General features: G+C 36.0%; 4 protein-coding genes across 5 annotated transcripts; 2 read left to right on the plus strand and 2 right to left on the minus strand.

Annotated features, from left to right (window-relative positions):
* Positions 1–11,953: 11,953 nt before the first annotated feature.
* On the minus strand, positions 11,954–52,586 carry LOC109047031 (prostacyclin receptor-like). The gene is made up of 3 exons (XM_042739144.1): positions 52,238–52,586; positions 50,260–51,186; positions 11,954–12,461 (listed from the first exon to the last, which is right to left on the minus strand). The coding sequence occupies exons 2-3, from the start codon at positions 51,082–51,084 to the stop codon at positions 12,168–12,170; spliced, it is 1,119 nt and encodes a 372-aa protein (XP_042595078.1). The 5' UTR covers positions 51,085–51,186; positions 52,238–52,586; the 3' UTR covers positions 11,954–12,167.
* A 23,703-nt stretch (positions 52,587–76,289) lies between these two features.
* LOC109047034 (protein phosphatase 1A-like) lies at positions 76,290–81,983 on the minus strand. Its single transcript, XM_019064777.2, has 6 exons — positions 81,295–81,983; positions 78,953–79,524; positions 77,257–77,374; positions 77,014–77,128; positions 76,867–76,930; positions 76,290–76,677 (listed from the first exon to the last, which is right to left on the minus strand). Exons 1-6 carry the CDS (start codon positions 81,695–81,697, stop codon positions 76,648–76,650), a joined length of 1,302 nt encoding a protein of 433 aa, XP_018920322.1. The 5' UTR covers positions 81,698–81,983; the 3' UTR covers positions 76,290–76,647.
* Positions 81,984–85,097: 3,114 nt separating this feature from the next.
* LOC109046771 (reticulon-2-like) lies at positions 85,098–99,552 on the plus strand. 2 transcript variants are annotated; one of them, XM_042739145.1, is made up of 10 exons: positions 85,098–85,505; positions 88,064–88,117; positions 88,956–89,444; positions 90,659–90,844; positions 94,460–94,667; positions 95,517–95,655; positions 97,627–97,696; positions 97,919–97,965; positions 98,739–98,797; positions 98,928–99,552. In XM_042739145.1, exons 1-10 carry the CDS (start codon positions 85,475–85,477, stop codon positions 99,001–99,003), a joined length of 1,359 nt encoding a protein of 452 aa, XP_042595079.1. In that variant the 5' UTR covers positions 85,098–85,474; the 3' UTR covers positions 99,004–99,552. The 2 variants fall into 2 exon arrangements, with proteins under 2 accessions (XP_042595079.1, XP_042595080.1); XM_042739146.1 differs by lacking the exons at positions 85,098–85,505; positions 88,064–88,117; positions 88,956–89,444; positions 90,659–90,844 and adding an exon at positions 91,535–91,668.
* A 2,497-nt stretch (positions 99,553–102,049) lies between these two features.
* Positions 102,050–108,435, plus strand: LOC109046772 (rho-related GTP-binding protein RhoU-like). Its single transcript, XM_019064575.2, has 3 exons — positions 102,050–102,478; positions 104,507–104,565; positions 106,155–108,435. Exons 1-3 carry the CDS (start codon positions 102,214–102,216, stop codon positions 106,608–106,610), a joined length of 780 nt encoding a protein of 259 aa, XP_018920120.1. The 5' UTR covers positions 102,050–102,213; the 3' UTR covers positions 106,611–108,435.
* The last annotated feature ends 35,744 nt before the right edge of the window (positions 108,436–144,179 follow it).

The raw sequence follows: 144,179 nt of genomic DNA on the forward strand, positions 1-144,179 counted from the left end.
GACATACTGCAGGCCCTAAAAGGGTCTATACTATTCTGTAAAAGAAAAGGTTGAATATAAGTATCATTGTCTTCAGAGCTCCATGCTATCAAGTTGAAGGATTCTTTTTGAAATCTCTTTGATAAGCATACATCTTAATGGCGGGTGGGGATTGCTGTTTCAATTGCATTTTCCCTTTCATTGGACACCTTTACTGTGTGTCGAGTCAGAGATTCTGCCTCAGCCAGACAGATCACTGACTACCCCATGGACTCCCTATGAGATTAGGGGTAGACATATGAGTCCACCTGGGTAGCAGGCCAGGGTTTGGTAAAATAGTGAAATCAAGATGCCTGGCCATATCCACTTAAAGGAATCAAATCTTGTATATCTGATTCCAAGCCTTTTAAGCTCTACTGTGCGAACAAGCTCCCTTCTGCTCAGTCCTTAGCAGGTAAATCTTTTGTGGCTCGGGCTTTTGGCACTTTTTTTGTCACTGACAGCCACTGATGCGTCCGAGGGGTAACTCCGACAGTGACCCCGTGGAGTTGGTGCTCAGTGCTTACCCCGGATAATATGGCATGCACTCCCCTCATCATTCCAGAGTGGGTATTTCCACATAGCGACCACTAGAGGATTCAGCATGAGTTCCCTTGAAAGGGAACATCTCAAGTTTACATATGTAACCATGGTTCACTGAGAGGGAATTAAATGTTCCTCTGGTGTCCTTTTATACTATGGTCGCACAGGTAGTGTTGTCATTGGCTGTCACTGGCAATGTTATTGTCATGTTTAGATGTGCTTCAGACACTGGTCATGCTGGAGGAATTCTCCATTGCAACTGCTAGAGGATGCAACATCTCGTGCTATCTCAGGGAACCATAGATGGCGACAGAAGATGAGTGAGTCAGCAGTAAAGACTTATATTCAATGAGACTGAAACAGGGTTGTAAACAAGTTATTTTTACTTTTAACAACACCTTGTAAGACATAGCCAACAAATGCACTGAGCAGCAATGTCATCGGAAATCACCTCAGCGGTGTCAGCAAACGGAAGGAGACAATTAGGAGACAAACAGTTACGTTTACTCACAGGATTAGCAGTAGATATGGGAGGCAGGCAAGCGACAAGTAAGCAGTTCAAATGAAGATCAGTTCACTAGACTTTGAGACTAATAGTTCCTTGTCCCTTTTCTTTGCAGGAAACACAGATGAAGATGACTGAAGACAGATGATGACTGGGGAAATGCAGGTAAGTGGCTTGTAGTAACAACAACATGTAGGGGTTACCACCAACGAGACCAGACAACAAGGGAGTCAAGTGTGACTGCTTTTATACTGTAGGTGATGAGGCGAAGGATGGCAGGTGTGCTGATTGGGGATCAGGTACAGATGTAAAGCAGGCGGGATGCTGGAAAATGGAGTCCTTAATGTGGTAAGGTGACTGAGCTGGTGACTGTCTGGTGATTGGGATTGTGACTGGGCTGGTGACCTTGTGACAAGCGGACATTCAAACTAATGTTTATTGTGAATATGAGATTGAGCTGAAGAATGAACACTATCAGATGCAGGTAATAACACTTAGGTGGTCAATATTGCAAATTAATATGAACTTGATGCATTAAAAAAATGCATTTATGTGCATTGCACAACAGCTTTGAACATGGCTCATCAAATACAGATTTGGAGTAGAAATAATTCAATTCAAGTTTATTTGTATAGCGCTTTTTACGATACAAAACATTGCAAAGCAACTTTACAGAAAATTAAGTTTCTACAATATTCAGTAGTAGCTTATCAGTGATGACTATCAGTTTATGTGCATATGGCAGAAATGTTCGGAAAAGTCAATTAAAGACGTAAACAGACAGATAATTAACACTATTAACAGCAATTATGCAATCAAACTTATAGCAAAATGTGGTAGTTCTGTATGTTGTTTCAGGGTTAGCATCATCTGAGGTCCTCTGAGGGGTTGGCATCATCTCTTCTCAAGTGTTCTGGATCCAGACTGGAGCTTGTGTAAATCCTAGTTACCACGGAATGTAAATTAAAAGAGGCTTAATAACCGCCAGCTTGAATGGTTTTGGGATGTGACCTAAAGATAACAACAAGTTAATAATATTGAGAAGCGGTTCTTCTGCTACATGTAACAACTCTTTCAGTAATTTAGTGGGAACAGGATCTAATAACACGTTGTTGGTTTAGATGCAGTGGTAAGTTTATTTAGCTCTTCCTGCCCTATAGTTGTAAAGCACTGCAGTTTATCTTTGGGTGCGATGGATGAAACTGAAGTATTAGAAGCTGTAGAATCTACATTTGTTATTGTATTTCTGATGTTATCTATTTTATCAGTGAAGAAATTCATAAAGTCCTTACTATTTAACTGTGAGGGAATATACTAATTAATGGAAAATAGTAATTAATGATAGCCATTTTAGAACGACTGCAAGATATGTTTAATATTGCAAAGGCTGTGTCATGGCAATTTTCCATTTTAATAAACGTATGAGACAAAATTCTTTTAAATATTTATATTCTTGCAAGAAAAGGTGACAGTCATACAGTCATCCAAGTTGACTGCAGAGTGAGACCAAAAAGGAAACACCCCAACTCAACATTTATACCTTCATCAAACACAAATACTTTGATCTCATCCAATCATAATGCATATTCAACATATAGTATGTCCATTTAAGGTGTTCAACAATGTTCTCCAGATGAGTTTCTTTGAATTTAATGCAAATCATTTTCTAAGTAGCCAGGACGTCTGAGAAACTAAAATAGCATTTTTGTCTCACACTTGTCTTGCCCACAAATAGCTTCCCTGTTATCTACCAACACACAAAAAAAACAACAATATTTAATAAAATCAAAAAAACAAAAATACATACTAAAGAACAAACTTCATAAAACAGAAAAAAATAATGTTAATATTTCACACAGAAATAAAAATTTCTCCACAGCTGTAAAGTATATTTTATTATTAATATTATTATTTTGAAAGGCAGGCATTCAGGTATGTGCACATAGAGAAATGACCTTGAGGTGTCAGCATGATATCAAAATGAACTTTATTTATTTATGTTCCTGGTCTTATCATCAATCATTCATTAGTGAAAAAAAAAATGCCCACATAGATTTTTATTAAAAATGTAATGACGTGCACCCGCTCTGAAACAAATATCCCTCTATACATGAATCCCTCTTAGTTGTTTTCTCTCTTCCATTCTCCTGGCTCAAATTTCACCATCCAACCAACTGCCAGTTAATAAAGTTTTCTGAATTGCATCACATTGCAGAAGAACAATGGTTTGTGAATGTCAGTTTGTTGGTTAGAGGTTGGTAATTGTGTACAGTTGTGTTCTTGTTGTAGGGGCTCACTAAGTGACAATGACGCCAAATGTGGTGATATTTAGTACAATGCTTTTCATGCTAGCTGTAACTTTAAAAAAATCTAAAGAATCACTGCATCCTAATAAAATTGCAATTAACATGCTTTAATTCCAGTTACTTCCCATAGTTTTCATGTGTAAGGACATAAATGTAACTACATTTACCGTTTTTCTTACTTGCTTTATTACATTTTCTGATCATTCTTAACATTTGCTAACCAGTAAGTGTATCTGTCATTACACTTCGTACAAACAGCAGAGCACAATGCATTACTGTATCTTGCTCAAAATCTTTAGTTCATCTTTTAAAAGTATTTATGTGAGCCAACATATTGGTGCCATCAAAAGGACCAGTCCTTCTGTCACTGTTCACAAACAAAATAATACTATAGTCATAATAGCCATGTTGTCGATATAACAATGTAATCTGTCAGGATTTCCTAATGTAAACTGTGGCCAGAGCTGGGTAGTAACTGATTACATGTAATCTGGATTACATAAATTCAAAAAATTAAGTACTTGCATTTAGGTTAAATTAAATTGTAAAAAACTCGGAATAGACTACAGTTACTTTTTTATTGATTACTTGGTTACATATTATTCACGCAATAGCAATAATATATATTTATTAATAATATATTTTTTATAATTTATAGATTCTCCCCTATTCCTTTTTTTACACAATTAATTTACATTTTAAGGCGTGTTTTCTCAGCATTTTAACATTGCTTTAGCTACTGATGAACACATTCATTTTTATTTGAATTATCATTTAGTGTGTTATTTAATCATGCATGTATTACTTTGTCTTTGGAAGACTTTTGTCTTTCAAACACATTAACATGCACAAATTCACATTATTTTTTTATTTACATGTAATGCAGGGATTGACAAACTTTTTTTGTCAGCTGAACCACTTTCACCTAATATATTTACTTGATGTACCCTTGAGATTTTAAGGCAACAAGTTAATAATTAAATAACACATTTCTGCCCTACAAAGGCAAAAGACCTTAACTCGCTGGAGTGTGAAACTGAGAAAAATGACTTTAAAATGTTTTATCTGTCCAGCCAAATGAATTATAGGTAGGACACTGAACATTTGATGTTTTAGTAATGAAAATTATCTACATTAAAAAATTGTGAGCTCAAACTTGATTTTTACCCCTATCTTGAAGTTACTGTACTCTGCCTTTGCATTGTCTGCAAAAAGTGAGAAGTCACACCAAGGCAAAAGGCAATAACTTCCACATTATCAATATTTGGTTGCTGATCACCATGTACAAAATCGTTATATTGGTAACACCTGTATAAATTATTGTGATCATGGGCTGTCTCACAGGCTAATGCATATAGTAATGTGACTGTATTAATTGTTTTTTGACCGTAACAAGCATCAAGCAGACTTAATGTTAAACATGTGAGTGGATACCATTTTGCATACAATTTATTTGCTAGGTTTAGTAACGTAAAAGAATGCTAGACATAGCGTGCTTTTATATTCACTTGAAATTAATTAGCCTAACCTAATTTGAACGACTTGTGGATTGATGTTAACGCCAGCAAGCAGGAATGATAAGAATGCTTGTGGATTAAAAATCTCAGATGACGTTTGTCACCGTGGATTGATTTTATCAGATTACAAGAAACCGTTACTACTGATTTTATTATTGATCATGCTAGCTACGGCATTTGAGTCCGCACGCATCCAACTAGAAGTAACAGCCTGGTGAATAATCTGCATTATAAAAAATCTTTAAAGGTTATTCACGATTACGTATTGCTGCCAGGGTATCTAGTCTTTACAGTGCTTGTTATATGGAACTGTTTGGTAGATCGTAATTTTAGTAGGAGTAGCAGTAGCATATTATGTAGATTCTGCTGAACAACAGTAATGTATTTCTGCCGCAATGGCTTCAAGTTAAACCAAACTTTTATTTTGACGGGTTGGTGCGTGAATACCTTTACATGAATACATTTACATTACATTATATATGATGTGAGGATAGGTTTACTCAAATGAAAGGGTCAAATGCTTGTGAAGTGACTCTCAGAGCAGTTCTGGAGATGTTGTTCATGTATTTATGTCATTTAGTGAGATGGTAGATGTCACCAGAAGCGTCACGTGCGCTTCAGTACAAGTAGTAAACAAAACCCAATAATAACTGCCCATCTGCGCCATTCATTAACACAAAGACACGCAGAATTCATATTTAAATAGTCATTTTGTGGCTTAATATTTATAAATACTATAGTGGGAGTGGGAGTGTTTTCACGATTGTTTGCGCGCACCGGGGCGGAACTCTGCTGTGTGCGACACAGAGGGCGTTACCATGTAACGTAGAGACAGAAATGACATGCCGTGTAAATAAGATAAATAACATAAGGCTATTTAGTTTGTTTAATAAAAGATCAAGGTATAGATTTGTTCTATAGGAAAGGTAACTTTAAATGACTTCTGTTGTGATCTGGCATAACTCAATTTGAGCGTTCCAAATAAAGTGAAAGAGCGGTAACTGGTGTTATATGGTGTTCTGCCTTGGATTCTCCGGGGCTTTTCGAAGTTGGGTTAAGACAACTAATTATTTTCTCAGAAAAACAATGAAATTGACTCAAGATACTTATGCACATGATTATTTATTTTAGTTTTCATTAAACTCGAACCCCCTGCAGTATCTTTTACGTTTGAGAAATGTTGACGTAATGTAATGTTTAATCCACTTTATGTTGTTAATAACAACAAATGGAATATGTTTTCCATTTCTTTGCATTTTTATATCAATATGATACAAGATTATACTATTTAAATCAATGTGATGAGCAAGTTAGGTCAAAAGTAATCTAAAAGTAATCCAAAAGTAGTCTGATAATATTGCCTAAAATGTGGAATATAATGGATTACGTTACTAACTACAATTTTCGTTATGTAATTTGGAATCAGTAACAGACTACAATTTGTAAGTAATCTACCCAGCTCTGACTATGGCTGGTTTTCATGACAATGATTGAAAATTCACAGACCTGCACTTTTTCAGTATGGCATATATCAATTTAAACAGTACAAATTTACACATTAAGTGGGGTATTGATTGCAAGAGGACAGGATTCACAGTTACAGGTGGTCTGACAACCAGTTACAGAGCAGTGTGATAGACCTATCTATCTATCACATTACAGTATGTTTCTGTATAATGTATATTTACTGTATAATGTAAAATGTAGATGGACTACAGTTACAGTACAGTGCACATTATTTGATTGCATACATGCTCTGTCCACAAATGTTTGAATGACTGAGGACACAGATGTTCTCCCAGCATTGAGCTCTACCTTTTGACTCACCCCAGGCATTGTAAGGTCATAACTGAGAATATGGTCCACAATCAGGGCCCTTATTTCTTTAGAAATGTGCCAATGTCCTTGGCCTCTTCTGCCTCTTCCTCTGTTTTGCTTCACAACCCTTCCACCTCACCTCCTTACGCTTTGTCCTCCCAACTGTTGACCCTGTTCGTTTCCTTTTTGTTCTCCTGTTGTCAGAAATTACGCTCTGTTAATATATGTTTTCCAAATTAAGCTTCATGACATGCATTTTAGAGAACTGGTTGATCATTGGTTGAACTAATGCTTTACATTTCCCCTTCATTAGTGAAATTCAATATTTACTTGTGCAGTTCATCAATTCAGGACACATTTACAAAATAAATAAATTAAAAAATTAAACAAGCTTAGTAGAAATGTATAGAATATATACTTGACAAATTTTGACTAGTTGGACCATTTTGTATTTAATGACTTAAGCAGTATGTTACCAGGTTTACCTGAAAGATCAGTTCTTGATTACATAGTGCTATGTTTCTTAGCTCAATTTCCATTAACTTTAATTCATGATTGTAAAGTATTTAATGACACCTGAGCCGCTTCTTCAAATGAATGAGTATTAAAAACAGCCGTCTGTTGAGAGTCGTACTGAAGTGCCCATTCATTACAGAGAGGGACTGTAAACGCAGGACGGCGGCCCACATCTGTCACGCTTTAAACACTAACCGAAGCATTGCAGCATTACAATAGCCTGAATCAACAGCACAGAGCAAACATACATTTGCTCTCATAAACACACAATGCCAAAATGCCTCTGAGACTCAGTCATATTATGAAACCATTATGTATGCAAGTTTATTAACAACAGGGAGATTTGAAAAAGGGTTAAAGTCGCCATGATGCAATCAAAAGTGACGCTATTTATTTTCTTGATTGTTACTGGTTTTATTGTGAGTGATTCACTGGTGCATTGGTAATCGTTAAATCAGAATAGTGTAATTTGTTCTCCCTGTGATATGATTAATGTGACATTGCTCACATAAGCAAATTTTTGGCAAAATGGTCCATTGTTGTTGATCCCTTGTCTGTTTTCAATAATGAACTTGAACCGGTTTGCAAAATCTGAGTGGGTAAATATTTTACCGTCACATTAAATATATATGTATTCTATTCAAAAGACTGGATTCCTTATGAAAATTCACAAATCAGCTGTAAATTTGACCAAAACTTCTTTGAAGTCTGTGATTCTATGCCACAGCTGAGCCAGTTCTCTTACACAACGGCCACTTTTCATACTCAAAAACCAATGGAAAAAAATAAGTTCTATAAATTAGCCATTTTACTCAGTATGTTAGTAAAGTCAACTTATTTCAGACAGTTTAAAGTTGATATGAAACTATGTTAACAATTAACTAGGTGAAAGTATACACTATGAACTAAAGTAGTTTGTTGTGAATTTTAGGATTATATTCTGATTTCTTTCTAAATCCATTTGTGCTCATCTGTTTAATTTTCATAAAATTCATATCCCTGAAATACTTGGGTATTTGTCCATTTTACAGCTAATACTATAGGATCAGTTCTGGTTTTATTTGGACATTTCAGTATTGATCATGTGATATGAAAGCCGAGAAGAGTTCTGGTTTTATTTGGATATTTCAGTATTGCTCATGTGATGTGAAAGCAGAGAAGTGCTTATATTGGTGGTTGTGTTCCATTTCTCTCTAAACCTCACTTCAAAATCCAAAATTGTGCAATTTATGTTTTGTATAAAATGGTATATTGATTATTCAAATTGCATGCCTGAAGAAACAGACAAAGACTGCATGTTTGTTTGGATAGGGTGTTGTGTTCTTTACTAAGTTTCCATTGTTTCTAGCTTGAGTCAACACTGCATGAACAAACTCAATGTACACCAAGCACTGTACAACACTGTGCAATGAAACACTAAAACACACAATATCATGACACGAAAGGGCATGCGATTTACATCATGCATGTAGACACTGCACACTTACAGTATATCAAACATGGTGAGGAAGTGAATTTAAACTGCCACTCTACAGACTTTAAGTCAAACCTGTTACGCTGTCTACACCGATGCTGCAGGACCTCAGTTAATTAGTTTGTTTAGTTAGTTAAACTTCCTGATCCTCCTGAACTAGAAATAGACTGTTAGGTCATTCTCTGGGAAAAAAAAAATAATGGTCGTTTGTGTGATAAATGTAATCCTATGACAGGATACTGAATTTATTTGTATTATTTCTTAGATTTACCTATTTAGAGCAAACATAATATATATATATATATATATATATATATATATATATATATATATATATATATATATGAATTTGAAAGATCCCATTCAACACTGTTAGTTTAAAAGAATAAAATCAAATGTTTTGCTTTTAATCAAATTAAAATATCATCTATGTAGTTTTCTAAAATGCTTTATGTATTTTCTGAGAATTATTTTCTTATTTGTTTTTTTTAAGATATTAATAATAATATTAATAATATTACAACACTAATAATATTAATATTAATATTATTAGCATTGCTAGTCAAGCTAAGGTTATTATTACGCATATTAGACTTCTACCCTGAAACATTTTCTCTGTAACAGCGTTGAAACAAAAGAATAATTGTGTGGGTTATTCCTTTTTTCTCAGTGTAATGTATGATTTATTTCAAGGCACAACAAAAGTGAGCAATACTACCAGAATATATTAAGCTGTTTATTGAAATTATAAATAAATTACAAATATACTTCGATTAGGTTAAAAAAAGTACACTTCCATAATGTATTTAAAGTGCATTATTTTTGCACACTAATTTTGTACTTAATACACTAAAAAAGAATTCTTTAGTACTTAAGATCATCTAAGTGTACTCAACTGTGCTATTTTGGAACACCATGAATAAGAACTAAAATCCACTTTTAACAAACTATCTCTGTATTTAAAAAAAAAAAAAAAAAAATTTAGTCAGCACTTGTAGTAGACTTGAGTGGCAACTAAATACATTTTGTTTTAAATACAGAGATAGTATGTTAAAAGTGCATTTTAGTTCATATTCATGGTCTCCCAAAATAGCACAGTTGAGTACACTTAGATGATCTTTAATTTATCTTAAGAAGTACTAAAGAGTCATTTTTAGTATATTACAGTAAGTACAAAATTAGTGCACAATTATAGAGCACTTTAAGTACTTTAAAGTGCACTTGTTTTTCACCTGGGAAATAAAGTATCACTTTATGATTAACCATAGGGCTAGTAAATAATAAATAACAATTTAACAAAATAATAACTAAATACCAATTTGGGTCTGGTTCCACAGTAAAATTTTCAAATGAAATGAAATGAAAATGTATTTTCTTGCAATGTTTCCTGAGAATGACCTTTGTAAAGCTTATAATGAAACTATCAGTTTTTGGTATCCATGTTTTGTAACAGACCAATGTACTACAGCAGCGGCAGTTTTAGCTGCAGATAGCTTCAAAAAGAGTATATAAATGTTTACAGTAATCATACACCGTATCGTACTGTATGTATTTTAAAGACAGATATCCATGTTTTTGAATGAAACATTTAGGGTGATATCAGTAGCTTTGAAAGCAGGTATGAAAGCAAACATGCATTGTGTTTAGATTCATTTAAACTGTATACATCAACTGAATTAGAAACATACTGTATGGTCAAATGTATTTACACTATACAGAAGTTTTTCCTCTAACACCGTATACTAACAGACATGACATGCTAAAGAATCTAGAGATACAAGCCATCTCTTCATGTAAAATTTTGTTCTAATTAAGCTGATCGCTTGGTTTCTATTTTAGTGGCTGGGGAGCCCCGCCCACAGTGCAATCTTATTGGTCCAAACTCCTGTACGACAAAGCTATTTGTTAAAATCGCCCCTGGTTATGATCTTAGTCATTTATTTTTATTATTTACATTAAATTATTACAGTTAAATTAAATTAGCTATTCATGCATACCTCTATGAAATAAGTGAAATGTAATTTTTCAATTTTCAACAAAAATGCGCTCTTCCAAAAACACATCTTAACTACACCAAAAAATCTTTTGGTATTGTATCTAGTATGAGTTAATACCAAATAGTCTTTTGACATCTGAAATTGTTACCTGGTATCAATAATTCAATTCAATTCAATTCAAGTTTATTTGGATAGAGCTTTTTACGATACAAATTGTTGCAAAGCAACTTTACAGAAAATTAAGTTTCTACAATATTTAGTAGTTATCTTAAACTTTGTTTCTCACTTTTTTATGTTGAATTCATTCTGAATTGTTTTAAATTGTACGTCATCAAATTTGCTGAAAAATTAATTAACAACAATTAATAAGCGGCTTAATAACTTCTGTGTAAATGTTTCTTCATGAGTTAATGCAATTGCCTTCACTGTTTGATGCTTTAACTGCTTCCTTCAGATTATGAAAAAACAAACCAAGCTGTATGAATATTTAATGAGACAGCTGTAACATTCCAGCACATATTTTGTCACACAATAAACCCTTGACACTGCAGTTTGGGTTTGCATAAAAGTGTGCTGGTTTTAGAAGGACGTTAACCTTTAAAGCATTAAAGTGATATATGCTAAGTGTTTTCCACCCCATATCCTGGTTGCATGTGGTTATTAACTTTTAATATATTCAGTGGCTCTGCTATAAATTAAGGCTTCCCCTTCCATTAGTCTTTTACTGAGCAAGTTGGTGGTCAACTTCATTTTCTCATAGTTCATAATGTTCTATGCTTGGTGATTATTGGTACACTTGTGGTATGTGCCAGTTCCTCAAATGGACATTGGTTGTTTTTTGTCTTCACATCTTTGCTCAAAACTCTGTGACAACTTGACAGAGCCACTGAATTTGGGGAAGTCGTGGCCTAATGGTTAGAGAGTCGGACTCCCAATCGAAGGGTTGTGAGTTCGAGTCTCGGGCCGGCAGGAATTGTGGTTGGGGGGAGTGCATGTACAGTTCTCTCTCCACCCTCAATACCATGACTTAGGTGCCCTTGAGCAAGGCATCGAACCCCCAACTGCTCCCCGGGCGCCGCAGCATAAAAATGGCTGCCCACTGCTCCGGGTGTGTGTTCACAGTGTGTGTGTGTTTCACTGCTCTGTGTGTTGTGCACTTCGGATGGGTTAAATGCAGAGCACGCTTTTTAGTGATGAGCATTGGTTCACATATTTACAAAAAATTAACTTTGCTTCACATCTTTGCTCAAAACTCTTGCACAAAAGAGCCTGTTTAGTGATGAGCATTGGTTCACATATTTACAAAATATTTCCCATCCATCACCAATGGAGAGGAAGCAGGTCCTTTGACATCCATGCTTTTATATTTGGTTCTTAGAACCACTAGATACATTGAGGCAGTCTTTTCAGGCTTCTAGGTCTCACCATCTTCTTATATCTCATTGCACGTCATCATAAGTGCATTGTTGCTCATTAAGGCCTCACTGGGGGAGGCTGCAGTAGACTAAGTTTCTTAGTCTGGATGCTGGAGCTGTGTTTGGCATCTCCAGTCTCCATGGGGAAGGACAGGGAGTTTTGAGCTGTGGTTTTCACTGAGTGTCTGGGGAAGCAGCAGCGGAAGAATGCCCGGATGTGGTGGAAGACTGCCTTACGGAAGATGATGAAGATCCAGGGGTCCAAGATGGGGTTAAATGCAGAGAAGCGGAAAGCCGTTAGGTTCTGCTGATCATTCCCAACCGGGCTAATAGCGTTCAAAAAGCCACAGATCTGAGGAGGAGAGAGAGAGCATTTAGAACAGTGGGAGACAAACAAGACCACTGCCAACTATCACATATTGCAACGTAATTGTATAAGTATCGGGAAGCAGTTTGTCCCGGATTTTAGTGCCTTACACCCAAACAGCTGCAAACACTTTAGTATTTTTTGCAAGTTGAAAAGATTTGCAATTGTCAAAGATTACAATGACAGATCAGAATGGACAATAAATTGTAAAAGTTGGACTTGTGAAATCTGATGTTCGCAAGTCTCTGAAGTCAAGCCTCAAGTCTTATTTTTTGTAACGAGTCCAAATGAAGCAGCAAATCTGTTCCCAGTCACAATTCTTTAGTATTACAATTTGCAAAGTAGACACCAAACTGATGTGTCTAACAGTGGTTGACACTTTAGTATGACATTAAAATGATTTAATTCTATTTCAGATGGCATACTGTATGTGGTAAAATGTGGAAATGGATTGTCCCTTATTGTCCTCTCCAAAAGTCTCAGACTACTATAGTCTACAAGTAATCCAAAGACAACACAATAACTATATGTATGTATGTATGTATACTAATAACAACCACATGATTTCAAGAAGTAGATGTAAAAAACATTCTTCTTGCATCATTTTCTTGTACCATGGTTTGTCAAAAGTACACAATTTCAAGAAGACAAAACAAGTTTTCACTGAAACCACGAGGAATGGCACAACATCCCTGCAGAAACTCCTTCTTTGAATGACTGTGTTATTACCAGCTCCACATTTTCTGCAATAAATATTCAGCAGATTTGTTTTGTGATTAAGGCTGTTCTGGAAAAACACATCTGGAGGCATAGGTTGCGAGTGTTTGGACTAAATCTCACAATCCAACACTATTGCTGTAGATGAGAGGAAACACAGCAGATGTGGAGTGTCTCGTTTCACTGTTCTCAAGAGAATTAATTCCCACCATTACACCAGCTCTGATTTTAATTGTTGCGTAGGATGGATAAAGATCATTTATCAAATGCTGAACAGCAGTCGTCAAACTTTTGGCACAAAACCTGTTTTGTACATTTCCAGTGCACGAAAATGAGCCATTTCCTCAAATCTGACATGTTTTTCTTCAAGAGAGGAAATTAAGGCATGTTTCAAATTCCAGACATCTCATTTCTTAATCAAATTCACATTAGATTTCACATCCAACCAAATTAAATACACCTTTGCTGCAAATGTAACATCCATGACACTGAAAATGAAAAAGAGAGTCGCGGTTAAATCAGATTACCCTAAATTTAATGGCTACCCCTCACATACTGTGTATGCACCTTCATTATGGAAATGCCATGAATAGAATTTTCATCATTATACTGAAAGCAGAACAACATCTGCTGATACCAGTACTGGCAGTTTGATGGTTTTGCCTTTTTACTGCCACCTTGTTTTAAAACGAGCCAAAAGATGTCTTCATTGAATGATTTTCCCAGTGCCTTTAGACTGACAGGACAAAACTGACTGATAGTTTTATCTGACATAATCTGGAAATGTCCATTAGAACAAATTATTACTACTATAGGCTAGCAACAATGTTTAGCCAATAAAATAGAATTTTAAACACAAGCGTCAACCATCAATGCCAGGAAAATCATGTTTAGATGCTCTAAATGGTCATTAGCCTTCTGAACATTTTGTTGCTCTTTTCTTGCCAAGAGATTGATAGCAAATGATATCTTGGCAATTAATTGTATTTCCCATATGTGGCTTTGGTGCTGATAAAATATCAAGATTAGAGACGCTAAAGTATCAGCTACTATTTAAGGTCTAGATGCTGCCTTAATCTTACTGAGACGATATCTTGCTTCAGAGCATTAATATACAGCCAGATGAGACTAAATCTACTAAAGTTAGCAGCTTTGTGAGAAAAACTGGATGCATTTTGTTGGGGCAATCTTGCACTGATCTATCTATCTATCTATCTATCTATCTATCTATCTATCTATCTATCTATCTATCTATCTATCTGTGTTACTTACTGTTAGTTTTTATAGAAAGTAATGCATTACGTTACTTTTGCGTTATTTGTCTTTTTAATAACAAAAGCCAAAAAGTTATATTTTTGGGAACTGTAAAGGCCCTTTCACACCAAAAGTGAAATTAATAAACTTCAGGATGAAGGAAGTGCTTCTGCACCTCACTCTCAATTTCTCTATTTGAACTCTATATGAACGAATTTCCATAACAGATTATGTATGTAATGGTAACATGGGGTCAGTAAATAAATGGGAAAACAAATTGTGTTACTTATTTGAAAAAGTAACTCAGATATTTCATTGTAAATTTAAACCCAGATCTGAACCTAGATATGAGACAAACAGATCTGGGAAGACCTGTATAGTTTCTCTACTGGCAAGAACTGCTACTGTTCTTTGTTTGGAAGAAATCTTCAACACGGTCTACAGCTGCTGCGCTGTGATGATGTCATCGTTTATATTCCATCATCACAGATGCGTTGAGACTCAACACTGACACCTGATATGCTGAAGTACAAAGTGTCCTGGATGCTGAGGGAGCCAAAAATCCTTGATAGATCAACACACTGGCTGCTCTTTGTGCCATTTCATCCAGCGATTATGGTATGAAACATATTAGTTAGCCATGAGTGATACTAATAACCCTGTCACTGATGTGTCAAACTTCATGGTAGGTTTTCGTGTCTCTGAACACATAAATTGCCACCCGGTACCACCAGCTCTGGTTGTCATCACTCGTCAGCATCACTCGTTGTCAAAACACCAAAGGCAAACACACCCCACAACATTCCCCTACATGTCCTTAGGACCTCATATGGTCCTCCAGCACTGTGACACTCGCTCCGGTAGGTCGCAAATCATGCTGTGACAGACGTCTCTATGCTATTGAAGTGTCTGTCCTTTTGGATTTACCATCCAAACTTTTCACACACACAGTGGCATTTGTGTTTGTGAGAATGCAAGTTGCTCTCCAAAGGTAATTTATTTGGAGAAAAGTGTGGCCGGGAGCATGCAAATTATATGTGACCAGTAGTGGTTAATTTATTTTAGAAGAACTTCACATGAACTGCATCCCAAAACAAACAACAAAACTGACTCAGGTCTCTATGGTACTAAATTATATTTATGGAATAATTATGATCAATTTATTATTGTTGATCCATTTATTACTGAAAATGAAATGTCCATTTTAAAACACAGTAAGAAAAATATCAACCCCCCCCCCCCCCCTCTCTCTCTTTTAAGACACTTGGCAGATTATTGCTGAAGAAAAATATTAACATGTAAGAGTTAAAAAAAAGGTACAGAAGTTTATTTTTTATGTAAAACCACACAAAAATACTATTTATATATTATACAATGTATTACCAAAACATGTATTACTCTAAAACTTCATAAAAAAATCAGACCAGTTGTGTTCCAAATTTGAAGTTGATATCTTTAAAAATGAACATTCGGTGAGATTTTGATTGGGTGCAGTACCAATTATTCTTGTCAACAATTTGTGCTCTAAAGAAAGTTATACAGGTCCTTCTCAAAAAATTAGCATATTGATGACAAAGTTCATTATTTTCCCATAATGTAATGATAAAAAACCCTGCTGACAAGATCACTTACATAATTGAATCCACAACAACTGAAATATTTACAGCCACTTTCAATAGGACCATGAGACCCATGTTAATAGCTGCATGATTTTACTCCTACAGCAACTCATGAAACAGTCAAAAATTCCTATCTCCGCTAATTAGCATATGGTATTCGCCGCGACAAATTTAAAAGCCCGCACAAAGTGTTTTTAATACAGATCTTTTTCAACCTCAAATAATTATGTTCACAGACGGTGAACCAGATACTTTTCCCACAAGCAGTTTGCAAAATGATCAGATCTTTTAATGCGGCGTGGCACAGGAGGCAACCCATTTAAACTGTGGCAAGACTGAGTGTGAATCCGCTCAGCCCACTGATTCAACTTCGATAGAAACCTAAAGCTCCCACAAGTGTTGGGTCTTGTTTCTCTCATATTTCTCGTCCTACAATAAACCACAGATCCTTCACCTATGGGACTTCAGAACTTATAGTCATGGCAGGCCAGATTGAGCACAGTAATGCCAATGGTCAGCAAACCATGAACCAGTGTTTTGAGCAATTGATTGAGCAGACCCAGTCGTGCAAAAAAACTAAATCTTCAATTTCCATAAAGCTTTTCAGAGATGGAAGCTATGAAGTTGCTCCAAAGATCTCCTTAAAATGCTAGCTGCATTGACCCACTCCATATATAAACACACAGTTTCTCCAACACCCACGCTCCAGACATCCATCTAAGAACCCAGACCAAACACTGACCTGTGGGTACCTTTTTCATCACTCGACTTCATATCATCATTTTGGCATTCTCTTCTGCAACGACCTTCCTGGCATTCTGCTGTCACTTCCCCTTGTATTTCCGAGTGACTTGCAAATTTGCTTTCATCCGACAAAAGTAAACTTTGACCATGAAAACCATTGCTGCCATGCTTCTCTGAGCCCATGTCAAGCGCTTCTGCCGCTGTTTCTTTCAAAAGCACACGCCTATGCACGGTTATTGTCATCTGATGTTTGAGACTCCAAGACTCCCGTAACTTCTTCCCAAGTCTGGACATCGGTCACCAGGGTCTCCACAATCTTTGGGCCTCAGCTGCCTGTCCGAGACCTTTTTTTCGTTGTTTTAAGGGCAGTCAAAGTTATTTGTCCACAAGCAATTCCTTCCCACAAACGTATATAAATGCTATATGCTATTATTGATACATCACTTAATGGGAACAGCCTATTCGTTTTTAGAAATTTTACTTTCTGTGTCTTTTTTTTTTTTTTTTTTTTTTGGGTCATTGATGGCCTTTCTGTAGACAGCAGTTGAAACAATACTAAAAACTTAATTAAATAAAACAAATCAAGCATAAATACCAAAGTAAAATAAATCAAATCAATATAATCAACATAATTAAATAAATACAGTAAATATAACATTATTAAATTTTTTTTTTTTTGATTCAGATATTAGGTTAATTTTTGTTTTTTTCACACATGAACCTTTTTAATGACATGCTAATTTTTTTATTTGTATTTAGGGGGGGCCGTCGACTTTGCATGAGCTTGTATGCCAAAATCATCAATATTAAAAAACAATTTGGTGATTATTTTTGTGAAATCAAAATATCATGGCGTGTGCAATGAATCTAAAATATATGAAAGCGATAGATTTTATCATTACACTAAGGCAAATAGCAAATGAGATGTTATTTCACAATATGCTAAATTTGCGATTTTGCTTTAGTGACCCCATGTACATATGGCATGGAGATGAGTAAATTTTGATTAACTTTTATTATATTAGCTGTATTCTGAATTTTACAGGTTTTGTTGAACTAAATAATTAAACCCTGTGATAAATACAGCCCTCTCTCAGACCCATGAGGTTAACAGCTGCAACATTTTACTCCTCCACAGCACTTTGTTACAGTATTTATTTATTTATCCGCTACTTAAGTTTCATGTATTCGCCGTGCAAATTTAGAAAGGACAAAACGCCCTTTATTTTTAGGTGTTATTTAGTGTTTTAATAATTGTTTTTTTGAAATCAAAAACTTGTGGCAGCATCAATCTTTTTCTCAACCAATTCCTATCTCAAAAACATGAAGTTTCACCAAACCTGTGAAGGAAGGATATCATTTCCCACATCAGCAGTTTTTGTATTACAAAAGTGTAACCTCAAATCATTATTAAACACTCAATAGTGGTCGATGACCCCTTTTGCAAACTGACCTGCTTGAAGCGGGCGTGGCATGGAGGCAATCCGCCTGTGTTTCACTGCTGAACCCAATGGAGGCCCAAATGCTTCGATAGCGGCCACTTAAGCTCATCCAGAGTGTTGGGTATATTTATGACCTCAACTTTCTCTTCACAATATCCCACAGATTCTCTATGGGGGTTCAGGTCAGGAGAGTTGGCAGGGTCCAATTGAGAGCACACAGTAATACCATGGTCAGTAAACCATTTACCAGTGTGGTTTTGGCACTGTGAGCAGGTGCCAGGTCGTGCTGAAAAATTTAAATCATCATCTCCATAAAGCTTTTCAGCAATGGAAGCATGAAGGGCTCCAAAATCTCCTGGTAGCTAGCTGCATTGACCCTGCCCTTGATAAAACACAGTGGACCAACCCAGAGCTGACATGGCACCACCCTGACCATCACTGACTGGGGTACTTGACACTGGACTTCAGGCAGATTGGCATTTCCTTCTCCCCCACTCCACTCTTCCTCCAGACTACTGGCACCTTGATTTCCGAATGACATGCAAAATTTGCTTTCATCCGAAAAAAGTACTTTGGACCACTGAGCAACCAGATGTCCAGTATGCTGCTTCTCTGTAAATGTCAGGTGCTTCTGCCGCCTGTTTCTGGTTCATAAGCATATACATCCTTATGCACGGTGGTTCTGGATATTTACTCCAGACTCAAGTCCACTGCTTGGGCAGGGATCACCCAGGGTCTGGAATCGGTCCTTCTCCACAATCTTCCTCAGGGTCCGGTCACCTCTTCTCGTTGTGCAGCGTTTTTTTTGCCACAACTTTTTCCTTCCCACAAGACTTCCCAAAAAGTATGCCTTGATACATACACTCTGGGAACAGCCTATTCGTTCAGAAATTTCTTATTTGTGTCTTACATTCTCGCTTTTTTTACTGCTCAATGATGGCCTTCTGGACAGCAGTCAGGTCGGCAGTCTTACCCATGATTGCGTTTTGAGTAATGAACCAGGCTGGGAGTTTTTAAGCCTCCAGGAATCTTTATAAGGTGTTTTAGAGTTTATTTATTATTCAGATGATTAGGTTAATAGCTCGTTTCAGAGAACCTTTATGAATATGCAAATTTTTAGAGATTTATTTTTTGGGTTTTCATGAGCTGTATGCCAAAATCATCAGTATTAAAAATAATAAAAAAGAACTGAAATATTAAGTTTGGTGATCAAAATATTAATCTAAATATATGAAAAGTTAAATTTTATCTATTACACTAAGGAAAATAATAGAACTTTTATCACTAATAATGCGAATTTTTTTGAGAAGGTACCTGAAATAGCATATTACAAATAGTGGCAAGATGCTATCCACTTCAGTATTGTTTTCCATTATATTATTATTCTGCTATTTATACGTATTATTGCAAATAATTCAAATTATTAAATGGATGCCACCTTATTTAGACAAAAAAAGCCCTCCCTACACCTACCCTAACCCTACCCGATACTTTATTTTCAGCTTTTCGATTATTTCCTTAATTTTTATTGAAAATAAATGCCTTTCTGACATGAAATTAGATTTAAAAAGGGAAGAAAAAAGTTTGGCAAAAGGCGCATTTGAACTCGGATCGATGGTGTCCAAACCAAGGCCTGCATGCCAAAGTTGGCCCATGATGACTTTTCTTTTGACCCGCCATGCCAAATTTTCATTTCTAATTTATCTTTTGTTTTAACATTTTATTATTTTTATTTTTTTTCATTTGAAATATAAAGAATTCTAATAATAATATAGTTGGATATAATGCAACATCTACTTTCGGCCCCCAGCCATAAATCAAGTTTGATTTTTGGCCCTTGAGCCACTCTGCCTCAATGTTCAAAGACAGCACAAAGGTGACTGCACATGTTTTGCTTCAGCATTACATCTATTCCTGAAAAGCATTGGTCATAACGAAACAGCATGCAGCAGTAAAAAAGAGACAAGTCAGACTCACTTATACCATAAGTTTCTGTGTTAACTGCCTGGAAGTGCACAAGCCACATTTCCACACACAGAACATCTTATAAGTCATTTGACTTTTCAATATGAGATACAATAACATCTAACCTACTTTATGCATCTCACAGTTCCCTAAATAGCAGCAAGTCGGTAACACATTACGCTTTTCTGTCCTTGAGAATCAGATTATGTTTCACTATAAAATGAATTAAATTATTTAAAAGACATTTACTACAGAGTCAAGTGAGAATTCAGGTAATACTGACACAAATGAAGGTGGATGAGTGGCCACGTGCAAACCTCAACATCAGCCATCGGCAAAACAGGAACGTGGCATAGTGTCATATCCTCCCAGGCCTGTTCGACCACTTAAGAAAGGGACGACCATTCATTTCACAACCCTCCCTGTCTATGACTCCTTGCGTAACATTGCCTTCTTCTCTTTTGTTCCTTCACTTTTTTGTCAGTCCATATGTACCAAGCCTTTCCTGGCACCATTACAAAAGTGAAATACATTTCTATTTCTGTGTCAGGGTGAGCCTGTTTCACTGAAAACAGGTGAAAAAATCCCCTAGACGTGCACTGAATGAGGCAGCCAGGCAGTCATTAATTCTGATAAAGAAATGTGACTTGAGCTAGTAAGCAGCAACCATATAGCAAGCCTTTAGTAATGCCCCAAATATGACTCCGAACAAGCAACCAGAGATAAACCAGAATACGTTGCAAAGAAACACTCAGCAAACACATGGCTGCAAGTTTTGCAAAGGCAAAAATATTTTCTTTAGAAAATGTGAAAATCTAAATGTTTATTTGTAGGTTTTGCAGTGACCTGAAACTGTTAATGGTCAATTGTTCGCAACATTTGTGTTGAAACAACCAATTCAGGGCTGTGGACTATGTTGTTTTAATTAAAACTCTCAACAGCTAAAGTGTGTGATTTATATCAGTATTTATGTTTTCTTACCACATATCTGAAAGCAGTCATCAGATTTGGCAAGACGTGACCTAGACAACAACCAGTGCCGGTCCAGATTGGCCCCAGATCTGGGCCAACACTATGATGCTGTCTGGGGAACTAATAGAAAAGAAAAACATCTTGAAGTCACTTTGGAAGAAAAAATCATACTTTTTCAAACTGTTTAGTAATGACTAATGAACTGGAATAAGTTTTTTTTTTTTTTTAGTAATTTGCATAAACCTAGACTATTTGATACTTCTGAGAAATAAAATGCTGCGCTGAGAACCATTAATGTTTTTCATTTAAGTGTAGTTGAACCTCCAACACACTGGGAGATTGAATTCAATGGTCAGCTCTGAACTTTTTACACATGAGACTCCATAGTGTCATTCGAGAAATGATCTCCAGACTACTTGAATTAGAGGATGGAAATGTTGAATAAACACACAAGCACTTCTGAATCATTAGTGTAAGCAGACTGAACTGTAGGGGCATTATTCATATTAGAAAAGGAGGCTGGAAAAGATGAGGAAAACCTCATAACAGATGATCTTCAGAAAAGACCACGCTCTGTGATTGACAGTTCACCTTGAGACAATAAACAAACCCTCAACCATGAACGTGGTTTTTTTGGATCAACATTACTCATTAGCATGTACTTATTACGAACACAAATTTACATGTGGTTTCTTTTTTTCTTGAGTCTTCGGGAGGACTAAAAATAAATGCAGACCTTTTTAATGTAACATAAACTGAGTAGACTGCTCCAGATCTAGTCTGGTAAAAAAAAAAAAAAAAAAAAAAAAAAATTCTTTTCTTTGGACAAGAACAACATCTACAAAGATAAGAAGACAAAAAAGGGGGAAACCCATTTCTACCTCCGAGTTAAAACAAAGAATTAGTGGCACTGTGAGATAAAAAGTTTCAGCTGTAAAAAAATAAAAAATATAAATCATAATTATGAGAAAAAGACGCAAATTCATGAAATTTACATTTAAATTTAGAAACAAGGTTGTATTGCAAGCTATTTACATTGCAGGATTTAAGTAACATTCAGAGTTATAAAGTCGTAATTTCAATAAAGTTGTACTGCAAAATATAGTCAAACTGCAAGATTTAAAGGCACACTGTGAGATAAATGTCACTCTCTGAAATATAAAGTTGCAATTATAAAAAACAAAGTGGAGATGAGAACTTAGGTTTCGATTATAGATAAACGTACCTTGACCATCATTTGTATCCCCTATTGCACTGTGGGTAGTTACGTTATTTCTGATTTAAAGAATTTTATCCGTCGACACCTCCCCCCCTACCTAACTACTTGAAGTGTCTCTTTTTTTCTTATTTGGTGTTGTGGTTTAACCTTATCCCGTTCCCTGCCACACTGACGGAACCAGGCTTCTTTAGGTTTGTGCCTTTCTGACAGTTATCCGTACCCCGGCGATGCACACACCCACCCACTCACTCACACACAGTTTCCCTCATTACGCTGATACTCAGAGGTGGAAAGTCACGAATTACATCTTACTCTTGGTACTGTAATGAGTAGCTATTTGTGTTATTTATACATTTTTTCAGGGTAAAATTTTTAATAATCTTGTGTTAAAAAAAATTTTTTACTTTTACTAAGTATATTTTTGTTTGAAGATTTGTACTTCGCTACATTTTAAGCACATGTCATTACTGAGTAAACAAAAAAAAATAAAAATTGCTCACCTGGAAACCATTGCAGTAGGCTAAATCCCCATTTCTCCCTCCATTCCATGGCAGTTCCACCGAGATGCAAACGGGTGCTAAAATCACAAGAAAGAGCAGAAGGCAAGAACGGCAGGTGGCAGAACCAGCTGGAAAACAAAAACCTACTGAATTGATTCCACGAATCCGGATATATCTCCTACAGACATCCTTCTAGACGTGATACCTCTGCCCCTCTTCTCTCTTCCCACACACGATTTTAAGCTCTCCATTATGAGTGTAAGCTTGCTTGCTTTTTGTATTCCTTTCCATTTAGGGAGCAACACCAAATAGCCCGTCGTCAACAATCTCGACCTCACCCCTTGTTGACTATTTTACTCATGTGTATTCGTATTGGTAATGGTAAATGTATCTGGCACGCGCTTGCCTGTGTCGTGTGTTTATCCTAATATAAGCTGCAAGTTTATGCTATCCCCACCCAAGGTTTACCACTGTATTAGCCCACATATCACATGACAGCCTTTGGTGACGGTGCCCCCCCGTCGTGTTTCGCCGCCATATATATTGTTGTTATTCCTGCTGTATTTAATATCGCACAATTGTTGTATAATGACTTGTTGCGTTTAACATTATTTTGTCCACGCTCTTCGGCCCCAAAAAAAAAAACAACCAACAACTACTCCTACAGAGTGCTGTGAACGCTGTCTAGTTAAGATTTAGACTTTGTGCGGGCTATGTGCCAATCTATTAATTCCCTTTAGTTGTTTTATTCTGTGCTACCGTAGTGCGATAATTCACCCCTGTCCAGCGCCACAACTGCATTAACCCTGCTCACACACTTAGTGTCATCAGAAAATTTATATTCTTTTAGATTATGTCATATAATAATAGTTTTTTTTTTGCCACCTGCATATGCGTGACATATAAAGACGCTTGGAGAGACCGGTTTTATTTTCCTCCCCGTCAAAAATCCGTTCTTTCTGTCCTTTTTTCCCCCCACTACGGGATTACCAGTATACATTAACTTGTTATATAAACTTCCCTATATTTGTTGTTTCATAACTATAAACAGGGAAGTTAATTTAAGAGACTTGCATTTTAGACACCGTATTGCCTATTTTTTGCTTTATTTCGACAACATAATTCATTCACCAAACAGATGGTCCACAACAGCACAGTTTGCATTTCACGTGCCCCTAGAGCAAACGTGATGCTTTTTCTAGGTTTCGTTTCTGAATGAAGCAAACCATGCTTTGTTACCCCATTTCTTGTAGTCTCCCTACGGTTTCAATCGCATAGACCGCTTATAGGGGCTTGGGCTTCGATGACGTCATTACTTGGCGTGGCCTGCCAAGCTTGGCTGTTGACCTCCTTTACTGCTACTCGCAGATGTCTGCGCAGGTTTAGACATACTCCCTCTCAGCCCGTGTGTCTTATTTGATTAATAAAAATCTATTTCAACCAGGGTAAACCGTTGCTGTTATTGTGGGGTGTTAACTTGCGCCAACACATAAATAATCGCCTTTGAAAAGAAAATGGACTAAACTTTCGATGCCTTTCCTGCTTGGAGCGTGCGAACCACGGAGACCAAAGTGAGGTTTATAATATAGAAAATTAATTTATATAGCTTAAAGGTAAACACTGGAAAATAAGGGAAATTCCTGGGCACTAATCCAAAATACGGGAAATTTCTACAGTCACTTTCTGTTGCTATCCCTCTGCTGACAGCCAAAAATTCGTAAACAAACGCTGCAGTAACTAAGCGAGATTGTGAAGCTATGTTCTAACGTGACTTTGCTTACATTGGTGTGTGTGAAATCGTGCTATCACAACAACCACGCTGTTATTTAAAAAGGCCCAATATCACGCTAAGGTTGCTTTCAAGTAACGTTAAGCAAAACGTGCGTTCGGAAATTCATATTGTTTTTGCGGTGAAGGGCAACTGTGCTAGCAACAGGAAAACAGCACAGAGACTGACAGGTCCGAGGAAGGGCTAACGGGATATTTACAGGAAAATACTACAACGGGAAGACAGCAGGGAAAAGAGCTTCAAATACATGGAAAACGGAAAAAAAAACGGCGGAGGGTTGACAGCTTACTAACTAACTTTGAAACACATAGTAGTTTTTAAAAGTAATTTGTGAATGGTTGTTAGCACTAACGGTTACAACACTACGACAACTAGGCGGAGTGCAGTTTACCTTTGTCCGGATTATGTATACTGTTTGCCGGCTTTATGAATCTGCAGCTCCTTACCCATCCATTTGTGAACGCACATGAGACTCCAATGACTTGTAGAGTCGGACACTGTTGAAAGTGTAGCCATGTCACAAAACAAAAAAGGTAGCCGAAGATATCTGTAATGCAAAAAGTGCGGAAGCAACTCGTCGTCGGACGTTCTTGCTCCACTCTTTGGTGGGTATTTCAGATGGATCCAAAACCGTTTAATAGTGCGCATTTTGTCCACATACCGATCCTGGCATCCCTACTTAGCGTGTCCCGTAAATCCCCACAAACCTTTTCGCGATTTAATATATTTTCTTTCTCCCAACTCTGTTTCTTCTCGTTCGCCGTGTAGGTTACTTACGAGGCCCTCAACAGACGGCCGCAACATCCAGAAGCAACGCGGCGCCCCCAAGCCCCGATTAAACAGTGGAAGTGCTGACCCTTACTGGCGGTTTTGATTTCACTTTAAAGTATTTTTTTTTTTTATTATTATTCTTGTTTTTTTTTTCAAAATGATGTATTTAAGATTTTATTCTAATATCAAAGCATTATTTCTTCATGTGTACGGTAAATGCAGGTTAAATGCATCATGACCTGCATTCAACAAGTGTGTAATCTAAATGCCCTTCAGCTGAAGATTACATGTGTTGCCTCTGCATTGCAAAGATGAATTTGGTTGATTACTGCTTTAATTACCTTCGCAACAGCCCACCAAATGTCTCTTTATTTATTCTATAACTGATTCCTTTAAAGAAAAACACAACTAGTTCTGAGATTCATAGTCCTATCCAGGGAGGGTGCCAACATCTTAGCCTTCCCTGCGCACGGGACCGACTATCACAGCCTTGCAGAGTCTAGTCCAAACCCTGCTCCGCCACATACATGTAGTTTTCAAATAAGCTAAATAATTGTTAGCTGGATTCGATGTGTTTATTTAGGGTTAAATAAATCTGTGCGGGGCTGTGGGCCCTCTTTTTTAGTTGAACTCTGGTTTGGCACATTGGCCTATCCCATTTTGCCTCCTCCACTGCTTAAAATGTAAGTAAGTAAATTTGACTCTTGAAGTGGAAAATTTAAATAGCTACTTTTACTTTTACCTCTGTGGAGCTCCTTCACGACCCCCCCCATCCCCCCCCCGCCTTAGCTTTTTTTGTTATGGATTTTTTAGGTAAATTTTACTTGTACTTCTTAAGTAAAATTAATTAATGCATTGGTCAAAAATTTGACTTGAGTAGAATATTTCATATTTTGGCTTGTGTATCCTTTTTTCCACTCTGACCCCGCACACACTACAATATAAACGACAATATACCAGTTAATTATAGTATGACGGCCGAGTATCACGATCTGACAATCAACGGTGGGACCAAGAGTAGAAGCTGACTTTGTGACAACGCTCACATAATATCACAGTCTTAAGGCAGGAAGACTAAAGCAGTTTAACCCACCTTATCGGTTTCAGTGTAATATCTGCTGAGCATAAGTGTCGGGATTCTGCTACCTTACGAGCTTGTTCTGACACTGACAAAACCTGTTCCTCCGATCTTGCAGTTCGAGATGAGCTCTGCTGTCTGCCACGCCCCTTGGCCAGAGATACTCACTGAGCCCCTGCTCACACAGCACCATTCTTCACGTTCCATGAAGATTCTTAAGTTTCATGACACCATGTACACTCCACCTCTGCTTACACTCAGATTCATATTCGGTGTGCGCCGCTCCGGCCAGTAAGACTGCGAGATACTGCACCGCACCGTGGAGATAAACACAAACTTCAAAAAACTGATTGTATCAAGACAAAAGGGAAGATCTCGACCAACTGCAAAAGTAAAAGTACAACCCCCGGAGAAACACACAACAGAATATCTGTCCCTCCTGAACGAGAACAGTTGACACTTAATGAGATGCGCCTGGAACATCCAACAGTTTGAATTTCAGACAAGAAAATTTCCAGATTTGATTTCAGACACCATATCAAAGCTCTGTGGGAAACAAGAACCCAGTTATCTAACAAGCTTGTCTTATATGAGTTCAGAATGGTCAAAGATCTCACTATGATTGAATCTCAAACATTCTTATTTTACGGAGCAGAAGACGCTTCGCTTGAGTTAAAGTTTGATGCTTAAAAGGAGACGTAGCTGACCCTCGTGGGCCGAGTTTACATAAACCCAATGATGTATTAAAACCCGGAAAAATGTTTTTTTTCCTTTGTACAGTACATTTGCAATAGTTTCGCGCGTACAGTGCCCCTGTGTCTAAAATTTCATCCCTCACCATCACAGGTGTTCATCAGCAAAACAGTTATGAATCAAGCTAAACACTGTATTTACTATGCCAATGCAGGCCACTTATGATGTTTGACGACTTTGCTGGTGGGGATGCGCATCCCCTTCCTTTACTATACATACGTTCACTCTGACTATTGACAATGACACACGGTAAATTGTGTTTGCGCCATGAGTGTCAACGCTTTTCACAAATTTGCGTTGTCATTAGTCTGTGGCACATGCTAATGCATCTTTCTTAAAAAATCGTTCCTACTTTTGAAATCATTTCAAAAGTTCTGCATTTTCAGACCCCAAAACTGAATGGTAAATGACATGGCCAAAGGGAGAACGCATACTAACAAAGTTTTCACCTGTTTTCAAGTATGCAATAACTGGAAGTTGTTTTGTAAGCCCCCCCCTGAGAAGTCTCTTGATTTTTTGAACGAGCAATAATGTAATAATTCTACTAGGATATCCTCTGCTCCTTCCAGGGCCGACACTTTACCCTCTATCTTTGACACTCTATACCATGGCCTGGTTCCATGTTTTGCGTAGGGTGGACAGTGTCATATTTAACTAGATGCTCGGGCGTGCACTCCGATCTATAATCTCTTCTAGTTCCCGTAGTGTGCGCGCTAGGTGGATAGCGTTGCGTATGCCTTATCGGCTAAGATTTGTCGCCGCCCATCTGGGTCATCGCAGTTATAGCTCACAGGGGTCCTGATTTCCACAACACCTGAGATACAGACGACGAGCACAAAAAACATTAAAACAATATCCAGAGCCAATATGCATGCTTTCTGGTATCGGTATTATGCCATACGAGCTCCGGATGAGTTGCCGTATCTTTTTGACGTTCTAAGGAACTAGCAGATGTACTCTGAAAAGCAACTGAGATCTGGGGAATGTTGCACGTGTTATTCATGCCCACATCTACGACAGGACACGACGCCAGAGACATGATGCTTCAGAGACGCACGAACAGGATATCAAATGCTATAAACATGCGCCTAGTTCTATTGTCTCTCAGGTCACAAAAACATATGTTGAAACCCCAAGAAAGCTGGAAAACACAGTACCATAAGGTGGTAGGTGAAATAGTACATTTTGGAAACATTTTCCAAGAATCTTTTGTCACTCCCAGGGGAAAACAAGGCAGGATATTTGGCATAATATACTTTGAGGATAACTTTTCTCTCTGATGTAAAGCAATACAAGATTTTCAAACTTCCACAGAAAGCATACCACAGGCCCCAAATGTCTAGGGACGTGCACTGAGCACCTGCGCACTTCAAAACATTCTGTGACGCACAGTTGCAACTGCAGTCCCAAAGTGTAGTGTTACAGTATACGAAACACATGCCAAAATAAATCAACTTGCATAGTGTGTTTTATATACCCTTAACATCCCTCCTCAAAAAAATTTTATAAAGGTTCCCTAGGAAAGTAAACATTAAACATACGCTGAGAGTGCCGTGTGACCCAGCCACTGTCCCTGACAGCACTGCAAGACACTTTGTACCAATGTGTCAAGATGATCTCAAAATCATAAACTGTGAACAAAGTCAAACAAAAATAGATTTTCGTATAAGTTTATTTGTAGTTTGCAAGTGACCTGAAACTGTTAATGGTCAATTGTTTCGCAACACTTTGTGTTGAAACAACCAATTCAGGGCTGTGGACTATGTTGTTTTAATTAAAACTCTCAACAGCTAAAGTGTGTGATTTATATCAGTATTTATGTTTTCTTACCACATATCTGAAAGCAGTCATCAGATTTGGCAAGACGTGACCCTAGACAACAACCAGTGCCGGGCGGTATCAGAATGGCCCCAGATCTGGGCCAACACTATGATGCTGTCTGGGGAACTAATAGAAAAGAAAAACATCTTGAAGTCACTTTGGAAGAAAAAATCATACTTTTTCAAACTGTTAGTAATGACTAATGAACTGGAATAAGTTTTTTTTTTTTGGTACTAATTTGCATAAAACTAGACTATTTGATACTTCTGAGAAATAAAATGCTGCGCTGAGAACCATTACTGTTTTTTCATTTAAGTGTAGTTGACCTCCAACACACTGGGAGATTGAATTCAATGGTCAGTAGCTCTGAACTTTTTACACATGAGACTCCATAGTGTCATTCGAGAAATGATCTCCAGACTACGTTAAATTAGAGGGATGGAAATGTTCGAATAAACACACAAGCACTTCTGAATCATTAGTGTAAGCAGACTGAACTGTAGGGGCATTATTCAATATTAGAAAAGGAGGCTGGAAAAGATGAGGAAAACCTCATAACAGATGATCTTCAGAAAAGACCACGCTCTGTGATTGACAGTTCACCTTGAGACAATAAACAAACCTCAACCATGAACGTGGTTTTTGGATCAACATTACTCATTAGCATGTACCCGAACACAAATTTACATGTGGTTTCTTTTTTCTTGAGTCTTCGGAGGACTAAAAATAAATGCAGACCTTTTAATGTAACATAACTGAGTAGACTGCTCCAGATCTAGTCTGCATAAAAAAAAACAAAAAAAATTCTGTGGTTTTGACAAGACAACATCTACAAAGATAAGAAGACAAAAAAGGGGGAAACCCATTTCTACCTCCGAGTTAAAACAAAGAATTAGTGGCACTGTGAGATAAAAAGTTTCAGCTGTAAAAAAATAAAAATATAAATCATAATTTATATTTAAATTTAGAAACAAGGTTGTATTGCAAGCTATTTACAATTCAATATCAAAATAAAATTAACATTAAAAATTATAAATTCCAAAAAACAATAAATTCAAAATGAAAAACAAACTCAAACATTTAAGATTCAAACTCACACATAAAGACAAATGTCACTCTCTGAAATATAAAGTTGCAATTATAAAAAACAAAGTGGCAGTTATGAGAAATTAGGTTAGAATTATGAGAAATAAAATCACATTGCAAGATATAAAGCCACGTCATACAATATGAAAGTCTTATTTTTTTTTTTTTTTTTTTTTTTTTTTTTTTTTTTTAACTCTGAAGCGGAAACAGGCTTCTTTAGTTTGTGCCTTTCTGACATTTATCAAGCGATGCACAAAATATAACAGTTTCTTATCTTGATACTCAGAGGTGGAAAGTAACGAATTACATTTACTCTTGTTACTGTAATTGAGTAGCTATTTTGTGTATTTCTACTTTTTAAAGTAAATTTTTAAAATCTGTAATTTTACTTTTACTTAAGTATATTTTGTTTGAAGATTTGTACTTCGCTACATTTTAAAGCACATTAATTACTGAGTAAAAAAAATAAAATTGCTCCCTGGAAACCACTGCAGTAGGCTAAATAATGGGCAGGAGAGCAAACTGGTGCTAAAATCACAAGAAAGATGCAGAAGGACAAGAAAGGCATGGTGCAGACCCAGCTGAAAACAAAACCCTACTGAAGTTGAACACGAAGGAAATTAAGTGAATCCCTGCCCATATTTAAGCTCTATTATGCAGTGTAAGCTGTGTTTGCCTAGGGAGAACAAACTAGCAGCTTATAAAATCTCGACATCAACCCTTTGCAATCATGTAGAGGTAAGGTAAATACTTGCATCGTTGCATTGGTGGTTAAAATAAAGCTTTGACAGTTTAGCAAAAGGTTTTGCACATATTAGCCAAAAAGACAGTGTGCGGAGTGTGCGATATATATTGTCTGCGATAATATCGTAATTGTTGTTTTAATGATGTTGCGATTTAACATTATCAGTATTTTGCCAAATAAAAAAAAACAAACAAAATACTCCTACAGATTGCTGTGAAGTCTAGTAGATTAGACTAGTGCGTGTGCACATTAAGAGTGCATTCTTTCACTGCGTGATTCAGTCTGTTAAAATGCATTTAATGTATATATACAGAAAATTTATATATTTATATTATGTCATATAATAAATCAATATCAAACGAAGAGTACCGTTTTTTTCCTCCAAAAATCTGTATGATTACATATAGATTAATTTATAACAGTTCAATAAACAGGAAGTTAATTAAGAGACTTGCATTTTAGACACCAGAATGCCTATTTTTGCTTTATTTCGACAACAAAAATCATTCCAAACATATCCACCACAGCACAGTTTTGCATCTGAGCAACGTGATGGTGTTTCGTTTCTGAATGAATCAACCATTTAAATGATTCGGTTCAATCGCAATGACTCGCTTATAGGGCTTGGGCGTCGTGACGTCATTACTTGGCGTGGCCGCCAAGCTTGGCGTGACCTCCTTTACTGCTACTCGGACTGCTGCGCAGTGTTTAGACATACTCCCTCTCAGCCGTGTGTCTTAATTTGATTAATTAAAAATCTATTTCAACCATGGTAAACCGTTGCTGTATTGTGGGGTGTAATAGCGCAACACATAATCGCCCTTTGAAAAAAAAATGGATTAACTTTCCACTTGCTTTCCTGCTTGGAGGCGCGACCACGGAGACCAAGTGAGGTATAATATCTGAAATATTAATTTATATAGCTTAAGTAAACACTGAAAATAACGGGAAATTTCCTGGGCTACTCATCCAAAAATACGGGAAAATTTCTACATTCATCTTTCTGTTGCTATCCCTCTGCTGACAGCAAAAAGTCGTACTACAAAAAACTGCTGCATTAACTAAGCGATGATTGTGAAGCTATGTCTATACGTGACTTTGCTTACATTGGTGTGAAATCGTGCTCTCACAACAACCACGCTGTTATCTTAAAAAGGCCAATATCACGCTAAGGTTGCTTTCAAGTAACGTTAAGCAAAACGATGGTTCGAAAATATCTGTTTTGCTGGAAGGGCAACTGTGTAGCAACAGGACAACAGCACAGAGACTGAAGGTCCGATGGAAGGGCTAAAACGGGATATTTTACAGGAAAATACTACAACGACGGAAGACAGCGGGAAAAGAGTCTCAAATACATGAGCGAACCCCGGAAAAAAAACGGGAGGGTTGACAGCTACTAACTAAACTTTTGAAACACATAAGTTAGTTTAAAAGTACATGTGAATGGTTGTTAGCACTAACGGTTACTAAACTAGCAACTAGGCGGAGTGCAGTTTACCTTTGTCCGATTACTGTATACTGTTTGCCGGCTTTATGATCTGCAGCTCCTTAACCCATCCCTTTGTGAACTGCACATGAGACTCCAATGCTTGTAGCTTCGGAACTGTTTTCTGAAGTGTAGGCGCTCACAAAACAACAAGGTTAGCCGAAGATATCTTGTAATGCAAAAGTGCTCAGCAGCACTCGTCGGTCGGTTGCTCCACTCTATTTTGGGGATTTTCATATTGATCCAAACCGTTAATAGTGCCGATTTTGTCCACATACCGATCCCTGGCATCCCTACTTAGCGTATCCCTGTAAATCCCACAACCTTTTCGCGATGATTTAACATATTTTTTGCTTTCTCCCAACTCTGTTTTCTTCTCGTTCGACTTGCTGTATGTTTACATTCACGAGGCCATCAACATGGCCGCCACATCCCAGAATGCAACGCGGCGCCCAAGCCCTATTAACAGTGACTTGCTGACACCTACTGGCGGTTTTAATTTCACATTTAAAGTATTTTTTTATTATTATTATTTTTTTTTTTCAAATGAGTATTTAAGATTTTATGTCTTATATATCAAAGCATTATTTCTGCATGTGTACGGTAACTGCAGGTTAAATGCATTCATGTCCTGCATTAAACAATGTGTAATCTAAATGCCACTTCAGATGAAGCTTCAGTGTTTCCTCTGCATTGCAAAGATGAATTTTGTTGATACTGCTTTAATTTACCTGGTAACAGCCCAAATGTCTTATTATTCTTAATAACTGATTCCTTTAAATAAAAACAACTAGTTTGAGATTCATAGTCCTATCCCAGGGGTGCCAATCTCAGTTACTGGAGGGCCGCAGCCTTGCAGAGTCTAGTTCCAACCCTGCTCAGACACACATACATGTAGTTTTCAAATAAGCCTAAATAATTAGATTAGCTGGATCAGATGTGTTTATTTAGGGTTATATATAAACTGTGCAGGGCTGTGGCCCTCCAGGAACTGAGTTTGACACATTTGGCCTATCCCATTTTGCCTCCCTCCCACTGTTAAAATGTAAGTAAGTAATTTGTACTCTTGAGTAAATTTTAAATGAGCTACTTTTTACTTTTACTTGAGTAGATTATTAGGCTTTTTTTTTTAGGATTTTTAGGTACTTTTACTTGTACTTAAGTAAAATTTAATTAATGCAATGGTACTTTTACTTGAGTAGAATATTTTCATACTCTTTCCACCTCTGTTGATACTAAAATAAAACATACAGTATCTATATGACTGCCAATATCACTGTGAAATCAAATGTGGGCAAGAGTAGAAGCTGACTTTGTGACACCAGCTACACATAAAGTTAAGGCAGGAAATGACTAAAGCAGTTTAACCCACATTATCCGTTTCAGTAAAGGAAAGAAGTAGAGCACAGAGGTTTAATACAAACTGAATTCAGTTGAAACTTCAGCCACAGTGCAGCAGATCAACAATCTTAACCAGCACTCACTAGAGAAGTTTATCACCACACAAGCTCAAGTGTCTGCAGGAGAAACCTGACCCTGTGTCATAACATCAAACAAAACTGCTTGTATCAAGCCAAGAAGACTCGCCAACTGCAAAATGTAAAAGACAAGAGAAAAACAACAGAATTATCATGTCCTGAACAGAAACTTTGACATAATGAGATGCGCTGGAACATCCAACAGTTTGAATTTCAGACAAGAAAAGTTTCCCAGATTTGATTTCAGACCAATCAAATCTCTTGTGAACAAGAACCCAGTTATCTCACACTTGTCTTCTAGAGTTTCAGAATGGTCAAAGATCTCAATATGAACTCAAACATTTCTTATTTTCGAGAAACGTGTTAAAGTTGATGCTTAAATGAGACGTAGCTGAGGGAATGTTTACACAACAATGATTGTATTAAAAACGAAAACGGTTTTTCCTTTGAATTTTTGCAAAGTTTCGTGTACAGGTGCCAATGTTGTCAAAATCATCCCCAATCACATGGATCAGCAAAAATGAACAATAACACTGTATTATATATGCCATGCAGGCCACTAGTTGCCGACTTTGCCTGCGCATATACATATTCCTATAGACCGAACACGTAATGTGTTTGCGCATGATGTCACTGCTTTCACAAATTTGAGTTTTCATAGTTTGCACAGTTAATGACATCTTTTTTAAAAACTTCCATTTTGAAATCATTTTCAAAAGTTTGCATTTTCAGACCCCCAAAACTGCATGAAAATGAATGGCCAAAACGCATAAAAAGTTTTCCTGTTTTAAGTTGAAAACGGAGTTGTGTAAGCACCCCCTGAGAAGTCTCTTGATTTTTGAAAGAGCAAAAATGAATAATTCACATGGAAGTATAATTAAATGGCTGTAGTTCAGGTGGCTTTAAAAAAGTTAATTAAATCTCTTTGTATGTATTTAAAGAGAATGAGACCTGGGCTTGTAAAATCTTTTTAACAATCATCCAGTTTCCATCTGTTACACAACACCTGAGATAAGACACGAGAACAAAACATTCACACAATATCCAAATATGCATGCTTTCATGGTAGGTATTATGCAAAAGACACTTCTGAGAAGTCAAAAAGTTGAGTTCACTACATACTCTAAAAGCATGGGAATTTGCATGCAGCCACAGCCAACTGAACTTTCCGGAACAATCCACATGGTATTCTATTGTCTCATCAAAAACATATTTTGAAACCCCCAAAACTGAAAACAGTCCCAAAGGTTGTAGGTGAAATAGTACATTTTGGAAAATTCCCAAGAATCTTTTGTCACTCCCAGGAAAACAAAGGCAGGACTATTTCTTAATATACTTTGAGGATAAACTTTTCTCTCCGATGTAAAGCAAATACAAGATTTTCAAACTTCCACAGAAAGCATACCACAGGCCCCAAATGTCTAGGGATGCACTGAGGCACACTGCGCACTTCAAAACAATTCTGTTGACGCAGTTCAACTTCAGTCAAAGTCGTATTGTACAGTATACTAACCACATGCCAAACTAAATCAACTTGCATAGTGTGTTTTATATACCCTTAACATCCCTCTCAAAAAATAAAAGGTTCCCATAGGAAAGTAAAATTAAAAAATGAGATCTCGCAACTGTCCCTGACAGCAATGCAAGAAACTTGTACAATTTGTGTCAAGAGATCTCAAAATCATAAACTGTGAACAAAGTCAAACAAAAATAGATTTCAGTATAAGCACTTCTCATCAAATTCTCTGAATAATAGACGATCTAAACTACACAATCCACATTCATCTATCCATGCATCTGCATCACATACAAAAACCTTTAATGTCAACCTTCAAGGCTTTTGCATCATTCAGGCAAGCCAAAATTCAAAGTTTGTTTAGATGAACGCTCCTTTTTTATTTATTGTATCAGTGTTCCTGGAGTATGAATGTCTTGAAAAACACATCAGATCAAAGCAAGTATGCAGCCACACTTACAGAAATTATGGCTGTATGTATGTGATTTTGTTTTCAGAGAATGAGAGATCAGAGAACCAGTTGCTGTTGACCTGAAACAGGCGCTCAGTTCCATGCGTTCTCTTGTTTTGAAACATGTTAGAATGCAATTTACAATCTAATGCAAGTATGCTTTGCATGCTCAGTATTGCCACAGGGGGTGCTATGGTAGATGCTGATATTTCTTCAGGAACAGTAGTTCTTGTTGGAACCAAATGAGTGACTCTGACAAGGGCCAAATAGTGATTGGTAGACGACTGTGTCAGAGCATCTCCAAAAAGACAACTCATATGGGGTGTTCCTGGTATGCATTTGTTAGTACATACCAAAAATGTTGCAAGGTAGGACAAATGGTGAACCGGCATCACTGATGTACATGGGAAGTGAAGGCTATCTCGTCTGGTCCGATCACACAGAAGAACAACTGTAGCTCAGATCGCCGAAAATGTAATGCTAGCCATGATAGAAAGGTGTCAGAACACACACGTGAGCATCAGAATTGGAACATGGAACAGTGGAAGAACACTGCCTGGTCTATAAATCACGTTTTCTGTTAGATCAGGTGGATGGTCCATTTGCGTCATTAAAACAGGTGGTTTTAATGTTGTGGCTGTTCACTGTATGTTCAAATTGTAATGTCACTTTCTCTGTTAGTCAGTTGTTATAACAGTGGTCTAAACAGATGAAAGCTCCTCCAACAAAAACTACAATGAAAAGTGAAACAATGTGTTAAGGAGTAGGAAGTTTAAAGAAATAGTTCACCCAAAAATGAAAAATGTTGTCAATCACTCACCCTCATGTCTTTCCAAACCCATAAGACCTTTGTTCATCTTCGGAACACAAATTAAGTTATTTTTGATGAAATCCGAGAGCTTTCTGACCCTACATAGACAGCAATATAATTGAAACGCTTAATTGCTCAGACATGTTGTTAGGATACTGATAAAATAGTCTATGTGGCATCAGTGGTTCAACCGTAAGTTTTTGAAGCTACAAGAATAACGTCCATCTCTTTTAGTGTATCATCTGTATATTCTGGTTCAAATAAGTAAGGCTGCAAGTTATCCCCTTTGTTGAAATCTTTAGACACATTTACGAAGACTGTTTTATTTTCAGCGTGCGTCTTCTTCTTCTTGTAAACAAAGCACAGTTCATATGAGTTCTATGTTAGAACGCCGGCTCCTGCGTAATGAATAGCGGCAGAGACTGACACGGAAGAGAAGAAATTGGTGAATGAAGTCATTATTTTTGGGGGTTTATTTGCACATAAAAAGTAGCTTCTCGTAGCTTTATAAAATTAAGGTTGAACCACTGATGTCACATGGACTATTTTAACGATGTCTTTACTATGTTTCTGGGTCATAAAACATTTCAGTTGCATTGTTGATTATGCAGGGTCAGAAAGGTCTCGGATTTCATCAAAAATATCTTAATTTGTGTTCCGAAGATTTACAAAGGTCTTACAGGTTTGAAACGACATGAGGGTGAGTACATAATGACAGCATTTTCATTTTTAAGTAGTTTAAACAAGAACTCTCTACCATCTTGTAGGCCAACAGTACTGATATATATAAAAAAAAAATATTACTAATAAATCATTACTAAAGGGAATTCCCCTAAGTTATCGCCTTTAAAAATGAAAATTTAGAAGTTCAGAAAGTCCACAACCTCCATCAATATGGTTTCTCACGGCTATTTTTGTTTCTACAAATTACTGAGACCCATTCTGAGAGAGAGAGAGAAAGAAAAAAAACAGCATCCTGATAAAGATCAGGGAGTATTGCGTGTTTAAGCTGTTGCCAGTATTTCAGTCAGAGATAAGTGGGGCAGAACGTCATAAACTTTTAAAATATAAGATTTAATTTTAGGTCTTTATATTTTAAATCATAAAAGATCATTCAAGAAAATTAAACCGAAAAATGTTCGAACTCCCAAGAGGTAAAAACAGCATAAACATACGGTTCTCTTCTAGTTTCTTACTTTCGTGATCTTACATACAGGGCATGTCATGAGGTCAAGCGTACCACACAAAGAGTTCTAAACAAAAACACATTCATTTTAAAAGCAATTAATCCTTCTCACAGAATCCAAGACAAATATCTAACATTTGAGATCACTCCATCAAAATTCAAGAAAAACATGTTTTCCTAAGACAGCAAGCACACATTATTCATTTTTTTGTTGTTGTGGTTTGTAACGGCAGCTGGTGTAGTGCTGCAAGAGACCATAAATTTGGAAGGTCTGTTGTAGGTATACAAGGTTGCTGGCTATAGAGTCTGATTTTTAATTTGATAAATCCTTTGAATTACAATGAGTGTCAGCTCATGATCTTTGTCCAAGATAAGGTCACAGACCTGCTTTTTCCTGTGTACTATGAAACTCACGCACAGATATGCACTTTGGATGCCCTTAAGGGTTTCAAACACAAGTAATATTTTGCTAATCAAATGAATCGTTCCTCTTTGTTACTATTAATTTAAACAGGGATGCATAACGGTCCTAAATAATCCAAACACTGTAAATAGTTTATGATACTAAAAAAAAAAACACAAACAGAGGTGTAAGGATATGATTAAGATGAAGTAAGGGTTTTCAAACATATTTTTGATAAATCTTTGAGAGAGTTTTTATAAATAAATAAATAGGTTGAAGACTCACAGGTCTCTGGTGTTTTGTAGAAGCTCAACAAACAAAATCTGTCTAATGAAAATAAATTTATAGAAACTCAAGTGACCTGGAGCTGGTCATTTGTTTGGTTGGCTCTGGGTTCAGCAGTAATTGAAAGCAATTTATGAAGCCTTCGAGACTCATCCTTCAAGTTTAGAGCATTCAGTCACTGAGCCACAACACCACAAGCCACAATATTTGAAAATCACAAGCAATCAGAGTACAATAATGTTCACTTAGTGATTCTTAGCCGGGTAGGACAAGAAACACATCTTTTGACAATTTGACCATTAATCATGAGCTTATGCTGATGTTTCATTCTTTTACATGGATCATTTGTTGTGCTGTAAATAGATGCTTCATCTAGTAAATGCTGAAGAAAAAATCTGAAAAATTAAATTTTGTTTTATTTGCCTACAGTTAGAAAGTTCATAAAACTTCCAACGCTCAGGAACACAGTAGGTGAGCTGGATTAATGCTTTTGTTTGAGTTAAAAAAAAGTCTACAGTACATTGAAAAATGGTTTTGTGGCTTTCACTCCCACTTCTCCTCTACCCAGCATGCAAAGGGGCATGAATAATTATGGTTGTCCTGTTTGACTATTTGACATTTTTCTCTCAGACATGTGAAGTACATTTCTCAGAGGAAACATGGGATAAAACTCGTAATTACAAATAAGTTAAATCTAAAAGGGAACAATTTACACAGAATTAGCATTTTTTTAAATCAGCATCAGCATTTTTTAAATCAGTTCGGTCAAGAAATAATAATAAATTAATTAAACTTAAAAATTGTTCAACTAATATATCGTCATACTTCTCAAATAAGACAACTGTTTTGTATTTTTAAGTTTACATAAATTTTTCTGAAATATTATGTTTATAAAAGGAAGGCAAGGCATGAAGTTAAATCTGAAGTGAAAAAAAAGTTAATTTAAAGTGTTTTAAATGTTTCTCTTTTTTCATCTGAGCACTTTTTTGTTAGCCTTTTTTGTTGCAGCTGTTAATATTTAAATTTTAATATGTTGCAGAGTTTTTATCACTATTCAGTTTTATCAAATTTAATGTCAACACAACATGTCACTTTATCAGTTGTTTTGAAATTTTATATGTGAATTGAGTAAATATTACTCATCATTTAGGCTATATGTTTTTTGGGTTTGTTAGATATCTTGTTAAATATGTTTGTTTGATAATATGTGTTAAGCATTACAAAACAATAAATTCATTTTTATAATTTTTAATTAACATACAGGGTCATTTATAATAAATCAGAGATGGCCCACTTGACTAGACCAGATGGTATAATAATAAAAAAAAAATATTTAAATAATATAATTAAACAGTTAAAAATATTAATAATAATATTTAAATCAGTTTTATAACATAATTATGGTTGCACTATGTTTGGGTAAAAAAATTGAAGTAATATATTTCACCATACTTCCCCTGTTTTTTTATTAAATTGTATTAAGTTTTACCTGAAAAGACGTTTGTCTGGAGTGCATGATTTCAAAATGTTTGTACCTTCCAAATAACACATACTATGAACTGAATTCAAATTAAATATTTCAGCTTGACTTTACAGTTAAGTAATGTAATTAAAAAAAGAAAAAACGTGTATCAAAACTACGACTTTAACAAAAAATGTCCAGCTTCACTTTATACAGTGTATGATCTATAAACATCTTGTTTCTCCTTTCCTAATTAAGGCTGTAATTATAGTGTATCACTAATGAACAGCTCATCCTGATATATCCCTCAGACCAAAGAGAGCCAGATGAGCTCATGATAACTAATACCGGTGGTATTTTAATAATTGATTATTAAGAAAATGTCTGGTTCTAAGGCCTGAAGAGACAAACAGGAAAGCCTAGATCAATTCAGCCATGCAAGAGTATTCATTTCACATCAGCTATCTGCGTATTATGGGTTGTGGTGCAATGAAAACCAGTGATACATAAATCTGTCTTGACTGCATCATTGGCCTGAGCAGAAAGGCACCCCGCTTTTCATCAAACTTAAAAACTGCAATCAAAAGCTTCCTGTGGAACATGGGCACTCCCAAATACATAAGAATTTATGAACGACTTTCCAAGAGCTTGAGAGAGAGTTACTCTTGGATAAAAAGCAGAACCAGTGCTTACGGAGTAATCCAAAAGTTGGTTTGGCTATTAAATCTAGACCTTTTCCCAAAGGAGACTTTTTCTTTGGTTCGCATTTCCTTCAAAGGTTTGGATCAATAGTCTTGACAATGGTTTGTGCAATTTATCACCAGGCACGTACTCGATGGTTCTATCTTGGGCCTGGTTGAATATCTGAGATCTATGAATAACCATAATAACGCAGGTTTCATATGACCCTATTTGGTGTGCATAGACATGCTGATATTATTTGATTTTTTATTCCTCGGTTAGTGCAGCGAGTCTCAGGTATCATTGTGTTCTTCACTGACTCCAGGTCAGCATCTCTGGAGACTCAGTAATGTAGAAGTTTACCTCACTATTGATCTCAATATTGATCAGTGCTTTCATGGTGGCCTTTATTTCCTTCAGCTCAGATAATCAAGAGACGAGGAGAATTCAAAGATGGATTAAAGATGGTAATTACTAATTAGGAAAAGCGGGACTTCCAGCAATTATAATCCATCAGTTTAAATGCTTCGACTACATACTGTACGTCCAAGAACAGCAAACAGCCCAAGAATGCAAACCACAGCAAAATCATATTATAAGAAATATTCTGGGTTCAGTACAAGTTAAGGTTGTCAGCATTATGTTGATTACCACAAAAAATGATTTTGGCTCATCCCTCATTTGGTGGATGTAAAAATGCAGAAATGTGCAGCTTAGAATTTTATAAAAGCACTTACATTAGTTTGGTTAAAAACAGATTAAAAGGGTAACAAAGCATTGTCTGTGCTGTAAAGACATTCCCGTCATTAATACAATCACCATAAACCCTTTCAAGGTAAATAGAATCCATTTTGATGTTTGTCGACATTAAAGGGGCATTCTTGGTTCAATATATGTTATTGACAGCACAAATGACAGCACTTGAGGGACAATGTTGATTAACACAAAACAGAATTACCACTGGTCTCTGTTTTTTTTTAAATAGGGTTACAGTAACAATGTTTCCATCCATATATGAACTCAACTGAGGCAGATCAGTTTTTATTTGATAAGCAATGCAAAACAAAAAACTTTGTGACTTTATTTTATTATTTTATTGCATCTCAAATGTTAGTTTTAGTCATTCTAAAATATCTGAAAAAAATAATGGTATGATTACCTCCCACAACTGCCCGTTTGTGTTCCCAAACATCAAGTATTTGCCTCTAAACACAAGATAACATGACATTATTTGTCATTACACTTCATCTGTTTGCTCTGATGTGCAAGTCATTTATTTAAAAAGTCACAAGTGGCCTCCGCAGTTGAAGCACTCTTCATTTCATTATTTATGCTTTACACCAGTTTTCCAGCAAGTGATGGTTTTGTTCTCTTAAACACATGGAATGGAAACAGTGCTTTATTCACACGTTCAAATGTTAAATTTGAAACTTTTTAACTTTTTTTCATTGGAAACTAGTTAGTCATTTACAATGAAAGGGAATGAGGCCATTGTGCATCACTGTAACAGTGAAAACTAATTTTTGTGGTAATCAACATTATGCCTCAAATGCTGTTAATTCAGCTTAACTGTTACTGAACCATGAATATATATTTTAAGGTCAACAACATGGCATTAAAATTGATTTAGCTTACTTTCTTAATATATGTTTCTAATCTTGCTGCATGATTGATGGTATTGCAAAAAATAAAAAAATAATAATAATAATAATATATAAATATATAAATAAATATATAAAAATAATAATATAATATATAAATAATAATAATAATAATAATAATAATAATAATAATAACAAGAACAAGCAAATAAATAGACAAACAGACAGATGAAATAAATAAATAAATAAATATTATTTATTTATTTATTTTATACATCATTATATTATTCAAAACCACACATCCAATTTTTGACCATTGGCCATGTCTAAAGCTGAGATGATTAGCAGGACCTTTTAACTACAATGATATTGAGAGATTCACCTTATAAAATACTGTTGTAAACTTACGACATTTATTTGTATTTTATATATATTATATATTTAATAAAAATAATATAAACTAATGATGAGTTATATATAATATATATGATAAATAATCATATATATTAATGTATGAATAACATCCACTTACATGTTTGTTTTTGTATTAATTAACACTTTGGGGTAAGTGTTCACACGACTCATGTTGTAGTTAAGGATATTTCTTGATTAGTACCTGCCTGAACTCATCTTTAGCTTATATTAAAGTAATATTTAATTGTATTAGTCCATGAATAATAATAAACTGTTATTTCAAAGTATTACTGTTTCTTTTAAGATTTCAAACATGTAAGTGTATTGACAAGCCAATTGTGTCATACCCAAAAAATGGTCAGAACGATATTCTTGCAGGCACACATTTTAAGCAGCTCCATCTGTACACAGCTCAAGAAAGACAGACTGAGCACATGGCCTTATATTAAATAAAATCTAAATGAATTATTTTCCATAAAAGGAAGGTAAATTAAATTAACAATTAAATGTACAATTACTTCAGCCAGAACCAAAGTTTCAGGCCTCTGTTGGGGTTTTAAAAACTCATTAGATGAAGGTCAAAGAGATCTCAAACAAACAGACGGACTTTGTGTCACTTTGTGACATTTCTGCACACAATAATGAGTCATGCAGTAACGCAATAAGACTAACGAGTGCTATATTTGTAAACGATAAAAGAGGAAAAAAGCATTTATGAGCCTAAACCCTAAACAGGTGGCAGATTACAGTTACAATGAATTAACAGTGAAATAGTGCGTGCAAATGAAATTCAAGGTCTACTGTATATTTACTGAGCAAACACTTAGGCCTGATAGCTGTCGCACAATAAATTAAATTCAGATGACAGGGTGATCAAAGGCAGCGTGTCATTTCCTGCTGCGTGTTCTGCGGTAGATATCACCAGCTTTGGCAAACTTCTCATATTACAGAAACACATGGATGTTTCTTCTACTAAGTGATCTTTTGCAGTTTTAGAAAATAAACTCTCTTAAAACACACTCTTCACACTCTCACTTGTTTCATTTATCCACTAACAAACTTCAAAAGTTTATACAAGAGTTTATATACACTTTTGGAAATGGCAGTGGCAGAAATTATAAAAAGTTAATTTTTTTATATAATTTATGTCTATGATAGATATATATATATAATATATATAACACAAATAAGGAGCAGTTATAACAGTAACACTTTTTTCACTCAGTAAATACTTGTTTTATGTTTTATAATTACAGATTTTATGTTCTGTGATAGAGATTTTATAATTACATTGATAACTACTTAAATGTTTTATAATTACAGTTATCAACTTAAAAAATGTAAAAATTAATTTATTAATTATTTTCATAATTCTAGATGGGAAGTTAGTGCCTAGGAGACAATAAAGCATGTAAAAAATAAATAATAATAATAATCTTTTAGTTTTGATGAAAATCAACCCCTGAAAATAAGTGTCTGCAGCTGAAAACATCCCATGTATGCAGTTTTAAAAATATAATATAATATAATAATAATCTAATATATAATAGTCCTTGAAATGTGGTCAGACATCCATATACACCCCATATACACTGCCTTTTGTCTTCTACTGGATCAGTAAAATATATAAACCAGGTATTTTCTGATATTTTGACACATTTCCTTCCTCCTTTATGCATGCAGTCTGTCTGACAGGAAATGTCCTGTTGTACCTTGTGATTGCTCTGAATAGAGACGTGCCTTGCAGCATAGTGTGGGAACATATTTTATCAAGGGGGTGCTGGGGGGCGGGGCTTGATGTCACAGGGCGGGGCCATGGTGGGGGATTTTTGACATAATCCTAATATTAAACAGCCCAAACTCTTATAGATTAACATACACATAAAGACAGAGTTATATGCAAACCAATATATATTTGTGCTTTTGTGATTTTAGTTCAATATTTTTTTCTTTAATATTTCTATTATTTAAGGGGATTTTACTAAACATTAACATCGCTGATAAGCAAAATTTTTGGTAAGTGCACTTTGGCTAATTCTCAGAAACAACAAAGTGCAGATGTACATGCGATATAAATCGTGGACATGCGGCGTTATAATTAAACCTAATTAAACTTATCTTTTTTTTAAATGTGATCAGGTTAAATACAAATTCAGTCTTATTAAAATATTTTATGTCATAATATGGTACTTGCCTAAAATGTTATGATGTGTGCAGTTAATATATTACATTAGGCTACAGTGGTTTGAGCACGTTTGACCAGAGACTAGAGTGCAATTAAAGAGCTGTGCTTATGTGATTGACGGTGGCCGTCTTGAGAAGCGAGAAAGCTTCGGAAAATGTCTCATAAAAAGGATTTAAAAGGTTGTAAAGGTTTTTACAAGTCGGAGTGTAAAATTACGGTAACATGACGCGCCCAAGAAAAATACAACTACTTTAGGCCATATTTCTGGGCAGTTTAATAAATAATTAATCACAAAACTATCACAAAAATTAAGTATCTTGTGGATGAACAAGGGGCACAAGGAAAATCTCAGACCCGGCCCTGCGGCTGGGGGTGCTGCAGCACCCTCAACACCCCTAGTCCCCACGGCCATGCCTTGCAGTTTAATGTTAGAAAGGTTATATATGACATCTGGGTGGGTGCAAAACATGTGATTCTGAGTCTGTGTGTATGGAAAGAAAATCACAATGGTTTGGTTGTGTAAACTATTTGCTTTGGATAAAGTATCTAGTGTTTATTTCCAGGCGACAAACAGAGCATCTCATGAGACAAAGGGAATACCATTAGTGTCATCTGTCACTGCAGAGACTGTATGCTGAAGTGTACATAACGACTGGGAGGTCATGATAAAGATTCAAAATACAAGAGAGAGAGCTTAAAGTGCGCTGTCAATTTAATGCATTAGGGCCAGATTTACTAAACAGGGAAAATTAGCGTGAGACTGTAATCCCATAGAAGCGCCAATGGGAATGGAAAGTTCTGCGGGTGATTTACTGACAATGCGCACAAGAAAGAAAACAGACGTAGCCAGCGCATTTCCAAAATGCAATCTACTAAGAGCAGCGCACATTAGCAACAGTTTTTTGGCCATTAAATATTGGCACAAATACCAGTTAATTGTCTACAGCAAAATCGTGGTAAATCACGTTGAATGATTTATTTAAATACTCCCTTACCATAAATGTTGCACTTAAAAGGAAAACTCTTACAAATCCAAATGCAATAAGGCCAGCCACAAAAATAACTGTGTCTATGCCTTTTTGTCACTGTTTTTGAATTGTGTCTTGTAGTTTTTTTTTTTTAATGCCAAACTGGTTTGTGATGACACAAGCTGGCCCATAAACTGATTAATTATATATATTTAAAAAATTGCAATATAAATTAACACATTTAATTCCCTGATCACCATTTGACAGCCTTAGTTATTACTTTGATTAGAAGGTTTCTTACAAAATCTTTGTAAATCCTAATGCAAATATGTGCAAGCATCACTTATTAAAATCCAAATATATAGGGTAATATATTTAAAATGATTTAGATCCACAGCTTTTATTGTAGAAACTTTTTAAGCAATTTTACTATGTGCAAAAACAGAAAGAAAGAAAAACTATTCTGAGAACTGAACTTGTCACTGTAAAAAATGATTCACTACATTTGTTTCAAAATATTACAAGCAGTATTATTAACACTAGAACTACCGGAATTCTGTAACTACTAGATTCTGACCATTCATACTAGACTGAACTGAATGCCATTTTTATCACATCATATTTACATTCAAAGTTTCTATCAAAACCCTAAAAAAAACCATATAATTCCTAATATCAAATTTTATAAGAGCTACGTAGACAAAAATAACAAATTTTCTTTTTAATAACCAATTTTAAAATATCTAATTAGAACTCTCCCAAATGTGCACATCTCACTTTGTGTCTGGCAAGTGGGAGAGCAAAAGTTTTTCACCACAGTGAAAATGTATTTGAAAGTCTAAATGCCAACAAAAATGAACTGAGGCAGAATATTTCTGTAGATAAAACATGTTGTGCATTTTGAAAATGATTACATACTTCTTCTTTTTTTTAAATACATTTTTACTTTAGTACTTTAGAGCACTGTAGTTATTGGAAATGTTTGGATCAGATGAATTGGAAACAATTCTATGCAGCCACCACTTGAATCATGATCCATGAATAAATGGATCTGTTATGATAGTATAGGTAATAATAAACATTGTCACTGTCGCAAAAAAAAAAAAAAAAAAAAAAAAAAATTTGTTTCATTTCACAATATAAGTCTTGTCTGGGCTAAAACTAGCCTATATGCATTAGCTATAGCATATAGTAATATACTAAATAATAATAGCCATATTATTATTATGGTTATATTGTCATAACATTGAAGTAGGCTATTATTGATAACAGCCAGGCTATAGTCTTCTAGCCTAACATAGCCTATCTGGAACCGTGGGAGATTGAATGACAGCAGTTTTTTTTTTTTGTTTTTTTTTACGAACAGGAATTTTAGTTTAGCAATAGAACATTGAAACAACTAGAACAGAATTTATACGCTGTCTGTAATGCGAACGGTCAATTTGACCACTTTGGCCATTCAAGGTAGAAATACCTCTTTTGTGTTTTGTAATTTTAATAAAATAACAATGTTATAATAAAATATACACATATTTTAGGAAAAGTCAAGGTATTATAGTTATATGGGTTTTATTTCAACAAAGTTATTACATTTTAAATTTTAAAAATGGTCAAAATGACTGCCTTGGTAGTTATAGTGTTAACCTGTTAATTAAATACAACACATTAGAATTAATTAGAATTAATCAAATGAAATACTAACAATTAATCATAAAAATGAGTAAAATAGCATGAAAAATTAAGTAAAATCAAACAAATAAAACAAAATCAAACAAACATATTGGTTTTATTAAAAAAAAAAAAAAAAAAAAACTATGCTAATGAATACTATGTTATGCATACCAGGCCAGTTGTTGGCGATCAAGAAACACCCTTTACATGAGTCCAATGATGATTACCAACACCATCTGATTAACTTTTGTCTAGGATTGTCTAGCTGCTATAACTCAGTTACAGCAGCCAAACAAATTTTTTTTGTTAAAAAGTCAAAGGTAAAGAGCCCAACTAAAGCAAACACTTACCACCGTAATGGTAACCTTAAAAACTTTGATTTTCTCCTTCAGTGATTCTGTTTGTTAACATCAGGTGTCTTCAGTAACTCGGCCTGAAAACACAAGCTTTTGAACACGATGCCCGAATCATCTCCATGTAAACAACAAAAATGGGAATTTGTTAAAAAGTTAACGTCATGTGCATGTGTATTATGTTTTTGTTTATTTGTTTCTTGATAGTCAACTGCTGGCCTGGGATGCATATAGTATTCTTTAGCATTGTGCGTTTTTTTTTTGTAGTTTTTTTTTTTTCAATGAAAAACCTATTTTACTTAATTTTTCATGCTATTTTACTCATTATGAATGGTTAATTGTAAGCATCTCATTTGATTAATTCTAATTAATTCTAATGTGTTAAATTTAAATAATAATATTGCTTGTAATATTTTGAAACCATTTTACAGTGAATCGTTTTTTACAGTATACTCAAAAAACCCTGCCAATCTATTTTAACTTGGTGTAGAGAAAAAACACGGTTAGTCTAATCCAGTCTTCCAGGGTTGTCAAGTTTGTAACGTGCATCTAAATTAAAAGCTAACAGCAACAACACATCAACTGGTATTTGGGAATACAAACCAAGAATAATAGCCTTTGTTATGTAATACATGTCCCAGCTCCCCCGCAGCACGTACACGCCCAGTGATTGCTACAGGCGACTCAAACACTATAACCAAACCTCACCTACAGCTCACCTTCAATGGGTTAAAGAAGGTAAATATGTACTATGTTTCACTGCAGCTGGCTAATTTGACTTCTTTAGTCAGTCACGTAAAATAAATGATTTGTATGTGTAAGCATGAGGCAAAAGGGAAAAGATTTTCTTTCTTATGGAGATCTTTAACCCTGGGAGCTTAGACTAAACAACTGTAAATAATTTGCCACCAAATTGCAAAGATAGACTACATGACCTTTCAAAGCATAATAATTTTTTTTAAAGCAATTACAGTTCAAGCATGACTATTTCCAATCTACTGCATCCATTTAAAATTATGACAAGGGCTGGGAAAGCACATTCACATGGACAGGGATTTGTAGCAATAAAGACACCGGGCATTATAATTTTAATGAGGTGCTGATTTCCAAAGACACAAGTGGCATGGACTGTTGGTGATGTGACGAAGTTGACCAACGTTAAATTTTAAGCAAATGAGTAGTGATATAATTCAATAACTACCAATGCAATTTGCATCTGGTTGACTTAGATGCAAGGACAGCAACACCAACTAAAAGCCAACAGCAAAGTGACTCACTGAAAGGTCACTAAAAATTTTTTTTGAAAACAAAAGCTTAAAAAAACCAACAGTTAACAAAAGAAAATGACATTTTCCGTGATGTGTTTTAGAATGCGGTGACATCATGAACAGAGTTTGCGCATGGTAATGGTTGTTTATAAATATTGGGTATGTGTTGGAATCTGACATACAGGAATTTGACAGAGATGGTTATTCTTATAACAATTGCTTATTCTACCTCGTCATCTGTCCTCATAAATAAATGCCTTTTGTAGTGATGGGCGCTTTCGAAACTATGCTTAAAACATTTACAAGTCTTTTGTTTTATATTTGTGGTTCAGCGTTTGTTTCAGAATTGCCAAGTCACATGGTCTTAGCAAATGAGGCCTTGGCATGTCAGTTTTATACCTTGATGGTTTCAAAACATTCGCTAGATGAAATTAATCTGGTAAACCGTTTAAAGAGTGTTAATATTTTTTAACCAAAAATTGTGTCAGTTTTTAAATTAATTAATTTTAATACTCGCAATGTATAACAGAATAATGTATAAAACATTTGCAATTATTTTGTAAAATGTATAATTATACATGTTTGGCTTCAGTTTTTGTTGCATTTACACCGTTTTAACCAGCAGGTGTTTTAAGTACCTCAAAACAATGAATCATTTGGTGAGCAAATGGTTCAGTTGATTCAAAGTTTAGAAAAGCTCAGTTTCTACCATTTTTTTCACCAACCTGATGTTGTTCGACGTCAATAAAAAGGAACTTAAACTAGCATTGCCCACACTGCTCTTCTGTGGTTTTAAAGCTTGCCACAGTATTGCCAACTGTTGGACTATGAGCACTGTAAAAACTCACAGGACAGAAAGATTTCCTAAAACACTGTTAGTGTTTTCACTCAAGAGAAAATGAGAACTCATACCACTCATGTACTCTGGTCTAGACCAATATAATAAAGGAAAGCACTTGACCAATAAAATTAGAAGGACCAGAACCTAACTGTTGTAAAATCAGTCTCTGGAAAGCTAAAACAGGCTGGAAAACAGAGATTTAGCTTTGAACTATAACATTTCACAGTAATATAATGTTCCATACTCACAGTGAGCGGCAAGGAGCAAATGACGAAGATGAAAGTCATGCATGCCAGCAGCAGTAAGTGGTCCATTTCCTCCTCTCCCTGTCCAAACCAGGTGCTCAGCCTCCTCTTTCGTCCAGCCGACACCACCGATCCCCGACGTGTCAGCTGGCTCCTGTGCATGCGGCATAGGCTGACGATTACCGAACCATTGCACAAGAAAACAATGGCGATGAGCAGCGCCATAAGCACGGAGTAGGAAAGCGAGAAGGTCAGCGTTCTCCTCTCCTCATCCTCACCCTCTCCTTCTGCCTCCATCTTGATGAAGCACCACGTGCCTGGGCAGTACTGCTTGTGCCGTCCGTATCCAAAGAACGGCAGCAAGCAGAACATGAAGGTAAAGAGATAGATGAGGAAGAGGACGATCTTGGCAAAGCTGCGCCTCACGTGTTTAGAGTAGAAGTACGGGTGACTGATGGCGAGGCACCGCTCCACCGCCATTGCACACAGTATGAGCATAGAGGCCAAGCCGAAGAACGTCATGGCGAAGGCGAAGAGTCCACACAGCCACCAATCTCCCGTAAGACCCACAAGGGTCTTACTTTGGGCATAGCAAATGAAAACCGGTGGACTGAGCAAACATGTTCCCAGCAGATCTGTCAATGCCAGGCCGGTCACAAGAATGCAGAAGACTGAAGACTTGGTGCGATGCTCTTTTTGGTGGACTCCCAGGATAGCCAAAGCCATCAGGTTGCCCACCACCCCAGCGATGAACATCACAGCGCTAATCACCGGATTCCCATTCTCATCGATATTGGTAATGTTCTCACATGATTTGTTTGAAAGCATATTCAGACAGTCCCGCCCTTGAACCCTGAGCCCAGGCACAGGGATCGGGCAACAGCAACTTTGTCTATCGTGAAAAACTTGCAATGCCTTTTCTTCAAGGATCTGTAAAAACAACAAGCATTTTTTAACAATCAATATGTTTGTCATAGACCTCACCTACTGTTGCTTAATGACCACATGAAGTGTCCGATGAATGTTGTTTTCTTTTTCTGTGTAGATGTACTTTATATTAAAACAGGAAATTGAGGTAGCATATATTGTCCTTTATTTTAAATAGACTGTATGCTTTAGTTTGCCTCAGCTATTTACTTTGCTATTGCTTGGTAGTGGCGGAGTGGGAGTGGGATCCTCATTGTAGAAAGCATTTTTTTTTTTTTTTTTTTTTTGGACAGAAAATTTTATATGGCTGAATAAACCTCAGGACATTCTGTTGCAAAAACAAAATACATTTTAATAGTCATCTTAGGTAGAAACAGCTGCTTCAAGTAACAACTGCACAATTTCTCTTTTAGACCTGTATGTGGTGATTATCTAATGCATATTTTTGTATGTGATGCACAGTGAGGAGCAAATGGGATTTTAAAGTATTTTCTTTTTCATTCAAGCCTGAAGTAAACAAATATTTGGCGTTTGTATTATTTCTAGGTCACTAATAATAAAGAAGCAAGTTTGGCAATATGAACTCCTTTGTAAAGACTGATGCATAGGATGCTTTTTGGATCATACTCAAATCAAGCTGAAGAACATGATCGTCAGGTTTTATGCAACCTTATGGAGTTAAAGTTTAAGTCATTAAAGGAAAAAAGGGACAAACCAAATACTTCTGAAAATCATGTTCATTTGTCAGTTGAACTTTTCACTGAAAAACTGCTTTGCTGATAATGCAAGTTTTAAGTAACTGTTGATGAGAAAACAAGCACTTTCAAGTGTGGTCTCAGATTTTTAAAGAATAATGTACAACCAGATGTTTTTAGAGACTCAAATCAGTGCAATATTTGTATGATTTTAATTTATTACGGATTTGTCATGTTTTATGTATTATTTATCATGTTCCATTGCTGAACAACTGAATCAAACTGCAATTATTTCACAACCACTAAGCTGTCATGACAATAAAGCATCAATATTGAATCACAAGTCAGTCAGCACGCACCTGTCCACGGAGTGTCCATCACTGCTGCGCGCGGCCATTCCTCCCGAACACAACACTCACTAACCAACATAGATGGATTATTTCATTCACTCCGAACATAATATTTAAAGCGAAGTCGATATTGCTAGGTCCTCGGGGTTCCGTTTCTTCAGTAGAATTCTCTCGTTTAATTCATACACAGTTTTTAGTTGAGTTATTAGTCTATCCAGTTCTGGCCAACCACCAGTTTTACGCGCAAAACAATTTTCGATTACAGCTCATTACGCTTCAAGCTAAACAAAACTGTAAGAAACCCGCGGACTCTCTTCATTCCTCCCGCTCGTTGGGAAGGTAGACGGCTAAATCTACTAGTGAGACTTCCCTCCTGAGGTTGATAAAGAAGCCGTGAAAGAAAAATAGGAGGAGCATCTGACAACTTCGTTCCTCCTCACTTATTCAAAGTGTGAATGATCTGCATTACAGGTTGTTCACTGACAAACGGACAAAAACGCATAGCTGGGTTAAGAATAATGTGTATTGAATAATAATAATAATAAATTAATAAATAAATAAATGATATATTTGAGTTTGACTTTAAAATTCCCATAATGGTATTGCATCATCCAGTATAGGCTTTTATTAAAAATTAAATGAAATAGTGTACAATTTAGTTGTTAAGCACAAAATTTAAAATGATCATCCTATTTTCAAAACTACCTTAATATTCAATAATATACTTTCACAGTAATTTTAAATATACATTATTAAGTTAGGTAAATGTAAAACAAAATTAGTTTATTATAAAAGTAAAAAAAAAAGATTATCTATCTATCTATCTATCTATCTATCTATCTATCTATCTATCTATCTATCTATCTATCTATCTATCTATCTATCTATCTATCTGTTGGATTGTTCATTGTTTGTTTTTGGATTTTTTTTTTTCTGCTGTGATTTCAAGCTGTAAAATGTTTTTGGGTTTCAGTTGAACAATTATTTTTAAGAGTCTATAAGAGACATGAAAATGTTTCCCTCAAAGAGGGAACTAAGATTTATGCCCAAACTGATTTAATGGACTAATGCTAACTCTGTTATGCAGAAGGAGATCTTCAGAAATAACTGTGGTCAAAAATAAAATGAACTCTAATTCACGTTTTCTATAACTGTCTATAGACAGCATTCAGACTGCATTATCATCCATTAATGCAAATGAAAACAACTCAAAGTCTGAAATGAGATAATGTTTGGGTGCATCTGTTGTTGCTTAGCTGTTGTGTGTGTGTGTGTGTGTGTGTGTGTGTGTGTGTGTGTGTGTGTGTGTGTGTGTGTGTGTTTGTGTGTGTGTATGCATATTTGAATTGCCTAGGACGTTAATTGTTGCTGTCCATCAGTATGCATTATGAATATTTGAGAAGTAGCCTGGAGCCATGAGAAATAACTACACAGCACTTTTCTAAAGGAAACAAATAGAATTCTTACTTATTGGCCTGTGTTATCAGTCCATCCCAAACACTAACATGTGTTACAAATTTCCTGAGAGTATTGGTATCATATTCTCTTGTCCATGTTGCCTTCAGTTACAAAAGTAGGAAATTACTTCCGACATAAATCTTCTATTTTTGTGTACTAAAGGGTATCAGAAACAGGACATATACATGTACAGTATGTATATAATATATATGTAGATTCATTCAACATCCCTTGTGAACAGAGTGCTTTAAATCTTAAAAATATATTTAAAAAAAAATTACTTGCAGGTAGTATAATATAATTATAGTGCACTAAAAGAGAGTTCACTTTCATAACTATGTTTCTTAACAGGCTTAGTACACTATTAAAAAGTGCACTTTGAAATAATGTTTCAACTTTTAATGTTTAAACTTTTGTTGTGTTTAAAGAAGTACACTTCTTTTAATTTGGTCACTAACATACATGTTAAGTTCTTGATTATAATTTTAATTAGTATGTTATTTGATATTACATTTAAAGTTAATATTTTTAAATGTACTAAACTGCAACTTCATTGTTACAAATATGTAATTACAAATATATTCAAATACACAACAAAAAAAATGACATTATATTATATTTTAGTTTACCATAAATGATTGCCAGTACATTTAACCATACACTTAATGCTATTTCAAAGACAACAGAAGTAATTATAAAAATTAAATATGTACCTCAGTCATACAGTACCTTTAGTTCTGTTAAATGTAACAAAATGTAACAAACATAACATTAAATGTAACAAAGGTTTATGTATGTGTTGTTATGTGACTTTTCCCTTTGCATTATAATTCAAAAACATCTGTTGAAGCACATCTGTTTAGATCATATGTGTCTATCGTCTGAGTCACTTTCAGGTGCTGATTTCACGTTGTCTTTTGCTGTAGGCCTGTCTGTTCAAACCCCACAGACTCGTGGCTGGAATTTCATCTTGTCATACTCTAAACATTGCCGTTCAGATGACTGTTGTTACCAGACTGCCCTTAGCAAAGCATGAGCACATTTTGAGTGGTTATGATTGATCCCTGAGGAACTTGTAGTGAGTATATGTTAATCAAACATTTTTATTGGAGGCATTAAATGTTTTCAGGTGGAAAACAGGCTGATGATTAATTCAGACAGGCTGCATTAGTTTTTAATGTTGCATTACCGGAGCATGCAGGCTTCATAAACTAAAAGACTGTGGGCATTTTAAATAAACAGAATGGCAGCAGTCAGCACTTTGTGTCTCATGACTCTGAAAGCTCTGACAGTATCCTGGGAAACATTAAATATTACAGTAAATATCCTATTCATCCTTAAGTGTAGCCAAAACTGTTGTGCAATCTCACGCTATATCACTGTCAATCTCTCTAGGGTGTTTGTTTAAGCAAATGTAGAGGGTTAATATTTTATACTTCATAACATAAGCATAGCAGCTAACAAACAATGGCAGATGGTTCTACTACTCTCAGCGTTTGATACATAGTCAGCATTAAGGTCAGTCAAGTCAAGTCGTCACCTTTATTTTTATAGAACTTTATTGTTTCAAAGCAACTTCACAGTATTTAAGTCGAGTCAAGTCACCTTTATTTATATAGTGCTTTTAACAATACAGATGGTGTCAAAGCACTTTACAGTATTAAATAGGAAAATAGTGTGTCAATAATGCAAAATGACAATATTAAACACTCAATTTTCAGTTAAAGGCAGTCATCATTGAATTCAGTGACGTCATCATCCAGCTCAGTTCAGTTTAAATAGTATATGTGCAATCAAGTCAACAATATCGCTGGATATTAAGTGTCCCCAACTAAGCAAGCCAGAGGCAACAGTGGCAAGGAACCAAAACTCCATCGGTGACAGAATGGAGAAAAAACCTTGGGAGAAACCAGGCTCAGTCGGGGGGCCAGTTCTCCTCTGGTCAGACGAAACCAGCAGTTCAATTCCAGGCTGCAGCAAAGTCACATTGTGCAGAGGACTCATCTTGTTCCTGTGGTCTTGTCCCGGTGGATGTCTAGGAGACAAGGTCTTTACTGTGGATCTGTCTCTGGGGCGCATCTAGTTGTTCTGGGCCTGTATTCACAAAGCATTTTATCTTACCACTAAGAATTCTCCTAAATAGCAGTTAAAGTTTTTAGCTAAGAGTTTTCTCTTAAAACCTATTTACAAAGCTGCTGAGACAAAGTTTTAATAAGGGATAGACAGAAGTCTTAGGCTAAGAGTAAGGGCGGGGTTGACCTTGTTGCTATGGACGATGTCAGCATGCTTACTAACTATGCACATAGTGATTGGCTGATAGTCTCTGTCATAGAAATATTGTAGAGCGCAATATTATGTTGCCATATTCAAATAAAGGTTGTTAAATAAAAATGTTAATTGCCACATTCAGTTAAAGTTTTTATAATGCAGGCTTAGTGTCACTAATTAAACAAGTAGGCTATATATTCTAATATTATAAGTTATATGTTTGGTTCTTCTAAACAATTAGTCAATATGCATTAGGGCTGCCCTCGACTAAAGATTTTTTAGTAGTCTAGTAGTACTAGTAGTCATTCATTTTAAACATTAGTCGACTATTAGTTGCACTTTTAATAATGAGCCTTTAATTGCCTACAAATCCTAATAAGTGCTCAAGCGCACCAGCAAATATAATAATTATGAATGTGTTAGGGAAAAACAGCAAGTACACTGCATTAACTTTTTAATAATTTAGGGGAAGTCGTGGCCTAATGGTTAGAGAATTTGACTTCTAACCCTAAGGTTGTGGGTTCGAGTCTCAGGCCGGCAATACCATGACTGAGGTGCCCTTGAGCAAGGCACCCAACCCCCAACATAAATGGCTGCCCACTGCTCTGGGTGTGTGTTCACGGTGTGTGTGTGTGATTGGTGCTGTGTGTGTGCACTTTGGATGGGTTAAATGCAGAGCACGAATTCTGAGTATGGGTCACCATAATTGGCTGTATGTCACTTCACTATAATTTATTGTTACACTAGTGCTTTGTTTTCGGTTTAAGAGACGAAGGCGGCGACACTGACTCATCATCGCCGCAGTATGCACCTGTATGCATGTTTCATACATATTACATAATCTAAGAATATTTGTTTTCTATTTGGTTCATTTCAAAATTTCACTCTCTATAGATATATTTTTCATGTCTGTAATAAGGCAAGCATACACAGAGTTTTGAAGTGACGCTCTCAAGTTCACAGAGTCCGAGTCGGCAGAAAGTGCATACTGTTTGCTTTCATTATTTTACAGCGCAATGTTTCACTGTTATTCTGAGTGCACACTAATAAACATCTTTACAGATACAAAAGATGCATTACTCTTATTTGTATGACCAAAAAAGTATTTTAAGAGCAAATTATCCCACCGGCGTCTCCATCTGTCCTGCAGTAGCCCAAGCCCTACTGTTCGGCTTCCACACTCTGCACAAACACGTGAACTGCACACTTTTTCTAGGATAACATTACATTGAGCTGCCATGTAAAGTTGCTACTACATACATATTTCAGATGATAAGCCATATTTGAGGTCGATGAATATTAGGTGAGAATATGGATGACCTGTCCGATGTACTATGTTACCACACAGACCAGCCGACGATTTGTCCATCACAGACAGTTTGATTTTGTCACCTCATGTGGAATTTTTTTTTCTGCAACTAAGCGAGTAATAAAATTTTGGTAATATGCATATAAACAGCCTTTTAATTAGCAGAGTAGAATAATCATGGCTGATAGTAAGACATGCAAACATAAAAAGAAAACCAAACTGGACACGATAACAGCTATATATTACAATAAAAATTTGGAGCTGGGATAATCTCCAAACCAAAGCCGATAACTTTTTAAAAGCTCATTTTATCATCAAATGTTTCTAAAATGTTTAATTCCAAAGTAAATTGCTGACAACAGCCATTTTAGGATAGTTCAGATTTAGTTTTAGTGACTTAGGAGTCCTCTTCACTGGTCTCCGCTGACATTCAGGGCTGTCAAGGTCATTTCTAGGTGCTGATCCACCATATGATCTGGATACAGACTGGATCTGGTGGCTACAGTGATCTCGGAATAAGAAAGAAACAGACTAATATTAGCGTAGATCCCATTCTTCTAATGATGTAGCAAGTACATTGTGTGTTATTGGAAGTGTTCCCAGTTCCGGTTGTCTTAATTAATTTCAATTCAATTCAATTCAAGTTTATTTGTATATCGCTTTTTACGATACAGATCATTGCAAAGCAACTTTACAGAAAATTAAGTTTCTACAATATTTAGTAGTAGCTTATCAGTGGTGACTGTCAGTTTATGTGTATACGGCAGAAATGTTCAGAAAAAATCAATAAAAGACGTAAACAAACAGACGATTAACACTATTAACAGCAATTATGCAATCAAACTTAGAGCAAAATGTGGTAGCTCTGTATGTTGTCTCTGGGTTAGCATCATCTGAGGTCCTCTGAGGGGTTGGCATCATCTCTTCTCAGGTGTTCTGGATCCAGACTGGAGCTTGTGTAAATCCTAGTTACCACGGGATGTAAATCCCGTGGCAAAACAGAGAAACAAATAGATTTATGCAGCCTAAAAATCTTTTAACAGATTTGAATATTAGAAATGTGTTAGTGTGTTATGTGTAAGCCAGGTTAAAGAGATGGGTATTTAATCTAGATTTAAACTGACAGAGTGTGTCTGCCTCCCGAGCAATGTTAGGTAGGTTATTCCAGAGTTTTGATGCTAAATAGGAAAAGGATCTGCCGCCCGCAGTTGATTTTGAAATTCTAGGTATTTTCAAATTGCCAGAGTTTTGAGAACGCAGTAGACATGGAGGACTATAATGTAACAAGAGCTCGTTCAAATACTGAGGGGCTAAACCACTCAGGGCTTTATAAGTAATAAGCAAGATTTTAAAATCTATACAATGTTTAATAGAGAGCCAGTGCAGTGTTGACAGAACCGGGCTAATATGGTCATACTTCTTGGTTCTAGTAAGAACTCTAGCTGCTGCACTTTGGACCAGCTGGAGTTTGTTTATTAAGCGTGCAGAACAACCACCCAATAAAGCATTACAATAATCTAACCTTGAGGTCATGAACGCATGAATTAACGTTTCTGCATTTGACATTGACAGCATAGGTCGCAATTTAGATATATTTTTTAAATGGAAAAATGCAGTTTTACAAATGCTAGAAACATGGCTTTCAAAGGAAATATTGCTATCAAATAGCACACCTAGGTTCCTAACTGATGACGAAGAATTGACAGAGCAGCCATCAAGTCTTAGACAGTGTTCTAGGTTATTAAATGCAGAGGTTTTAGGTCCTATACTTAACACCTCTGTTTTTTTTTTCAGATTTTAGCTGTAAGAAATTACTTGTCATCCAGTTTTTTATATTGACTATGCATTCCGTTTCAAATTGGTATGTTTTGCTGGGCCGCAAAGTTATATAGAGCTGAGTATCATCAGTACAACAGTGAAAGCTAACACCTTGTTTCCTGATGATATCTCCCAGGGGTAACATGTAAAGTGTAAAAAGTAACGGCCCTAGTACAGAGCCTTGAGGTACTCCATACTGCACTTGTGATTGATATGATACCTCTTCATTCACTGCTACGAATTGATGGCGGTCAGATAAGTACGATTTGAACTATGCTAATGCACTTCAACTAATGTAAACAAAGTTTTGAAGTTTATGGTAAAGAATGTTGTGGTCAATAGTGTCAAACGCAGTGCTAAGATCCAGTAGCACTAATAGAGAGATACAACCACGATTAGATGATAAGAGCAGGTCATTTGTAACTCTAATGAGAACAATCTCAGTACTATGATACGCTCTAAATCCTGACTGGAAATCCTCAAAGATACCATTTTTCTCTAAGAAGGAAAATAATTGTGAGGATACTGCCTTTTCTACCATCTTGGACAGAAAAGGGAGATTCGAGATCGGTCTGTAATCAACTAGTTCTTTGGGGTCAAGAGTTGGTTTTTAAATGAGAGGCTTAATAACAGCCAGTCTGAAGGTTTTGGGGACATATACTAATGACAATGAGGAATTAATAATAGTCAGAAGAGGATCTATGACTTCTGGAAGCACCTCTTTTAGGAGCTTAGATGGTATAGGGTCTAACATACATGATGTTGTTATAATTGTGTAAAAGTTTATACAATTCTTCCTCTCCTATAGTAGAGAATGAGTGGATTTGTTCCTCAGGGGATATATAGTGCACTGTCTGATACAATACTGTAGCTGATGGATGCATGGTTACAATTTTATCTCTAATAGGATTGATCTTGGAAATAAAGTGCTAGAGTATTCAACAGGAAAGTAACAAATCAATGAGGCAAATCCAAAATTCTTCAATAAAGCGGCTTTAGCAACACAATAGTGTCATTATTCAGGTCCATTCAGTTCAGTGTTGGTTCAGTTTAGTTAAATAACTGTGTTCATGATCATTCATTATTAAACAAGTTTAAGTCAGCTTTGAGCAGCTCTAGACAGCAGTATCATTACTCAGCTTGAATCAGCTCAGTGCTGATTCAGTTTAGACTCTGGTCTTAATGGTCACATGTTAACAATGTTTGTGATGAGTAGGCCTATTTTCTGTTCAATATAATTAGATTTATTTTAGATCTAGTTTGACTGAGGCTGCACAAGTGTTAACATTGTCAATCTCCAGCTCCCAAGTTCAATACAAAAATACAGTAATGTTATGAGTGAGTTATTGAATCATTCATTAAACCAAATCATGCAACACAGCATATTGATCATTCATTTAGATGACAGTGCTTTTTTGAGGCCTGAAAACAAAAACTTTTGACAACCTTTTCAAAGAGCAAGTGTTTAAAACAAATATCGTTATCATCTCTGTGTGAACTACAAAAATACAAATTTGTGAAAACTATGAAGTCAAGATGTCTATAGGTATTTGCGCAGGAGTAGTCTATCTTTACAAAGTGACATCACCATCTACTGGCCTGGCATGCATAATACAACGTTTTTAGTCGTTTTCACGGATCTGTGTAAATGGGGATCGTTTTGAAAATGTTGTCTGTATACAAAACTGTTTAAAACTGCCAAGGAAAAATGGGTAATACTTTATTTTAAGGTGTCTTTGTTACATGTTATGTGTACTTACTATTATAATGAAAATAAATTATGTATAATTATATGCAAGTAACCATAAGACAAACCCTAATCTTAACCCTAACCATATAGTAAGTACATGTAGTCAATTAATATTACTCAGTACTTATACGTATAATTATACTGTAACAAGGACATCTTAAAATAAAGTGTAACTGAAAATGTTCCTATTTTTAGTACATCGCTGTTGTGTGTACCCTGATTCTTTTAAAAACAAAACAGCATTACATGGTTCATTCCACTGTGACTTGGAATTATTTTCACTAGCGGAGCAAAAAGAGACAAAATCTGAATTCAGAATATTTTGTGACCGCACAGGCAGAATGGTGTCATTCCTAACCAGTGGTTGGTTGTGGCAGATCAATGCACTATACAAATTTAGCTCTGATTCTTACCGACAGTTAATGGAGATTGCCGACAAATGCCTGAAATCTGAGGCAAATCAATGCTCGTATCAGTGAATGATTGTTGCCTTTTTAAGATGAGATCTAAGAGAAGTTAAAGAGTTGCAAATGCCTGAAAGAGATGCAGTATTTAGCAAGTTAAATAGCTAGTGTCACAGTGTCTAGTTGGTGTGCCCATGTATAACCACCAGAGGGCAAGCTTCTTAGTTTTCTTTGTTTCTCTGGACTTCAGTTCCCATTACCCTTTGCTTTGACTATCAAGTCTCTTTACATTCAGCTGTGTCTCATTTACCTTGTTAACTCATCCACATATAAGCCCGGTTTTCTTTGTCTTTGGTTGCTGGTTTATTGTTTACTGTGATGTGTTTTCTGTTGCTCTGTTTTTGCTCTGTTTTTGCCCTGATGTGGATTACTCTGTTTGTTTTTGGACTCTTCAATAAATGCTGCGTTTGGATCTTCTTGTTTTGGAGCATTCCGTCCGTGACAGCTAGACCTGTCTGTGTAATGTTTTGACTTGAAATGACAGTTAGTGTGGAAAAAAAAAAGTAATCTGACGACTTTGAAACTAGCTTCACTTTCCATCAGACAGGAATGACATTTGAGGTATTTGTTAAAGGTTTTTATTGAAATGGTGAAATAAAATGTTACAGTTTCCGAAAATCCAGTCTTTCTTGCAATCATAATTTCTGTCATCCCTCCTCTGAAGAGTCTCATCACATGCCACTACAAAATTGAAAGGTAAATACTTTTGAGGTGACAGTTCCTTGGCTCTTTATACCTGTATCTCAGTTCATCCAGACAGTCTCTTTCTAAATATCTGAAGTTTAAACAGTATGGGAAAGTTTGGAGTAAACGGTGTAGGAAATTCCGGTGTCTCTTATTTTCTGGATTTCCTTTTTTCTTGTGTGTGAGTAAAGTCAAAAAATGACAAAGGGAGAGAGAGCAGGACTGCAACCATATCTGGTTTCCTTCCACGACTCTTCCTTGATCCGATCTTCTGCTTATAGACTGACAAACCAGATTCCAGTGTGCCTGGTAACCACTACAAGAACAATACAGCTATAAACAGAATATAGGGAACCTTGCAATTAACCTTGCATAAATGCACAAAGATATGACTTGATCTTAGGACTTTCATCTCGGTACTCCTAAAAATCTGGGATTAGGCTGTCAGTTTCTTCAGGATTATGGCTTCACCTTAAAGCTTTTATCGAACTGTTTCTTTGTGGGCAAAATAGTAAGCTCAAAGTAGATTTGGAAAAGCGGATATGCGAGTAAGTCTCCCTCAGTGGGGAAAATGTACGCCACTTTATTAGTAACACACTCAAGGCAAAAATCACCTATAAATGTGTCTCATAAACTCTCGGTTTTGTTCAGACAGGCATCTTTTGCTTCATAGCTTCATTTAGATCATGATGTGCAGATTAATAGAAGAATTTTTTAGGATGCATATTGATTTACAATATATATAAAATTTTCTTCAGTGCTGAGTATTAAATTTGCTAAACCATATGGGTATTTTTTTCTAAAAAAGTAGTTGAGAAATCTATCATCTGAATAAAACACAAATAATGCTATTGTAATTAAAACTTACGATTTATTACTCAGTTTTGGCTGAAATTGTCTTTTTTGAACACGTGCATTATCTCATTCACTAAAACTGTTGATTCCTTTCAAATCAATTGAAAACAGATTTAGTAAATGAATCAGAGATCAGTCTCATTGTTTGGAAACGTGTAGAGTGCCAACAAAAATCATCACTGTCAATGACACAACAATCCAGATTGTTCATTCTTTTATATGTGTCCAACTTGAAACACAGTTGATGGAAAGAATATAACAGGGATGAAAGTGTAAGTCATTGTTCTTCCTTCTTAATAGATTGTCTAATAGATGCTGTTTTGCTCCATCTCACATGAAGCTTAAAATATTCAAAGTCAACTTCAAAGTACATGTTGTTAAAATAATTTAAAAAAGATGAATCTTATTAAAATGATGTTTTAGCAAAAGTCCATTTTAATTATAAATTAACTTGTAGGCCCACCCAAAAACCAAATCAAAACCAAAACCCATCCACACCTCCTAAAATCCAGAAAAAACATTATGTCATTGGTTGTATTGTGTTGTATCTGTAGATGTTAGGATTTGATTATGGACTTTGTTATGAAAGGAAAGACGTTAAAGGCATGTTTTTAATAAACAAATCAGATTGTAGGTTTTGCACATCATTTTTTTTTTATTTTTTACATGTAGTGTTTATTAAATAGATGTTTATTTTAACAATTAAACTTCCTGATTTTTCACACAATTTGTGTAAATAGAAAAATGGCCATGACATATGCTATTTAATGCTTTATGTTAACATTATTTTGGGGGTCAACTGTAATGCAGAAGATGCAATCATGAGAGACTTGAAGAGTCTCATTTCTCATATTTTATATGAATATTGTATATAGAAATGTGTTTTTCCAAGCATTTGGCATCTCTCTTAATATCCACTCAAAACTTGCATGTATAATCAGAGAAATTCAGAGGACAAAAATGATCGACTGGGTCAGAGGAGGATAACGCTTATGGGCCAAATATGTTTTTCCTAGTAAATTCCTATTTCATTTTGGTTAATAAGTCCAAATAAGGATGTGTGTTGGTTTTAAGGACATGTATTGGGTCAGTAAAATCTGAGAATCTGTGAATGATGAATTGGACCTCTGGCCTCAGGCATGTTTGTGGAAACACGGTTTCATTTCAAAGTGATATTGATTTACAGGGTAAATCTAGATTGACGTTCGGTCTGGAACGGCAGAGTGAAGGAATAATTCAAAACGGATCTCACTGAGCACTCTAATGCACGACATGCACTAGACGTGTCAGAACTTGTGTGTGCAGTGACTGTTTGTATAGCTGAGCAACTGCTTTCACATTATGACAACCTGTTAACAGTTTTTAATACATATTGTATTTATTTTACAGTCACATTCTACAGTATTTTTCTTGTTTGAATAGAGAATGCAAAGCTTAGAGGCAAAGCTGTTTTTTTAGAGCCTGAAATTTAACCTTTTCTCAGTTTATAATATACGTAACACTGTGCTGTAATATGACTCAGAAGTTAAGCAAATCAAAAGTCATTTATTTCCATGTACTGAATTTTGTCATCTGTAATCATCTGCAGATGACATACTGGAGTTGTTTGTCACAGAGGAATTGCTTCCCGCCACAACATTTGATTTATGAACATCTGATTTGATTAATTTCACATATGTATAACCTGACAAGTGTAAAGTTACTGAGAAACCATAACAAAAGTTTTGCCCTCTGCCCTGGCTTTATTAGAAATGAAAAAAAAAAGTAAAATAAAATAAAAGCAGATTGTTCTGTTCCATTCTGAATGCTAACACCGTTCTCATCTGTATTACGACATATTGTGTAGGTCCGTTTGATCCCTGAAACGTTATTGAACCAAGATGGGTATGATTTTCTCTCAAAATATATATAAAGAGTTCAGATGCAAAAGCCTCTAAGTGTCGTCTGTCTCCTATGTCCAGTTATTTCACTTTAATGGCAATGAGAAGAACCTATTCATTGCCATTAATGTGAAATCACTGAAGCTACACGTATAGGTGATAGTATTCTCATCACAACTGGAGAAGAGGTTAAGGAACTGATCAAATGTGACCATAAAAACATTCATAATTTCAAATAAATTCCACCCACGGACATACTGTGAAAGTGTCCATAATTAAAAAAAATAAAAATAAAATGTTCCTAAAAAACACATCCTAATTGAAATTTGTATTAGTTTCTCTTTATTAGATTATTTGCGAAGAAACAATGTGCACTCCAGTCCTACTGCCAATATTTATCCACTTTAATGTGGCAGCGGCTACTTGCACGAAGAGCAAATAGCAATATATATTGTTTACACTAAGTGCAAATATCAGTGGCTTCCTTTTACTCTAGTTGAAAATAGCAGTATTTTTTAACTATATACTTTTTACAATAAGTGCAAATAGCGATAGATTCTGTTTACATTATGCAAAAATATGAGTATTTCCATTGCAATAGTAGTTACATGCTGTTTATACAAGGCTACTTAGTGCAAATTATAGTATGCAAGAAAAACGTATTGAGTGCAAATCATAATTTTTATTAAAAATATTATATGGATGCTGCTTTGGCACAATAAAGCCCTCCCTACACCTAACCTTAACGGATAAATACCCATGAGGCATGTTATTTTCCACTTTTTTGATTATTTCCTTAAATTTTATTGAAAATAATTGCCTTCCTGATCTGATATGTGATGTGAAATGGGAAAAGAATGAGTTTGGCAAAAGAGGATTCGAACTCGAGTTGATCAGGATAAAGAGTATATTTCTTCTACATGCTTTACTATCTACACCACTGGAACAGCTATTTAATAGGTTTTTGCGATGTTGTCAAACCCTACCACACGTTGGTGGACTGAGTTAGTGTAAATAGCCTCTGCCAAAAAGGCGGGCTATTTGCACTTAGTGTAAACAGACACGTTTTAATTTACTTGTAATAAATAATTACTCTTAGTTACAACTAACCAAAACGAAACATCATTAGTGTATTAATAACGAACACAAACCTTGTCTTAAGAGTTGTCAGATTCAAGCAGTTTTATTACAATGGCCTCGTGTGGCTGCATTTTTATTGACCTTAGAGACATGGGGCCAAATCGGTCAAGATCTGTGCTGGTTACAGGTAAGCTGGGAGCCCAGTCTGGATCCAGAGTGTGAGGTTCAGAACCCAAATTAAACAGGACCAGGAAGTGAACACAGGCCCATGAGCGCAGGAAAGCTATAGGAGGCGTGGCTGTAGAATTGAGGCCAGAGCATGACATGCTGGCGTTGAAGGAAAGGAAGGTGAATCTGCCGAAGTGTAGAGCCTCTTCACGAGCACACGACTGACTCAGAGAATGGAAGAGGGCTAGAGGCTGATTCATCTGATCCAGATCCTGAGAATGGAAATATCATACCACAATAAATGAACATTCAGATTCAAACAACCAGATGTTTTAAAAAAGGCCTAAACTCTAAAAAGGTTCCAAAGTGATGCCATAAAGAACTGTTTTGGGTTCCTCAAATAAAAGAAAAATGTTTCCTCAATGTGAAGAACATGAACATTTTTCCACTATAAAGAACCTTTTGTCCAATGGAACGTTTCCATGGATGTTAAAAGTTCTTAATTGAACCAGAGATTACAATAAAAATCCTTTATTTTAAAGAGTGTAACTGTAGCTTTAGAAATGGTACATTGAAGATGTTTTTTTTAATTTGTAATAAACAGTCAATAAATATAATTTATATATTTATATTGACAGCATAATTTAATCAAATAATATATCAATATCTATCTATCTTATATACAGTATACCTATATACACACACACACACACACACACACATATATATAATTCCTCTCATGGTTCCCTAAGCCATAAATCAAACTACATTCTACATGTTGTTCATTTTCTGCAGTTATCTTTCTTTGGGGATTTTGCTGTCCGTAAACTATTAGACTCAGTTCAGTGAAATGTCCACTCATGGTCCAGCTTGGCCAGTGTCTTTGTGGCATCTGCAGACTGGCCTCCATGGCCTCAGCCACCTCAACAGGAGACAATGGATAGTGTGATGAGGGAATCAGAGACTTTGTAACCAGCTCCACCAGTGAACCATTAACAGCAATACAGCTGTACACATTGAGTTCTGGAAGAGTGTTACCTGTTTGCCTCACCATCAGTATTCTACAACGAAATAATAAGACCTCATTTATGTCGCCAAGACTTAAGCAAGTTTATATAGTAATAATTATTAGTCAGTTGTCAAGTTCAGTGCATGGGCTCAAAATGAATATGGAGTTAATCTCAATATAAAATGATGTTTATAATCTATTTTACTACCATTTTTCATCAAGACTTTTATCATATATGAAATGATTTTGCTTCAATGACAGTCTGACAAACACGATACCTTTCGTCATCTTCTGAATTAAACTCTTGCATCAGCATTTTCCACTCAATTAGGGCCAGTGAATCATAAATACACAGCAAATTGTAAGCAGACACCATATCATGTCTCCAAGAAAAACCCACACACATTTTCCACAAAACAAGACATGTCAGCGTGTTTTCAGTTTTACCTTTGCAGAGAAGGCTGCGTCTGTGTCACAGATCCCTAACCCTGACACACCATGCTCCAGCCAATACCTTAAAGAATACTGGAGAGGAAAATAATACCACATGAATAATAATAAACAAAAGGTAGGCAGAAATATTGACATAAAACAAAAACCCTGATTGCATGAATCTTCCATTTATCTAGTGACAAGTTGCCACAATAACATTTTTTATTCATCACATTTAAAAATAACGTACCACCTACATTAAACCCATACTCTAAACTTAACTAAAAGTGTTAAAAAGCAAGCGTGAGATAAAAATACAGAAGCAACTTTGCTTCTTTTTTTTTTAGCTTGCTTCTAGAGGTCATTCAGCTTTTTTATTGTGACTTGTGCTACATGGAACTTGTAGCCAAGCACAATGCTTTGCACTAATGAGGAAGTTTACTACATCAGAAAAGCCATACAAATGGAGCTGGCTGCGTAATGCAAACATTTAAATATGTTAGTTTAGAAATCATGCACTGTGGTAAAAGTGTTTTGAGTTCAAAAGACTCCTTACAAAGAAGTTACCTTACAAAGAAGTCTTTATTAATTGATAATCTGCCCCTATAATTGTAATTTGTGTGAAAAGGAATAAAAAATGTTGGCTGTTTTACTGCCTCTAGTGTTTACTTCAGCTGGATACATACAGTGAATTTTATATATGTTTTAAAAATAATACACACTCTTGTTGATATGTTGCATTATAAATATCCAGTATATATGTAATATTCCTTACGTGAATGTACTCTGATGGACTGGACCAAACATCAGTGCCATTTCCCGACAAAGGTCCAGGATCACTCTCACACCTGAACCATATACAAATCTACATGATCAATTAAAGTGGTCATATGATGCAATTAAAATCTTTCCTTTCTCGCTGGAGTGTTACAAGCTCTTGGTGAATAAAGAAGATCTGTAAAGTTGCAAAGACTAAAGTTTCAAATCCAAAGAGATATTCTTTATAAAAGTTAAGAGTGAACCTGGCCATCCTAAAACGGCTCATTCTGACAAGCACCCACATGTCTACGTCCTGATTTGGGAAGATTTGCATAATGCTGCCCAAATGTTCAAGCAAAGAATGAAGGCATAACTTTTATTCTCGCTGTTGCCACTGCTGCCATGTTGTGGAGATGCTGTGTGTTTCGTTGTGAAAGCGAAACTTCTTTGTTTTGTCTTCCAAAAGAGGACAAAACTAGAAATTATATTTCTCAATTGCACAAATCCTTCATTAGAACAATTGAAAAAACACATAATCGTTTTGTATTACCTATTCTTATTAGCCATTTCACACAATTTAGAAAAACAAAAATGTGCAGGACCTATAGGCTTGTATTTATAATTATTTATAGGACTGTTTCCTGGAAGAGTAGCCTACAATGCCAGTGTCTGTTTTTATAAATTGGGGCAATTCCAACTCTGCAAGGACAGTCTGGCGCTTCTGATTCACAGCCTGTAAGTATGTTTACATATTTAAAGAATTTGCCACTGATGATTCAAACGCGAGTTTTGAGGAGTGTAGAGTAGCGCTTGTTGTTTGTTTTTTCTCCGATCACAAATGCAGACATTGGTTTTGTTTACGCGGTGCGATACGCTATGCAATGCAACGTGTAAAAAGACAGTATAAGTCATTATAATCAGTAATTATGTCACCACTGGATGCAACAAATGCCTTGTTTTTAATGGGTTTTACTGGTTTTGTCTCGTCATGCCGGGACACACAGCATCACAGTATGATAAGGGGCATAACATTTCCTTCACACGCTTTAGGTATTCAGCCAATCACAATGCAGTGGAAAGCTGGCCAATCGGCGTACACCTCACTTTTCAGAATGATGGCAAATCAGGAAGACGGGGGCAAAAGGAGAAACTATGCGTTTCAAAATAATGTGTTTCCCTTTCGATACTACAATTGGACGGGACTTTCGATACACAAAGGTGTCTGAAACATATAATTGTACTGTGTGTGCTAAAATAATGTGTGTTGCTAAGACTTTCGATACTACACCTATACTCCAAAGCCCAAAACACCCCAAAAAACACCATTACATCAGCTTTCGATACTACACTTGTACTGTGTCTGCTAAGACTTTCGATACTACACTTGTACTGTGTCCTCCAAAACTCTATGTACCCAAAGCCCAAAACAATCCACATGGCATCAGGCAACAATCATTCCACATTTCACTCCCGTAAAGACCGATCTTACTAAGAGAGTTCATGTTTCGCCCCGCCCCTCCCCTCATCCGCTACGAGCGGATTTGAGAAAATGCATTTTGATCTGCCAGAGTTTTTACACATAAAGGTCATCAAAACTCCTCTTCTAACGAGCGGTTTGATCTTTTTAGGTGGATTAAAAGAGAATGCTGTCACTAATGATTAATATCACTGACATCTTCAAATTGGATGCTCCTGGGCCAATCCCACGCTGAGGCAGTGCGCAAGGGGGCTGACTGCTCTGCTATGAGAGCATTAAGTCTAGTGAAGCATTTTTTGAAAGCATTTTCAGGGAAAGCAGATTTCCTCTACTGTGTTTAGGGTCCCCATACGGCGACCAGCCTCTCAATTTAATCCAACCCCTTGTCACACAGGCTGAGGCCTGGCATGCCATCCCTGTAGTGCCAAACTGGGTGTTGGAGACAATAAAACACGGTTATTCACCTCATGAAAAGGTCATTCAGGATAACTACGCTGAAACAGATCCTTGCAGCCCGCACTTTTATGAAGTGCATGGACGCGGCTCTCTCCCCTCTGCATTCTCAACTACTTTGACGACTGGCCCAATCGGAGGTAGAACTAGTATCACACAGGACCCTCCTCCTCAGACATCTGGAGTGCCTGGGACTCAGGGTCAATTTTGACAAGAGCACGTTGTTCCCCAGTCAGCGAATATGAATCCTGGGAACAATTTTTGACTCGGGCTCTGGCCATACGGAGGTTGGAAACCTCCTTCGAGATTGGCATCACTCGCCCTCTCAAAACGTTCCAGAGGATGCTGGACCATGTGCTATGTAGCCGCACGACTCAATCATCACTTCAGTCAAATAAACCTGAGAATCCTTTGGCAAATGCCCCTATAGCCAGATGCCCCGTCCATTCTGGCTGGCTTTGTTGCCATAGGCTCGTGCAGCTCAGCAGCTGAACCATTGGTTCATTTTTTAATAAACTGCACGAACCAATGGCCATGCAGTTTCACTGCATAATTGAAAAAAGGCTTCAGTTCAGGAGAAAAAAGGTTTTTTCCCATAGTGTGTTAGCAGACGCAGTACTCATTCCCGTATCTCAGGGAACCGAGGTTATGTTAGTAACAGAGTACGTTTTTGAACCTTAAACCGCATAAACACATTGCATTACACCAAATACACCAAATAATGTTCTTTTTAGCAACGTCATATGACCCCTTTAATATTGTTTTAATACAACCAACATAGCCTACCATTGCTTAAAGGTATAAATCACCCAAAAATTTAAATTACCCCATGATTTACTCAAGCCATCCTAGCTGTATATGACTTTCTTCTTTCATATGAATACAATCACAGTTAGATTAAAAAATGCCCTGGCACCTTCCAAGACTTATAATGGCAGTGAATGGGTGTTGATATTTTGAAGTCCAATAAATTGCGTCCATCCATCATAAAAAGTTAATAAATGCCTTCTGAAGCGGAGCGCTGCATTTGTGTCAGAAAAAATATCCATATTTAAAACATTAGAAACCGTGATCTCTAGCTTCCGCTATCCATCGTATGCATGTTCACAAGAGAGTGGCATTCCAGTGGATGACGTAGGCAAAGAGAGAGAGCAAAACAAACCACCAAATTAGAAGTACAAGATAAGAATTTATAAAGAAAAATGTGAGAGGATTTCGATACAAGCCAAAAGGAAATTCTTTTTCCTTTGCTGTAAACAAAACTTGGTTTCCACAAGACTAGCATATTCTCACCAGAGCTTATGCTACACCTATGTCATCTGCTTCATCGCCACTACGGTTCAGAAGGCATTTATTAACCCCAGCCGTGTGGAGTAATTTTTTTTATGATGGATGGATGCACTTTATTGGACTTCAATATTTTAAACCCCATTCACTACCATTATAAAGCTTGGCAGAGAAGAGCCAGGACATTTTTTTATTTAACTCTGACTGTTTTCATCTGAAAGAAAAAAGTCATATACTGTACACCTAGGGTGGCTTGAGAGTGAGTAAATCACAGGGTGATTTTTTATTTTTGGGTGAACTATCTCTTTAATATTTTTATGTGCAAAAATTCTACTTCGGTTTGTTTTCACCATTGTTTAACAAGCACAAAGGGATTTACAGTAGCCCCAAAAAGTGTTTGCATGGAAGCCAAGCACACTTTTCAAGAACATTTCACAAAAGATATAAAAGGAAAAAGAAAAAGCATGGGAACACTTTGTGCTTGTGAATGTGAAACATCCACACTTATGGTATACATAAGGAGAACTATGAGAACTTGAGGTGAACTGCCTTCATATATCCACTATAAATTACATTGAGGCCAGTTGGTTAAAAGTAGTTAGTTAATATTGGCTATGAAAAAATTCCATCATTTGTTTGCACATGCCACTTTGATATATTTTACTGATATCTTTTTTTTTATGCAGTGATTTTCAGACATGGCTTAATTACTTTGAGATCAGTGTACAGTGAGACTGAAGACCGATGCAATGTGACTAAACAGTACCATCTAGTGAATGGCAAAGGTAGCAAAATCCTGAGCCACCTACATGCAGATAAAATATTTAATGAAAACTTTTCATTTTATGAAAGAGTGAATGCCAATAAAACTACCAAAATATAATCAAGTGTAGTTTTAACAATGAATGTATACATACCTTTGCTTTGCTGCTTTCTGTTATAAGCTGTGAATTATGGAAGCATGCCCTGGAACAACCCCTCCAGGATCACTGCCCTGACCTCCAGTGACTTCAGATGCAGCAGCCGCTCAGACACCCCTGAAAGAGAGTCATACATCATCATGTTGGGCTTCACAACTGGAATTTCTTTGCTGTAGTATTAGGCCGACTGTAGAGTCAATTCTGTGCTGATCACTCAATCTCTCAATCTCAATCACTACACTTCACAGTTATATACCATGTTGATTATAATGTTCTTACATTATCAGTAGTTGAGGTATTAGTGGGTCACTCTCAGGAAACAGTGTCATTGGTGTGCTACTGTATGTGAGTCCTACTACTGATATAATTAATATAAAATACATTTTAAATAAAACTTTATTTTTTTAATATTTATTGGAATATCAGTAATTCTCTTTATTGTAATATACTATATATAAATTAAATATATGTTTAATCTTTATATAATATTTAATAGCATATATATAATTAATATATTTAATTACAATTATATTTCATATGAAAATATGAAAGTGTGCCCTGTTTTGTTTATGTTTATTTTTTAACACATGTGAATAAATGGATGTAAGGCACTGATATTCAGCAGCTGAAGCTTTAGACAGGTTTCAACCCTGTAATATTCAACGTCAAATATTTTGAATGTAGGACTGAGATGAGAACAACAAATATATACAACAAAATATATACAACAAAATATATATGAGTTATAAACAATGACAATTATAATAAAAAAATCCATAACAATTCAATAAAATAGGGCACAATGTACTTTATTAATATAAAATAATTTTCGATATTGATTTTTTACAGGTGTTTTACCTGTATTTTGAGTTTTGCACTGCACATAAGACCCACCTTTGGTTCCCCAAAGATGCAATAAAAACCAGTTCTTAAAAAAAAGGAAAATTTTAAAAGATCTTCACTGAACCAAAGATGTCAAAGAACCTTTTTTTTTTAAGAGTGTTGACATTGTATTAAATGTCCTGTGCTGTGGTTTCTGGAAACTACTCATAAACTCAACAATGCCTTAGACTTTGACATGTGGGAGTAATTTAAGGCTCCAGGATGGATGGATAAAGGGTTTGAATGTTTTGACAGCAGTAGATGCAATCATACTGTTGATGTATATTGTTGATGTTTTAATGAACTCACTGCTGATACGGCTGACCTCGTTACTGTCTGCATCCATGAAGAGTGCAGGCTGCAGGCGTTAAAACACATCCCTCTGCCACCAGTGCAGTGAAGGAGACTCTGTCCGCGGGCTCTGAATGATTATTGCAATCGCAGTGCCTTTTAAAGTGTTTTTATACGCATGTGTAGTTATCCCTTAATACCACTATCAACACAAACAACCACAGGACTATATTTTGTCTAATTATCAAATTTAAAACATTTCAGATTTTTGCAGCTGATCAAAACCCCTGAAACTTTCATATATATTTTGTTTCTCCATCAGTCATCATTTAAAAAGGTCATATAGTAAGAAGTATATTGTGAAGTCATTGAATAGATCAGGCTGGGTATATTTTTCATTCTTTGTTGAATATCTCTGGTGGAAGTTGGACTAAGATTGTAGCATGATATAACATATTAACTGGTATAATTGTGCTAATGTGTCATGGATCTGTTGCAGACTTTACTCATTTAATCTCAAAGCTTCTGTCAAAGCAAAACAGCATTCCCATTTAAAAATGTTATTAAAAAAATAGGAAATAGATATTGAAAATATTTCAATACTACCAAGTCGATAGAGATTAATAGGAGAGTGATTTTTGTATCATTTATATACTAGTTTTGGTTAATATTTTGAATTTGATATTTTATTATTTTTATATGTCTACAGTTTTTATTAAATTTTCTTTTTTAGCTGTAGTAGTGTATTTAGTTGAATTAAACAAAAATGAAAAAATGTTGCTGAAATACAAAAAGTAATTTTTTTATTTATTTTTTACTTTTTATGTAAACGTATATATCTCTTGATGTTCTTAAACTTTCTGTTACAACTCTGAGTGAGAACCGCTTCAGACGACTCTGAACTGAACGAATCATTCAAACTGATTCGCGAACCAATTCACTGGTTAGCCAACTGGATTGATCAAACCTTTGAACAGAATTGACACGAAAGAATCAATCATTCACCAATGTGCATCGCTCATTGCCTAGAAAAGTAGACAGCGCGTTTGGAATAAACTGAAGCATTTTTATCTTGTATTGCATTAAGATAAAGTAACGAGACAAGCGTCGCTCACAGTAGCCTAACGAAGTAAAAGTACAGTTTTTTTCCACTAAAAATGTACTTGAGTAAGAGTAAAAGTACCCATCTTTAAATATAGCCTACATAAATATAGTATTAGTTTCCCAAAAAATGTACTCAAGTAAATGTAATCAAGTAACTCGTTACTACCCACCTCTGGTCCTCATGTCACTAACTTCCCATAAAAATGTCAGTGTAACACATATTTTACATGATATTTAGTATTTTTTGTTCCGTATACTTACTGTAATGACACTGTAAGAAACTGTAAAAACTATTAAGTCCTCCCAACAGTGAACTCCAATCACAAAGGCAAGATATTTGAGCTTTACCTACCTATAGGGAACGGTTGACAGAGCAGACCTCACCGTCTGTGACGGTTCTTTTACTTTCAGTTTTCAGTTTATCATTATGACAAAACGCACCATTGTTGTTGAAATGAAGAACAGGTTAAAGTTTGGTGAGGACCAAATGCTCTTGTATCCTTCAACTTCCAGACAGTAACACCAAAGATGAGGTTTCAGTAATTAGTTTAGAGGTGTCATGGCCCGTGACACTTCAGTCACACATTCTACGGAGGTTCACTGCGGGCCAAGTGTCACCGGGTGAGTTTACTAAATGACTGGAGTAAAGCATTTACCAATGTTCCCTTTTTACAGTGATTCAAATTTGCAGGTTGTTCCAGTTTAATAACTGTTCTAAATTAATGCTGCTTTTATTATCGCAAACACACATACATAGATGATTGCACAAAGGCAAGCATTCACAAGGACACAAACTTGTTATCAAAGCTGCCCCAGGACCTTTATCAATAAAACAGCTTCTCTGCTGAAAAGCTACATTATATATCTTAAAATGGTTATATCAATGTTTTCAAACAAAACACCTTCCACCTACACATACATCATTAATAATAATAATAATTAATTAATCATATAATTTTTTTTTTAATTTTGTAACACTTTACAATACGGTGGCACTAATATGCATTAATTCATGTTTAACTAATGCACAGATAATCATGAATTAATTTATAACTCATGAAAAACTACATTTATTAATAATTACTGCATTAGAAACAAATGTTAGGAGCCACAGGATAAGAAATACTTTTACATCTAATCTTTTCCCAATAGTTCAGTTTAAATGATTGAATAAATTAACATATACTAAATAAATGCATATTAACGCATGTTGTGCCTTTTAAGAAAAGCATGCATTTCTCTGAACTCTTCACAGGATACAATGCACACAAAAAGTATTCGGACAATTCATCCACTCATCACTAATTAACATATACTGTAAAACACTATATACTTCTGAGCTCTTCATGAGCTCTCTCATTTAGACTCATAATAATGAACAGACATTAGACTCATAAAAATGACAGAGACATTTGAGTAACTGATATGTTAAAAGAGCTAACAAGTGAAGTACATTCAAGTATTTAAAGGTGATGTTGTGTAATTTTGTTGTGTAATTCAGTGGAACTTGCTTTATTTTAATCCCATGCAAGCGGATTCGTGAGACAATCAACCTATTACTGTATTTAAAATTAATTTTTAATTTTAGAAAAGTGCTAACAAACATTCATTTAAAACTTCAGCTTTTTTTTTTTTTTTTATGGAATATTGCAGTGTTTATTGTAATTAAAAACCTTCATCAAAAACACAAATACATCTACAAAAACAATTGTAATGAGAAACTTTCATGTGCCCTTGAAATCCTTCATCAAAAACACAATTACATTTGGTGGCACATCAGTTCCACACTTCACCTTTCAGTAAAGTAAAAACTTTCTGTCTTCCATAAAAAGCTTTACATAGTGTCAGTGTTAAATGCTTCACCTTCATGAAATCACATGATAAATCCTCCTCTTCCACCTATTTCTGTTTCTATGTTTACAATACACAACAGTGATAAAAAAAAAAAAAAAAAAAAAGTTTGGCTAAACAATTTGACCTCTGTAAAGCAGGTGGCACAGATGTCCTCCTCACATTGATTATTACATCTACAGAGATTCAAGGCTTGATTCCATCTCCAACATAATGGCCACTAGGTGGAGTCATCAGAGCTGCCAATATCCTTAAATAATGACAAAATAATGGAGAATTGTTGTTATTTGTAAAATGAACTTTTGCACTTTATATGCAATATTTATAACATTTAAAAATGTTATATATTAATATATAAAGACATTAAAATCATATTAAAATCAAATAAAATGTTAATTAATTAAGAAAGTATGGCTTTTTAACATGTTTTCATACATACCATCGGCTCAAGAGATTTAAAGGCTGCTGCATATTTCTGATATGCGCCTATTATGCAGTCTTTCCTGCAGACCAACAAAACAGATACTGAGAGAAGATATCTGAATGTAAGTCGCTTATATACATAGTGTCCCACAGTAACACTTACTTGCATGAGATTCCTCCACTTGGTGGGAGGCCGGGAATATCTTCAGACGACAGGAATTTCATCACATAGAGCAGGTCAGGCTCCTCGTCTCTAGATCTGATCACGTTAATGATCTCTGAGGAACGTAAAAGAACAAAATAATACACTTTTATATACAAAATCTGGCATTTATAGAGATATTTGATCTAATATAGTGTGTTTAAATCGCATCTTGTTTTATATCGAATGAATTGGTGAAATTACCTGCCACTTTTTGCTCAATGAAGTGCTCTAACACTGCCTCCTGCTGCAGTGCCTCTGGGGTCACCTTGGGGGCGCCGTCGAAGCAGATAATGATGATGCTGATGTTGTCTAAACTTCCCTGCAAGGTAAAAATTTTAAATCCTGCTCACAAAAATCAACTAAATAAATTAGAGTACGTCAATGTAATTAAATAATACTAGAAAAGGCTAATACATAAATATATTGAGTTCATGAATTAAGATTAAGTATGCTCATAGACAGCTAATGCCAGTTATAAACCAAAGGAGCTCTTGGTCTGGTGAGTAGCTGGTTGTAACTCTGGATATCCCTTAACCTGCAGTCTGAATCTCACCTGTAATCTCCTCTCGCTCTCTCCTGTAATTATTCTATTTATAAAACAGTATCTACATAGAACGGGTCAAGCTGATTGTATTATGTGCTCTGTAATCTTCCTCGCCTCAACATGCGGTAGGGAAATATCATTTTATAATATTACATAACCAAAATGCCTAATCATTTTAAGTAACAAGGCATTCCTAAACTTGTTTAATGTTTTAGAAGGTGACAGAGTTACTGGCATTTCAATATCGACTTTGCATCAGACTTGAGTTGTTGATCATGTCTCTCATGAGCTAATGACTAGCAATAAATAAAAGCATATTGATGCAATAATTCTCACACAGTGTTGAAAAAAACTGACAATCAGTTTTAGAAGCTATTTACCGTTGCATTACGTCAAATTTATTTTAAAGTTTATTCTTACCAAGAATCACACACTTAGACAAGAAGAAACATTTAAAGTGATTAACCACAGATTGTTCGCTTTTAAGAGACATTTAGGGGTACTAATTGAAAAAAAAAAAATAGTGGAAAATGTGTCTAGACTTTATAATAGATCTGTAGAAATAAGTACTAAATAGTTTGCATCAAACGAAACTGAAAAGACTGTTTTTGCCATTTTTATTAGTTTTTTATTCTATTTAGTTTATTTTTATTCATAATTTTATTTATCATGTTTAATTAATTTAAATATAATTCATATTTCAGTTGGTAATTTTAGTACTCCAGCTTAATGTATTTCATTAAGATTCCAAGGCAACAGTTTTTCAGTTAATATTTATATTTTATATAATTTCATTATAATTTTTTTATATATTTCTATTAAAGAAAACAAATTATAATAGTATCATAGTATTAATTATAATAGATTTGGTTTTAAGTTTTGATGACTGTATTTGTGAGATAAAACTGAACATTTGTTTTATTTTTCTACTTTTTTTATCTAATATTTATATTTAAATTTTTATTTTTATTTCAATTACTGAAAACAATTTTAATAGTTTTAGTTAATGATAGCAGCCACAGGATAAGAAATACTTCTACGTCTAATCTTTTCCCAATAGTTCAGTTTAAATGATTGAATCACTTAACATATACTAAATAAATACATATTAACTTATGTTGTGCCTTTTCAGAAACGTCATCGTTACTTTGCTTCATGCTACTGTCATGTTTTGTTTTTTTTTTCATCAAAAATATCTTAAATTGTGTTGTGAAGACGAAAGAAGGTCTTACGGGTTTTGAACAACACAAGGGTGAGTAATTAATGACAGAATTTTCATTTTTGGGTGAACTATCCCTTTAATCATATGGCCAGTGGCCAAACCAATGGGATCCTCTCACTGCTGTTACCAACCTTATAGAGGCAGAGGTCAATGACCTGTGAGCAGATCTCCCTCAGATCATCACAGACCTGCAGACGGTTGCGCACAAACGCACACAGCTCCTCATTACCGATGGCGTCCCAGACGCCATCACACGCCACCACCAGGAACTCATCTTCTGGGCTTCGCTCCAGCTCATACACCTCTGGTTCAGGAGACACCAGCTGTTCAGTCTGAGTCCTCCATTCCACCTCCTTAAAGTCGAAGTCGCCAAGAGCGCGGGACACGGCCAGCGAGCCATTGATGCGTTGCAGGGTGACAGAACCGCCAGCGTTCTGGATGCGCTCTTTCTCGCGTGGGTTGATAGGTTTGTGGTCCTCTGTGTAGAAGACCACCTGGCCGTCACGGCAAAGAAAGGTCCGTGAATCGCCGCAGTTGATGAAGTAGATGTTTCGTGGAGAGATCATGACAGCGGTTGCTGTCGACCCGCTGTGGTCCCAGGTTTGGTTGCGGGCCAGGGTGTGCATGTGGCGGTCTATGTTGAGGAAGCCATCTCTGATGCCGTCTTTGACCTGGTCTACCTCCTCATCCACCGTCACACAGCCTGATTACACAATCATATTACAGGGTCAAGCACAGTCACATGAGGCCTGCCCAGTAACCTGCCTTTCAACCTACTACTTGAGGAAAGCTTGTTATTTCCATTAATTCTGATTAATACATTACATCAGAGGTTTTTCATTTTATTTTTTTGTACTAAAAATATAAAAGCAGCTACTATTTTTTATATTGTATATAGAAAGACTCATTTATACTGTGAAAGATGCAGTATACATTTATTTATACTGTGAAAAATGTGTGTCTAAATGTGTGTCAAATATTATATGAAATCTTATTGTTCAATAGAACAAAATTATTTAAAAATGAAGGGCTTTAGGAAGCTTAATGGATCTGTGATAAATAACTTATTTATTATTATCATTATTTTACAGTTACATTTGTTTTTACACTCTTTCTTTGACCTTTTTTTTCCATGAACCCCAGTTAGTGATTCAAAATATTGGACTTGTCTTGGACAAATCCTGCATTTTGAAATGATAACCACTGTTGTAACACTTTTTAAACACTGATTAAAAAGCTTAAATTTAAATGTTTTAATACTTAAGAACAAAGATCAAGTTTTAATGGAATTACATTATTATTAAATGATTGATATGATTATCATTGGAAAAATCCATCTTAGTAGATCACAAGTCCCTTCAGAAGAATTGGTATGTTGCGCTTTTTTCCCATTTTCTTCCAAATTTCTTCCAGATTTTAAATAAAAATGTTAACATTTAGAACATAAATTTAACAAAATAGATGTTTTTAGAAGTGTTTATTTTCATTTTTAGACAACACAATACCAATGTTTTGCCTTAAAATAGTTAAGAAATCAATATTTTGTGGATTAGCCCTGCTTTTCAATCGCAACAAATGAAAACATGAAAATCACAACAAATGAAAACACAAGCAAACTCAAAAATAATATTTTTATTTGGAATTTGGAAGAAATGTTATCAGACCTTTATAGAATAAAACAAATATTAACATCTTACACAAAACCTACTAAATCTAGAGAAACTGAATGTCCAAGTGGTCTCTTAATGTTTTTTTTTTCATATGTGTATATAGTGTTTTTATTTATTCATTTGTTTTAGAATTATAATTATTTTTTATTTTATTTAGCTAGTGTAGTGGTAAAGCATCAGTGTTATGAGACATCTTTAATAAAGAAAAATATTTTGTCTTAAATTTAAAGTTAAATATATTTGTTTTTTTATTTGAAGGCGTCCTTGTTACCAAGTTAATACACAAATACGTACAGAATATCAGTTATTAATATATACTAGGGTTAGGGTTTGGCTGTACAGTAATTATGCAAAATTTACTGCTAATAAGTATAGGTACTGTAGGTATAACACCAAACTATATTCAAGTAAATGTATAATTTTAAAGATTCTTACTTGACGACAAGTCAAAACGAGACTAATACAACTGTTTTAAATAAAAAAATATACAAATTAAAAAGTCATTTTCAGCTGTTAATATATAAAACGCCATCCTGACATGAACAGTACCTCACAGCTACCAGCAGCAGTTTCATAATTACATAAGATAATGACTTACAATAACATAACCACTGCTTAGAACACCAGCAAATTATTATGCTCAGCAAATATTGTGGTCGCAGCGACATTTTCATTTTTAAATTAAAAAAAATCTAGATTACATTTTTAAGTTGCTTAAACATAAAAGCACAACATCACTAACTGTTTACAAATTCTATCATTTTACCTTCAAGACTGGCAGTCTGCGTATAATGGGTGAGTACCTGTGTAGAGAATGAAATCCAGCAGGTGTCTGGAGCAGTACTGAGCTACCGTTTTCCCCGCATGTCCATCATACACGGCAAAATAGCTCCAGTCTGGCAAGGCATCGGTCATCTCTGGCATGCAGGTGTGGGAATCCTCCATCTGGGCTCGCCAGCCCTGCATACTGGCCATGCCGTAGTTAACACCCCATTTCGACCCGCCTTCTGCCATATCTTTCTCCAAAACAGGCCTTTCTACATAGGGTCTGCCCACGTCCTCTTCGTTTTCAAAGTACTCATCATCAGCTCCCTGCTCCCGTCGACCACCTTTGAAGAAGAAGGTCACCATCTTCTCGGTTTCCTTCACCAGCTGCCGCAGGAATGAGGGCACCTCCATGTTGCTGGCCCGCCTGGCGGTTCTCATGGCCACCCGGATCCTCTGCTTCAGTCTCCTACTGTTCCTCAAACTCCCCTTTCTTGTCCTCCGAAGCCGATCCAGTGCCTCCCGTTGAGTATGAGTCAAAAAAAGCAGGGAGGGTTGCTGGACAAACAGTGTTAACAGTGTCCTAAATATGTTGTCGTTCGAGCAAGCCTCTGTTATTCCCAATGAATTCCGTTAGACTTCTACTGATATGAAGTCTTATGAATTCTGGGTGTGTTTATTACGTTTGCCAAGCCTTTGCCAAGTTCAGATTGGCTAATCTATTTATGTTCACTCATCCTCAGACAGTGTTCTGTCTTTCCCTACTTGCAGGTAATCCCTAATTCGTAATGTGTGTGGATTAGTTAACGTCCACACATGCACTTGATGAACTACACAGTGTTTCATAATGAGCGTCCAAACAAGACGGATTTAATTATCATGTACAATACTGACAATGAACCTTGCTGGGATGTGTTTTGCGTTTGTGTTTATGAAAACAGTGTATTCATGAAATATGTTGTCTCATGCAATACAGTCCAATTATTGTTTAATACAACTTGATATTAATAATTCAAAGCCCAATTTTTGTACTTGCCATGGGGTTTGGGCAACAATTAATCGCATCCAAAATAAATGTTTTTGTGGGCATAATATATGTGTGTACTGTGTATTTTTATTATGTATATAATATTCATACATGTAAATATTTTCTAAATATATACTGTATGTTTATTTTGGTTGCCCAGCACTAGTTTTTAGACATCATTTTGTTCTTCTAACTGCCTAATCGCCAATAAGAACCAAATGTTGTCACACAATCTCCTAATTCACTGTTAAGTAAACATTGCGTTTCACTACTATACATTTTTTGAAAGAGTAAAATGGTAGTCTGGATGGTTAAATAGCCAGTTAGCATGTCTCTTAAGGTAACTGTCTTTATGAATAGTAGGAATTGTCCTCCTAAAAAAGGCCCAGTTCTTGGAAGGCTTGCAGATTACCTTTATTTAAGTAGTGTAGGAGTGTGACGTTTGGATTTGAGCCATTTATACACAATGGATGATTAAAGTTAGTGAGTGCATTTCACGACCCTGACATTCAAACCAGTGTAACTACAATTACATAACAGACACACTGACTTGTTCAGAGATTCCCTTTTTTTGTGTTTGTAGGCTATGTTACCCTAGTCTCCTGTAGCTAGACCTTCAGACTTACGGCTGAAGGTCTGGAATCCATGGCAGCTTTCATTGGCCAAGGCTCGCCCACAAAGCCGTTTGACTGACATGTCAAACAACCAATCACAGTTCATTTCATGCATCGTCACATTTTGAGGTGTGGAAATGTCGCCACAAATAACAGACCGGTGTGTAAAACTCTCAGACATATTGTAAAGATTCTATTCCATGAACTTTGAATATTTCACATACTTTTGAAACTCCAGTGTTTATCTGATAAACGCTCGTCGTCACAGTTGTAAACACTAGGCTTTCTTCTTTCGTGAGGGGGTTTGGCGCCACGGCATCTTTGTTTCCGGACAGAACATTAAAGAACGCAACACACATGTCTCCCAGAAATCCTGTAGAATTCAACCAATCCGATGACGACTTCGACACTCCTGAAGTGTTTCCACTTTTGTGTCCCATATGCATCAGACGTTTAGCCAACGATCCAACGGCGTGAAGTCTGAGACTAATGTTACCCTTACACTTTTTATATAATAATGTAATGTTTACTTGACTGTTAGCTATGATTTCACAATTACATGAATACAGTATAAAAAAGGTACAAAAGCTGTCACTTGGCAGTACCTCTTCAAAAGGTAAAACTTTGTACCTGTAAAGACTCTATATTGGTACCTTATCTAAAGTGTAAATGTGAAAGATCGACGAATGGGACGAGACCTGGTTGAGCTGCACTAGAGAAGGCAACGAGTGTTATCACAATGTCGGAGACACACTAGTGTTCCCAAGGCAGACGAGCTTAGAGTGGTTACAATCATCCAGGTTTAAATCGCGCTCAAATTGATTTGATTTTGACGCAATATTTTCACTGAAGCTAGCAGGCAGCTATGGTAAGGGGCATGACATTTCCCGACCAGGTGCTGAGTGCTGCCAATCACAACACAGACTGGTGCAGCTAACCAATCACAGCACATTTCGTATTTCAGAAGGCAGGCCTTCATTTGATACAGGAACTATTCGAGCCGTTCATCCCAGACTGGGGAGAGAGGTGTTGTAATAATGTAAAATATGAGAAAAATAATGTGTTTTTCAAACAACCTAGAATGAGAGCCTGTTCTAGTACACCCCCAAAACAAAATCAAGACTTTGTAAAAGAACATAATGCACTATACAGGGTAGCTTGTCACCGTGGAAACTTCAATTACATTTTCAGCTTAATTTAAACGTTAAAACAATTCAGACACACAAAACAATTCATGAAACAACAAAAAAGTAAAATTAAAGCAACAAAAAAAAATTATTAAATCTTCATCTTCATAGTTGACTTATATATATAAGTTTTGGTGCTTGAAACAATCATACAAAGCCTCTGCTAAAGAAAACACACAGTTGTGTAATTGGACCACGTGACTAACTAACCCTAGTTTCCACAGCTATAAAAATTTATTATTGCTGTTTTAAAATAAAGAATTATTTTAAAATAAGTATTTAAATATACTGTATATATATTTTTAAATAATATCGTAATTACATTATACTAAATAACAGTGAAATTATTGAAAACAAAAATATATTTAAAAAAAACTATAGCAAAAATATCTGTAATTAATGTCTTTAATTGTGGTTTGATTTGTATTGATTTGTCTGTATGTGAACTTGTGTGGGCTGCTGTACTCGTTCTACATCGTGATGTACAGTAGCTGATAGACCACGTGAGCATTTCTCATGTGCTAGAGTACCTCACAACCCATGAGGCTTTAGCTCTGCTGAAGGCAGTGGACACAAACAAAAGCCTCATTAGACGTTTAAATGAAGCCTTATAGAGAAACAGACATTATATATATATATATATATATATATATATAAAAAAACAAACACACACACACACAAGAGATATAAAAGTCTCTGTTGCTGAATTTATACTCCACACAGAACATCACTATAATTTAGTATATTTAATCAGCATTTCCAATTTGCATAGCCATAATTTCATATTCATAACTTTAATTTCTGTAGCTTAAGTAGTTAATTCTGTGCAGTTCATTTTTATGCTATATTTTATTTTTATATATTACCTAAAATAATTTAATTTATATAAATATTATTTATTTTAAATGATTTGTATAATTAATTAAAATATTAATTATTTAAATAATTCTTTAGTGTTTTATTTGTTGTTAAACCTCTTTAAATATTTCATCTTAAAAGATGCTTATAAAAATGAACGTTTCTTGGGTCATTTTAAGGGTGCAACATGTTCATCCAGACTGACATAAAGAGGATGTTGATCTGAGATGGCAGAGAGCAGGCAGAGATGAGCTACACACACACACACACACACACACACACACACACACAGTGGCATTCTGATTCCACTGGCTGCAGCAGAGAATGAGAGAGCGAGTGAACCTGGGAGGGGCCGTCTGATGAAGAGAGGGGAGGGTGAGAGAAAGAGAAACAGCAGTGCACTAACGGAGAGAGCGAGGGAGGGGTGCATGAAGAGCACAGAGCGTGAGAGAGTGATCCAGCAGAGGCGTGCCACAGCACGGAGGACAGAGGGACTCCAGACTGGATGGGCCCAGCGGTGCCTTGATGGAGCATGGGTCAGGTTTTAGGGTTCTCCCACTGCAGTAAGTCTCTCCTTTGTCTCTGTATTTTTCTCTGTATGCCGCTGACGTGTTTTTATTCTCTTGCTTTGTGTCTGATGCATCATCTCGGTTGCTTGTTGGCTCCAGTGTTCATTCACCCGTCTGTTTTGCTGGATTCTGCTGATGTTGCAGTGCGTACTAGCTCTGTACCTACAGTATGAATGCAGCATTGATTTAAGACTTGTGCTGTTTACAAATGTATTTGAGGGAAGGGCAATGTGGAAAAAAATGAAAAAATTGTTGTCATTGGTAATAATCTGGAATGTAACAATTGATACAATTGATTTGTTTTTGTATAATTTGTCCTACAGATTGTGTGTAAACACTGAATACTGAATATAATACAAATTATATTCTAGTTTACACAGAAAAAGAATGCATTTTTATTGTTATTAATTGATTCTAGTATCTAGTCTTTGTGATGGGGATGTTTGAAGGTGAATTGAATCGGTTCTATCATTTAAATCAGGGGTCTGTGGCTGTGCTGTATTGTTTGAAGTAGTTTCTGAAAGGGAAAAAAGTATTTGCAAAACAAAAATACAATATTATGGTGAGCCAATAAGGTACACTAAAGTAGTGCTGTCAAACGATTAATCGCGATTAATCGCATACAAAATAAAAGTTTATGTTTGCATAATATATCTGTGTGTTCTGTGTATATTTATTATGTATATATAAATACACATACATACAGTATATATTTTGAAAATATTTTCATGTATTTACATGTCTGTATTTATATTTATATAATTTATATTATAAATAAATATATTTAATATATAAACATTACATATTTTTCTGAAATATATAAACATGCATGTGTGTGAATTTATATATACATGATATACACAAACAATAACTTTTATTTTGGATTTGATTAATCGCGAATAATTGTTTGGCAGCACTAGTTTTAAGTAAATTTACATTGTACTATATGACTCAAAAATTATTATTTTAATGGCTCTGCAAAACACTCTTTAAAATAAAAGTTCTTTGATGGTTCCATGGAACAATTCCATTGTACAAGGTTCTTCATAATCGAAAAAAGTTTAAAAAAATCGAAAAATCTTTTGAGTACCCTAAATGTCTGGACCCCCATGCCATATGACAGAAGAAGGGGAAAAAGGGGAAAACATGCCATTGAAGCTTAGCATATTAAAATCAAATCAAAATCATTTTTGATGAATTTGGTTATTTTTGCATTGACATGTAAAATATATTATAACTGAATTGGATTTAAAAATAAAAAAAAATACAAATTTTGTTCCATAATAAAAAAAAGTATACATTTTAATATAATAAAGTTGGATATAATGCAACATTTTCTTTTGTCTTACAGCCATCAGTCGAGTTCTAAAATTACTTCTGTTACATCTGTTTCATGTTCTATCACATTTCTATGAAACCCCCTTTTGGAACATTTATTTTTAAGACTGTATGCAAGTATGTAAATGTAATATAATAAGGCACTAAATGCATGATTTTTTAGACCAGATGCTAATTTTTGTGCAATGACAGAGGTCTGAAAAGGAAACCTCTGACTTAAAGATCTGAACAAAGCTTTGTTCCTCAGTTTGTTTCACTCATCCCATTGAGCAAAACATGAAATGGAGGCTCAGAGGCTTTTATCACAGGTCTCTTTTATGGATGCCCATAATATTCAAATAGACATGAGCTGGCTAAGCCTGCTTCACTTTGCAGTTGATTCTTGGCAGGAACTGCCCACTTAAAGGAAAGGTCTATATGACCAACAGTAACTATTTAAAAAAACATGTAGAGTTAAGGGCAGCTTTCTCAAATACCACAGTGGAGGACATGGTGTAGAGTAGACAGAAAACAGGAAATAGTTTCTGTCCTGCTATTAAAATTATGAATACGAAGATGAACATTTATTCACCCTCAGGATATTGAAGATACAGATGAGTTTGTTTTTTCATCAGAACAGATTTGGAGAAATCTAGCACTACATCACTTGCTCACCAGTGGATCCTCTGCAGTGAATGGGTGCCGTCAAAATTTCTTACAAACATGCATTTTTTCACTTCACAAGACGTTAATGGATGGATTAAAGTTATGTGGATAACTTGTGGATTATTGTAATGTTTTTATCAGCTGTTTGGACTCTCATTCTGACGGCACCCATTCACTGCAGAGGATCTATTGATGAGCAAGTAATGTAATGCTACATTTCTCCAAATCTGTTCTGATGAAGAAACAAAAACTCATCTACATCTTGGATGACCTGATGAGTCAATTTTCAGCAATTTTGTATTATTTTTGTGTGAACTATTCCTTTAACTTTTTTTTTATTCTCTATAGAATTAGTTTCATATAAACTTTGCAAGCTGAATTTTTATACACTTCTGTATTGAACAGTTCATGATGAAAATAGTCACATCGCTGGACAATTTCCACATTTTACTTAAAATTGCTATAGAATTCTTCTTGTGTTTTTTGCTGACCAGTTAATAAACACTAGGACAATCACATGTCAATTGATTCCCTTAAATTAAGCATCATTTATTGCTCTCTCATTTCAGAGGAATTTGGAACAGTGAGCTCAACACCTGACTCCACGCCTCCCTGCTCAGACGGTAATATTTTCATATACAGTATATTTACACACATTCAAATATATGAGTCATTCAGTTATCTTTGCATGTTTTCCTGATAACCACAGCTATTATAGCCCCTTAAAGGGATAGTTCACCCAAAATGAAAATGACCCCATGATTTACTCACCCTCAAGCCATCCTAGGTGTATATGACTTTTCAGATGAATATAATCATAGTTATATAAAAAAATGCCCATGTTCTTCCAAGCTTTATAATGGCAGTGAATGGGTGTTTATATTTTGAAGTCCAATAAAGTGCATCTATCAATCATAAAAAGTTCTCCACATGGTTCTGGGGGGTTAATAAAGGCCTCCTGAAGCAAATCGATGCATTTGGGCAAGGAAAATAACCATATTTCCAATTTCATAAATCGCAGTCTTTAGCTTTCTGTAACTGTCGTACAAGTGTTCATGAGAGAGTGGCATTCCAGCGGATGACGTAGACGTAGTGTATAAGCTCCAGTGAGAATATGCTAGTCACGTGAGAACCAAGTTTTGTTTACAAGCAAAGGAAAACCAGTCTCCTCTTGGCTTATATCAAAATCCTCTAACATTACAAATTGCACTTTTTATGATGGATGGATGCACTTCTTTGGATTTCAAAATCTCAACACCCATTTACTGCCATTATAAAGCTTGGAAGAGCCAGGACATTTTTTAATATTACTCAGATTGTATTCATATGAAAGAAGAAAGTCATGTACACCTAAGATGGCTTGAGGGTGAGTAAATCATTGGGTAATTTTCATTTATAGATGAATTGTCCCTTTAAAAGCCATCATCTGCATAGCCCTAATCATACATGATTCTTCCTCAGGTGGAAATGAGGAGTCCGACTTCCCAGAACTGCAGACAGCCAGGGAATGGTCTGACGACGATGAAGGGCTGGAGGATGATGACGCATGTCTCAGCAGCTCTTCCGTGTGGGGCACACCGCGTCAGAACTCCTTTGAGCTCACCTTCTCCTACATTGCCTTCTCCGAGAGCGACAGCTCATCGCGGAGAGACTCGGGGCGCCGCAGGACCAGCGTGAGGGGCAGCCGTGGTTCACTGCTCCGCACGGACACTCTGGAGACCCAGGGACCTCCGGACTCCCCTGCTTTGGAGTGGGACCCTCATGCCTTCTTGACTGTAGAAGGGGAGGGAGACCCGGAGGAGGAGAGCCTGCAGTGGACTCTAGAGCCACAGACTCACAGGGTGGAGGAGTTTCAGGATAAAGATACAAGGACATGGGAAGCAATGGAGGAGATCTCAGGCATCCAAACACACAACTTAACATGCAGTCATCAAGATGAGCAAATAACAGGTGCTTATGTATACAAAATGTAAACAAATGTGTGTGTCTGCATGTGCGCATGATGCATTTTAAAATAGCTAGGTTCACAGCAGACACTGAAGGGACCTGATCTGGCCAGATGATCATAAGAGACTTTGGAGGTGGGGTCTTTAGTCTTTGGCCAGTAAGAAACCACCCAGAAAACCCAAATGAAAAGCATAGCAATGCGCTAAAATGTCTGAACAACCACATATAAAGTCTGTAGTAACTACTAACAACACCCTGAATGATGGAAGCTAAAGCAGGCTTTCTGTTTTGGCAAGTATACATAATTTTTTTGAATATTAAACTATTAAACTATTGATTTTATATAAATATATATATATATATATATATATATATATATATATATATATAATATATATATATATATATATATATATATATATATATATATGACGCATGTATATATAATTTTACTTGTATTTTAAAATAAAATAATTTTAAATTCAATTTAAAAAAGGTTATATAAAATATATAAGTATTTTATTAGTTAATTTATTTAATTATTATATAATTTTATTTAATGTAGAATTATTTGTTTTAAAATAAAAATAAAATGTTATTGTTTATTATTTATTAATAAAATTATTACATACAGTAATTAAATTACATCATTTAAATTATGTGTTTTTGTGTGTGTATGCACACATAATATACACAATAAATTTCATTGTAACTTGTAAACTACAATTTTAATGTAAATAAATCACACACTGTAAATGTACATTTTTTGTTTTAATTAACAAATAATTCATAATAAAATGGTATTTTATTTTTAAATAAAAATTAAAAAAATGACAAAAGTATGTGTATATAAGTATTTTACTTTTAGTACTTTTAAATTTTTATTTAATCTAATTTAGAATTATTTATTTTTATAATAAAAATAAAATATTATTTATGAATTAAAATATTTTTACATTATTTAAAAAAATGACAATTTAAATTATGTTTGTGCTTTGTTGATGTTGTTGTTTATATTTATAACATTATGGATAATTTGTTAAAAATAATAATTAATATAATCACATTAAATAATGAAAATAATTATAAATAAAATAATTCATAAATTATTTACAATTGTATAAGCAAATATATATACTGAAAAAAAAGTTAATTCAGCATAGAATCAGTGTCATCCAGATAGTATCATGGTGATTAATTGTGAATTATGTTGGCAGTACCACAGCTTCATGGATCAGACCCTTCTGTTGCCACGGAAACCACCTCCACCCTGCAGATGGAGGAGCCGTCACACACAACGCCTCCTGCCATTGGACGAAACACTCAGGAAGAACAGCTCTGTAAGCAGTGCTACTCCACTCTCAACTCAACAGAGGGGCCAACGGTTTGCATCCAGATAGCAGGTTAGACATCACTTCCCATCTTTATAGTCAATTATCTTCTCCCTGTTTCGCCAAGGCTGCTATAAATGCCATATTCTTTAAAGCCTGGTCGTTTCTGACAGCACTTAATCAGTCAATATGTCAATATGTAAAACAGATACCAGGGATATGGTTTCTCTCGTTCACGAGAAGCACAGGCTTCCCACATGTGAACACAAACGCTGGGGTTTTATTGGAGAATAGAGTTTCCATCGCCATGGTAACACACTCCAGGGGCTGAACTGTAATGGGCTGATGCCACTGAGTGGATTCCTGGCCGGTGTCTGTCTTCACTATTGCACAGAGAGCAGTAAAAGCAGAGTCATGCTGCCTGTATGTGCCATACGGCTCAGAGCCATTATGGTTGGCGTGTGCGTCCAGCGTGGAGGTTAGAAGGGTGGTGGCAAAATGCATTCTCATGTGCACTGAAGAATACTGACTGTAAAGAGCCTTCTGTGTCCAAAACCTTATGTAAACACATTACAGAAATTGTCATCAATTTGTCTTCTTTTACATATAATAAAATTAAGAGTAGATATTAGATTTACAATGGCATTACAGCATTAATTTGTCTTAACTGATCACATGTAGATGTACAGTATCTACAGTGTATTTGTAAGTATAACTGCCTCTGTCTTCTTTAATGGGGCGGGCACAATTGTGCAGATTTATTTTTGGGTTGTTGGGCCGGGGGGCTGCTGACAGAGCAGACCCAGCCAAAAACAGCTTGAGGGGTTTTCAGAGAAGATCAGGGACACAGGCGAGAGAGGGATCGGCCCATGAAGACTCCAAAATGACCAGTAAAGGTGAGGGAGCAGGACATACACAAACTGGGGCTTTGAGAATATGATTATCTGAGCTGAGAGCACTAAGAGACATGGGTTAGGTGAACTTTTATTTCTGTCTGAACCACATAGCAAAGAGTTGGAAGTTTAATCCTATGCTGTCATTGGAGTTCGGTCTATCGTTTTTACTATTTCTGATAAGATATGTGTGGCATCTCATAAAATGAGGCAATGTGTTTTTGTGCAGGAGAAACTGAAAATGTTTACGTTCATGTAGAATTTTATCTTCATAATACACATCTACAGTAGAGGTTATTTTCAGTTTGTATTTACTTTATTGGTTAATTGCAGCATTTGCTAGTCAAATATTAAATTGTAGACCCTACATAACTGTGCTACTTTCATATATATCTTATATATCTTCATGTATCTCTAGTTATCTTTCTTCAAGTTTATTCATTTGGTAAAAAGTATGAAGTCAGTCATTACCGCAAAATAAAACCCTTCACGATGATTCTTATCTCTTTTTCTAGGTTGCAATTTAGTGATAATAACCAACTGACTGTATTATTCAACAAAGAATCATGCGTTTGTTGCTAACATTACTGAAAAACTACTGAAAATTCTGTAACTGTCATTCAATCTGAAAGTGCACAATTTTGTTTCTTTTAGAAACTAGTTCAGAATGTCATTAGCTTTGTGTTTGTTTATATTGCCTGAGCTGAGCAAGCTTGTTAAAGCTAACTGCGTCAAATACGTCAGCTGAACCACCTGGCATAACAATAGACAGACTTGTCTAAAGCTAGAGGCTTGCTATACATTACGTTTAGGTTATAAATAGTCCATCCACCTTCTGCTAGGTCCACCATTCAGAGTCGCACAACAGACATGAATGGCATTAGCGCTGAGGTAATTCTAAATGGATTAGCCACAGTATTAGCCTGTAAGCTATTGCTTTGCGTATACGATTCCCTTTAGACAGGGTATGTTTTCCTAGTGAATAAAACTGGCTTTATAACACTGAGAAGTGCTTGTGTTTGAGAAGAAAAGCTGTTCCCATTACTGAGAGTCTATGTTATGTGCAGAAGCCCTGAGAGTATGGATAGGCAATGGGATACAGGTTGAGTGCTGTCAGCAGGTGCTTTAAGGGACCACTTTAAATTCTTAGTTTCTCTTCCTTCTTATACACAGACTAAAAATAGCTGAGGCCAGCCCAAAAGACTCCTGGCAGTTTGTCTCCCTGTCATCGATAACTTAAACCTATCCACCAACTCATTTACTGTAGTTTTGTTTTACATTTATCTGATGCTTTCAAAGCATCACTGTATTAGTAGTCCTCATTGTAACATTCTGTTTCAGCGTTTGTTAAAAAATAGAGTTTTAAACAAAGGTTTGGGAGGAGCTAGTTAATCTAATCTTGCCAATCGTTATGCAGGAATATAGCCTATAAACAGCTGATTATCTCACTACCATGTTGTCACCTCATCTGTTGCCTTATATCTGCTCATTCCTTATTTTTTACATTATTACCAAATGCTTTTTATTTTCTGTGACCTTTATACTTTAAGGTTTAAGATTCTGTCCAAAGGTTTGCCTAAAATCTCTTATAGATAATCTCTATAACAATCTGGTTCAAAAATCTATAAAGTTCATTCATTTTCCCCATAGGGGAATTGATTTTTAACGATAACTTCTAAACCCTTAAAGACAGACCTATGGTAAGCTACAAGGTTATTAAGTGATGGTATATACAGTACATCCGTTGAAGTAATTACCTTGCATAATTTCAACTTTTCTGTCTTTAATCGTGTATAACAGTGGAGTTCCTGGTCAAAAACTACATTACCCATAAATCTGCAGACAAATCTCCACCAATCAGAGAATTGAATTAAACAAATCATGCCAAAACAACACTTCAGTGGCTGCCCACTTCCATGAAGCACTGTGAATGACAACAGAGTCTCCCTATACTCTCATATACAGTACAATATAAACTATATTTTCTATATACTGTACACATATTCAGAATCATATTTGTGTATCCATCATTTTTATTTTGATTATGTTATTTGCATTGCTTCACTGTATTGTAGTTCTTTCCACTGTTCAATTGTTTTCATTTCCATTGTTACACACCTTTTTTTCAGATTTCAAAGATCCTAAATTTATTTGGTTCATGGCTTCTAACTGTTTAACGAAAAGGGACTTTTTAAAAATTAATGGCAAAAATACAGTACTTCTGGAACCAATGCTACTGAAACAGTGGACAAAGACTAAATATAGTGCCAAATAATTTGTTAAACTAAGACATGTTTCTGGTTTGTATCAGCCACTCATTGCTCTCATTTATCCTTCAGCTTAATGGTATAAGTTGATAAGGATGTTGTTCGAGATGCAACCCCAGAGTTAAGCCTAACCTTAAGATCTGATTGGTTGATCTGAATGTTGTTTCAGGTCCAACAAGGTTGTTGGTCCAAGAACATGTCCTACTTGAGCAAATCACATTAAGCTTCCCATCCATTTTATTAGAGGTGCCCTCAAAACCCCAATCCGAAGTATTAAACTTTGACATGAATCCCACACGTTTGTGATATAGACATAAATAATATCTTGTTGAGGAGAAACATGCCACTGTGAATCTAAGTGACACTGTAGGAGTACGTTAAGAGTATTGAGAGAACACCGAAGGAGCAAAATGATGTCAGAGACTTTAAATATTTAAGCAACCACAAAGCAACACTCTGGAAACCACCCACAACCCTCCACCAATGAAGATTTGTTGAAGACTTTTTCTTTTTCTCGATCCATGCAGTGATGGACCTGATCTACTGGAAGGATATGGAGCGGACGGGGATGGTGCTCACAGGGCTGGTGGTGGGGCTGCTGTCCCTGTTCCAGCTGAGCATCATCTCCGTGGTGTCCACGCTCTCCCTGGCCATCATGTGCTTCACCATCTCAGTCAGAATCTACTACAAACTGCTGCATGTGCTCCAGCTGGGAGATGGAGTTCACCCTTTCCAGTGAGTCTCTGACCTCTTCTCCAGTCTTCTTCGGTTTTTAATGAGCTGATTCCAGATATTTCCTCAACATATCCTCACCTTAGCACAGATAGATCAAAATACTCATTGAGCAGAGCAACATTATGTGGGGGTCTTCAATACAACAATCTATTTTGCCATTTCTAAGCAAATTTCTTAATAGTTTTAAACATAACATCACACAAAGACTGTCTAAGTGAAAGTAACTATAATATGCAAATAAGCTACAACAATAAATATATTAACATAACGATTAAACTATATTTAAACTATTCTTTCAGAAAATTAACAGTTTTTTTTTTTACATTCATTTGGCATCACAAGCCTTGTGTTTAAACATCGAGATACTACAAGGTGCTTATTAGAAATAGTTTAATACTAATATTTTGGCTATACAAAATAATGGTAACTGTTAGATTCTTCTCTACTTAATAATGTATACTGATTTAAATGTACTGCAGTATTCGATTGATTACAGTATGCTTACAGTAACAAATGGCCCCAAGTTACAACTCTTTCATCACGGCCAACATTTTTGTCGTTTATCAAGTTCTTCAAAAGTCTAGTTTATTGCATGTCACAGATTTTGCAAAAAGTGTAGAAAATCTACTTTTGAGCATTATTAGAAGATGGATTAAATAAACTAGTGAGAGTGTGAAAAGTTTTATTTTTTTATTTATTTATTTTTTTTCATAGGGCCAAAAAGGCAACTGTGCAACTGTTAAAGAAACAATTATGAGCCTGCTTTGGATAAATGTGTCATCTTGAAAAAAAAATGTACATTTAATGTCAGTGTGTGAGTCTGTGTCTGTATGTATTGATGTGCTGCAGGTCATATCTAGAGCTGGACATCAGTTTAAGTGGGGAAGAGGCTCAGCACTACATGCAGAAGGCCATTGTGTTGTCCAGTTCGGCCGTAGACACACTGAGGAACCTCATCTTTGTGGGCAACCTGTTCAACTCTCTCAAGGTGAGGCCTGAGAACTGACACTGTAGGAGTATAAAATTCATTCATCTGAATCTGTCTGCTAAATCAAAGAAATATATTCCACATTGATGAAAAAGGATCAGAATTTAGTATTTTTATTTCTCTCTCGGTGAAATCTCTCTTTCTGAATGTATCCCATTGCTAGCACACATTCATTTTTCTAGTTTTGTGCTCTGTAGTGCCTGTCATAAGATATTCTTTTCATTTCTCTTTTTTTTCTGTCCGCTTCTGTTTATTAAATTCTCATCTTATCTTTTTTCATCTCCTTTCATATTCAGTACTTGAATGTGACATTTGTGGCTTTTGTTTTTGTTCATCATCCTCCTGAGACCCAGCAAAAAAAAAAAATATATATATATATATATCTTGAGAAAACCCTTAGAAACACAAGTTCTCATATTTCATAAGAATATTTTACTCTATTGATTTGTAGTGTCTCCCCAACAGAAAGAAACCAGCTCATTTATTATTGCTTGTTTGTTTACATCTAAAAAAAAAAAAAGGCTAATTATACATCAAATACTAATGATAATTGCAAAATAATATACCTAACTGTTTCTCTTTCCGTGACATTAATAAATCCAAGGAAGTGTGCATAACCACTGTTGCAATTAAAAAGGTCCTCTACAAAGGACAAAAATGATTTTCACTATTTCAGGCCTCTCAGCTGTGCACTTAAAATAATGCCGCTCGCAGCTGTCACTCTAATTACACTCAAGGCTTACCACACCAAATACTTCTGACAGTGTTTTGGGGTGTATTTTCAGGCACATGTGGTCTATATTAGACTTGACATAGATTATCTCCCACACATTATGGCACGAAATTACATAATGCATGATAACATTCTGCATTTTGAGAGAATTCCTATAATGTTTTTGTGCAAAATGTTATGACAGCATTTTAAAATGCCATAAATTTTCTACAGCAAAAATAAATAAGTAAAATCAATAAATAAATACAATACACTAAAGTAAAATAATAAACAAATAAATAAATACACTAAAGTAAAATAAATAAATAAAGATTACATAATTGTTGAGAAGAACAAGATGAGAAATGTTTCATATTTAGATCTCTGAGGTTCCTTTCTCACCTCTCCTATACAACTACTTTTATTTCTCTCCCTCTTTTTAACATTTAAATAAAAACTGGCATTCACCACTTCATCTTCAACTACAGCCCAATGGCACTGTTGATACAGAATCACCCTCCTCCTCCCTAGCTCCACTTGTCTATATCTACGTAATATGCTTTGTAAAATAGCATTTTTTATCAAAAAAAAAAAAAATGAATAAATAAAAAGATTATGTAAGCTATCTGAGAGTTGTCCAGAAATTATGCCTACGAAAAGCATCTGAGATATTAAAGAGATCTCTTTAGTGAATTATTTATTTTTATTTTTTGCTTTTTTTTTCACCATGAATAAAATCCTGATAAGTCTAGCTCTCAAGATGTTTTTATGACTTTGATTATGACATATTCATAAATGCAGTGATGATTTAGTATACTGGAGGAGCAGTTATTTAAAAGTGACCTAACTTTGTCTTTCAAACACATCTCAATTCAGCCAAGCACTGCAAAGTCTTTAGCTGAAACTCTTAATAGTCCTCAAGTTTCGGGGTGTCACACTGTGACCTGTGTGGAATGTGACATGGGACACATGTGGTCTTCTGTAGTATGAGACGGGAGGATACAAGAGGGTCTTGTCCTGAGTGTAGTTTCCAGTTTCAGACTTGGTGACTAGAAACCTTACAGTGCGGAGATATAAGAGGAAGCGTTTTCTCTGGGCCAGACACACTGTTTTAGATAATAATCCCATCAGGCTGTGGATGTTGGGTTTGACAGAATGCTGAAGTGGCTTGAGGAATCAGATTTGTGTTTTCTGTACACTGGTTTGCATACACAAACACTTAGGAATCGAGTAATGAAATGTTTGTTTGTTATTCCCAGTTCTTGTTGCTGATGTATCTGGTCACGTTCCTGGGAAACCTCTGCAATGGCCTCACATTGCTCATCATCGGTATGATGTCCAACAACTTTTTTTTTTCTTTCTTCTTTTAGTTATGCTTTGTAACTTAGATTCGGTGGTTAATCTATAACTTGCAAATTTAAAGGCCACAGAGATATTTGGACATTTTTGTTCCAATTACATTACATTTACTATGAAGGATTGACATATTATGATGCTTTATGATCAGTTAATGCCAAACGCTTTTTAACTAGTTCTTCATGTGCTCTTCAGGTGTGATTGCTGTCTTCTCTGTCCCTCTGTTTTACACAAGGCACCAGGTAACACAGTCTCTGTGGGCTTTAATGACGTTGACCTCTCATCTCATCCATATTCCCTATGTATTTCTCTGTGTATTTTAGTCAGACATATTAGTCAGCCTAAGTACTGGATATAATAAGAAACGCTGTTTACAGATGTTAATACCATGATGTATGGTGACATCAGACATGTGATTAACTATGGATTCATTTGTATCTGGTTCATTTGTAATTCTAGCACCTCATACTTTTATTATGATGTTATTTTGAATCTCTGTTGCTTGAAAAATATTGTATAATGCTTATAATAATAATAATGCAGTATCATACAAGTAGTTTGATGTATCACATCTTCTCACAGCATAACTGAACATGCTTTTTTTTTTTTCATTTAATTTAATTTGTAATTGTAGTTTTTGACTGACAGAGGAGAAAGTCTTGCTGATTAATTGTATAAATTAATTGTCCAACAGTCTACTGATTACTTTATAAATGAAGGAATGATGGTTTATGTGCAGTGGTATGGAATAATACAAACAATAAATAGATTTCTAAAGACACTATTTATAATTTTTATATCAATATAGTGGATTTACTCAGCAAATAATGAAAAATCAATTAACTTGATATTTTAATCAATAAACAGCCCTACACTGAGAAGAAAAGAAGCAAGTAACACAACGAATTAAACATGAAATTCTGAATATAAAGAAACATATTAAAATAATAATAACTTTGAAAAGTCATTTTAATACTAAGGTTAATACATCTTTTGCTTTTCTCTTCTTTTACAGGACAAAGTGGACAGCTGCTTTACAGCAGTGCAAGCCCACATTGACAACATAAAGGACTTGTGAGTATAGCGCCATCTACTGCAAGAAGTGATCTTCTTATCATTTCAGTGCTTCAGATCAAGATGACTCATGATGTTTTGATCAACATTTTTTTTTGTTTGTTTGTTTGTTTTTTTATCTGTTGAACAGCCTTCTTCGCCTGACCCAGGGTGGCGGACCACCCCCGGACCCCACTCCCGATGGAGCTAAACCCAAAGCCCATTGAGACGCCTCACAGAGGAGGAGGAGCTACACGCTGTCACTCAAAATTGTCTTAATTAGCAGTTTGTGCTCAGAGTCCCGCCTCTGTAGCAGTGGGGGAGGGGCTAATGACACACGGCCGTATATAGGATGAGATACGGATTTAAGGGAGGACCATGCAAAGAACAATCTTGGGTGAAAATCAAAGGCTTTGGAATTCTGTGAAGTTAGAGACACGTTTTCATTTCCACATTTCAGTATCAGTATGAGTGTATGAATGAAACACAGACCACTAGGATACTTGAAGCACCTGTACAATAACAGCCCCTTGAGAGTTATCTGATAAACCTGGATGACTTCAGTGAAGTAAAAGCAGTGAGGGCTTTCTGAATCCAGACTGACTGCAGTTCGCCTGCCAGAAATAGAATGCAGGACCAGTTTCCAAATGGTGTTTTACTTATGACAGTCTCCAAATATCTCATTGTTTTGGTGTGTGTGTGTGTGTGCGTGGGCAGCTTAAGCCTGTTAAAATACCTAAGAGCTATTAAAACCACAATGTTATTTTCTTTTCCAATGTTTTGTTCCCTTGGTATTATTTCAGTGTACGTTTTTAATTTCCCATCAAAGCGGATCCCTCTCGTAACCCTTCGGTACACCAAAACTTTACTGCACCATATACTCGACAGGTGACCTTTGTACAAAAAACATGTCAGAAGAAGAATCACCACGTGGCTTATCACTGAGGTCGGGTGAGCTTTTGACCTCATGTGGCAGAATGAATCAGTCAAATGTCTTTTGAATCACAACATTTCAAAAGGAGGGGGCTATAATGGCTTAAATGTACAGTAGTTCTTTTGGCACACAAAAATATTGTATGGATAATATATGGATAAGATGTGTGGACCACTTTTATGGTGCTCCAGAGAGAACAGTACAGATGGTTAAGTAAGTGATATGCTTCCATATAAGCCATATTTTAGGGACCAGAACCCTTGTGAAAAGAAGTACACTGTACTTTTAAAAAGAGCACTTATTGCAAAAATAAGATAGTTCAAGTATGGTGTAAAGTTTATTGCCTAATGTACCAACAAAGATTTAGCTATGATAAACTCTAAATATACTGTACTTGAATGTGATTTCTATTAAAACCTGTATTTAATTTTTTTCAAATAGGTTTGTAATTACACATTTGTGAAATATATTAACCTTACATGTAATATCGAATAACAGCACTGTTAAAATTATAATCAAACTTTTACATGTGTTTTAATATTGTAGTCAATATGTCAAAATACGTGTACTTCTGTAAAGCACAGCAAAATATTATTAAAACATAAGACTTAAAATGTACTTGTAAAAACTATAATTTGAGATTATTACAAACGGCACTTTTTAAAAAGGTTTCCATGGTCATTAAGCAATGGAGGGTCAGCAAAACTATAATTCCCTTCCTCCCTTTGCACTCTTCCTAATAACATCAGGAAGCATTTAAGCCTTGAAATGTTTAGTCACAGGCCGGAGTGGATGCTGATAACACTTTAACAAGACCTGTATGTTGTAGTTTCACTTTTCAGTTTTTTTTTTTTTGTTTGGTTTTGCAATATAGAGAATTTTGTTTTAGGACAAAAACTGGAACACACAAAATAAGATTTGTTGTACAGTTTTGTGCATGCTGTTACAGTGATTGAGACTTTCAAACATTTTTTTATGTATTTATTTTTAAAAAACAACAACAAAAAACACACCATTCATTGAACCGATACCAATATTGTCTTGTGCCCTGCTTGCTGCAGGAAAACATGCTTTCGTAATTACCTATAATGTCCTCATCAGACATTAAGAGACAAATATGTAATTTCAGAAACATATAATTAGTGTAGCATTTATTTACACAGACATTATCTTTCTTTCTCATTCAATTTAATGACAAACTAAGTCCTTTGAATTAATGTTGAACTGGTCCCATACAGTCAGTTTAATTCAAATTCAAAACATAGCCTATACAGACACTGTTTCTCTTTATCACTTAACCTGAACAAGTCATACTGTAATCACTTATGGAGTTTGTTCAGATGAGGTCACTGCTGACTGCTGTACTTTACCCAGAAATGTGCTGTCTTTAAGTGCAACTTTCCTATTACCCCCTGCCTTTCATCTGTCCATAAAATCATTTCCAGAGTTTATGACCTGATGATATGCTTTGAGACCAATTACAGTAGACAGTCTTAACTGGACAAATAATCAGTTCCCGGATACATTCTACACTCCAAATGGTGACTCATTAGCCATCATCTTACATATATACTAACATAAAACTGTAGAATCATACTAAAAGTGAAAAGTACTTAATCATATTGTATGTCAATTACTCGGCATCCATTTGTTTCATAATATGTATACATATTTTAGATTAATTTCTTAAAATAAATATGAAATATCTCAGTTGTAAATACTGACCACTAGGTGGCAGAAAAGCTCAATTGAATGCATAGTCCCCAGAGGAGAAGGTGAAAGGGATCAATCAGATGTAAATAACGGCACATTATTTCACGTATTCTGATACTAAAATTTAATACAAATGATCATTATAGTGTCCTGCAAATATGAATTGTACATTTTTCCTCAAGGCATTGTTATATTTTATAAAAGCAATGTTTTAGTGATTTTTATAGTCAACCTTTTTATGTTTTGTTGGTCACATTTAACAGCCATAAACATAAATGTGCTTAATGAGCCCCTAAACTGCACACTTCCTCTTAGATTAATGCTTAATGCTTAACCTTCCACCACACTTTAGCTACAAAGCTGTCTTTCCGTTATGATTGTTTATGCTTGCAATAAATAAGACATAGGCTTAAAATGTAGGACATTATAGCAAAATGCAGGATATGCCATATAAAACAGTGCTAAAATTGGAGAAGTTCTCTGAAGATGGAGAACAAGCTTTTTACATCTAATTAACAGACACACTTGTTGTTTCTAGTGGGTTCAAGCGTTATGAATATGCTAAAGAAACCACGTGAAGAGGGAGGAGTTAGTCAAATGCAGGCTGACTATAAAAGCTGCCCCTCTCGCTCCTCACTCAGCTGTTGCTAGAGTCTGAAAGTCTGTAGTTTTCTGTGGAGCTCCTGAGTATTTGGAACTTATGAAATTGACGCTTTACGCGCACTGCACCGGATCAAGCGCATTTACGCAGTGCTCATAGTGCCCAGTCGTTTTTAGAGGGCTCTTATTGATGGTTTTTTCCTGGGTCACTCCATTAGGAGTGCGATCCACCTGCGGTCCGGTCGAGCAGCGCGTCATGGATTACAGTAACCTGATGGCGCCTCCAGTGCCGCCCCACAAACCCAGATCCCCCCCGCCTGCGCACTGCCAGGGGCGCCTGCTGAAGTGCGTGTTTCTCGGGGACGGGGCTGTGGGGAAAACCAGCCTGATTGTCAGCTACACGACCAATGGTTATCCAACAAAATACGTCCCGACAGCGTTTGACGATTTCTCAGGTGAGCCTTTGGACTCGTATTTATGCGTTGTAGCGCATCACTTGCAAACAAATGCACGAGCTTTTCATAGAAATAGCTTCACTATTCTAGCAATTTTGTCAGTCACCATTAGTTCTTTGACTAAAACTGTTGACTTTTTTCGCTTTTTGCTTATTTTAAGTTCTTTTCAGTAGATTTATTAAGTTATGTTATTGTTGTTATTATGTAACTATATATATATACAACAACCAAAATCGTTAAACTTTTATATGTACAGTATAATGTTGAACTCATAACAGATATAATATGGATGCAAGAAATATTTGACCACCAAGTGCAAAATTTGATAACTGATTTCATTAGTTTTCATAAATATCTGATTGTGTTGCCAAAAAGTTGTGAAAGCAGCTGTGAAACACAAGAGAGGTTTCTTAGTACTTTTGTAGTACTATAACATAATTTTCCAGCAAAGAAGGGTTTCATAATTTGTGAATGGACCTCAAACAAGAGCCATTCAGTGGTCAGATCCCACAAGCATGTCTTTGTAATTAGAAAGCCCTTGCACAATAATGCCTGACCTGAAAATCTGGCCCCTAAAGTTGGGCCTACTTGTTTGAATGTGTGAGCAGATATTGTTTGCTGGAGCCTGTGATGATGTCACTCTCACTCTCCTGGAACCAGATCAGAAATCTCTGCAGTTAGAGATGAGAGCAGTTACGCAGTTCAACAGGTGGCACTTTGAGGGGGGAAGAGGGCTGAATTAAAGGCAGATCATATGACGGGGATTTGGAGAAAATTCCACAATATAGGCGCTTGACGAGCAGAACACTTTGATGTGACAAACCATCAGCAGGGCCTCAGTGTTACTGTGTTTCATGAGATTACTTTGCTGTGGCATGTTGAAAAAAAAAACAAAAAAACATTCTCATAGGATTTAACAGCATGTACAGTCCTTCAAAACATGCAAAGTGTGAGATGCTGAGCTGTTTATGTGCTGCAGGAACTCAAATTATATCTGTGCTGTTGATTTTTAATATGTACATGAGGTTGTATAAAATATAATAATAATAATAATAATAATAATAATAATAATAATAATAAAGAATATTATTTATTATTATTATAGAATTAGGATATTGAGAATAAATGTTATATTATTGTTATTATTCTTATTATTATTAAAGAGCCTTTGTTATATTAAGATTATTACATTACAGACTGTTATTTGAAAATAATAATAATAATAATAATAATGTTTATTTATATAATAGTTATATTATTATTATTAGATACCTTGTTGAGATTTTATCGCACTCCAATATGAAAAATTACACATTGATCCTGAAAATCAAAATAATATGAAACATAACTTTTATTATTATTATTATTATTAAGTCTTATATTAAGATTTTATTACAAAAAGATATTTAAAAATAAGAATAATGTTGTTGTTATTTATTATTATTGTTATTATTATTATTAGAGAATGATGTTTATTTCATAACAAACTGATATTTAAAAAAAATTTATTGATAAAAATCTATATAAAATTTATTTATGGACGTAATATAAAGAGATTGTATATAAAGTATATATGTGTGTGTGTGTGTGTGTGTGTGTGTGTGTGTGTGTGTGTGTGTGTGTGTGTGTCTGTGCATGTATGTATGTATTTATAAGTGTGTGTGTGTGTGTGTGTGTGTGTGTGTTGGTTGTATGTGTGTGTGTGTGTGTGTGTGTGTGTGTGTGTGTGTGTATATATATACATATGTGTGTGTGTGTGTGTGTGTGTGTGTGTGTGTGTGTGTATATATATATATATATATATATATACATATGTGTGTGTGTGTGTGTTTACGTCATATATTAGATATAAAGTTATGTATATATACTCTTCTCTTTAAAAAAAATCAAATTGGTAATTTAAGTGTATAAAGTTTTAAAGTGGTGCAATTGTGCTTGTTCACAATGTCAGGTGACTAAATGGAAAGAGGTGTGTGTGTTGGTGGTAAAATGACTCATCCTTTCCCTCTTTTTTTTTTTTTTCCCCAGCGGTCGTACAGGTGGATGGACAACCAGTGAGACTGCAGCTTTGTGACACTGCAGGACAGGTAAGAACTCCACTGCACCACCTGCATCCTAGTCTCGTACCTCAACTATCCCATGCATTACACACCCCAAAGAGGAACATCTAAATAACTAGATATTTTTGTTTGGGGTTGGCATTTCTGTCACTCTCTGGAACCAGGATTTGGAAATTGGATGACAAAGTGATTGCACAACAAAATCTTAGCAATTAGAAGAGCTCGGCGGGGACGCCATACTGTGAGGAAATCGTAAAGAGAGCGAAAAGAACAGTCCTCAAGCTATTGGCACTCCAGTTATTGCATCTCCCTCTCAGTTCCTAAGCCATGCAGGCTTGGACAGGGTACCATGTATCCAGCGGTTTTGCCTTCAAGTGATGTTTGTGATGCCAATTTTTTTTCAGCACTGATTATTTTCAATCTGCAGTTGTGTAACTGCCTTCACATATCACTGAAAATAATTTAAAAAGCCCCCTGGCTGTACATTCATTCTGCTTTCCACATTGGAATATTATATTGTTTTGTTGAAGGGTTTTGTGTAAGGCTTTGAACCTCAGAAACTGACACTCCTTTGTCATGCATTAAATGGGTTAACAAATAAATGACTCTGCCCTCTTAGTACATAACCTATTAATCCCTTTACACAACCATGCAGAGGCAAGCTCAGGCAAACACGGGAAGATAAGAGTTCAGTTTCCCAGTTATAGTGCGACAGGCTTTCATATAGATTTCAAAGAGAAAGAACAAATGCACTTTGCCCAATACAGAGAAACAAAGGCTAGTAGGACAAAAGTCTATTACTTTCAGTTTGGATGTACTTCCATTATGTTGTGCAGGTGTCCATGTCAACAAAAGAAAACAGTCGTTGTTTGATAATAAAGTCAATCAGGCGATGTCTGTGCGTCAGTAAGTTGACGTCTATGTACTTTTAAGTCCTTTTTTTATTTAAGTGATAATTGGAGGAATAAAGAACATAAATTTAAAATAGATTCAAACAAATCCATGTGCGTTCAGTAAGTTTAATGTGTGATGTGTGGTAACTTAGTTAAATATATAAAAGTAAATTTAACAAAATATTTGAAATAACATTTCAGCAGCTATTTATTTATTTACAGCATTATATATTTATTAGCAGTATAGATTTACCTTCTTTGTTTTCATGTTTCAAATTTGATCTAAATCTTAGCATTTCGTAATGAGAAGTTGATGTATCGTAGACATTAAAAAGGTTTAGCTTCTTATCTGTCAAGCTTAATTTGCATTTTCAATGTTTTGAGAGGCCCTGCTCTCCAAAAGTTCAGCAGATTTATACTTTCAATTCATTTGTAGAGCATAAATGGGACAGGGTGTGCCAGAGTTGAAAACTTTGGGCGAGTTTAAAAGATTAAAGCGTGCACTGCGTGTTCCACATGCAATGTTCTTTGCAAGCGCCAACCCTAATAACTTCACTTAATTGCTTCAGGGAATTATAAAACACCCCAAGAGCTAGTTAAAGGATTTTATTATTTAAAATAACAATTTGGAATCCCGCAAATGATTTTTGAGAGAGTCCTTGTGTTAAGAAACCCTCTAAACATCAGTAATGAGACACTTTCCTCTTTTTCTCTCTACCTCAGGATGAATTCGATAAGTTGCGTCACTTCTGCTACACGCGGACTGACGTCCTCCTCCTGTGCTTCAGCGTCGTCAGCCCCGCTTCCTTCCAGAACATCAGTGAAAAATGGGTGCCGGAGATCCGACGGCGTTGTCCGCTCACACCTGTGCTGCTGGTGGGCACCCAGTGCGACCTACGGCAGGACGTCAAGGTCCTCATCGATCTGGCAAGGCGCCGAGAGCGACCCGTCCTGGAAGAGGACGCCCGCGCCCTGGCGGACAAAATAGGAGCGGTAGCCTACATAGAATGCTCCTCTCTCACACAGAAAAACCTTAAGGAGGTGTTTGACGCCGCCATCTCCGTCGGGCTCCGACACTCCGATCGAAGATCCAGACGAGAGCGGAAGGTCCACAGTACTGCTGATAAAATGAAAATGCTCTCGAAGTCATGGTGGAAGAAATATATCTGCATACAGTAGCCAAGATCTAACCCATCTTCTGAGGCATGAACAATGTGATAGACTCTTGTTTAGCGTCACGCTCCTCAAGCTGATGATGGTCAATTGATAACGAATCAACAAAGGAGAGTGTTGCTACTGTAAGGATGATGTGAATGGTTGCAAAAGGTGCAGCTAGCTTCCCAATAACCCATGCAGGGCTGTTGCTAAAAGTCACAGGGCTCAGGATAAAGATTTTCTTCTCTGGGGCCATTGAGTAGATGTAGAGGACCTTATCTGTTATGTTTCCATCCATGCATTTTCATGCAAATTAGGGATATTGCATAAACACGAAGTGGAAATGACATACATAAAAACCAAATCCACTCAATTTAGGTTAATATGTCTTTTTATTCAATAAGAAAACATGCATATAAGCTACAACGGAAACACATTTGCGAATAAATGCTTGGTTGCGCAACAAAACTAATAATAAGTGCCTCAACATATCAAGTGACTGGGTCACTGATTTCATTGCATACCATCGAAATCATATATTATGTAGGAAAAAAAATTTTTTTCTTAATGCCAGTTTCCCAGGAATTGTCTGTTTGTTCTCTGGAACACATAAAATGGAAACGGTACTTTATTCGCAAATGTTTTATGCAATATTCCAGTCTAATTTGCAAGTTTGAATGCAAACATAGCTACTAAGACTCTTCATCACAAAGCCTGGGATGACATTCCCAGTTGTGCGCCGATAAACAATGCTGACTGTACACAATGAACACTCGAAATGGCTCAACTGGATAGTGAAGAACACTGTTGACCTCTTCCACAGCCAAAACCTTCTGATTATGGTTTTAAAAATCATCTACTGCTTTTATTTTTATAACCAAATACAGTAGTACAGTTTCTATTTATTTACCCCTGTCTTCTACTTGATAAATGCATGTACGAACGTTATGCAGCCACATGCTAATGATGCTAGCATGCTAACACTGGTGATTAAGCTCCCTTGCTGAAGTCACAAAGGCAGTCCTGTGGCTGTTTACGCCAACTCTAAGTAGTCCTTCTATCCCATCATGCTGAAGTGTTCAATCTGTAACTGAACCTACTTGTAACTGTAGTCCACCTTATGATCGTTTGGAGTGTAACTGCAAGTCTTCTGTCCTGGTTAACACAGCCTTGAAATGGATGGTGTTCAGTGAACTCTTGTTACTGTTAGTCACAGAAAGGTGGACCTGTTATCCATAACACATCACCTTTGTATGCCATACAGTGCTTTGCACTTGTGATCTCTTGTTAACCCCTATTGCAGTCTTTATATTTGACTTGATCTACACAGATGTGCCATGTTGTAAAAACACTAGTACAAAGTTCTTTGGCTGTGAGTCCTCCTGTTTAACCAGCAGTGATGGAGACGATCAGCCAGTGAGATGTTGAATTTGCTTCTCATTATTCAGAAGCCCAATCAGAGTCATTCAGACAAATAACAGAGTGCAACAGTAGGGTTCGATAAGTAAAAATCCCATTCATTTTCCCCCTACGTCTCAATCGAAATTAACAATAAGTGGGAAAATGAATTGGGAAGAGACTTCCAGAACCAAGGCCTTAAGCGGTTGGTCACTGTTGTGCTCTGTACATCTATACATCAGAAAATGGCCTCTGTTCTTTATGTACTTTATTGCCACCACAATAACACTATCAGGGTAATCTACTTTTAGATTTGTACATTTCATGATTGCATTTAATTTTATCTTACTCTATAAACACTCCTGTTTATGGTATGGTGTGTATGAGTGTTTTGGTTGCTGACTGCTATCCATGTTTTCCATGGAAAATAAATGTGACATTAATTAAAACCTGAATGTGTTTCTTTTTTAGACGTGTCTTGCATTACAGTTAACATTCAATGAAATCACCTACAACAGCACCATTTATGACTGGGAGCATATTGAAGTACATACTAGGTCAGTTTTGCTTTCGTGCTGATTTTAACATGCAATACCTCAGTGATAGCTTTGTTAGCATAAACTATCATGAGATAAACTCACACGAGAATAAGAGTACTCGCACGGATAAAATTCTGATTATAATTATGTCTGAAACAGTCTCACTGTAACCCCTCATTAAGAGGCTTTGTTTTGTCTCACAGAAAAGCCAACTGCTCAGACAACAGTTTCAGAGAGTGCAGTCTGTACCTAACTTAGCATAACTAGCATTTCACTCAGGAATAAACAACAGTTACTCTCAAACCATAATGAGTACTTTTACAGCGCAAGATAGTCAGTTTGATATGGTAGTGCTCAGACTGTCTCGTGGTTGAAAGAAGATTTCACAGTTAGTACATTCCACACATCCTAAAAGAAAAAAGAGGATTTTCAATAAACATCCCTTAAGGACTGTCAGATGTCTACACTGAGTGTGGTCAGAAAGAAACACCACATTTCATAATCATCTCTGACTGAAAACAGGTCATGCTGTGGTTGAAATCATCTGAACAGAGATTTTAAACGACAAATTTCGCAAGAGTCTTAAAATGAACAATAGCAGACCCAAACGCAGATCATGTGACCTTGGTGTGACCAATGCTTGTTCAATCGTCTTTCACACATCTTATGTAATTTCTGGGAACATTTAGGTAACTGAATGCTTGAACTTTGACTTATCCTGAAATGGACTTTGGTAATGAGTTATGACGACTTGACGTCATAGTTAGAATCTGTCACTGTGGTCACAATGACAATAATACGGTTCCAGAGATAGCAGGAGTTTAACAGCAAATTGGCGCAAATTCTTTCTGTCTGTTGATGTGATTTGTTCTGGAATATGTGTGTAATTGTGCACAGCCTGAAGTCTCTTTTAAATGTGTGTGTGACGCAATATGAAGGCTGATAGGATTAAATCCAACAGCAGTGTGGTCTCATTTGAAGCACTGGTACTGACATAAATCTGCTTTTAATGTAAGTCTGGAGGCTTGAGGGAACATTGCATAAGATAAATTTAACCTCATTACACACATAGTGATGGTTTCTAAATCCCACAATGTTGGTTTCTAAAGGCCAACCCATTTCCTGCCTTAATTAGTGGTGTTTGCAAAGGCAAGCGTCATTATTAGAATCACTCGTATTTAGGTTTAGGGGTTTAGAACAAAATGTGTCATGAAATGGAGTAAAATTTAATAAATTTCTGTCATCATTTACTTGACTTTGATGTCGCTCCAAACCTATGTAACTTTCTGCAGTGGAGGGTGAAATGAGAGTTTCATAACTGCTATTTTCATTAAATGAAAGTAAATGGTGACCAGCCTTCAAAGGTTTTAAATGGTTTTTAAAGTTTAAGTTTAACTACTTGACTTTTCTTAAGCACAGCATTTTTAGAATACAGTATCAACGATCAACAATGGTGAAATATGTCCATCTAACATGCAGGGCAATGCAAAAATCATCAGCAGGTTTTCATTTTTGCATTCAAAACCATGAGACACAGGGCAGTGGCATGAAAAACCATCTGGATATTTCAGCAACACAAGACACTCTAGAAGACACTAGATGTACATACAATGGTCAAATGCTTCTGTCCATTGCGTGTTACATCAGTGGAAATATACTGCAGTGATATGCAAAAATGTAAGACGCAGGGCACTGGAATGTTTTTTTTTTTTTTTTTGTCTTTTAACTTGAGAGCTGCATTTTTACAATGCAATGTTATGTATGAGATACTGCAAAAGACACAAGTGCAGCAAAATGTGAAATGTGGAATGCAAAAATGTACTTTATGACATCAAATGTCATTAGTTTTTGTGTTCTGTAACCAGCTGAAATGTGCAACATTTAAATATATATGTTCAAATCACACAAATGAAAGAATAGCATCTTAAATAGTGAAGAATAAATAAGTACTTACAGTCTGTAAAGGTAAAGTTCACCCAAAAAAGAAAATTCTGTCATTGTTTACACACATTGTCATTCAATCTCATTCCAAACCTGACTTTTTTCTTGTACAGAGGACAAAAGAAGGTAATGTGAAGGAAAATTAAAGTCCAAACAATTTTGAACCCCATTCATTTTCACAATGTGTACCAAAAAAAAAAAAAAAAAAAAAATCACATTCGCTCACATTTCCTTCAGAAATCTAGTTATTTAAATCTGTCATCATGTTTGAGATGGTTTGAAACGGAGCCAGACTTGAGCGTTTTTGTAGTGACTTAATGTTGATATGAGTGTTTGATAACTCCTGATAAATTGCTTCTTAGTTTCATTGGCAGGAGCTTTTGAATTCCTGCCATATACTGTACAAGAGGCCATAAAAACCCATCAGTCTTTGGCACACAGACTCACACATGCAGGCACAATGTGTTTGTGTCTCACATCAGTCTTATGTCAACATGGCTGGAGGGAGTGACACGCTTAACTTGCATATAGTCAAATGGTCAATGCCACTGCGAGAAAACCTCAATGATGTTTCTCTGCAAAAAAAAAATAATAATTAAAAATCATTCTGTACTATAAAGATCTACTATATATAAATTACCTTTTTTTGTTTATTTGGGTGGTTTCCAGAGCATTGCTGTGTTGTTACTTCAGTGTTGTTACTTTAGGCCACTGTAAAAATAAAAAAGTTGAGAAACCTTAAAAGTTTAAGGTAACCAGCTTTAGCAGATTTGTGAGTTTTCTCAACTTGTTGTTTTCAGTTTATACAACATAAAGTTGAGAAATCTCAACAATCTGCTGAAGCTGGTTGCCTTAAACAATACTTTTACAATACTGGCCAATAATATAATATAATATAATATAATATAATATAATATAATATAATATAATATAATATAATAATATAATATAATATAATATAATATAATATAATAATATATAATATAATATAATATAATATAATATAATATAATATAATATAATATAATATAAAACTTCACAATAATATTCCATTTGACCACATTACACACAGAATACTTCTAATGCATTTTTAAATATTTTAATTTAAATGTAAAGACATTATTTAAATCAAAAGCTGTACCTGTTATTAATATTTAATGTACTTGAGCTAACATGAACTGACAATGAATGTAGTACTTTAAATAAAGATTAAAAAATATTGTAACAAATATATTACTCATTGTTAGTTAGGGTTAGTTAATGCATTAAGTAATGATAACTAATAGAGTCTTACTGGAAAGTGTCTTGAATAATAATATAATATAATATAATAAGGCATCACTGATATATATATATCAGTTCATGTTAGCTCAAGTACATTAAATAATAATAACAGATACAGCTTTTGATTTAAATAATGTCTTTACATTTAAATTAAAATATTTAAAAATGCATTAGAAGTATTCTGTGTGTAATGTGATCAAATAATCTTTTAATCTTTTAATTTATATTAAATCTTTTAATCTTTTAATTTAATCTGATTTAGTTTAGTAGGCATTTTCTGAGACTCTGAGTACAGTTTCTTTCTTCTGAAACTCCAGAGAAGATGCATGTGGAATTTTCAGCCGTATTTTTCTTGGTAGAAACATCTCATTTGTGTTTGGAAAAAGTAAATATTAAAGATACAAGATATAGATATTAAAGCGATTTCGTTTTTTCCTCCCTTTTAGATAACATTCATCAAAGCCTTATCTTTCTGACCGGCTCAATGGAAACATGGTTAGTTAATATTCAATGACCTACTGATTTTATTTCTCCTTGCGTCATTCTGTTCTCTCTCTCCCTCTGTCCCTTCCTCCCTCAGTCAGTTTTATTAGTTTTCCTCCATTGTTTGACAGTCTCTAGGCCACTCTTTGATCTCCCACATGATGACTGATAGCACCTCAGCTCCCGATGCCCTTGAGACATTCTCCTCTGTTTGTGAATCTGATAGTCAGGCAACAGGACTGCCTTTGTTGCACAAACCAAACCAATGACCATGTGTTGGTGTATTCTGAAACAAGCAAGCTAAACATTGACCAGCCATAAGTCCATTCCTTATCATCACCCAAAGTGTGCTGTCATGTGCTGGTTCATTCACAAAAGATATAGGCCATGCTAAACTGATGAAAGAGTTACTCGGGATCTTGCACTTTCGTGAATCACTGGGGATCTGCCAGGTTTGAATGGGTAAAGCTCTACACTTCATTGAAAAAATGGCCTGGCGTAATTATAACCATTAAAACTACACTTTCTTACTTAATGGGGTTCTTCCAGAAATTAAAATAAGAGGTCCCATGCTAGATGTTTTGGGTACTGTGAGACAAATATTATCATTGCGAGCGGGTGAGGTGCTGAATAACCCACTTAAACACAGGATTAACTGTTCTGGATCAGAACCCAACAGGATGGTTGATGACATGTTCAGAATGGAGTGGGCTTTTTGTTACGTAAGTGTGGACGTCTCCCTTTGTGCGGCTCTTCATGCTTTTCTCAGTAACTGGGATTTATCTGATTGTGAGATAACATGACTTTACTTTTCACATCGCAACAAGACGCAGATAAAACAAACTGTTGGTACCGGCAACGAGTACAAACTTGTAACCTAAGGAGGTCCTTAGTGAAGTCCTTATTATTTCTGAATAAAATATTCTTAACTCATTTCATGTATATTAACAGAAAACAACAGCATCTGTGCCTAACAGAGTTAGGTATAACGTGTTACACACTAATCTGTAATCAAATTACTTTTCCTGGTAACGCAGTAATGAAATAGGTTTATGTAATTTGATTACAGTTACTAATGTTGATAAAATTACATTAAGTTACAAATGCAGTGTTAAAAATATGTAGTAAAAATCATGTTTTGCGTGTTAGTTACCGGAGATTGCGAGCTAAAATGCAGACGAGTCCTACAACATTTAGATGCAATAACAAATTGTTTAAAAATGTTACACTCGATTTCACATATTTTAGTCTGGAATTATAGATTGGGAAAAGCTCAACAAGTGAATGTGTACAAGTTTATGTCACTGTAACACATAAGTAAAAATAAATGGATTAAGCCGCGTCGAATTGCATTCTTCTTCTGAGGTAAATTCAAGGCTTAGGCGTGGATGTGATCACATTATAGATGAGCTCAGGCAGGAAAGACTGTACCTCATGTTGGTTTCATACAGATTATTTTATCAGAGAATATTTGTTTTCGACATGCCTTATTTCATTTAAAAATAGACACTACAAGCTTTCTTTAGATATATTTTTCATGTCATTTCCGTTCATTTTAATGACTCATTTCAGGAAGATATTTGCGGAGACTGAGAATACTGAAAGCACACCCTATTTATTTTCTGTATTTTACAAAACCAAAAAAAAAAAGAAAAAGTTTTCTTGCTATTGTGAGTGTATACAAATAATACTTATGTAATTTTTCAGTCAATATTAAATTAATGAAAGTGAAACTATGAGTTTCACTTTGTAGTGTATTTTTTTTTTTAAATTTGATAACTTAAAAAGTAAAGTAAACTAATTTGATATAAAAGTAATTTGAAAGTAAAGTAATTAGTAATCTGGTTACTTTTTAAATTCAGTAATGTAATCAAATTACAGTTTTAAAGAAGTAATTAGTAATTTGTAGTGGATTATTTTTTTTGAGTAACTTACCCAACACCGGTGCCTAATATTCTATATTTCATTTAAAAAAAAATGATTATGGGATTTTCAAAAATGTTTTGTCAAGCCTTTTTTGTGCCAACATGGGTAACAGCGACAAAATCTACAACATATTATTGCACCAAGGTATGCTATATTTACAGTATAAGCTACACTATATGTATGGAAAAATTTTGTATCACTGGTCACTGTAACTTTTTTTTTTTTTTAGTTATAGTTTCAGGGCAACATAATGTAAAAACTAACAAATACTGCAAAAAAAAAAAAAAAAAAAAAAAAAAAAAAAAAAACCTTGATTGAGATAATTCCCTAAGGTATTCTTAAGCCCTTGAAATAATGAGACTGAAAGAAAAAAATATATTAAAATGCTTTTCACAAAACTTTTGAGATTCATAGCATTTAAATATATGTACATGTATATGTATACAGTAAAAAAAATCTAAATTAAAATAAAAGCAAAAAAGAGGTATAAATATAACAAATAGGTATATAAATATAGTATAATTAATAAAAAAAAACATTAAAATGTAATTTTTAATGAATAGAGACAGGAAAATTGGCTGATATACTGATAAAAATTGCATTTAAAATATGTTTAAAAAAACTGTTGGTTAATGCACATATGTCTATTCATTCATTCATTCATTCAGTTGTTCCCTCATTAGTTCGTTCATTTATTAATTCAGTCATTCTTTTGTTCAATTATTAATTCAATTATTTGTTTGTTCATTAATTCATGTATTCAGATACTAATTTTATACAATATTAGCACAAGCACAAGCATCATTTTTTTCTGCCTAATAATTAGGAAAACGCATCTGCTTGCATAGATCTGATGTTATCCATTCACAGATTTTGTTTGAATTTGAAAATAGCTTCAATATTGCAGCTTCCTATTTCTGAATATGATGATCTAATGCATGAGCTATAAATAAAACACAAAGCTTCTTCCTTGTACTTGTCTTTTGATGCTAATGGGCTTGTCCCTCTGTAAGGAGTCTAATTGGCCATAGCTAGCCGCTCAGGTATGTAGTGAGCTCACACAGAGGCCTTGTTTGCTCATATAGGTCAAATGCTAAGTGAACTGTGGTGGTGATTGATGAGGAAATCAATCCAAGGCTGTTAAGTCAAATTGTGCTTCTGTGTGTATAATGTCTCCGCCATGATGCGGCCCAACATGTTGCTGTGGTAGCATGCATCGCCCCTCAAATGAGCCCGCTAATCGTTTCCACTTTCAGCCTTTTATAGCTGCGGAAGCCATTAGTGCTGTCTGCTTGAGGCTCAACAGTCTCACTAGAAGTCAGTGGCTAGTGACCCAGGTCTATAACCAGTGTCCTAGCCTTTTAAAACTTAAGAGAGAGGGGCGCTAACCTTTAACCTGCCTGCCTCACCTCCCACGACCAGAGCTCCCCCTGCTCCGGGACAGGATGTGCCCTCACCGGTAGCATGGTTGAAAGGCCCTTGGACAGAGACACTTTCCAGACAGCATGTCTGCTTTAAACATAAAGACTTCGTTAGGGAAAAGTGACGGTTTGGAGAGGGTGTTTATGTTTAGAGAGGTGGTTAATAAACCTGCTAGAATGAACAAAAGATGTGTGATGCTGAAAAGATCTACAACTATTAATAACAAATTCTATAAGTGATTAAAAGAAATTACAAACTAAAATTAACATCTGTGGTTGCCAGAATACTGTACAAAATACAGTAAAAAATGTACACATTTACAGAAAAAACTTTCAATCTTACAGTTTACAAAGTGTAAAAAAGGAAAGATAAAAAATGATTAAATCCAGAAACTTTTACTTCCAAAAACTATACATTAGATTGATCTACAGTTTTTCACAGTAATGCATAACAGTTAACAGGTTTTACTGTAAGTTTTTTAGTCTTTTGCTATTAAATTCCAATTATTTTAGTACTTCAAGTTAAGCTCAAATAAAATATGAAATAATGCATTGGCAACTAGCTGATATAAAATAAGTTTTAGATTGTTATTTTTATTTTATATCAGTTTATTTATTTTACAATCACACATTTCAGTTTACATTTATTTTATAAGTTTTAGTTTTAAAATTAGTTTTAGTTAACAATTATCAGATTAAAGATAAAAGAAAAAGTTATTTAATAGTGTGGGAAAATATAACTGCTTCACTATTTATTAATATGTGAAAAACGTTTGTCTGCCAAATTAAAGTCATGGACAATAAGTCTTAAAATATCAGATAAGGTTAGTTCAGGTTGTAAAATTTCAAATGTAATGAAGTGCAACTCTACAGAAACATAATAATATTTTTGAATAGACAAATTAATAATTATTAAAAATGGAAGTTGGCTTAGAGAAAACTTTTAATCTACTTTTAATCTAGAGTGTATGATTTGATATTGATGTTCTGAACATTTTTTAGTTATGCATAATTCCTGTACTTCCATTTGTAGCACGTCATAATAATAATTTTCTAAACTGTAAAATATAGTAATAATATATCAGTATATATGCCTAATTGTTGTGTAACTGCTGTACATTTTTGCACTGATGTTCTGTCAAACGTTTAGTTTCTGGTTAGGCTGGATAGAGCAGATGAACAAAGTTTGTATTATTGTTCTGGTGTCTCTCGTCCCAGTGCAAACACTCAGTCTCTCCCCCGCTCATGAACCCTCCCACGTTCAGTTTCGGCCTTTGAATGCTGCTAGTCATTGCCAGTACGGAACATATGAACAAAATCCCTTGTTCTTATTGTTTGTCCATTATGCAACTGGTCGATGAGAATCCATATAATTCATTTGCGTTTAACTGCTCTCTTATCTGACTGTTGACAGAGACATTAGTGCAGAGAGAAAGAGATCTTTTCCATTCCAAGTGTGGGTTTGTGTGTTCACATCAAAGAGCTCTTCAGTGCTTTGTGCTCAGTGCTCTAAATGTCCTCTTTATTTTAATACATCTTCAATTTGCTATTATTCATACAGCATTCTATAAAGGGGTAGTACATTTTTTCAGTCATTTTAGCTTTACAGTATAATGCCATGAAAGATTTTTGTTTGCTTATGTCTTCCATCATGTGCAACACATACAACATCGTGAAAAAAATGTTTAATGTTTGAATGTTGAAATACTCTGGGATTCTTTTATTTTTTGTAAGGATCTGCAGAGCAGTACATACCACAAAAAGCCACAAACAGCCAAAAAAATCTCAAACAATCCTTTACCTTCACTTTTATCCATACTTTTATCATTAGTTCCTCTAATATTTAAGGAAAAAAAGCACCCCTAGTAAGCCACTTGGTCCCCCTTGCAGCAACTGAGGCAGAAGATAGGACAGGGCTTACGCGGAAAGAGTCTATTACTGTTGTTCCACTAGACCCATACAGTAAGACTTATTGATAACACTGGGAAACCATACCCTTTACAGGGACGCTGCGGAATCCACATCCTGCCCGCAGGGAGGTATCATGTGGAGATTACATATATGGACTGGGCATTAAGGGCAGTAAAACATATGGAATGTCTCTGAGGTGGCTCCGGCACAGTTAGGAGGGAGGAAACACTGGCAGGGACGGCAGTGCAGAGTCTGCCAAGGGAAAGAGACAGGCTCACCAAGAGAGTAACCGTACCATAGAAGAATACACACATGGGATCACCGTGGGGATCACAACATATGGACACCTAGCCTAGCACAGGGGTCAACCAACAGGCGTACTTACAAGTGTTAGCCCTGGCACAGGGCGCTCCCCCACGTCCGGCTGCCGAGGGTCATGGAGGAACTCCACAGGGTTTGCCTTGTGGGGGACTGAACTGAAGACCAGAATAAGTGCACGTATACAGTCCGTGTAGGGGAATGGCACAGCAAGCGAGACACCGAGCAGTTCTTCTTGTTTTTGTTGGCTACTCGAAGCGAGTATACGAGCGGAAACTGGCTCTACACGAAGGCTATAAAACCAAGCAAACGTGTTTGGTGTCACCCAGCCTGTAGCCACTCAGGAAACTGATGATCAGGTCATGCTTTCCCAAAGACTCACTGTCTACAGGATCGTGATGTGCAACAATTGCGGCAACATATACTTTTAGGGTGGTGGGAGACAGCCTTCGCTCCAACACCTCTAGGAGGAAGGAAAGCACAGCTCTAATCCCAAAGACTCACTGTCTACAGGATCGTGTCTACAGGATCGTGATGTGCAACAATTGCGGCAACATATACTTTTAGGGTGGTGGGAGACAGCCTTCGCTCCAACACCTCTAGGAGGAAGGAAAGCACAGCTCTAATCTGGCATCTCCGGGGGTCTTCCCAGTGAGAAGAGCACCATTCAACGTACAGGTTCCTGTTAAAGTAGATCTTTCCTCAGAGGAATGCACCAGGAAGAGGAAGTCGCAAGGAGCATCAGTTCTGGGAACCAGGTCTGGTTGGGTCAGTAAGGTGCAACTAGCAGGACCTGCTCCTTGTCCTCCCTGACTTTGCACAACATCTGTGCAAGTAGGCTCAATGGGGGAAATGCATACTTTCGCAGACCCCGGGGCCAGCTATGCACCAGTGCATCCGTGCCAAGGGTTCCCCCAGTCAGGGAATAGAACAGCTGGCAATGGGACGTGTCTGGAGAGTCAAACAGGTCTATCTGTGCGGCTCCGAAGTGTCTCTATATCAGCTGGATTTCCCGGGCATGGAATCTCCATTCTCCCGGAAGCATTTGTTGCCATGAAAGCTCATCGGCTGCATGACTGAGCAGGCCCAGAATGTAATTGACACAAAGCGACCTCAGATGCTTCTGACTCCATAGGCCAGAGTGATAGTCATTCCATGTGTGCCGTGTTGCCATGCCCATCTCGGGACTCAGAAACGGCCTGTGCTGAGGGAGAAACGAGACATGAAAGTATGCATGAAGTATGCTTCAGGTCAATAGCTGCAAACCAATCTCGGGTGAGGATGCATTTGAAAATAAGTTTCTGCGTCAACATTTTGAATGGTAGCTTGTGAAGGGTCCGGTTCAAAACTCGCAAGTCCAAGATTAGTTGTAATCCACCATCTTTCTTGGTTACAATGAAGTAAGGTTTGTAAAACCTAGACCTCATATCGGCTGGAGGGACCGGCTTTATCGCGTCCTTCGCCAGCAGGACTGCGATTTTTGCCTGTAAGACAGGAGCATCACTGGTCAGCATGCCCCTGAACTTGAGGGGACACTGGGTGAACTGAATCGCATAGCTGAGTCTGACAGTCTGAATGAGCCAGCGAGACGGACTGGGAAGCACTAGCCAGGCGGTCACCATCTCCCGAAGAGTCGTCTCCTCCATCTCTGGGTTGCCCGTCTCGGGGCCGAGAATGGCACTGGCATGGGGGGCTGAGAACCAACCCTGGCCGCCCAGAGATACCAATCATCTAACCTCGACAGTTCGGGACACGGTGGCTGTTTCCAGTCGAGCCCCACGCCTCGGCAGCCCGGGAAAGCGTAGGCATCAATTCTGAGTCAACTCAGGAAATGCTACGCCCCCAGAAGGGGGCAACGCAGCCGAGTCCTCATCCCCAGACTCCAGCTCACCCTACAATGCCGCAATTAACATCTGGTCATCCGGAGGAGCACAGAATGGGTCAGTCCCCCATGAGAAGGACCAGCACATTCACCAATGAACCACTGCATGCAGTGCCATCAAACAAACACCAGTTGAAGAAGCCTCTTCCCAGAGCGCTCTTAGACTCGTTCAGAATCCTCTTCGGATGATAGGCAGAGCAGAACAATAGAACTGCTTGGCTCCGAAGCGAAAAGGTGAAAATGCATTGCACCTGCTGCCTACTTATGCTCGTGTCGTGATGAGCAGGAGCTGGATGCAATTATCCAATCAAAAATTACATTGCCCCAATAAGATAACACAAAAAGTATGACACCAATCTCACACCACACCCAACTCCCTGATCAGCAACGTGACTCGGAGTGACCGACTGAAAGGGAACTAAAGGTAGTGTTGCAATCACTAAATAACTAACTAGCATTTTATTGTATGTAATGTGTCATTAAGATATTAAGCATTAACTAAACTAGTATAGATCATGGAAGAGGTCAAATTCACCACATAACAAAAGCGTACCATATACTTTAAGATTTTTTTTGTTTTGTTTTTAGTTTTGTTATTATAGTTGTTTTGTAATTTGGAGTTGAGTTTCTCTCTCATTATCCAAACTAATGGTTTTAGGCTGGTCTCATTTGGAGGATTACTTTCTTGTCTTCTTTTTGTAGAGAATAATGATCAGGGGGTCATAAGGGTCATGCACAGGGTCAGAGGAGGATAAGCACTATAGAGAGGTTTGGGGGAGGGAGATGGACAGAGTTTATCCTATGAAAGAGAAAAGCCAATATACAGTGAATGATTGTTTTACTCTGAGGTGTCTTTCTGGGACTGTTTACCTGGTTAATTTTATAGTCTCAGTAAATTCTGTCATGTTGTCTTTTTTTATTTGTAAATGTTTGTAATAAAAGCATGCAGTGAACACAAGCTAGAGGAAACATAATTGTGACTTTATGCTTTGTAGTGTAAGTTTAATCTTGCAATTGCTTCTCAAATCTAGGGGCCAATCCATTTTTTTAAATAATATTATTTTTTTTTTTTTTTTTTTTTTTTATTTATTTATTGTTTGTTTGTTTATTTGTTTGTGTGTGTGTACTTATGGGATATTGACAGAACCTCATAACTATGGTAGGTGGTAGATGTGGCTTCATATGAAAAAGAGCAGCATGAACATTCTTCAAAACATCTTCTTTTTAGTTCCTCTTGAAAAGAAGTGTGCCTCATTGTATGTGCACTTGTAGTGTACTCCAAAGTAGCTAAAAAAAGAGCTGTACTTGCAGATAACATTAATGGGATATAAGGCAAGTTACGTGTGCTTAAAGAGAGTAAACTTTGATAAATATAAAACGTCCACTTAAATGTAATAATGTCAAATAAGTACATTCTAAACCATTATGTTTTAATAATCTTTTGTCTTGCTTTTAAGTATTTTTTTGATGTGTTGACTTCTAAAGCACATGATTATAATTTTAACTGTAGTGTGTTATCCAATATTACAATTAAGGGTAATATATTTTAAATGTACAACATTTTATCTTCATCATTACAAATGTGTAATTACAAATATTGTTTTTTAAAACATGACATTCAAGTTTTAGTACCATAAATGCTGATCAGTAAATTTAGCAGTACACTTATATTCTAAACAATAACAAACAATATTCTAAACAATATTCTAAAGACAATAGAAGTAATAAACAAATTACATATAAATATGCACTTAAGTCCTAATTAAGTAAGACAAAATGCAATGTAAAGCTTTAAAATTGCATTTAATATAAATATAATAATACCTTTTAAGTGCAAAAAACAGCATTTAGGATGACATATATTTGTAATAAGAACTTTAAAAGTATGATCAACTGTACTTCTTTTCATAAGGAGATTCACAAAAGAAACTTTCAATTTATGTAAACTATTCCTTTAAATTGTAAGGGGGAAAAAACTGTTAGCTTATTGTAGATAATGACAGATGTTTTAAGTCGAACCCTAACCCTAAACCTAAACCAAACTTGTGTTTTTGTGCTTTCTCCTTAAGTACAAAATGTATGATTATATGTGCCATTTTGTTCTTGAATGTTCAGATCTTTGTTCTTGATGTTCAGTAATGAGTTCACTTGCCTAATGTTTCTAATGAGTTCTAGCAGGGAATATTGAAAACATACTTAAGAGAAACAGACCAAATCCTGACATCATGGACGTAAGCTGGAGGAATATTCTCTCCTCATTTAGCTTGATAATTGAGCTCATTAGAGAGGAACTTCCTCATACGAGCACGTCTGGTGACCTTGGCCTCTGAAATGTAGAACAGACCCCTCTTATGAACAAGCGGCCCCTCAGTCAGGAAACGTGCGCTAGTGTTCATCTCTATGTAAGTAAGCACACGACTGTCATTAAGTGTCCACCTCACCTCCCTCCTACAAGTGTAAAATCTCAGTTCATCATCGGGCCTGAGCAATTTTACACACATACTGCTCTTTCACAATCTAAAGCGTTTGAAGTTCAAGTACAGCAGGCATTAAGTCAACTGAAAATGGCAGCATCCTGACAGCAGCTGCTGTTAAAAAGACTCAGGGTGGCCTGATTCCTCCTCCTGGTGCTGCTGAGATCTCCAGCTGTCTGTGACTGTCTCTTCGTTTTCTTTAGATTACAGGCTTGCCTGATGGACACAAACAGAGCTGCAACTTTTGCCCTTTATTATTTTTTTTTGCTCTCTCACCTGCCACTTAGTAATGTTTTGTAAAAATAATAATTTAGCATAATTATTATATTATATTACACTGTAAAAAAAAAAAAAAAATATATATATATATATATATATATATATATATATATATAATATATATATATATATATATATATATATATATAAAGTTTTTTTCACTGTTATGTTTAATGCTTCTTTATGAAGTTTGACATGCTGAATACTAAAATCGTATTACTTTTTGTGTCATTGACGGTGCTAATGAAAACTAAAAAAATGTTGACAACTTATACAAGTTATCTGTTATTAGTCATGCATAAAAATTACATGGCACATGGATAATACTGAGCTAACAACAACAATTTAACATAAACAGTTACCAAAAGTTTATTTACAATAAATAAGCTTTCCATTGATGTATGGTTTGTTAGGATAGGACAATATTTGGCCGAGATACAACTATCTGAAAATCTGAAATCCGAGGGTGAAAAAAAATCTAAATATTGAGAAAATTGCATTTAAAGTTGTCCAAATGGAGTTCTTAGCAATGCATATTACTAACCAAAAATGATGTATTTATATATGTTTACGGTAGAAAATGTATAAAATATATTCATGGATCATTATCTTTACTTATATATATATATATATATATTATGTATTAAAATCTACAGTTATGTATTTAGCTACTTAAAAATGTGTTAATTCTCAAGCAATTTAACTTAAGGAAGCCAGTAACATTAGCTGTGAAATGTTAAAAGTGCATTACTACAATTTCAATATCTTTTCCTTTTTTTTTTTTTTTTTTTTTTTTACAAACATAGGGGCCAGTCAAATTTATCGCTTGAGGAATCTCCAAAATAAATCTTCAAAATCTAGTTCTACATGAATATGAAGGTGGATCCCAAATTGTTTCATAACTTTGTGCATGTCACAGCCTGAGTCGTAGCCTCACCAACTCTAAACCCTGTGTTATTTCAATAAAGTTGCTGTTGCATAACAGATCATGAGCCTCTACCTGCACATAATGAAGTTAAGATCTATGATACACCCAATATGATGTGCTTAAAAACGTATGCAAGGCATTTCACATCTTAATCATTCTTGTGGCTGGTCTGTTCTGCAGTGATCTTCTTTTGTCTCCCGGGTGTAATTTTGGTAGAGATTTTGCCCAGGACTAAGTACATACAATACTTGAGCAGATGTCAGAGACAACCTATATTCAAATCTCTTTTTTTTTTCTTTTGAAATGGCTGTATCTATGAGCTAAAATAGCTTATCTAACAATAGAGGCACTTGTGAGACACCACCGTTCATTTTACAGCATATATTTAACAGTCTGTTCTCTCTCTAAAATATCTCTGTTGTCAGTATGCATTCATATAACACTCAGTAATGAGCCAGTCTGATGCCATATAGTTTTTCTATACAAAAAAAAAAAAAAAAAAAACACATTTTTTTAATATTTTTTTTTTACCATGGTTAAAGGGATATTCCACCCCAAAATGAAAATTTTGTCATTAATCACTTACCCCCATGTCGTTCCAAACCCATAAAAGCGTTGTTTTTTGTCTTTGGAACACAATTTAAGATATTTTGAATGAAAACTGGGAGGCTTGTGACTGTTCCATTGACTGCCAAGTAAGTTACACTGTCACGGTCTAGAAAAGTATGAAAGACATCGTCAGAATAGTCCATCTACCATCAGTGGTTCAACTGTAATGTTATGAAGCGATGACAATACTTTTTGTAAGTGAAGAAAAACAAATATAATGACTTTATTCAACAATTCCTATGCTGCGTATGTGCTTCTGTATACAGAAGAGCATATGCAGTATATGGTGATATGGAGAGACACAGAGGAGACTGTTGACAAAGGAATTGTTGTATAGAGTCATTATTTTTATTATTATGTTTTCTTCGCTTACAAAAAGTATTCTCGTCGCTTCATAACGTTACGGTTGAACCACTGATGGCAGATGGACTATTCTGACGATGCTTTTCATACTTTCCTGGACCTTGACACTGTTACTTACTTGGCAGTCTATGGGACAGTCTCAAGCCTACCAGTTTTCATCCAAAATATCTTAAATTGTGTTCCGAAGACGAACAAAGCTTTTACAGGTTTGGACATGGGGGTAAGTGATTAATGACAAAATTTTCATTTTGGGGTGGAGTATACCTTTAAGGACCAACCTGAGTGCCTAAGCCAATATTAACTCTAATAAAATCACTATAATGAACAACTTTTTTTGGTGATATTTTTATGTGTGACTTAAATGTCGGAATACTGTAAGTGACTGTAACCACATGTGCAAACAGGTAGAAATGAAAGGACTTGCAGTTGACCCTTAAATAGGCACAAATGGAGCCCAGACAGAAGTGTAAACTCCCCACACAAATTTAGATACATGAATAAACAAACAACGCTCTAGAGATAGAAAGTCTTGCCGACAGTCACAAATATCACAAATCACTCACACTACACCCCAAATTTAGATGCTCAGACATCCATACAAATAACCCTCCCTGCACTCTTTCTTTTTCAATTTCTCTTTAAATGTCTCTCTGCCATAGGAACAAGCAACCCTATATCCCTGGCACTGTGTACAAGCCTTTTAGAGCTCATTTAATTCTTATACACAATGTATTAACAAACAAAGACTCAATTCAATGGACAAACCATGTGATGAACAGCATGTACATATCATATAAAAAAGCTCATAAAATACATATGATTTTTCACAAAACTTACAAATTTGTTCGAGTGAGGTCGTACAAATTCATACAAATTATCCACCTCCTAAAACACATGAGATAGGGTTGGTTTTGCCCACATGCTGCCAAACTCAAAAAATTACACAAAAGCAGCATAAGTGTAAAACTGATTAAACAGTATGACTTACCCACTATATTTCAAATCTTCTGAAGCCATTTAAAACATTTATATGATGTCACATTTTAACTAATAAAGGGTCCATTTGGCTTTTGAGCTCCATTAGGTGGCCGATTCTAACAAAATGTGGTACAGTGTCTCATGTAGATACATATTTGCCAGATTTCATAATGATCATCCATTCACAATTTATTAGTTATTAGATGATAAAATTTGATTGGCTGCTGGCAGCCATATTTGTTGAATTGACTAATAAATATTTAAAGTGTATGTTAGCACTTCTGTTAACGTGTTTTTAGTTGTCAAGCCCCCTACGTGCAAAATATGATGCAATATGGCATGTTGTGTGTATAGAAGTTCTGTGTATTTGATTTATAATTAATTGCCTTAATTTGATCAGTGAAAATTCTTTTGACAACATTTTTGGGTCTCTTGATAAAAAAAAAAAAAAAGGAAAAATTTACAAATTAGAAGTTCTTAAATCGATTACGTTTCACTCTAACATTCCTCTCACATCTCTGACCTGATGTCTTACTTTTCACAACTTCTTCACAAGACTCTTCCAGACAGGACAGCACTGTACAGAACGGAGCAGATGTTTCTTTATGACCCCGTGACTCATGGGCCCCATCGGCTGCCAGCTGAGGAGTGACATCATTCAGGGATCTAGGTCCTGTTGATGGAAACCCCTTTTCCTCAGACACTTTGCAGGACTTGAGAAATCTTGGGCCACTGAAACAGATACATGCCATGAAGACAATCTGTCAGGCCTTGTGATAAATATCTCTGTCCCAGAATCAGTCAACGGCACTTTGAAGCACTAGCTGTGTGGAAAAAGGAAGGTGGAAGAGGGTAGCGAAAGGGTGGGCTATAGGATTAGTTTTGACAGAGGGCTCTTCATCAGCTGATTGCCTTGACTTTGTCCCATCAAACTGCTAAACAATCAGTTGGCTCCAAAGAGCAACAGTACCATTCTTTATGGCCTGTTGTGGAAGTGGAAGCCTTGGACTTCCATCACTGTGACTGCAGGAGGCCTTTGCAGTGCAGTGTGTTTTGGTTTCCAGTGATAAGAGGTTCTACATAGTCCCATCTGCCGCAGCGAGTTAAGTTACAAAGTTTCTATCTCCATTCACATTTTATTGTGCTTTTTAAAGTTTTTTTCATTATAACTACAAGGAACAAAGAATTGCAAGAGGGGTTCCACTGCAAAACAACACATGAATTATGATTTGTGTAGCTTTTGGACTCAGGGTTGAACAAGGGTGCGTTTCCCAAATGCAACTAAAGGCCAGGACACACCAAGCCGACTTCAAAGAACTAGCAGTGACGAAAGCCGACGGTGTTGTCATCTCGCGTCGGCAGCGTCGGACCAAACAGATGCGCTCGAACACACCGCACAGACTACAGCCGACAGCAAACTAACATGTGCGTTCTGCGCATGCGTGAGAGGAACGAGCTGTTCATATCAGCAGCTATTAATAGTATATATTATGTCATATATGTCATTCAAAAGGAGAAAACGAAACAAAGATATACATGATAAACGCAGATATACGAAATGTAAACAATGCAGTGCTTGCTTTCCATTTTGAATATCAGTAACGTTGATAATCATGTTAAGCGGCTCATGTTGTTATGAAAACATTCGTGTATTAGAATGATTGGGAAAGATCACGTAACATTTAAACAGCATTCTGTCTGTATTGCCTTCATTCACATGCTTGTTTTCATCATTTTTGCTTTAATTCTCGGCACTGACTCATTCGCTAAACTGAACATCCAATCAGAGCTCTCACTCACGCTGACGGGCCCGACGTCCCCGTTGCCAAATCAACATGTTGAATCAGGCAAACTGCCGCCAATGTGAGCCCGACAAGAGCCGATGGGTGGAACACACCAAACAAACTAGCCCAACCGTCGCTCGCCATCGGCCCGACGATGGAAAACGGCCAATCGTCAGCTTGGTGTGTCCCGGGCTTAATGTTCCATGGAACTTCAACTACAGTTAGCTAACGATGATTTTGGGAAACGCACCCCAGGTAGGGATTTGACCTCAGTCTACCACATGCAAATCTCATAAACATAAGGGAGATGAGTGTGTGACCAACAAGTGTGAAGGTGTAGTGGTGGGAAAAGAGGTGTGAGGTGCCACAAAACTGGTGTGAAAGTAAACATGGCACTTCAACACTTGTTCTCTTGGTGGGAGACCGAAATAATTCCTTACTTCACTGCAGAGTTGTGACTATTGTTAGTGGTGCTTGGTAAGGCAATCATCTCTATTCCTATGTCTCCTACTATTTCGGAACTCAAAGTGTTAAATTTAAGTATGCATAGTTTGTACTATAAAAATTAATGATACCTCAAATTGTGTGACTTGTTAAAAATATCCAGTAGATAGAGACTGAAAGAAGGACCTGAGCCATATTTAGGAACAAGAATATCATAGAGACTTTAAGGTGGACTCTTTGAAGCCAATAAGCAACCCACAGCACACATAAGCAACCACATTAGCCAACAAAGTCGATAAAAGTATATCATATTAATTATTCTCTGATCTAACCTAATACATGGTTGACCAAAACAATATCCTCAGCAACAACTAAGCAAGTTTTTCCTGATTTGAGGTCAGTGTTGTTTTTGGAAGACCAGTGAAGCTCTCAGATTTCAGTAGGACATCTGCTGCCGCACACACCATTAGAGACCCGCTGACCTCCTGTACAGTAAACCCTCCTGAACCCTAAGCCTCTAACCTTTTGAGATTATCTGAAGTTATCCTTTGTGCCAGACTGGAACCAGTTTCACACTTCGTTTTAGTATATGTCCAATCACCCGGAGACATCTTGGATGTGATATGAACTCTGACAACCACAGATGTTTGAGTTTGTAAGACATGAAAGTGGCCTTTTCAGAAGTTGTTCTACTACAAGCAGAGATTGCATCCACAGGGTAAACAGACCAGAGAAATCATAGGATGTTGTGGATTCCTTTACTGTTTCTCTCTTTATGTTGTCGCCCCTGGTTGCATAGATAATATCAAAGGCCCTGTTTACACCTGGGGCCCTATCATACACACAAGTGTTTTTGCTAGTTTCAGCCCGACTCAATTCTCATTAACCCATCCTGCACCGCATTGTTTAAATAGCAAATGCATTTGCGCCCATGGGCGTGCTGGTCTAAAAAAGAGGTGTGTTCAGGCGCATTTGTTGGCGCATTGCCATTTTGATGAACTGAAAATAGACTGCGCCATAGACCAACTCAAAGTCTGGCGCAATATTTTTTCTTTGTTATTTAAAGAGCGCGTTAGTATAGGACAGGTCCACAACGCGAATTAACGCTGCTTATTACACACACAGGGACGCACAGCAGCACACAAACATGCCTAATATTAAAAATTAAAGGATTACAATGTAAAATAATATTATTGTGTAGGCTACATGATATAAAAAATGCCTACATGTCATAATGGATAATCAATCGCATGTATCAGAATTAGGCTACCTATTTTACCTACAAGCAGCTCCGTTTCCTCTCTGGAGACCCGTTCTGTCTTTGCACTTGCAAATTCTGCCATGTAAATAGCAAATCCCTCATGGTACGAGTGCAAAAGGGAATGGGAGATGACACTCTGATTGGTTTATTGCACATTACGCCCAAAAAACACCCATTACTCATTAAGAGGGACAACCCATTTATACCATGCGCCCAGGCGCCCCGACTGTTTTCCTGTCGTTAAACTAGCAAAAGTGGATTCAGACACACCCTGAGTGCACCTGTGCCGTGCGCTTTAGATGCGCCATGTGCTTAGATCGTTAAAACAGGGCTCCTGGTATAAATATGCATTTTTGTCAATCCGATCACAAGTAGACAATGCTAAATACAGGTGTGTTTTGAGCTTTTTCACTTTCGATCACTTCCAGAGGTAGTCAAATACGTACTGGACTGAATTGCTTTTGCACTGTAAATGCTTATGTGGTTGAACGCTTTCAAACAGCCACCAAAGACCACCTCCTTTCTACGTAGTGACCTAATTCTTAAACATTACTGGACTTGTTGTTGAAGCATGCTTGCCAAATGGCATATAAACTTTTGCTGTCTGAAATTGTAAGCTTGGTTTGAAGGTGAAAAAATGTAAAAAGCACAATGTTCTTTACCAGCACTGATTCTAACACAAATCCACAGCGTTCAATGTGTTTTGGGGGGACAGAGTTCCATTGTCCCCTTTCGCGTTCTTATGTAAATTGCACAAGCTTATTTTGCAATATTTGATCAAGAGATCAGAAACTCTTGTTCCTGACCCTGTTCCCCAATGCTTGCTGTCTACTCTTGCCCTCCCTGTTGAAAAATATAGCAAATGCTGGTTAGGTATGTTTCGAAGCATGGCTTCTGGTTTGAGAAGGTTTAAGCTGGTCAAGTGCTGGTCATGTGCTGGCCCTAAGCTGGTCTTGAGCAGGAGCTTAGGCCCAGCACATGACCAGCACTTGACCATCTTAAACCAGCACACAACCAGCTAAGGACCAGCAGCCATGCTTCAAAACATACCTAACCAGAATATGTTGTTTTTTTCATCAGGGCTTTCCTCTCAAAATACAGACAAAAACCAGATTCACTGTGTAAACTAAATGCAATGTTGTTTTGTATCAAAGAATCTGAATGTAAACTCTGTGTAGCTTATAGAGGAAATGTGCTCTAATGTTTCTAATAAGTAGATAATGGAGGATAATAACTATGGTGGATAAATTCTAAAGCCTTATATAAATAGGAACCAAGTCATATCAGGAATATCACCTAGGTCTAAAGGTGGGCTGTTATGACTTGGGCCACCTAACAATGACCAATGGTATTGCAACCACACAGAACAATTTGGCAAATGCAAATCAATGCCATAGCTAGCCATGGCTGCACAATGATGAAATGATGACCCAAATCTTATTTCAGTATGTAAAAAAAAAAATGCCTTAAAATCAAATGTCTTTCCACCTTGAGGTAGCTAATAGGCCTACTACCTTGGGTAAGACATAGAATCTCACACTAGAGTTGTCTGTAGACAGAAACCTTACCCCTCTCACTTCACTCCCATGTCAATTAATCAACAGCTTTCCGCTGTAGGCACACACACGTACAGACACAACAGCATACACACAAACTCATTCCTGGGGTTCTATGAATGGTACACATTGAACCTGCTGTCTCTTTGAAGTGTATGTTGAACTGAGCAGGTAAGTGGGGCTGGGTAACCTGATCCCCTTTCCTCTCTCCCAGGGGCTTTTTTTACCGCACACACACACGGCTTCCATTGTTCGACAGCATGGAAATTTCCATGTCCCACTGTTTCCTGGGCCCCTCCGCTACCTGCCGGCACATTCCTGCATCCTGCCGTCAGCTTTCCCAGGCATCTCAGCATCTGAGGAGACCACAAACAAGGGACTGCTTCTATTGTTCACGTGCAGACACATATCTTAACATGTTTAGGAAATTTTATCTTAGTAAGCTTCAGTGACATGACATTTTGTGAATGGGACAACAAATTCTTCCAAAGCAACTTACATTGCATTATAAGTATACATTTTAATTTGCATTCTTGCTGGGAATTAAACCTATGATTTTGGTGTTGCTAGCACATTGCTGTACTTTCTGAGCTACAGGATTGCAGATTATTGGACATGTCAAAATGGACAAAAACTTTGGAGTACCATATAAACCCCATGAGATCATGGGCTTATAGCCAGCTGAGGTCACTGAGGTCCGGATCTCAGTTAATTTTTTGGTGAAGTTTCTTGAATGACTAATTTGCTGTGTAAAACTCATCATATGAGTGTCTGTAATTAGTTTAGACAGTTCATTCATTCATAGTATGAGGATAACCACTGTAGCCAGGTGTGTTGCCAGATTCAGTTATTATAAGTATCTTTGGACTTTTCTTTTCCAATTAATTTGACACTTTAAAAGGTAAATACAACTGCAGTTTAAGCTTAGCGATATCTGGTCTTATTTGCAACTACAACACAAACATCTACATGTTTGTCTCTTTTAAAGTGTTTAGTATATAATCAGTTGTATGGGTTATTATAGTACAATTCTTAACCCCAAACCAGACCTCACTAATTTTCAAACCCTGGTTACGGCCATGTAGGCTACATATCATCATTCTCCATCTGATACCATAAATGTACCATGGTACTGCAACAGTGCTGAGTCCTAATGTCTCTGTTAAAGAGTTTAAGAGTGTGTAAATTTACTTTTATGAACAGCAAAACCTACCAGGGGAACCAATTTGTGCACCTGTAACTACATAACCCCAGAAGTTACGGCTCTCAGCAGAAGTGGAAGTCTCAGGTAATGGAGATTAACTGGCAGAAAGCATGGGGTGAAATCTGGCAGCTTTATTAGGGCCCTTGTACTGTGAAAAACCCCTGAGAGCATAATACGGCAGGTGATAAAGAGAGATTTAGAGGTGGACAGCTGACATTTACACATCTCAATCCATCTCACTCCCTCCAGAAAATGTTACACTCCAAAATACACAGAATAAATGATCAGCCAGTCATGAAAACAAAGTTAATTATTATTATGCATTTTTATTTCATTTTGCAGTTTTTATTTTCAAAGAGCTACCTTGTTAGCTATAGTTTCTGCCAAAATACAAACTTCTCTTGCAAAAATACTAAGTTGCTACTATTTTAGTCAGCATCAGGGTTGCCAGGTCCAATTAAATTTCCAAGCCCAAAGTTGACTCAAGAAAGCACTAAAAAGTACATTCCCCCAAATTTCCCCAAAGGGCCGTAAGGTTATAAACGATATTCGGTACACTTTAGGAAATAATTTGAGATTTTTTTGATAATTTCCACAAACAAATCTGGCAAACATTGTACAAAATAAAAAATACCCATAAAAACACAAGTCGCAATGTAATATTTTTCTGAAATTTTGTTGACTTTACTTGACTGGAACATAATGCATTGACTATAGATGATTTCCACTTTCAGTAGTGTTTACTTTCCACTGAATAAATTGAAGCTGTTGGTTGTTGAAGGCTGGGTTCACCCCACTCTGCACTCTGACACACTGAACCTGATCCGCACATAGCCATGTAAACGGGCCCCTCTGTAAGGGAAGTAGGGACAGATGTCAGCATTTAGAGTCTGACTGCTCTTCCAACAGCACTTCATGAAGCCGGTGAGATCAATTACTCAGTGAAAGCAAGCAGACATCATGTCAACCCAAACCCTTGCTCAAATCAACTGCTCCCACAAGACTGTCTACCCCCTGAAATAGGTCTATTCAGCCCTGAGCTCTGTGCTGCTGATCAAGTCCCTCCCTAAGGCTGGAGGAGGGGTGAAGCTGCCCAGGGGTGCCCCCTTAAGCCAGGCAGGGTGGTCCTGTATAGCCTAACCTCTTTGGGGCTCTAAGGTCAAAGGTTCTGGCAGTGCTGTGTGGGAAACGTGCAGCGACGGTGGTTGTGGGAGGGGAACCGACCTCTCGACTTCCCCCATGCAGCCCTGTAGTGTGTTGGATTGAATGATTGCTGGAGCTTTTAGCAGGGACAGACTGAGATATGCATTGGTTAGTGCTGTGGTTTGGTGCTGTCTAGCTTGTGGATCAGCATTGCAATGCTATTCACCACCTTTTTAAAGAAGGTGATTGACCAAAGAAGGCCTGCTGGTTGAACTTCCTGTATATAACCTTGAATAAGTAGCTGCCTCACATGGGTCACCTCAGTCCAAAAGTGTAGCCACACCAGTTTTCCTGTAACTTCTTGAGTTTGCATTATAGATGTCATGGTCATGGGTTTGATTCTCAGGGAATGCACTAATGTACACCTTGAATGCAATGTAAGTTACCTTGGAAAAAAATGTCTACCAAATGCATAAACATGAACTACAGGTACCAAAAAAGAAACTGCATTTGAAACATGCACTAATGACCTGTATTTTGAGCTGGGTCAACCATTATTTTTGGCCATATGCATATCAGTCATTCTTATTCACATAGGCTTTCATTTAAAAACTTGCAGGTACGGTTCACTTTGGGTTTTTCACAGCACAGTTCCACCAAAGTTAATCTACTCTCCTGTCTAGTTTGTTTGTTGGACAAAAAAGGCAGATTCGCCATTTTGATTAGTCAGATCACCTGTCAATCAAACTCCCTGCGAAGGATCAATTGGAAAGAAAAGCACAAAACTATTCTGTAACTAAGCAACTGTTTATTTTACTGGTTCTACCTAACTTTAGATATCTCTGACCACTATGCCACAACACAACACAACACAGCTTTGGGCAGGTCCTCTGATGTTGGAAGGTGAGGTAGATTTTCAGAGGCATCTTTTGTAACATGTACTTACAGCTGCCAACAGGTTCCAGTTTGAGGCCTGAACAATGAAATGCCGTCTCCCAAATAGCACAATTGATTTTGACTTGTAGTTTCTGTACGATGGACTCGTTCATATGTGTCTGTGAAGCTCACAAGATGCTGGGTATCCCATTTGTCATTTTGTGTTTTAAAGGATAAGCATCTCTTTGTGGACTTCAGTGGAAAACTACCCAGTAGTTCTATGGCTCTCTCTTCTGGGCCTCAAAATCCACTTTCCTGTAGAGTTTAGCTCCAATCCTAGTCAAACACAACTCAAAAAGTTAATCAGGGTCTTCAAGATCACTAGAAAGTTACAGGCACGTGAGTTTGATCAAGGTTGGAGGTAAACTCTGCAAGAGAGTGGACCTTGAGGGCTTCAGTTGAGAATCCCTGTAGTAGTTTATGTGGCATTATGTCACACAATTATGGACTCAATGGTTGAAGGTGGCATTTGGGACAGGCCTAAAGATTACTGGTCATCCATGACCTAAGCAAATAAAAGTGACTCTTCTAATGCTGTAATGTCTGTCAGGTCTTTTCTTTAATGTTTCACTGGTGTCAAAGTAGTGCTGGGTGAAGGTTTTTCCATATTCTTATAGTATTAAAAAAAAAAAAAATCAAAACACAATGTATCTGTGGTTAGAGTGTTGGTAGCCTTTCATGTTGTTTTGTTTGTGGGTTGGAGGAGCCATGAACAGGTGAGTAAGCTCTTTGGTCTTGAGCTGTTAAAAATGTCAATACATGTTGTAGTACTCCTCTTCTGCCCTGGGCAAGACGTTTATGAACTGAAAAATGAAGGCATAGCAGATGTTCTAGGCCTCCCTTGCTCTCCGTAGATTGACTTGATCGGTTTACATCAAACATATCACTCAAATTATTAATTGACAAGACTTGAGAATGCAGGTTTCAAAGAAGAAACATAACACTGACCATTGACAGAGGTTTGTAAAAAAAAAAAAAAAAAAAAAAAAAAAATTAAGCTCGCTGAAGACAAGTAAAAAGTCAGTGGTTAAATAAGAATAAGAAACTAATAGAATAGAACTAATAAAACTACAGTAGAACAAATAAATAAGAAATGCTATGTTGTATAAAGTAATCAAATGTATAAAAAACACTGCCTATTCTTCATTGTGTAAATTTAAATATATATATATATATATATTTCTTCTTATTGAAGTTACAAAAGTGATTTAGCCAAGAGCAGTGAGAGATTTTCTCTCTTTTGTTGTTTGATTAACATGAATGACAGACAGCAGGAATATGAGACTGCTGTCACTTTAAGAGCGGCCCGGACCAAATATACTGTATATACACTTGTGTTTTCTTTCTCAGCAGTTTGCTTTCACCAAAGACCTAAATTACTGTTTACGGGGATACTTGCAAAGACGTGCATTTTGAAACATATGCAAGTGTGTGTATTTAACCGTTCAAGGCCTATAAAGTGGCAAAAATCACTCCGTTCAATACTCCAGTGGTCTGTGAGCATCGTCTTCATGTGCATGCGCCTCTCTGACAAACAATCTCTCAGACAGCACATGCATTTTAGCGAAATGAGTTCTCTTTCACTGCTGATTGCATTTCAATGGCTTAAAATAACTTGTTTTTTAACCTCAATGCAAAAAAATCATACATTTTTGTGACCATGTAGCACAGCAACGTCACACAGGCATGTAATCGCGATAGAGACGGTGTCTACCCTGATTTCACCCACCCCTAGGTGCAAGTAAAAAATGATTCACATTTTGCTTTTAAACTCTCTAGAATGTCTTGCCCCAGGAGCCTCCATTGTAAATACATTACATTGAATGTGTTTTGTTTTATATTTTGAATTATCTTCTGTGGTAATTGACAGGATGACATAAACTGTGGAGCTGCTAGCCTTGTGGGCAGCACTCATGCATAGCCTGTTTACACTCTGGGCGACCTGAGCTCAAGTCCTGGCTAGTGGTGATTCTCAGATCTTGCCCCCCACTCTCTCCCACTTAACATCCTTTCCATTCTCTGTATTGTCCTGTCCCAGTAAAGGCAAAAAAAGTTGGAACTGTTATATAATTATTCCTCAGATTAAAGCAGCAAACAAAAACAGCAATGTCCTCACCGGTTTCTTTTATTGCCATAATGCACCAAATGCACCATTGTAGCATTGAGTAAAAATGTTTTTATTATGGAATTATTAAATAAAATGAACTCACAAATTGAGCACACATGCTGCAATTAGAGTTAGGGGAGAAGAAAGATTGTCTCATGGGACTCTGAAAGGATTTGCTTCATTTCCAAATCACTTAAGACCTAAAACAAACAGATTATTGCAAAACACACAGAGCAACAAAAAAAAGAGAGGCAATGCATGGCACGTGATGACACAGGAAAATTCTTTATTGGCTTGTTTTCAAGGAAAATTTATTGCTCCCTGTGAAAATAACCTCCCACTTTGATCTCAGTGATGGAAAAAAAAGCTGTTTGGCATAGGAGCGAGTTTTCCAATGCTGATATTGATTTCGTTGCTCATTAAGTGGAAAATGGAACAAATGTGTGCATGTGATCAATTGTCAATTGTTTAAACAGGTAAAGCCTGTCATGAAGGATCGTTGAAATGAAGATGATTGCTGGGCTAGTCTCTCATGCTCACCTTCAGGGTGTGGTGTGTTATGAATGGAAGGGGAATGAATCAGCTCAGGATGAAAAATCACGCATCTTCCTCAGACCGACAGCCTTGCATCTGACAGCACCTCACATAAACACCTGTAAAATACAGCTAGCCAGATACCTGCTTCAATCCATTGTCAAATTTGACCCTAGCTGTAAACCAGCCTCACCTTATTTAGGAAGTTTATATATATGGCTTCTTTGGTGGTCCATCTTTGCCATGTTTCACACAAAAACATGAAAAATCTCCAAGGTGCTGTACTTTGCAAAATATCAAAGGTACAAATCGGATTTATTGCCGTTAAAAGTGCCTCTATGGCCTGAGGCATAAGCACCATCTGAGATGTATGCATTTAGACATTCCACTGGTAAGACTCAATCTGCTGTGGTTCAGACATGCTGAGGAGGCAACATATATCACAAGATGTCAAAATTAATGGAAAACTCCATTTGAATGGGGAGGATACACAAGATACACAATGCAGAGCATGTTGTACTGAATACAACATGTTCAGTTCAGTTCTTGCATACTTCATGAGTAAACAAACTTGTGAAGGGATGATTTGTCTTCATTAGCCTGACTAATGCCAGCAGCACCTAGCACCTTTGTAACCTTAAAGGAAAGTTGTTATATAATTGATTCTGTGGTCTAACACATTTAGAAATCTCAATTGTGACCACTTAGTTCAACAGTCTGAACTTTTTGGGGATTCAATGTGAATAGTTTGTGTGAAAACCTGCATCTTTTATATTTTAATTGAAAACACCAGCATATGCTGGTTAGGTATGTTTTGAAGCACGGATGCTGATTTGAGCTGGTTTAAGCTGGTCCTTAGCTGGTCATGTACTGGTCGGACCAGTTTAGAACCAACACATGACCAGCTAAGGACCAGCTTAAACCAGCTAACGACCAGCATGAACCAGCAAAGGACCATCATAAACCAGCAAAGGACCATCATAAACCAGCAAAGAACCAGCTCAAACCAGCATCCCAGCTACAAAACATACCTAACCAGCATATGTTGTTTTTTTCAACAGGGTAGCTTTGAACTTTGGTGTGAACAAACTCTTTTGTATTTTGGTCCTTTTTTTTTGGCCCCAAACTTGCAAACTATTCTATCGAAAGCATTTGTATTACATTGTATCAGCTCTTGCATTCTTTGGGAATCAAACCTGTGACCTTGGTGTTGTTATCATGCTCTGCTGTTTGAACTACAGGAACACAGTAGGCATAGCCTACATGAAAACAAATGGATTTCTCAGTTTATTGTTTGCAAGACCACAAATGTAAACCCAAAAGCTTAGAAAACGAATGGCACATCTGAATAAGCCATACAGATTTAGGTCTTTGCACAAATAATGTAATGTCTTAATATGAATAGTAATTGCATTAGCAAGCATCACAATTTACTGTGGAATATTTAATGGAGACGATCTTAAAGCCATCTGTTTACACTCTGGATGGAGGGCTATACTGTATGTCATCAGGGGAGTAATTCATCACACATCTCTTTGCATCATACTGTGCACGTGCCTCTAGGGTCACCATGAGGGTCCATCATGCTCTGCATGGGGTTATTAGACTTATTTTGTCCAGCTGTTGTGTCTGATGTGAATGTGTTACAGACAATGGAAGACACTATATCCAAGTGTGTGAAACAGTTGGGTAACAACTGTGGATGTAAGGAATAATCTGAGCTAGCATGTGTGCGCCTTCCAAACTCTGTTCATTAGTTTTCCTGCACTCCTCCTTCCATTAGCTTGTGCTGAGTCACTGTTCATTGAAGTTGTGTAATTACAGTGCAGCCTAATGGGCAACTGAGGCAGTTTCTTTTATGTGAACTGGCACTAATAGAGATGTTGCAGTGGGTTGGGTTTGCAGTTAAAGGGTGTGGACATCCACACCTAGCTTATCCAAGGAGGGTCAGAAGGCAGCTCAGTCCAGCTCGTGTTCCTAATCATAGGCCTTTGCTTTCTATTGTGTCCCCATCATCACTGAAGCCCCCAGGGAGGGAAAACAAATCTAATCCAGGGTTTTCAAGGCCTGTGTAGCATTCAGCTTTATAAAATGAAGACTTTAGGGCAAATTTGTCAACTCAATAGCACAGAAACTCTAAAGCAATTCATAGATGGGGAAGAAAAAAAAACATTTCAGCTTTTAATACAGAATACAGTGATAAGGCTAATTAATCAGCATCAAGGAAATGTCAGGATTCAAGGTATGCTAATATTTGTTTGGGTACACTTTTTAGGGACACAGACAGTATTGAACGTTTTAAAGTGTAAGAGTGAAATGGTAATGTCTCTTAGTAAACCCAATATATAATACAACTTTATAAAATTTTTAGTTAACCTGACAAACTTCACTAAACAAACACACTTTGCAATATTATGTGCAATAGAAACTGTTGTAATTCGAACTGATTCCAATGGAGTTTACATGTGCACAACACACGTGTCCCTTGGGAAAAATAATCAGTTTTTAATTAGACTGAGATCTTTTTTTTTTTTTTTCAGAAATATTGAAATAAAATTTTATGCGCATGGGAAACTTGTTTGAGATAGGCATTCATTATTATGGTGTCAAACATTAAAGTTGGAAACCCCCTATAAAAATTAACCATGGTTTTATTGTATTAAAAATGTAGTAACCATGCTTTTTTGGCATATTGATTGTCATTTCTATAACCACAATTTTACTACAAATACCATGGTTAAATTATGGTTAGTGTAGCAAATTTGTAGTTAATTTGTTGTTACCGTCGTTACATAAAGCAAACCGTGTTACATAAAGCAAAGTCGAGTTATTAACCTCAACAACAAAACCATTGATTATAAATCACTACAGACTTTCTACTCACTGATCTCTGTATATAGATTATAAACTATGCATATGTGTATTATAGCTTCCCTGTCAAACCTGAGTTAATGTGAGTTTGCTACTTGTAAACACTGTATGACTAATCATTCATGTGCTCAAAATTCAAAATGACATTCAAAAAGACATTTCCTATTCCATTATAATGCATATTATAATGTTCTTCCACTATCTCAGATTTTAACAACTTTTATTGTCACAATTCATTTCGGGATTGGCTTCTCAGTGACACATGTGTGATCTGAAATGGCCAAAGGAAAGTATAGGAAGCAACTTATCATTTGGAACTTTTTTTTATGAAGATTTATAACAAAGGTAATGTATTACATATAATAAGAGCAGAGGGGCTCAACATGGTGGTACATGAAGAACACACACACAAATGCACACCCTTATTTAAGGAAAATAATAGGCCTAGCACAATGACACATCTGCAGTCGCTATTATGTCTAATAACAGCAACACCACTATTCATTCCCCAAAGGAGAAAAGAGGATAAAAAGAAAGATTGGAAAATGGGATGGGGAAGAACCACCAGGTAGACAATGTTCACGTATCTTTGAATAGATGAGGGAATGGAGAGAATAAATGCACAATCGGAGTGGTTTGGAAGGGGAAGGGGAACTACAAGCACCACCCAGATTAAGAATGGAGCGACTGGACTGCAGGTGTGCTGCACCTGGTATTATGTGATCAGGATTGTGTAGATAGACTCAGGTCTCAGGACCTATGAGACCTATTTGTGACACAAACCTTTCTTTCATCATCTAGAAACTGAAGGGACATTCAGAAAGAGGTCAATGGTAGACTGTTACTGCATCATAATGCCTGATACAGGTGTGCATGTGGCTGTCTAAAGTGTCATACAATATAGTTTATAAATATGGACTGCTCAAAGGATTATTATCTCTTTCGATGTATTAAAAAAAATCTCTAATTTAATTTAAAAAAAAATCAGATTTGTTATAAAAATATGAGAAATATGAGAAATGTTACAGACTTTTTTCTTATGTTTTTTTTTTAACCTTTTATCAGTTGTAATATTTTTTTAAGTCTTGAAATATATAAAAAAAGAAAAATAAACGAGATGATACAACTATGTTCTCCTACTGAGCATTTGGTATCTTTTTATTGTTTATTTTATTTTATTTTATTTTATTTTATTTTATTTTATTTTATTTTATTTAATTTAATTTAATTTTATTTTATTTTTTTATTTTGTTTATTTTATGAGAAATATGATACAAACATTGTTCTGGATGTTTTGAACTTTTTTTAATTTATTATTAATTTTTTTAAATTGTATTATTTTACTTTTTATTATACTTTTGTGTGTGTGTGAGAGAGAGAGAGAGAGAGAGAGAGAGAGAGAGAGAGAGAGAGAGAGAGAGAGAGAGAGAGAGAGAGAGAGAGAGCGAGTCTCTGGTGTTGTGTATAAATTTTTGAAAGTGTGAGATATACAAAATGTAATTTATTCTATTTGTAAATTACTTTATTTTATTTGTGTGAGTTGTTTTTAAGTGTGCGATTCTTTAGAAATATGGAAAATATGATACAGTTATGTTTTGCTGGCCAATGTCTATCTTTTTATTTTTGTATTGTTTTGGTTTGGTTTATGCTTGAAAATATCGGAAATATGATACAAATATTTTTCTTTTGAAAGTTTTGACCCTTTTATCATTTATTATTTATATTATATCATGTATTATTTCCTTTACTTTTATTATTTTTTATTATTTTATTTCATTTAATTTTATTTTTATTTTTATTTTAAGTGTAAGACTGTTGAGAAACATTGTTTGCATGTGTATCCTTACAAGACAAGTATAGTAGAACCTTAGATTACCTGCATTGTGGGAGACAATGATAAAGAAATAATAAAATCAAAATAATTAAACAATGTAAAATAATATAATATAATAAAGAGCATAAATATAATGTTTCAATTATTATCTAAATTCTGCAAAACCAATGCTGTGAGGGCTAATTTTCAAGTTAAAGAGAAAAACTATCATTACCTCAGTATCAAAACAACAGAAGTCAAAGGAAAGTCCCACCATGATAGAAGTACAAATGTATTTGCATGTGTGTGTGCGTGTGTGCGTGCGTGTGTGTGTGTGTGTGTGTGTGTGTGTGTGTGTGTGTGTGTGTGTGTGTGTGTGTGTGTGTGTGTGTGTGGAAGTGCAGGTGTGTAATGTCTGTGTGGATTAATGGACAGCACCATTCCTCACAGTCACTGACATCATCCTGACATCACTGAAGGCTATACTGTTCCCATTTGTCCTGATTCATGCTGGGACAAGCTGCAGTGGAGATCTGTGATCTCTGTCTATGCTACTGAGTTTAAACCCAAGCATGAATGACCCAGGTGCATACTAACAAACATTAACTACATTACACCCAACCGTCCAGCAAGCATTAGTATCAACAAACGATGGTGGTCTAGAAAGGATTTTTAAACGTTTCCTGTATCTTCTGTCAAAAACACCCCCTCCACTTCCCCAGCCAACCTTTAGGGTACGTGCAGCTTGCAGAGCATCAGTACAGCATGTTGTGCACGTAGCTGTCAGAGCAGTTGAGCAATATGTTGAGAGATGTCTTACATTAGATTCCATATCACCGTGCATATGTGCCAGATAATAAATGTAAGAAGTGAAAGAAATGCACTTTAAAGTGAACTCCACTGCACTCAGAAGTGAATGTTAGAGCGTTTGCTGTCAGCGCTCTGTTTTGATACATACTTTAATTTGGGTAACTTGCAACACAATCTCTTTCTCGCATGAATTCCAAACATTTCCCGATGACATCACTCAAAGATTCCTCGACATGCTGCATCTAGTCGACTTTTTGTACCGCCAAAACATCAGATTGCAGAACATTTGACAATTCTGATTGGTGATTTGTGTTGTTTCCAGAGACTATATGACAGTTTCCATAGTTAATATCTTGAAACTATTCGTATGTGTTTTGGAAAATGAATATCCATGTCGCTCAGCTGGCTTATAATTTGCAGTTGTTTTACAGTGTGCTCAGGTTCCTCTGGGTATTGTTGACTTGTGGAGCAGGAGGGGACTGGACTGATAAGAGAAACGCACTGTCATCAGTCTTGTGGCCCTTCCTTTAGTCACTCTTTTCCTCTTCTTTTGTGTTCTCAAGTGTAGTTTGTTTTCAGAGCTTTTTTTGGCACAAAATACAATGGAAGAAAAGCCATTTCTGTCATTTCCTTACCTTTCTCCATGCAGGGTGTTTTAAAATAAATATTCTGTCATCATCTACTCACCCTCTTGTTTCTCCAAACATAGATTTATGGGTTGGATTATAACACACATCATTGGCTGTATATATTTATTTATTTATTTCATTATACTATATATATACATATATATATATATATATATATATATATATATATATATATATATATATATATATATATATTAATCAGCTCTCTGAAACCAACTAGAAAAGTTAATGCAATGCTGTAAAGTTCGATGAAAACATGTCATGTGCAAATTGATGTTGCAATATTAACATTAAGTTGCATGATACATTTTTTATATATATATATATATATATATATATATATATATATATATATATATATAATTTACGCTACTGTAAAATCAGCTTTGCATCACATTACAGTTTAAAATTAACATAGAAAACAATTATTTTAAATTGTGATGATATTTCCCAAGAAACTTGTTTTTTTCAAAAACATTAAAAAAATATTTCCAACCCCAAACTTTTATTACTAAATATAATATAATATAAAATGTAACATACGATACCTAAACAAATAATGATTAAATTATTTTAGCATTTTAACAAAGGAATTATTGGCAAATACCTATATCTATTCAAAGTCTGATTCAGAAAAAAACTGATTCATATGCATCATCAGGAATCATATAGAGTGAATCATAATTCATGATTTTTTTTTAATAGCACTTATCACTCATATTACATACAAACATCAAACAAATATTTAATTTTTCCTTCTTCCTTTCTTTCTTTCTTTCTTTCACAAATCCTTTTTCTTTCTTTACAAATCGCATTGTATGTAGAACATATAAATATTGTAATTTAATATAATGTTGGTATAACTTAAAGGGATAGTTCACCCAAAAATCCGAGAGCTTTCTGTCCCTCCATTGAGAATGTATGTACGGTATACTGTCCACGTCCAGAAAGGTCATAAAAACATCATCAAAGTAGTCCATGTGACATCAGAGGGTCCATTAGAATTTTTTGAAGCATCGAAAATACATTTTGGTCCAAAAATATCAAAAACTACGACTTTATTCAGCATTGACTTCTCTCCCGGGTCTGTTGTGAGCGCGTTCTCAGCACTGCAGTTTAGTGATATCCGGTTCTCGAACGAATCACTCGATGTAACCGGATCTTCTTGAACCAGTTCACCAAATCGAACTGAATCGTTTGAAACGGTTCGCGTCAACAATAAGCATTAATCCACAAATGACTAAAGCTGTTAACTTTATTAACATGGCTGACACTCCCTGTGAGTTCAAATAAACCAATATCCCGGAGTAATTCATTTACTCAAACAGAACACTGACTGAACCGAGCCAGATAACGAACGAAAAATTGACTCGTTCTCAAGTCAAGAACCGTTTCTGTCGGACGCGTCCGATTCTAGAACCGAGGAGCTGATGATACTGCGCATGCGTCATCCCAGACTGACACACAGCGCGTCTGAACCGAACTGGTTCTTTTGGTGATTGATTCTGAACTGATTCTGTGCTAATGTTATGAGCGCGGGTAAACCGAAGGCTTCAATCAAGGGCAATCATCGCCAATGAAGTCATTACGTCGAGCGCAAAAGAACCGTTTTCGGCAACCGGTTTATTGAATCAAACTGTCCGAAAGAACCGGTTCGCGGAGAAGAACAGAACTTCCCATCACTACCGGTGATCTGAAAATCGATGCAACCGGTTCTTGACTCGAGAACGCAGACATCCCAAGTCT

The sequence above is a fragment of the Cyprinus carpio genome, chromosome B15, assembly GCF_018340385.1.
Source record: "Cyprinus carpio isolate SPL01 chromosome B15, ASM1834038v1, whole genome shotgun sequence".
NCBI lineage: Eukaryota > Metazoa > Chordata > Actinopteri > Cypriniformes > Cyprinidae > Cyprinus > Cyprinus carpio.

Coding starts and splice junctions, on each gene's coding strand:
- LOC109047034 (XM_019064777.2), bottom strand. CDS start 81,697: ATGAGAACCGCCAGGCGGGCCAGCAACATGGAGGTGCCCTCATTCCTG. Junction 76,931..77,013: donor AGTGGAGGAATCTCATGCAA/GTAAGTGTTACT, acceptor GTTGGTCTGCAG/GAAAGACTGCATAATAGGCG. Junction 76,678..76,866: donor TTAAATCTCTTGAGCCGATG/GTATGTATGAAA, acceptor TCATTATTTAAG/GATATTGGCAGCTCTGATGA.
- LOC109046771 (XM_042739145.1), top strand. CDS start 85,475: ATGGGTCAGGTTTTAGGGTTCTCCCACTGCA. Junction 89,445..90,658: donor TCAAGATGAGCAAATAACAG/GTGCTTATGTAT, acceptor TTATGTTGGCAG/TACCACAGCTTCATGGATCA. Junction 94,668..95,516: donor GATGGAGTTCACCCTTTCCA/GTGAGTCTCTGA, acceptor GATGTGCTGCAG/GTCATATCTAGAGCTGGACA.
- LOC109046772 (XM_019064575.2), top strand. CDS start 102,214: ATGGTTTTTTCCTGGGTCACTCCATTAGGAGTGCGATCCACCTGCGGT. Junction 102,479..104,506: donor AGCGTTTGACGATTTCTCAG/GTGAGCCTTTGG, acceptor TTTTTTCCCCAG/CGGTCGTACAGGTGGATGGA. Junction 104,566..106,154: donor TTTGTGACACTGCAGGACAG/GTAAGAACTCCA, acceptor TCTCTACCTCAG/GATGAATTCGATAAGTTGCG.
- LOC109047031 (XM_042739144.1), bottom strand. CDS start 51,084: ATGCTTTCAAACAAATCATGTGAGAACATTACCAATATCGATGAGAAT. Junction 12,462..50,259: donor TTTGCTCCTTGCCGCTCACT/GTGAGTATGGAA, acceptor TCTCCTCCTCAG/ATCTGTGGCTTTTTGAACGC.